Source organism: Parambassis ranga, chromosome 1 (assembly GCF_900634625.1).
Source record: "Parambassis ranga chromosome 1, fParRan2.1, whole genome shotgun sequence".
NCBI lineage: Eukaryota > Metazoa > Chordata > Actinopteri > Ambassidae > Parambassis > Parambassis ranga.
This window is the reverse complement of record NC_041022.1, coordinates 2,018,889-2,156,201: the sequence shown is the minus strand read 5'-3', so window position 1 is coordinate 2,156,201 and position 137,313 is coordinate 2,018,889. Positions and strand designations below refer to the sequence as shown.

The window sequence follows — 137,313 nt, the reverse complement described above, 5'->3', positions numbered from 1 at the left end:
CAAGTCTGTAGACAACATTTTAACAGAAAACTGTTGTTATTGATGTTTTGTTTTTCTGTTTTTGTTTTTTTTTACTGGTGCTGACATATATGTGATTATGAGAAAAAGTATATAAAAGATAATGGCTATTTGTAAATATGTTTTTACAGGTTTAAATACATCAGATAATACAGTCTCTACTCTGTAAAGAATTTACTGTTTGTTGGAAAATAGAGAAGTATTTTTATTTTGAAGTTTTTTGGTTTCACTTTTAACCCATCTGAGCTATGCCATTGCACTTCAGACAATGTCTTACTACTAATTTGTATTGTAAACCTCTCCTCCTTTTTTGGATTTTTTTTCATTTGTTTTGTTTTTTTGTTTTTTTTTTCTAGTTTGAGATTTGACTCAGTTCTTTAAGCAGTGCTTATTTCTTTTTATCCTGTACAGAATTCTGAAATGTTAACAAAAGAGAATTACAAAAGACTTTTTGTTTGTTTTTCAAAAAGATTCAATAAAGAGAGAATGTTCTCGCTGATCATATTGAATGAAAGCTTCTATTTCCTCATTTACAGCATGAACATGTTGACCCTGCGTGAAGACCAAGCGGCAACCTTCGGGGCTCAAAGTGGAAGCCCATGCGGAAGTGTCAAAACTTGTAATTCACGCTGCGACAGCTGGGGGTTGGCTCCAAAAGCGAGTAATTTCCCATAGACTCCCATGTTAAAATGGCCGACTTCACAGCAGAAATTAACATGTTTACAGCCTGGTACGAAAAATCGCTGTGGTCTCAGATGATAGGTTCTCTTCTAGTGTCAATTGTACGGGGGGTGAATTTTTTTACAACTCACTCATTTCAATTGTATTCGGACTTAAAATTACGCCTAATTATGGGCGTTGCCGCTTGAGTGACAGACAGTTGACGTATCACAGCGTGAGTTTCCTGCTTCCACGATCGCCCGCCCCCTAAACCCCGCTCGTGCTCCCCCTCTTTGTCCATATTCGGAGTTTTAGTTGACGTGACGCTGCCAACATGGCGGCGGTCATCACGTCCCGGAACCTCCCACTGAGACTCAAAACGGCTCTTCAGAAACAAACGGGTGACGTCACGGAAGCTCTGTCCATAGTTTTTACTGTCAATGGTGAAGACACACGACTTTTATTTAGGAAGCTTACATTATATTACCTTCTACACAAAAACAACAAGGACAAAATGATGAGGCCTGCTGATGCTGACAGCCACTTAGTTATACTTTGTGTTCCAGTCTGTCTGTCCGGAGTCACATCTCCTGAGGAATCTGAGTCCATTCTTCTTTGGCCAAACTCTCTTCCAGTCTGTGTGCTCTGTCTCCAGGTGGTCTCTAGCAGACTTCAGTCTGGGTGCTCTGTCTCCAGGTGGTCTCTAGCAGACTTCAGTCTGTGTGCTCTGTCTCCAGGTGGTCTCTAGCAGACCTCAGTCTGGTTTGGAGGTGTCTTCTCTGCAGTCTGGCAGTCCATTCCTGTGCAGGACTCTAGTGATGGTCTTCTCTGACTCTTCAGGTCCAGACCCGGTTCAGTCCTTCACTAGTGTCTCTGCAGCTGTTCTCGGCTCCTCAGACTCATCTCTCACTGGTTTTCTTTCCAGAACCTTCCCCATGTCTCTGACAGTCTGCTTCTGTTGGACTCTCTGTGAACTTCTTGATTAACCCTCTCACAGCTGCTCTTCAGACTTGAAGCTCTCTGATGAACTTGTAGACCTTCTCCTGGTTTGTAGACGTTAACAATCCTTTTGATCAGGTCTGAACTTATTTCTGTCACTGTTGTCATGAAGCTTTAAGACTGAATGTATGGATGAACACAGAGGACAGTTCTTCAGAGGGGATGATAAAACTGACTCTGCTGGTTTTTGTTTTTTTCTTCTATTTAACAGATTGTGGGAAATATTAGAAAAAACGAGAATGACATGGTGTCTTGTATCCTCCTCCTAGGATCCTCAGCAGCTTGTTTGGTTTCCTCTTTGATGAGTCCTTATTCTGAACAGTTCAAGTTGTGATTGGTGGTGATTGACAGATGCTTGGTCCAATCAACTGCCTTTTGATCACTGGAAGCACTTTTCATTTCCAATCACAGGCGGTTCTGTGGAACAAGCCATCTGGTGCGTCGGGTTGAAGCCCCAAAGCCTACAAGTCGAAAATATAGCTGAGAACATATGGTGAACAAAGGGAAACAAAGTTAGCGCTCTAACTACAGGAACATTTTTAGCTTCACAGAGAAGCAAAGGCGTGCACCGTCTGGTTTAACAGATGGGACCTTATTCCAAGAAACATTATCAGCAGTGATCAATAATAACAACCTGTGGAATCTGTGGAGTTGATGCATCACTGCACCAGTGAGGAGAGGTAACTAGAAACCAGCAGCAATGACGTAAACACACTCACCACCACCGCACAGAGCTGTTCCTGTCAGGACAAAATGAGGTCAGCAGGTCTAGCTGAAGAACTCGACTCGAGCCACGACTCCATGAAAACAAAGCTGTCTCCAAACTCCCAGCTCATGGTTGCCGCTGTGGCTCAGGTGGTGGTTGCGGATTAACCATGTCCGAAATCATCCCCGCATGGGGAGTTCAATGTAGGATGTGTCATACGGTGAACTTATTGAAATCATTTTCTGATCATGTTACATTCAATAAACAGATCAATATGTATTGATACAGGTAACGTAATTTCTGTTCCCAAGTCAACCAATCACAGCGTTTGTGGTCTGCGTTCCAACTTTATCCAACTTTATTTATGGAGCACTTTAAAACAACAAGGGCAGCCGTCTGCGTTGCCTCAACACGTAGTTACAATTCTTTTGAGGTGCACGTCACGTTTTATGCGTAGGGCTCAACGGCGCCGCGGAGTTCTACACAGGGGTACGTTGTCAAGGCGACGCAGAAGTATCAATCAGGCTTAAGTTGCTCCCAGTGGTTACACCGTTGGAGCACTTGTGTGTAAAAGGGTAAATGCCAAGTATTGTGAAGCACTCTGGGTTAGGGTTAGTCTGATGCAGTCAGACAGGTTCACATAGCTTGGTGGTTGGTTGGTTGTTGGATGATTTGTGTACTAGAAAACAACACCAGCAGCTCTGATGCTTCTTGTTGGACTGAGGGCTCGTTCAATGATCCTCTGGTCGTTGGTGTGTCCCCCTGCTAGCTGGTTATCAAGCTAACTTAAGACCAAGCCGTAGCTGCTTATGATTTTATTACATTGAATGTTCTACAACGTTACAAATTGTTCAACGTTTAAGTTTATTAAGCAGCTTTTGTCTGTTACAGCGCTCCACACACACACACACACTGACGTTAATGCGTTAGCTGACAGGCTTATTTCATTTCAGGGTCACAGTACTGACGGAGACAAATGCACACACAATCATGTAGCGCCTAGAAGCAGACTGACTAACTGCGGCAGTAATGTTTTGTCTAACACAGCTGATTTGCATAATTACACTTGCATATGCTAAAGAGCGGAGCCTTAATTCTGTCTGGCAGTAATGGTGCCAATGAATCATGAGCTCCCCGTCGGTGTCAGCCGACAGACAGACAGACAGACCACACGCAGGGCCAGGACCTTTCTGTTGTAATTCATCTTTTCCCACCACGCTCCGCTTTCAAAGCCTCTCCTCCTCATCCTCCGTCAGCCACGCCTCTTATCTTCATCCCCTCCTCTTCACCAAGGCTACCTTCCTCTACCGCTTCTTCTTCTCATGTTTCTGCAGCTACATCTCTGCCTTCCCCTTTCTTTCTCACTGCCTTGTTATTCATCCGCTCTCTATCCCCCACCCACCATCTCCACACACACACACACACATATATATATCCACCACACTCCTGTTCTCCCATCTGACATTGATAAATGGAGACTTACAGAGATGACAGCATCATTACTCATGTTCAGTAGCGACACCACCTAGGACAGAAAAAAAACGAGAGTAAGAGGGGGGATGAAGGACAGCACAGGAGGAAGATGGGGAATGAAGACGGGGTGGGTGGAGGAGAGAGGCTCCAGTCTGCTGAAGGTGTTTGCTACAATCTGGAGCGCACACCTTAACATCTTCAGAAAGACTGAGGTGTTCATTACTGCTGTGAAAAAGTAGAGCAACTGTTGATTGTAGCAGCAGCCGGGCTGAAAGTCATGAGCATCATGATCAGCCTGCAGCAGCCTGTCGACCCTTTAGGCCCCGTTCACACTGGAGAAAGTCATTCCAGCTAGAGTAGGTTCACACCTATTTTCAAATCTGGCTAGCACACACTTGTGTCCGCACTCAATCCGGCTTCATCCAGCATGTTTTGCGGTCCTCCAAACCACTAGGTGGCGCCTCGTAATATACAGAGTCCGTTCATGCCGTGGTAGGGCCGCGTGTGCACATGCGTCATTGGGTTTTTTTGTCCCGTGTCGCGCCCCGTGAACCGGAAGTATCACATCGCTAACCGGATGTAGCATGTCGCTAACCGGATGTAGCATGTCGCTAACCCGAAGTAGCATGTCGCTAGCCGGATTCGCTAGCCACATTTGTGTTCACACCTGAGCCACATTTGAGCCGATCCACCTCTCGTGGATAGATTCTAGCTGGATTAAAATCAAACTGGATACAGCCGGATTCGAGGTGTTCACACTCGGGGAAAAAAACACATCTGGATTGATCTGGATGCGGCCGAATCCTGCTTAAGCCACATTTTTTTGCCCCAGTGTGAAAGGGGTATTGTACTCATCACCCATCGTATAAATGGAGTGTGTGCGTTGGTATCCATTTAAAATGCATAAAATGCAAAAAGAATTGACTGTTTTTGTTTGGTTAATGCTGATTTTAAAGGAGCAGTTCGTAGTTTAGTCTCTGGTTTCCCTTGGTTTCACCGTGATGTGCTGTAATTACACACGTTTGTGTTTACTGGATAATTACATCAGTCCAGGAGCAGAGTGAGAAACAATTATGTGTCTAGTAACAACTAGTAATTTTATATCATCATACAAATTAAAACATAACCTTTGGAGTCAATCCACAGCTCCACCAGCAACGAGGAGTTAACAGAGACGGTTTGTTCGGATGCAGTTTTGTGAACCTCAGTCCTGCTTCCATGTGCTTTCTAGACAGAAGAGACGTTCTCCTGGCAACTCTTCCAAACACACCGAACACTCAGGGACGTTCAACGTGCTCGGTGAGGCCTCGTGTTAACACACACCTGAATGCTGCAGAGCAGCAAACTGCCAAAACGTCTGCTTTTATAGAGGTCTGCACACCTGACGATCAATTCATCGAGGACTTAAGCAGTAAGAAGAGGAGTATTAGCTGATGAGCTAATTGTTAGCCGTCTGCAGCTCTCATTCGACCCACTGGTTTCCAGCCTTTTGACTCATGGTCGTCAGTCAGATTTCACAACAATCCTTGGAATTGTTTAGAGACGTCTTAGTCTAGAGCAGAGATGTGGCTAAAAACAGCTGATTTCATTGATGGGACCTCGGTCCTCTGTGCTCAGTGGTATAGACAATGAGTTAATGACAGCAGTAGGCAAACACTTACAGACACACACCATCAGCCTCTCACACACTCCAGATCCGCTGTTATGGGCTCTAATCAGAACGACAAATGATGTGTCACAAAGAGTGGGAGATGAGTTAGAGGAATCATTCACTCCGCCGCTCTCACAGAGTAATAAGGTGAAGAAATGTAGCTGCAGAAAGCAGAGTGGAAAGACGTACAGAGGGGAAACAGAGGATGGGATGGTGTGTGTGAGTGAGAGAGAGAGAAGTGTGTGTGTGTGGTGTCAGGTTGATAAATGTGGTAGCAGGAGCCATTGTGGTGGTGGAAGAGTTGGAGGCCACCAGATAACAGCAGAGCAAGGCCTGAGCTGTCTCACAGCATGGATACACCCCCAGCCCCCACATACACAGATTTCTAATTACCTCTGGATGACTTTATCTTCGTGTTTCTGTTGCAGTTGTTTAAATTGAGGGTATCTGTAGCTGTGGGATTAGTGCTCCGTGTGCAGTTTCTGCTCGTGTGCACACTGGCGAACACTGCACACAGGCCCGGCTGCAACTTTAAAGCTGAGCAGCAGTTAGATGGTTCCCAAACAAGCAACAAATTGGCTGGTTATGGGCAGTGACGTGGTTTCACCTTTATTTTAATGTAAATATGGCGCCCTCTGGTGGGGGGGGGGGGAATGAAGTGCTTCACTCTATACAATTCCTGGACATGAGAATATGGTACTCATCCTGCCCATACTTCATCAATACAGTGTAGAAACACACTTATATGTAATCACAGATGTGTATTATGTAGTTTATGTATTCCTGTAATCTAATACTTGTTTCATTGTTATGTGTATTAGACATTATATTCTATATTTTGCATTACTTGATTTTACTCTCTCATCTTTCTGTGTTTATGCACTAAACCCAAATGGAACATGACAACAGGCAGAAATGAAGTTTGGCTGCTGAACTGATGTTTTGGCCCCTTGTGATAAGATAAGATAAGATAAAACTTTATTAATCCCGAAGGAAATTCTTGTGCCAGAGGTATCAAGTTACATTAAATGCAGTTAAGTACAGAGTATAAGAGTATAAGTGTCACTAAAATCCAAATCAGAGAACAGTATACAGTATGAGCACAATATATGATGCATGGATACAAATATGGAGATATAAGGTGCTGAGTAAACATAAATATAGACCAGTGGAGGGAATGACAGTGATGCCTGACATGATCATGTAGCTCCTCTCCCTACAGAAAGGGGAGGAGTTACACAGTCTGATGGCCACTGGCAGGATATATGTTCACAATGCCATAAAGAAGCCATTTTTAAGGGTTCTAGTGCATGTTCCAGTGCTATATGTGTGTGTGTGTGTTGGTTTTAAAGGCACCAAATACAACAGCAACACATAATAATAATAATAATAATAATAATAATAATAATAATAATAATAACATTTAATTTATTTTCATGTGTCCCAGCTTTAAAAATAAAATAATGCACAGAAGAGTTCAAGCATAAATAACCAAATAAAACGTTTAATATAAATAAGTAAATAAATGTTCTATTTTGTGTCTTATTTTCAGGTAAACCGTTAAATTTTACATTTTTAAAAACGACTTTTGTTAAACTTTTAAAAATATGAATGACTAAATAAATACGTTATTTAGCATATTTTCATTTTACGACTGTCCACTTTTTTGCGTAATGAAAAAGTTAATAATTTAATATAAGTATAAGTATAAACAGCGTCCTAGCCTTTTTTTAAATGGTGTTGTAGTTTTAAGGTTAAAACTCATTCGCCGCCATTTTGAAAGGTATCGGAGCTTCCGTCACGCTGTGAGCAGGAAGTGACTGAGGGAAGAAAACAGAGCAATCGAGCGGAGCGGCTGAAGCAGGCGAGCCAGGAGTGTTACCATCACTCAACTCTACTCGTCTTGACTAACCGGGCTAACTTTAGCTACATGTGCTGAGGTCGAGGGGGAACCTGATCCCGACTGCAACAATGCCGACAGTTACTTTACCGCCAAAAGAGAACGCTCTCTTCAAGAGGATTCTGGTGAGTTGATTGTTGGAGAGCTGCGCGGCGGGAGCTGTCATAAGCTGCCGAGTTTAAAGCTCCATCGGCGGCACTCTTGACTGTCAGTGCAGCTCTCCGGCTGTTAGCATTAGCTTCAGCTTGTTAGCAAAATGGCATCATTGAATGGGTTAGCTATTCCGGCCCAGATATGCGCTGTCACTCAAAGGAAAGACAAAATGGTGACACTGCTCTTATTCTGACACATGCCCGGTGTGAAGATTAAAATAACAATGCTACTAAAACGCTGCTGCTGGGTGGTCAGACCTAGCTTGGCTGCGACAGGCCTCGCCGCTTGTCAAACACAACAAACAGCACGTTAACGCTAGCTAGCTGGTTAGCCAGTGGAACAACCGTGAGTGCTGTTGAGTTAGTCCAAAGTTAGCACGTCAGGTCACTTTTACAATTGTTGTGGCGTTTGTTTACTTCTTATTTCAAAGCAACGCTGGTGTCTGGAGCGCAGTGTTAGCTTTATGTTAGACAGCGGCTATGCTAACCTACTTGCTGGCCGTTTGGCGTTATTTAATCGGCTAAAGCTAGCCAACTAGATATCCTGGGTTATCAGAGGAAAAGTCAGTGTTAATCTGTGTGTGTGTGTGTGTGTGTGTGAGATCTCTGGACACGTTGCTGCCACCGGTCGAGGTTAGATCGGCTGAAACTAGCAGTGTGTGTATGTGTGAAAATAGAGAGGAGGCTAGGGAAGGACCGGTGTGACTGTGTCAGCAATTCTGTGGCTGCTCCAGGCCTGCTGTGCCCTGGCAGCCACCACACATCCATTCATCTCTCTGTTCTGTAACTGTTAGCTACCTCCAGGTTAATGTAGGTTAGAGGATTAGGTTTAGCATTAGCTGTTTATGTGGGTGAAGCTGGGGTGTCTGTGAGCACTGAGCACACGCTGTGGGGTAAACAGCCCTGTCCTCCTGCCATGCTTATTTGTTGTCAGCGTGTGTATTGTCAAACATCACTGCCTGGTTAACTGGCAACTTACTTTTCCAGGAACTGTGCAGGGTTGTGGGCCGTGACCACGCCGACGTCACTAACCGGTCCAGATAAACACCATTGTTTTTGAAATGCAGGGGCTCCACTGAGACTGGTGCATGTTTGTCTGAACCTTGGCAGAGGACTAGCATTCAGTGCCTCTACCTCTGGCAGGATAAACAGACCTGTGACGTGCACCCGATCTTAAAAAGTTGTTGGGGGGAAAAGTGGAGTTGCTGCATACCTCAGGGATGGATGTGCTAGATCAAAAGTATATAATCTTATAAGGTTTTAGATTATCCTCTTGTTGATATCTGCTTAATCTCAACTGATTTTTACTTTACGGAATTTACCACAGGTTCATCCGCTTTCTTTAAAGTCCCATAAACCTCATTTTTAAAAACTCCTCTGTAATAAAGTGGAGTCAATTTTAGGCCTAGTTTTCAGTTGAGTTCATTGTTTAGATGAGTGTTATCCACCTTTCTGCTGATGAGATTTGAAAACTTTTGGTCTCTCCCTGTAGTCAGACATGAACCACACCCCTCTGTATTTTTTCATGCTTTGCTCAGAGTGTGTTCCCAGATGCATTATTAGTTGTTGGCAGTTCCCCAGCTTCTGAATGTCAGTTCGAGTTGGTTCCATTTTGTTGTTTCAGGGCACGAGGAAACACTTCCCCTTCCCCTCCTCACATAAATCCCCACATAAACCATTAATCTTAATTAAATACTTTTCATCCACAGTCCTGTTATTACCTGAAACGCTCTCTGCTGCCCTTGAACTAGTACTTTGCTACCAACTAAGAACCAGTACTTTCCCTTTGAGCTGCATCTGCAAATGATAAACCTGTATTGCAGGCAGAAAAGGGAAAGTTAATAACACAAAAGCGTGTGTGTGTGTGTTTTGTGACAACAATGTAAGCTCTGCTCTAGATAAACAGCTGTGTTGGAATGTGATAACTCATCACACAAATGCACTTTAGTCAAGTATGTCGTTTAATTTCACTGCTACCTGTAGCAACACGCTCACACAGCAGAAGTACTCGGTTTGATCAGCGATCACCATGCTGCACTTCAGCTAACTGTGGTGGTGGTGGTTTGTAGGTGTTGATAGGTATTTAGAGGCAAATAAAGTGGAAGTAACTTCACAATCAGCGAGTGAAGAGTCACCACTTATGTGAGCACCGTAACCGCAGCAGTCTTCGTCGCCGCTGCCTTCCTTCCACGCCACTGTGAAAGTGGCATCAGCGCTTGAAAAAAAAAGAAAAAGCTGAAATGTTTTCTTTGAATCTACATTTTGCGCTCCTCGCAGCGAGCCCTGCAGCTTTGAGCCGGCGCTCTGACAGATCCTTTCAGTAACTCAGGGGGCAGAGTTATTTTGGTTAAGGTACAGAGAACATGCTGGATAAGCACAGCTGTTGGTGTTAATGTTGCTAAATTTATAATAAATGCACGGTGCACGCTGTGTACTAGCACTTGTATACTTACATGTGTAACTTCGTGTGAACTTGCACTTGTTGTAGACTTTGCTGACAGGAAGTTTGTCTGATGTGTGATTTACAACTTGTGAAAATCAGCAGAAAGTCAGTGTCATTTGTAAGCTTTTTAAACAATCGAGAAAAAGGGAGAAAGGACTCCAAGGATCTTTTTAACGTCACATTTTTGGTCACTATTTTGCCGCATTGTTAACAGCAGCATAAAATCCTGCACATTATGGAAACATCACAAACGTGTCTTTTATGCAGCATAACACAGTTATAGAAACATTACACAATGAGTTTACATTGTGTTCATGTGTTAGTTCATTGTGTTAGTTTTGTGTTACTTCACTTGCTTGTTGTTCAGTAGCTGCTTCAGTCAGGAGTGGGTTGGAGGCAAGCTCACTGCATTCTTGCCATTATTTCCCTAAATGCGTACCATCCTCTCCAAACATTGTGAAATACATGGTTCGTGTTACATACCATCTTCTCCTAACTTCCAGTCTAGCTGCAGTTGTGGTTAAGGATTGGGTTTCTGGGCTTAGTTTGCTTGTACGTCATTTTGTGTGTGTTGATTTTGGGTGATTTATGCAATAAATCAGGATGGTGAAACAGGGTCTGTCCTGTTGGAATTCCACAATAACGTTACTACTATTGAATGAGATGCTTCAGGCTTGCTGTGATACTCCGCATCAGCCCCTTACACCACTGAACAGATGGCATTTCCTCACACCTCACAAACAGTTTTGGATCATTTTGTGTTGCCTTATTTCTTCTCCAGCCCCATGTTTTAGAGTGGAGAGCAGCGTTTCTTCTCTGCATGTCTGAGTCCATGCTCTAACCCTCCACGAAGTTCAACAGTGAATTATTTAATTTCAGAACTGACCTTGGCACCCGTATGTGAGGTTGACGTCATCTTTTTTTTCGCCATTAGTGAGGACGTTGGTGGGACAACAAAATGCCATCTGCCAGCTTAACTCTTGCTGCCTCCCTCACACACACACATGCACACGGTGGCAGCTATAACAGCCAGTGATCAGCTTAAAACAGAGGTAGTGCACTGCACACCTATTTATAACTAAAGGGGAAGAAAGCAGGTATTTTCAGTAAGGGGTCTCGTCGTGTTAACTGTTCTCACTGATTCGTGACGGCTGTTGTAGGCATGCAGGACATCATCTGCTGTTGTTGTGCTGTTTGTAATGTCTCACTGTCTCCTTACTTTGACAGCGATGTTACGAACACAAACAGTATCGAAATGGGCTCAAGTTCTGCAAACAAATCCTGTCCAACCCCAAGTTCGCTGAGCACGGAGGCAAGTAGCAAAAGTGTAGATGTATGGAAATCGTATCCTTTCCAATGTCTATAAACCTCACTGTGTGCGTTTCTTTCTGCAGAGACCCTGGCGATGAAGGGCTTGACCCTGAACTGTCTGGGGAAGAAGGAGGAGGCCTACGAACTGGTGAGAAGAGGCCTGCGCAACGACCTGAAGAGCCACGTCTGTATCCTTACCCTGCACCGCTTGTTAAAGAGATACGCTCCGGGTTAAGCTGGTGCCACTTCTAACTTTCAGCCCAGTGGAAGTGTGTGTGTGTGTGTGTGTGAGAGAGAGAGATGCAACAAGACCTTGTGATGCCACACATTGTGTGTAGAGGAGCTCTTGTCTCAGTGGAGCACCGTCAGCACATCCTCACTCTGTTTCTCTGACTCCCAGGCTGGAGAGAAATCTGTGCGTATTTCCAGCAGATAAGTGCTATCTCAGCTCAAGCCCTGCCTAAAGTCAACACGCTGTATCTGTGAGCAGACACACACACACACACACGGATATCTTTCTTAGCTTCAGTCAGGCCTCATCTCGGTGTTGTTGCTGTATGTAGCGCACGCTTTGAGAGACGTACGCTTAGAAATCAAGTCGTCTTTTAAAGAGTAGAAGCAACAAATTATTAGCAAAGCTGACATTGTAATGTGTCGCCTGAAGCTGAAATGATGGTTGATATGTTAATTTAGGTAATTTGGTGGTTTAGCAGTTCAATAAATGGCCTCCATCAGCCACATTTAAAATGAAACTTGAGGGGAAAATATACACCTAAGTCACTTTTACTAATACCAGAAAGTGTTGGATTAATACACATGTCGTCACACCTGAAGCCACCTGTGGTGCAGCTGCAAGCCTGTAGCTTTAAGCCTCATGAGGTGGATTTCTTCATTCTTAGGGAGATAACAGAGTTGTTGTTGCTGCACAACTGGAAGTAAAAGTATTTAAAGTCTGAGGTTTCTCCTAATTTGGAATTAGTAACGACTTTAAAAGCTCCATTACGCATTTTTAACAGCTTCGACAATGTCACACCTGATTCCCTGCTGTTCCCCACTGTGTGTCCTTATGTGCTCTCTTCTGAAAGGAAGTTTTTTCTAACTACATGGAGGAACTGTGTCTTTGGTCCTTAACTGCCCCCCGCCTCCCAGGCTGGCATGTATACGGGTTACTGCAGCGCTCGGACAAGAAGTACGATGAGGCCATCAAGTGTTACCGCAACGCTCTGAAGTGGGACAAGGACAACCTGCAGATCCTGCGAGACCTGTCCCTGCTGCAGATCCAGATGAGAGACCTGGAGGGATACAGGGTGAGGGCTCAATGAGGGACAAAAAAACCCCATGAAGACAGGAAGGCTGCGGTTTAACGGTGGCTGCAGAACTTTTTATACAAGAAAAAAAAGACTTAGTGGGGAAAGAACTTTCCTGAACACACACTCCCATCTGTCACCCTGCCTCATCCAGGACGCAGTATGGTCCTGATTTGGAGAGGACTGCACAAATCAGCAGGCAGATATCAGGTTGCAGTCAGTCTTCACAATGTGGAACAGCTCTCCTGGGACACAGCCTGGGATTTAAATGCTTATTTAGTAAGAGGCATGAAATGACAAGATGAAAGTCTAGTTTGAAAGGATTAAAAACATGGATGAGAGCGAAGAGGGAGGAGCTTTGGGTGTTTATTTTAGCTCTCCCTGAACTGGCTAGCAACATCCTGGTATCAATACGATGAGTCAGCACAAGTGCAAACCATTACCTTGATTTATTTTGGTGTTTCCAGCTGCAGACCTAATTTAAAAGGCCATGCAGAGACTCCCAATTGGTACCTCAGGCACGTGGGTAAATCTGTCGGTCGCATCAAACGTAGGTTTGTTTGCTGATGACTTCATAATAGTTTTTTTTTTTTCGTTTAGATGGATATGAACACCAAGACCCGATGTTTAACCTGCGTTCATGTTCTCTTCTGCAGGAGACACGGTACCAGTTGTTGCAGCTGCGTCCAGCCCAGCGCGCCTCCTGGATCGGCTACGCCATCGCCTACCACCTCCTGGAAGACTACGAGATGGCGGCAAAGATCATTGAGGAGTTCAGGAAAACACAACAGGTTAGCTTAGCATTTGTCCAGAGACTGAAACACACAGCAGGTTTACTCGTCACGATGTAGGTGGCTTGTTGATCGATGGATTAGACCCTCAGCGTGTTGCATAGGTCTCCCTCTCTCTGGCTGTCTCCTGATAAGACCAGTCTGCTTCCTGCCTCTGTGTAACGCAACAAGCGGTGGTGTGACGAGACACACACACACACACACACAGCCTGTTAACTTCCTGAGCAGTGGCTCCAGGAGTTTTTTTTTTAACTGATACCCATCTTTTGTCCAGAATGTTAACAAAGCTCACATCAGCCTGTTCTTTGTTTGGTTTGTTCAGACGTCTCCGGACAAAGTGGACTACGAGTACAGTGAGCTGCTTTTGTACCAGAACCAGGTGCTGAGAGAAGCTGGTCTCTACAAGGAGGCCCTGGAGCATCTGTCCAACTATGAGAAGCAGATCTGTGACAAGCTGGCAGTGGAGGAGACGAGAGGTGGGGCCCTTCACTCATCTATAGAAGACTGTGGAGAAGATCTTACTCAGGAATGTGTTTGTTTGTTTAAGACCTTGTTCAGACTTGTTGACAATCCAGCTAGAGCAGGATTCGGGCCGTATCTTGCTCTAGCTGGATTGATTTTTCTAGATCCACCTCTCGGAGGTGGGTTAAGCCGGATTCGCTGAAATCTGGTTAAGGTCCGAACGCAAATGCAGCAAGCGGATTGACTTTCCCCTTCAAGGACCATTTTAAAGTTCAAATTCTTTTTAGGGTTTCAGGCGATGTGTTGTCTCTTTTAAACAACTCTGACAGGCATGTTTTTTAAGCTAATGCTTAGTTTAATACCCCGTTCACACTGGGGGAAAAAATGTGGCTTAAGCAGGATTCGGCCGCATCCAGATCAATCCAGATGTGTTTTCCTCTGTGTGTGAACACCTCGAATCCGGCTGTATCCAGTTTGATTTCAATCCGGCTAGATCCACCCACGAGAGGTGGATCTAGTGGCTCAGGTGTGAACGCAAATGTGGTGAGCGAATCCGGCTAGCGACGTGATACTTCCGGTTAGCGACATGCTACCTCCGGTTAGCGATGTGCTACTTCCGGTTCACGGGGCGCGACACGGGACAAAAAAACCGCATGACGCATGCGCACACGCGGTCCTACCGCGGCGTGAACGGACTCTGTGTATTATGAGGTGCCACCTAGTGGTTTGGAGGACAGCAAACACGCTGGATGAAGCCGGATTGAGTGCGGACACAAGTGTGTGCTAGCCAGATTTGAAAATAGGCCTGAACGCATCCAGCTTAAAGGCTGTCTGGGCTCAATCCTACTCTGGAGTGACTTGCTCCAGTGTGAACGGGGCCTTAGTTCCAATGGGTAAATCTGAGCATCTTTTGATCTGTTTGCTGTTTTTGCAGGAGAGTTACTGTTGAAGTTGGAGCGACTTGACGAAGCGACAGAAGTCTACCGCCGTCTGCAGGAGAGGAACCCAGAGAACTGGTCCTATTACCACGGCCTGGAGAACGCCTTAAAACCAAGTATGAAGACCAGCCTCACCATCACTGACCACCCAGTTCTCCACATTGTATTTTACCTTGTTGTATTTTATCTTCAGGCAGTGTAGAGGAGAGATACAAGATCTATGAAGACACCTGGGAGAAGTTTCCTAAGGGGCTGGTTCCTCGCCGGCTGCCCCTCAGCTTCTTATCCGGTACGTGTGATGATATTACAGCAAAGCTCTGTGTGAACGAAACTCTGTACAATCAGTGAATGTTTTCCTGATTCTGTGCAGGTGAAAAGTTCAGGGAGTGTTTGGACAGGTATCTGAGGATGAACTTCAGTAAAGGCTGCCCGCCGGTCTTCACCACGCTTAAATCGTTGTACAACGACAAAGAGAAGGTGAGAGGCCAGATCTGTTATCTTACATAATACGCAACAGAGAAGAGCGGTCTAACCGAGGTTTACTTCATGTTGTACTTTGTCCTCTTTCTCTTTTCAGGTGGCAATAATAGAGGAGCTGGTGGTCAGTTATGAAACGTCATTAAAAAGCTGTCGAATGTTCAATCAGAACGGTGAGCAGAGCATCTGAAAACTAGAAGGCTGCTGATGACGCTGATGACTGTGCCGATGTAACTCAGACTACGACAAACTAAACAGAAGAATCTTGCTCTGTTGCAGATGATGGCAAGGAGGAGCCTCCGACCACACTGCTGTGGGTGCAGTACTTCCTGGCCCAGCACTACAACATGATCGGACAGCAGACACTGGCTCTAGAATATATCAACGCAGCCATCGAGAGCACGCCTACGCTCATCGAACTCTTTCTCATCAAAGCCAAGATTTACAAGGTTACTGTTTCAGAAAAGTACCATTGCTGCTTTGCTATTGATTGCTGACCTTTTTTTTCTTTTTTTAACCCCTGCAGCATGCTGGGAACATCAAGGAGGCAGCTAAGTGGATGGACGAGGCTCAGGCTCTGGACACCGCTGACAGATTTATCAATTCCAAGTGTGCCAAGTACATGCTGAAGGCAGGCATGATCAAAGAGGCCGAGGAAATGTGCTCCAAGTTTACACGGGTGAGGAAAAAACATGTGTTGCTGTACACAGACAGCTGTTAGAGGGCATCTTGGGTGATGCCGTCAGCTTTGGCTTGCACCACTGCGTTTGTCGTAGTTACATATGACAATGAATGACTATATGAAAAATAGTGTTTCGTAGACGCCCATCAGAGCTCTGTCAAGAGCAGGTGTCAGCAAAAAAAATACAGAAGTGGATGTGTTGTGTCTTTGCACAGGATAACAGAAAATCACATCAGGTGTGATGATTGATTGATTTCTTTTCCTGTTCTAGGGCTGTAATCAACCAAAGAAAGTCTTGGTCGACTGAAACCCTTAAATTTCGACTAAAAATCGGCTAATCGCGCGGGGGGGGGGGGGGGGGTGTATGAGAGTGGCATATGTCTCATTAAGAGACATGTGTGTGGTTCTGACAGCGTTTTGAATCACGTGCATCTGCGCAATATCACAGCTCAGGATTTCCAAAAAATATCCCCTCATCTAGTGATATCAGCACAAAACCTGTTGAGGAATATTTAGACAGTTGTTTTTGTCATGTTGTAATATTTACAGACACTATCATGTCGCTCTGTGCGCAGGACACTGAACACAGGAGCGCTGCTTCGCTGAATGACGTAGTCGAGCTGTGACCCTTTATTGATCCGCGAGGGGAAATTCAGGATGCAAACTTTTTTCCGTTGTCTATTTTCATGAAACGCTGCCACCCTGCAGATGTCTCTGACATGATAGAGGAGGACTGACTTAAATGACACAGTCAAAACTACATAAATATTCAGCAAACCACGGGCCGGTACTCTCTGTCTCTAGTGGGTCGGGCTAAACCAAAGTAGTGAAAACAAGGGGGGTGTTCAAAGACCAACTGTTACCTGTGAAACCGGTGCGCCGAAAACACCCCCATTAGCCCTTGGTACATTCCTCCTGATAAAATTAACGCTACAAAAAGTCGACCAATCAGAATTTTGGTCGAGCCAGAACGTATCGACTAATAAATCGACCGGTCGCCTGGGAGATTCCAGCCCTATCCTGTTCCATCAGTTACTGTGTTTTAAGCATGTTTCCGTCTGGTTTTTTCCAGGAGGGAGCGTCTGCTGTTGAGAACCTGAACGAGATGCAGTGTATGTGGTTCCAGACCGAGTGTGCGCTCGCTTACAAAGGCATGAACAAGTTTGGAGAAGCCCTCAAGAAGTGCCATGAGATCGAAAGGGTGAGCTTTTCCCATCTGGAATTACACTCAAATACACAAAACCCGTCATCTGTTCCATGGATTAAACATCCTCTCCTCGTCATCAGCATTTTGTGGAGATCACGGACGACCAGTTTGATTTCCACACCTACTGCATGAGGAAGATGACGCTACGCTCCTACGTGGACCTGCTGAAGCTGGAGGATGTGCTCCGGAGGCACCCGTTCTATTATAAGGCTGCCATCACGGCCATCCAGATCTACCTGAGCCTTCACGACAATCCACTGACTGATGACAGCAAAGAGCTGCAGGCGGACACCGGTAAGAGAGGGAGATGTGTCCGTGTTGAGCTTAAAAACCTAAGTTTGTCTTAACGCTGCTTTTCTGACCTGTCATCTCCAGCAAACCTCTCGGACAAGGAGCTTAAGAAGCTGAGGAACAAGCAGCGACGAGCCCAGAAGAAGGCCCAGCTGGAGGAAGAGAAGAAGAACGCAGAGAAGGAGAAGCAGCTCAAGAACCAGAAGAAGAAGAAGGAGGATGATGACGAGGAGATCGGAGGACCGAAAGAGGAGCTGATTCCTGACAAACTGGTCAAGGTTAGCGAGGAGGAAACATAAAGTGACCAAGAATCAGAAACAGTTTATGTGATACTGATGTTCTGTCACTTCCTGTTTACAGGTCGAAAACCCACTGGAAGAAGCCGTCAAGTTCCTGATGCCTCTCAAACACCTGGTCAAAGATAAAATCGACACACACCTTCTGGCCTTTGAGATCTACTTCAGGAAAGGTTGGCAAGCACACACACACATTTTACATCCAGCATCAAACCTCCTCCTCTTCATAATCTGTTTCCTCCTTTCAGACAAATACCTGCTGATGCTCCAATCAGTGAAGAGAGCGTTGGCCATCGACCCCGACCACCCGTGGCTGCACCAGTGTCTAGTACGCTTCTTCAGAGGAGGTACGAGAGGAGGGGATCGCACCACTTCGCTCAGCTTTCAGAGCTGCCCTTCATCTCACGCTCTTCTTCTGCCTCTTCTATCCAGTGTCGGAGAGTAAGGAGCTGCCGGAGGTCGTCAGGACGGTGCTGAAGCAGGAGATCACCCGGCTGTTCGGAGACAGCAATGCTAAGAGCTTCAACCAGGCCTACCTCACCAAGCACTCCAGCTCCATACCACACCGGCTGGCTGGTAAGCGTCGATGGCTCCTTCACCCTCACATCCCAACAGATTGTCAGTGCTTCTAGAAGCAATAAATAAACAATAGAACTTATCAAAGAAGCATCATTAAAGGCCTCTAACGTATCCTCTTAAAGCATTTTTACATTTGTTGTTAGACACAGCTTCTTTGTCTTGTATGAGCTGTAAAAATTCAGGCTAAATTATTGTGTTTTAAACTGAATTCGTTTTTTCTGATCAAATTTTTTCCTCTAATCTTTGAAGAGAAAACAATCCAAGTCACAGCAGCCCTGCAGACCTCAAGGCTAATATGTAGCTTTGCCAGTAGCAACCAGACACATTTTTGAACAATTTTCTATGTATATAAACAAACAAACACAAAGTCCCGGTGTGAGACAACTTGTTTTTATTACAAATAAGAAAAGGACCACCCAGCAGCACTCGTATTTGCTGCCATCATTTGGTCCTTAGGACAAAAATATCCTATTCCTGCCTCAGCCTGGTTTGTGCCGACTCCAAATTAAGGCCAAAGTTTGGCGCATTTCAAGTGTTTCTGACAGAAAGTCACCTCTCTGATTGTGTCATCAATACCTGCTGATGACACGAGTTCTCAAAGGGTTGTTCCATATTGTGAAAATTAAACAGGGCGTTGGGAGAATAGATCCAAAGGTCTAAATACAGAAGTATCAACACAAACCTTTCCCCTCACGCTGACCTTCTCTCTACCTGCAGCTGCTAAGATGATGGTGTATCTGGACCCATCAACAAAAACAAAAGCAGCAGAACTGGCCACTGCACTGGATGAGTCACTCAACAACAGAAGTGTACAGGTATGTCTTCATGTCGGGCAGTGGAACCGTTAGTGTGCGACGCTGATAGAAGAAAGATGGGACACAAAACCCTTCAGGGTCTGTGTGTGTGTCCATACAGCGTATTTAGGCAGACAAACATTGGCAGGACAGCCGGGACTGCTTCATCGTCAAGTTGCTGCCACATTGTGTGTGGGTTTTGTTTCCATGACAACAATATTGTGAAAACATAACGCTCACAGCATCAGTCGGTGTCCAGCCGATCTGCTCCCACAAGCTGGTTTATTCTGTCTTTGTCTTTGTCGTGGTAATTTCTCTCAGGACATATCAAAGCCTGCAGCTCAGGAGGGGCGGACAGAGCAGAGTGCACAGAGCAGAGTGCACAGAGCAGAGTGCACAGAGCAGAGTGCACAGAGCAGAGTGCACAGAGCAGAGCGCACTTAGCAGAGCGCACAGAGCAGAGTGCACAGAGCAGAGTGCACAGAGCGGACAGAGCAGAGCGCACAGAGCAGAGCGCACTTAGCAGAGCGCACAGAGCAGAGTGCACAGAGCAGAGTGCACAGAGCAGAGTGCACAGAGCGGACAGAGCAGAGCGCACAGAGCAGAGCGCACAGAGCAGAGCGCACAGAGCAGACAGAGCAGAGCGCACAGAGCAGAGCGCACAGAGCAGAGCGCACAGAGCAGAGCGCACAGAGCAGAGTGCACTTAACTCTTCATGAAGAGATACTGACACTCGGCAAAACTGAGATTTTTTTGTGGTTTTAACTCGCAGGCAGATCTTAAACATTCAGACTGCACCTCATCACAGCTGTTTCACCTCCTCGCTAGCAACTGAACTACTGACAGAAGTTTTCACTGTTTAACTTCAAAGGGTTAGTTTGTGCAGGGTGGACTTGTAAGTCTGTCTCTACCGCTGCATCGACACAGTTTTTTAAACGGGGGTTTCCAGTGTGTCATAACCGACCACAATAACAGAAGTAACTCTTCTGTTATTGTGGTCGGTGGAACCCCCAAAAGGTTCCACTAGAAAGCTTTCCCAGACACAATGAAGGACAGATCCCACATAGATCTGCCTTCATTAGGGCCGTTCTGTGCAGTCTGTGCAGGGTTTCTGTACGACCTGTGTGTTAATACAGTTCCTCTTTGCTCCCTTGATATATGAAAATATTCAATCATTATGTGTAAAGTCTGATCTCGGTCCTCTCTCAAGTCTTAGATGCTGGTTCAGTCATGTCCTGTAATCATCATCATAATAATTAATGGCGCCCCTCTTTGGTTTCTCTCCCTCTGCTTTCGTCAGATCTGCACAGAGGTCCTGGAGTATCTCCGGAGCGGCGTCCTGGGCGACGGCAAGGAGCACGCGGAGTCGTACCGTGCCGAGTGTCACAAGCTTTACCCTTACACGTTAGCTTTCATGCCCCCCGGATACGAGGAGAACACCAAGATCGCCAACGGAGACGTTTCCACAGAAACGGAGGAGCTAGCCAATGAGATGTGAGCGCGACCGAACAATGACGACGACGACAGGCGGGAAAAATAGAGAGAAAAGGAATTGGGCCGAGCACGGAGCCTTGTGTGGTACGCCTGGCAGCCATTTTTTGTAGAGCCAGACATGGGAAGCGAATAGTGGGTTTGTTTCGTCCAGCTCGACCAGGTCTGACCTGGCACGGCTTGGCTTGGCTCTCTCCCACACATGGGTGGAAAAACAGGACTGTGTGTGTGTGTGTGTGCTGACTGTGTGTGTGTTTGAGTGTGTGCATGTGTGCAGTTGTGTATATTTGTGGGAAAGATTGGGGGAGGGGGGGGGGGAGATAACAGAACGGACATTTTTTTTTAACAGAGCTGTCAACAATGCTGAATATGAAAATAAATACTTATTGGCAAACGGTCAGGACAAACGGTGACAGACGGACACGGACTGCTGGTTTCCTCCTCATTAACGACCACTCGAGTTTGACTGGTTGCTGCTCCGACATGCCTGACGCATACTGCGTTCCCCTTATTTTTAAAAAAGCTCATTTAAATGAAAACAGGACGCAGCTGTCACTGATGGAGGGGGTGGGATCTGATCACTGCAGGAGGAAGCTGAGGACCCCCCCCTCTCAGGTCTGCTGTAACACGAAGGCCCGAGGTCGCCCCGCACGCGAACAGTCTCCTGATCAGAATGTGCTTCCCTCACGGTTCCTCTGTCGGTCCTCATGGAGCACCTCGTAGCACAGATTAAGAACTGTAAAGATTATGTGTTGAGCTCCATTTCTGATACACTGCTACTGGTTTTTTTTTTTTTTTTTTTTTTTTTTTACATAGCTCAGAGACAGATAGACCTAAGCAATACCATAGACACCTTTCTGTCCATAATGGATCAATGAAACTCTTGTTATTGATAGTCATTTAAAGAGCTGGTTACACTGAGCCTCCAGGCAGAGTGGAACGGTTTTTATCTGCATGTACAGGGACTCATGCCGGTCAAACAGGTAATCACAGCGGCTCCTCCTGAAGGTCACAAATCAGCATCTTAAGCCCGTTGCCGAGGTGACAGTTGTGGAAATGTTACAAGGCGAACGTCTGGAAGCTATTTTACTTCTTCGGTTACCTGTTTTGTTTTTTTTTCCTCCTACATTCTCTTTTCTTCCCCCTTGTTTCCTCTAATTTGGGTTCTAATGTGAAAGATGAAATCTGAGATGGTGATGTATAATATCTCTGGATTTTTGTATTAAAACCAAAAGAAACAACAACAGTTGGACTTTTTTAATGTCTGACCTGGTGTTCAGCTCACAGCTGCTGGTGTGGGCATTTATTTTACAGGCTGTTCCAGGTAGGTGCATGCAGCCCATATAACTTAAAGAAGGATAAATTCAAGTTCTGTTCTGGATCTCTGGGACCACAGATCTTCCTCTTGGGCAGGTTTTCCTCATTTTTCTGCCTCCTTCAGAGGGAGGAAGTGGACATGTGCCTTCCAGATCCATCAGAAACATCCAGGCCTGTTCGGCAGGGGATCCTTGGTCAGGTGGGAGGTCCCTCCAAAGAGATTCTTTCTTCCTTTCTTTGTTTTACAGTGAGCTGGATCGGAAAGAAAAGTTCTGTTTCTTCACCAAAAATAAATAAATGCCCTCACATACCTGCATGTCGGAGAACTACAGCACTGCGGTCCGAGGTCCTCAAATGTTTTGTGTTTGTCCTTTAAACTGATAAATGTTGCACATGCGCGCTGCAGCCAGCGTGAACCCACCAGCAGGGGGCAGCAACGAGCTGCTTCTCTGACAGGTGACGGTTTTCCTGCAATTATATCAAAACAGTAAGTTAATTTTCAAAATGAAATATTACTTTATTATACAAATTCTATTTTTATTTAAAAATATTTTTATTATTATTATATTATTTTATTTTATTCATTTATTTAAGAAAAATCTGACATTCAAACGATTAATTATTGTTTTTATTCACTCATACAAATGTTAGTAAAGTCCAGTTTGACGAGGTTTTTTTTTTGTTTTTTTTTTTAAATATGACCAAAAAAAAGACAAATCAGTGGCCCCTTGCTTTCCAGATGAAAGTCGATGTGGCCTCTAAAAAAAATCCCACTTCTGTGTGAGGAGAAAAACAGGATGTCAGAACGTTTGAAAAGTTGTTCCTTTAAAACAATAACATAATAATATTGATCCTGTCTAACACGTCACTTTAAAGCAGGTTCCACTTGAAATCATTGATTCTCTCATTGACAGGTGACAATTACAAAGACCCGCGTGTGTCCGTCAGCCCCGTGGTGTGTGGGGGAATTCTCCACCCTCTGACTCCAATCATCACCAGACTGTCAAATGAAACGCAGACAGGGAAATGCCACGGCCTCCTCCTCCTCCTCCTCCTTCTCCACCTCACACCCACGCAGGTCTGAGCTCTGGAAAAGGAACAAGTCGTGTGTTTCTGGAAGTTCTGTTCGCGTTGCTTCGGTAAATGGAGTCATCTCTTGAGTTTTCCAGCTCTCTCGGGAGCGTGTCGTCGCTGCTGACCCGCTGTCGGACATTTAAAGTGTTGGTGATTGGAGACTCCGGAGTGGGGAAGACCTGCCTCACGCACCGCCTGTGCGCCGGAGAGTTCCCCAGCAGAGTGGAGGCCACCATCGGCGTGGACTTCCGCGAGAGACTGCTGGAGATTGATGGAGAGAGAATTAAGGTTTGTGCACCACAGAAGGGGATGTGTGCGCTTATAGACCATCTTTACGCACAGCTTTTATTTTGAAAAGCTGGGTTTTATGTAGATTAGGCAGTCAGTAGTTTAATTTGAACCAAAATCCAGACTTTTAAAGATGAACAAACGTTCTGTGGAGCTCGGTTCTGGGGCTCTGTTCTGCTCCAGGCTCCATGTTTGTGGCCTGTTGTGTGTTGGATGTAGTCGTGATGATGAACTGTGGATCGAATTGTGTGTGGGTGTTCCTTGCTGTTTTGAAACGACCACATGACAGAGGAAGTTTCTGTCAGGCTCTGTTTATAACTGCTCAGTGTGGAAATCTGCTCTTAAATCAATCAAAGCAGATCAATCAAGTCAGAGCAGGCCTGAGGTTTCACTGCATGTGGAGCTGAAGCCACGCAAACACTGCGTCTGTGTGTGTGTGTTCTGTGTTTTCAGGACTTTCTAACCCTCAGACTAACTTGTTTTATTCCTTTTCTTTGTTCCCTCTCTGAGGTGACTCATGCATGTCTCTGTGCATGTTGTGGTGTTTCGACACATGATTTCTTTTCCCCTGTGTGTTTCCTCATTCTCGGCTGTTTTTGTGTGTCTGTGCCAGCCTCCTCCTCTTAGTGTCGGTCTGTGCAGCAGTCTCACTTTCTCCTTTTGTTCCCCCTCCACCCTCTGTCAGCTCCAGCTGTGGGACACAGCAGGACAGGAGCGCTTTCGTAAATCCATGGTGCAGCACTACTACCGCAACGTCCACGCAGTGTTCTTCGTCTACGATGTCACCTGCCCGGCCAGCTTCAGCGGGCTGAGTTCCTGGATGGAAGAGTGCCGGCAAAACTCTGTGGGACAGGAAATACCCAGGTGACTGCATCAGCTGTCTTTATAAGGGGGGTGGGGGCTGATAAGTGTGGCCAGAGGTAGAGGAGTCCTCACACAGAAGGTTTATTCAAAGGGCCAGAAGACAGACAACGTTGGTTCTTATCACCTCCTGGAGGCTGCTCCTGTGGCCTGGAAGATGTCCCCCAATCCCGGAAGCCTGGTCACCCTTGTTCTACCTTGGTTTCTCCCAGGAATGTGTCCATGCCGCTACAAATGGCCCAAGCTGTCATGTCCTGGACCTCCTCAGAGGTGACTTCCAGAGACAGTCTGCCGTTTCTGAGGTGGATCCTGAGAGATTTCTGCAGCCGAGCTGAGACTTGGGTCCAACACTTCAAACCAGAGACTGAGAACAGTCCAAACAGCGCAGACATCCAGAGTCCCCAGCTCTACGTTCAAGCGACCAGGTTAAAGTGATCTGTATGGACACACCTCTCCGGCCGTCAACACCACATTTCCACTCAGACCACCACAGCACGCGGTCCAAAACTGAAAATTTGAAAGCAGACATGACTGAATCTATGCAGCTTTTTGGTCACACAAACACAACGTGTTGAGTTGTGACACACTCCAAGCTGTTTGAGAGGACAGTGAGGTTCACATTAAAGTCTCAGAACCGTCCAGACGAATCTGAATTGATCGGTCCAGCTTGTAATATGCAGGGACAGAAATGCCAGAAAACAGACAGCATTGGTCTTCAGGCCAGTCATCGTCTTCCTCAGTTCAGGGAAGATTGTATCACCTACAGGAGGCCGCTCCCCGTGATCCCTCCGTGAAAGTGATGACCTCTTGTTTTCTGCTGGTTGGTCGTTCTCCTGGAAAATGGTCACACTGCTACAGGGGCAGACAACACTCAACTCTGGGACATCTACAGGAGCAAATCAACCAGATCCAGCACCATCATCCAGCATCTGATCACCTGGTTTACACCCTCAGAGTGATACCTCTTCAGTAAAATGAAGCAGGAGCTCAGTCTTCGTCACTTTCACATCATCACAGCTGTGGACTTCCTGGAGTCTCTTCTTCTCTGAAACGGACTCTTTCTACCTCAGGCCACAAACTTCTCAATCGCCCCCACCTGCTGGTATTTGTAAAGGGCATGAGTGTTTTGTTCAACATACCGCAGATCCTTCATTTTCTGTCCTCCTTCCTCCAGGTTCCTGGTGGGGAATAAGAGTGACCTCCGCCACCCCAGCAGGGCCCACAGCCAGGTGAGCCAGGAGCGAGCGATGAGCTTCGCCAGAGCTCACGGCATGATGTTTTTTGAGACGTCGGCCAAGAAGTCGCCAAAGAACTGCACGGTGAACGGATGTGGACAGAGCGATGGTGGGACGAGGTATCAGCAGGACAAAGTGGACGACATCGTCACCGCTGTTGGGGCCAAACTGAAGAGACAGAAGAAACCATCGGTGGCGAACTCCCCAACATACACAGGGTCCTTTAAAGTCACCAACAAGAAAGGAGCAGAGAAGGAGGCGTGGAACTGCTGCTGAGAGGAGGAGGAGGAGGAGGAAGAGCAGGAGGAGCTGCTTCAGGTGGACCTTTTAGCTCTTTGACTGACATGATGTTCATATTTTTGACCAAAGATGACGTTTACAGTCACTCTGACGCACAATCTTTGATATTTATACTGTTGCTGATTTTACTGTTTAAAAATAAAACACTGTGAATGTTACTCAGCGCCTTTCAGTGGTGTTTGGAGATGAAACTGAAGCTTCCAGCTTCCTCTTTGGAAAACACCAGAAAATTGGACAACACAATGCTCACAACATGATGGAAAAAGTCCCCAGTGTTACCAGGAGACAGTCCTCCATGAACGGATGGAGCTAACTGGCTAAAATACTTATTAACATCTGCTCCTGGACATTTGTTTTCTCGTTTTTGGCTAATAATGTATTGATGATGGTAGCCTCCTGCTAAAAGCTGCTGATTGGCCAGTTCAGATTATAAGAGCTCCTCTATCAATGGTAGCTCAGATATGCACATCTGTAGAGGCTCCGCCGCTGCTGCTTGGATGTCCATCCATCCATCCATCCATCCATCCATCCACCCACCCACCCATCCATCCATCTACCCATCCACCCATCCATCCACCCACCCATCCATCCATCATCCATCCGTCCATCCACCCATCCATCCATCCATCCACCCATCCATCCACCCATCCATCCACCCATCCATCCATCCACCCATCCATCCACCCATCCATCCATCCACCCATCCATCCACCCATCCATCCATCCACCCATCCATCCATCCATCCATCCATCCATCCATCCATCCATCTTTGACCCACTCCTGTAGTACAGGGTCACAGGGGGTGAGAGGTGGGGGTACACTCACAGGTGGCCGGTCCTTTACAGGGCGCTGCTTGGATGTGTTAAATCAAAATGGCGGATGCTTTGCGGTGCATGATGATGGCGTTAATTCTGAGCTGTCTCACAAGCGCCACCTACATTCAGAGGGTGGGAACAGCAGTTCTCTGGTGCTGCTGCTGACAGCTGTTCTAATGTTATTGAGGATTAAAGTCTGCTACATGCATCATTTGTTTATTGTACAGTGTGTGTTCTCAGTGCATGTGGTGGTGTTTTGTGTGTATACATGCCCCGACCTCTCCATATGAATGAAAATGTTTACGTGGGGAATTCTTCACTGTTTAACCCACAGAGCGACCACGCCCTCGCTGCTGCTCCTGTGGGGTTCTGCTACACTCCATCTGCCTGCTAACAGTTTCCCACCGGTGGGGTGACGGAGCAGACATCCCTGCAGTCATGCACCGGTCTTGTGCACAACGTGGGTGATGAAAAAGTGTGTCACATGTGCCTCTGTGATTTCATGTCTAATCGATGATTCAGAGGTCGTCACATGATGAGAGAAACACACTGCTGCTGTAGGAGGACTTCACAGCTGAGTGTGTGTGTGTCTGCACAGGCACACGGTGGTGCCACATTCAGCAGCCATGTGGTAGATGTTTTACTCCTAAGGAGAGATGACGATGAAAGGTGGAGAGCAGCTGTTCAATTTACAATAATAAATCAATATTCATGTAATAAAAAGGGCTGTTCTGCTAATCTATCAGTGGTGATGTCATAAGAGGAAATCAAGTGGCTGAAATATAAGGCTAATGTGGCTTAAACTGTAATACTGTTATCGCCCATCAGGATTAGGATTAAGATTAAGATTAAGATTAAGATTAGGAAAACCTTTATTTGTCCCACAATGGGGAAATTGCAGTATTTCAACAGCAACAATAAGATGAGAGTTAAATAAGAATAAGAGGATCCAGTATAAAAGTAACAACTAATAAAAAAACAATACAGTTATGATGGATTATACTATAATCTGTTCTTCTCATCTCTCACTAGTTTTCTTTCCAGAACCTTCCACTTCTTTGATGAACTTGTAGATCTTCTGCAGCTCTGAACTGATTTCTGTCTCCCCTGCCATGATGCTGTCAGACTGAATGTTTCTTGTTACACCGTGTGTGGGTCCAATGTGACTCCAATCCTCACTTTAAGTACAGACCAGTTGATTCCAGGGTCACTCATGAACACATGGTGTCATTGATAACAGTGATCTGTACTATGGATGAACACAGGGGGCGGTTCTTAGGAGGGCTGATGATACTGAGCCTGGTAGGTTTTGGTTTGTGTAAGTAAGTCATTTCATTAATGTTGTCTTCATCTGTCCCTGGTCGGTGGAGTCGGCTGCTGTTACCTGTGACAGTCTGAAGTTGAGTGTGTGTCGGGTGGATTCTGCTCTTATCTGTCAGACATTCACACGTTTTGTTATTGTTAATTTACACAAGCTTGATTTTTCTTAAACTGGACTTTGTGACTTACTGCTGACGTCCCGTGTAGTTTTGGCTTCGACTCTGCGCATGCTCAGTGCATGCTGGTCAGACAGAGGTGTATTGCGCAACCTCAGTTCAGGCTTCTCCTGCATCCAAACAGCGGATGTAACGAATACACTTGAATGAGGGACGCGTGGACCTTCCCACAGTCACAGCGGACAGACAGGAGGGTTTGTGGGAGGTCCACGGTGCTCTTCCATCACAGCTGTTATTCTATGTTGTTGCCTGCAGGGGGCGCGATGGTAAAGTCGTCTCTTAGAACAGGGGGTGTGCTCTGCCTTTTCATCAGGGTTTAATTCTCAGCAGCTCTCTCTCTGGCATTTACCTGCAAAACTTGCTGGAAACACGCAGCCGTCTCTCTGCCGCCGACAACCCAGAAAACATGTTCTGCAGACGGGCATGGCAGAAGGTCGGGCCGCTGGCACGGAGGGCTTTCAACCCGGCGCTCAGAGCCGGTGAGTCACCTTAATATTTGACGTTTTTTCCTTTTCTTTTTTGTTTTAAAGTTACTTACAACGTAATTAAAAGCGAAGTCAGGTAAATTTATGTGTAAATAGTTACATAAAGGACGTGTTTTATTGACGTTTTGACTTGTTGAGTTGATTTTGTGTCTTTTAAAGCTGAGTAAATGTTTCATTTTGTGCAGCAGCTCCTTCTGCACACATTTCATTATTAATAGAAAAAGGGAAAGTCCCATGAAGGGACACATTCGTGGGGTTTTCAGTGCGCAGAGTGGAGCTGCAGGCAGTCTACCAAAGGAGGTGTGTCCTGCTTTGGGAACACTCAGTTCTGCACATTGGTTATAAAAGAACATCACTGAAGCACGTGTGGATTTTAGGTTTTGTGGCAGATTTGCACAGAATTCCACTGAAATATCATTTAAAGTGCTTATTTGTGCTGTTACACGTTGTCCCGGGTCCTTTTATATGACCCTGTGTCCAAAGATCTGTTTATATAACTTGTTTTTGTCCATAAACATCAATATTTCTCATGCATGTGCATTTAAAAGCTCATGGTGCATTGAAGCTGACGCAGGATTAGAGACCTGTTCACTTGTATTTTTTCAGGATGCTTTCTCTTTTCACGCGTGCATGCTTGCAGAGATCATCTGTTAACTTTGGGATCGGAGCATGTGGAATCCAGCCTGAAGGCAGGCGGCTGCTTTCATTTCCTGCTTGGAAATGTGCTTAAAAATGCTGCTAATCTGAAAATTTGCTGGAAAGGAAGACAAAGAACTGACACACACACACACAGCAGCCCATAGGCAGCACCGTCCTGTCCTTCATGATCTTCTCATTTTGTCCTATAGAGCATGTGACAGCTGACAGACAGTAGCAGGAGAATCGCACACACACACACACACACACACACACACGTGTCACTGCTTCCACAGCAGCCATCTTGTGTGTTGTTGCCTGACATGCGTGTCCAGTTTTTATAGGCTTGAACCCGGCATCAGGGATTAACTGATTACCTGTATAAATAACCTGTACTTGGCCTTGTCCCTGCAGGGTCCTGCTGTGTCATAGGTATTAGAGCAGGACAGAGGACTTACTCTGGCTCAGCATCCACTACGGGACGGTCCTCGTCTCTGTTGTGTTGTGTTTTTTTGTGTGTGTAATTTAGTGATACAACAGCCAGTATGATGAACAACACAGACACACAGTGTGAGTCTGTTACAGGCAGAGTTAAACAGTAACGGCCCCCCTAAGCACAGGGACATCTGATCCCCTGAAAACTGATGCTACTCTCCAGTTGTTACAGTATAGCATGTGCTAGCTTAGCTTAGCACCAAGACTGGGTATGGATGTGGAAAACAAGTGAGGCTCTGGAGCCTCGGCAACCAGCGGAGAACCCGGAGGTTGCTGCTTTTAGGACAAATAAAACAATATGTTCCTCAAAGATCTGATGGTTTGGTGATCAATGGACAGAACCAGGCTTCCTCAAAGTCTTCATGCTAAGCTAACCTAGCTGGACGCTAGCTCCATATACAGAGGACAGAACAGAAGGGAAGGACTGGTAGCCATTTAATGTGCAGTAACTCACCCGCAATCAATAACTGCCACAGGCCAAATGCATGTTTCAATATTTCTATTTCATTCTTACTATACTCTATGTTATTCTTATTCATTTTTTTGTATATTTAGTCAAGGTTGTACTGTACTGTCTGTATAAGCTGCTGGAAACTTAACTTCCCTGAGGGACTCATCCCAAAGGGATCAATAAAGTTTAGTCTAGGACTATATTGAGAGTTTTTTCAAACTCAATAAAACATTCTATTAAAGTTTTCCTAAAACTGATAAAACTGATGTTTATTTAGGCTGTAAAGATAAACACTTTACCATGGAGGTCTATGGAGGATTGCCTCAAGTGGTCGTTTGAGGAACTGCAGTTTTTGGCACTTTCAGTTGGGTTGCTGTGTTCTGTGACCACAATTCTATATTTTTTATGTTCAGGAAACGGCCTCATCAGTTCAGAACTGTCCTTAGCATCCTTTAAGTTAGTGTGTTAAAGGTCGGGTAGGAGAGTTCACTCTGATGCACTTTTTGTTAAATCAGTGTAACTTCTCTTTACAATCCGATAGCAACCGATTAGTTCGTCAGTTTCGCTTTAAAACGAAGAATATGAATCATCTGAAGCTATAAAACATAAAAACATCAGCCAATCCTCCGGGTGGACCCTGTAGGAGTATTGGCCGGTTGTCACTCTCTTCCTGCTCTGGGCATGATGGCCGAAGTCACAGACTGGTTGGGAGGCGTGGCTTCAGGGTGAGCTCCGAGAGAAAGGGGCGTGTGTTTACTTTCAAAATCTGGCTGACTCAAAATCTCCTACCCGACCTTTAATAAGTCATTAGGGCAGAAAACAGATTTCCTTCAGCCACTTGCACACACACACACAGAAGTGTAAATCATGCTAAAGAGATCATCTGTCATTGTCATGTGTACATGTGTGTGACACTGTGTGTGTGTGCGATTAGGCTGAGCCAGTGTTTGGGTTGCAGGGTGGTTTTATTTATGGCCTCCTCTTCATGCACCACTGGCAATCCTTTAAACACCAGCAAATCTTTTTACAGCCTCGCTCTCCTGTTCGACAACATGCCAACAACACAGACATCCACGATCAGCCCAGTGTGTGTGTCTGTGTGTGTCTGTCTGTGTGTTGAAGCAGCATCTCCTCTCATCACTTTTAAAGTTGTTTGTGTTGATGCAAATCTGAGAAACAGGAAGTGTTATTTCGTTTAAGGGACATTTCGGTGTTTAGCTTGGCTGCTGCTAAATCTTTCCGTCTCCTCTGCTACAAGTGTCCAGAGCCTGGTATTGTGTAACTGGATTAAGGGACAGAGACATGTTGATGCTGTGCTGTCCTTTGTGCCAGCTGATGGGCTTCCCAGTCTAACCCTGTGTGTGTCTTCCAGCAGCTCCGGTGCGACACATGGCCTTCGGGGTTCCTGGCGGTTCCACCAACATGACGTACTTTGTTCTGTGTGGAGGAGGCCTCACTGCTGCCGTCGTCTATGTGAGCACCAAACATCTGTGAATCCAGACTGGTTCTGGGTGGTTTTTGGTCATTTTAAACTTTAGTGTGACAACATTAAAAGAAATTTAGTCAAACATTTAGATGTACGTGCTCTGTCCGAGGCACCGTGCCTGAGTGACAGCAGCCTATTTGTCTGATAACACAAACAAATGACGCACAGAGTGGACAAACTGCGTCTAATTCAGCCATTTAGCTAGCTCGCTCTTAGTAAATTGTTTTATTAGCTGCCTTTATGAAGCAGCCAGATCAATACAGTGTAGCAAAGGTAACTTACAGCCAAAGCTTAGCTTGTAATGCTAACATCAGATTCAGAAAAGTGAGCAGCCTGATGTGTAAGATACAATACAAACAGATGCAAAATATGAGTGGGTGTGAGTCTGTTCGCTTCACTTCAACCTGCTGTTTTAGGACCAACAGTGTTGATTTGAATCAAGGACAAATGATGTAACAATGCTGCTGTGTCGAACTATCGATCTTTCCAGCGTTGTCATGGTGACGCCACGCTTTGCTTCAGCTGCTCTGTGCTGCAGTCTGTTAGATCTTAAGATCTGATTGTCCATGATCAATCAATCAATCAATCAATCAATTCTGACATTTCATGAACAAACCAGTGCACAATATCCTGGACATGTTTCTGAAAAAGCTCCAAATGTTGTTTCAGCTTGAGACAGGGACGGAGTCAACGGACCCCTCTAACCCTCCGGCACTCAGACCTGCAGCTTGCTAGAGACGCACCACATCGGCCCTGTTCAGATACGAGGGGCCATGTCATATGATTGATGGATTACATAGTAGCGTTAGCAGGAAAATATAGAACATAGAAGTGCACAGGCCTGGGCTTCAGGGCCCCCTGAGCCCTTGGGCCTCTGGACCTTTACCTGGGCCCGGTAGGCTCGTTCAGCAGGCCAGAACCTTCAGAGGTTTAGATGATAACTTGTCGGTGTAGTGTGAGCGGACAGGACGCTGCCATGTGCAGTCACTGTCTGGACAGACGTGTCCTCTGTCTCACTGTCACACACACACACACACACACACACACGTTCTGTTGGTCAATGTGTGAGGTAGCATTGTGTAACACTGGTAACCATTTCATTGTGTTATCAATGGTTGTGTGCAGGAATGCAATAAGTGCGTATCTGCCTTCTTTCTCCAAGGCGTACAAGACAGTCAACGGTGATACAGAGCGCTATGAGGACAGACTCGCCAACATGGGCTCCACGGCAAAAGGTCAGACACACACACACACACACACACACACACACACACACACACACACACACTCAGACACACTCAGACACACACACCTGGTCACCAATGTTAACTTTCTAATATTTAGGAGTGGAGGTCAACCATGTTCACCATCTTAATTTAGCATGTTAGCATTGCTAATTGTGCATTAAGAGTTCATCATTTTTGGCATGTGTTTGTGTTATAAGTAACAGATGAATATTGATCTGATCACCTTACCTGATTGATTGATAAAAGTGATCATTTGCTCAATATCACAATACTACATAAGGTCATTTGTGATGATTGTGATGCTTTTTTCAGCATTTTTAGACAAAGTATCTGATGCTAGATCATCTTTTTTAAGAATATTTGCTAGTTTTATTTAAATTGCTCACAAACAGTAGGTTAATAGCCAGTTGTCACCTTTTAGATCATAAAATCTGAAGTAACATAGAGAATAGTGACGTGATTCTGAGCCGGCCTTCATAACTTTTCATGTTAAGAAACAAAAAACAGAAAAACAGGTTTCATAAAAGAGAGGCCACGGTCGTGTTTCAGAGACACCCACTGAATATCATCCATGGTAGAACGATCCCTCTCAATGGCTTCATCATGCTTGTCTGTTTTGATTTCTGTCTGCAAATTATTTGTCTACTCAGCCCGGCGAGGCCGTGGCTCCGGGCCCAGAGCTGCTCGCTGCTCTGTAATGTGGATAAGCCGGTTGAGTTGTGTACATGCAGCGCGGACGTGTTGATTTTGGTCCGAAATAGAGTTTAAAGCACAGCTTCCTGCAGCGATGGACAGAGAACCACTCTAGTGTGTAATCCACTGAGTGTATTACAAAAAAAATAAAAGTCGAAACAGATTAAAATACTGAAAATCAAGAATCGTATTGTCACATAAATGTGACGTTTTTGTTGCTACAACATGAAGAAGATGGCTGCAGTGGCTGAAAAGACCAAAAAAAGAAGCCTGATAAGATTTCTGTCAGATTCCCATTCACTGCCTTTCCTCCAGTAATATGTATAAATGATGATCTGCAGCTCTGTGTGTCAAACTCTTCCTTCAGTTTTATTCCTGTCCCTCTAATGACATGTTGGGATTAAGGATTAGCCGTCACGTCGCTCATATTATGTTGACAGTTTTAACAGCAGCTGCTTCACCTGCTTCAGACCATGTAAGACCTGAGCTCTTGATCTTTAACCACACGGCACCTTTAGAGGAGCAGTGTGGCTTCTTGCTGCAGGGATAGTGATAACACTGTATGCAGGCCCAAATTAAGTTATTTAAGCCTGGCAGTATCATCCAAACACACAAAAGAGGCCTAGAAATCTGACCCACACTGGACGAAGCACTAAAAAGAAGTTTTCCTCTGAGGGTTTATGCATTTCTCTTCCCACCCTCTAAACCTGCAGCACCAGAGGCAGCAGCTCCTGCAGAAGAAGCCGCCCCCGTGGAGGAGGTGGCAGCTCCAGCCGTCGACGTCATCGCCGAGTCAGAGCCGGTAGCAGAGACCGCCGCTGAACCCGTCGCTGAACCCGTCGCTGAACCCGTCGCTGAACCCGTCGCTGAAGCTGCACCTGAGGAACCAGCAGCTGCTGAAGTGGCCGTGGCTGAAGCTGCAGCTGAGCCGGCAGTCACAGAAGAAGCTGCTCCGGCGGCGGTGGAGGAGGAGGAGGAGGCTGTTCCTGCAGCTGCTGTGGAGGTCGCCGCCGCAGTGGAGATGCCAGCAGAGGCCCCCGTGGTAGAGAGTGCTGGTACGGCCGCGGTAGTTGAAGCTCCTCCTGCTCCCCCTGCTGAGACTGCCGCCCCTGCAGCCTCCGAGGCTGAGCCTGCCCCGGCTGCAGAGGCCGCTGCATAAAGCTGTGATAGAGGAGTCAGAATCCCCGGCCTCAGAAAACAGGACTAATGAACCCCTTTCATATCTCAGAGGGTTCATCAGTCCAGTTTTCAGGTGCCTTCCCTCCTTTCCTCTCCCACACCCTGCTGAGAGAAGTGTCAATAAGGGATAGAACTAATGTTTTCTGATCAATGATGCTCTAAAGTGCACTTAAACCAGGAAAGTCCTGCATCATGTTTCAGGCTTTTATTCACTGTGAAGTGCCCAAAATCCCTGTCAGCCCCTCAGACTACAGCCTGAAACTTTCCAGAGTGAAATAATAATAATCTTCCTCACACATGTGCATCTGTATCATCCTCATACATCTACACCCACTCATTCACCTTTTTCAGACCTAAAAAGCCATTTTTTTCACGTCTTCTGTGTCTTTTCTCTTGTGCAACTTTCAGGAAACACTAAAAAAAAAACATCATCCACTGCTACGTTTGGGCATCGAAGGTTTTATTCTGATTAATCCAGTTCAGTGAATAAAGCGTCGCTGGGTGATAAGAGCGTTTGAAGTGTTTCAATAAAGAAAAGGTTTCTCATGTTTGAATGTTGGATTTTAATTCACGACTTTATTTCGGGTTTTATTTGTGACTCTTAGCTGCTTTCTGTTTAGAAACTTCCTGCAGAAACTCCTGAAGAATCCCTGTGTCCTGCTCATGCTCCTGTCAGGCTTCATGTTTTTTTATCCTCCTTCTTCTCACAGCTGATAATTACTGATCTGTAATGATCTGATGATTGAGTTATTTATTTATTTATTTAACCTTTTTTTTTGACTGTTAAATACTCTTATTTTGGGCAAGTGCTGTTCAAATCTCTCCTCACAGACAGACAGGTTAAGACTTATCCTGGATTACACTGCTCATTTTAGGGCGTCCTGGTGGGTTGCCAAGGAATGGTGGTAGCACATTTGCCAATTTGTGGTGCTCAAATCTAATTAAAAACCCAAATTGAATGTATTTGTGCACAAAGTATAATCAACTGTTTTAAGAAAACTGACAGACGTTCTTTGAGCAGTTTAATTTAGGAGCTTTTCTTACACATTACACTTAGTAAATGCTCAAACTCTTAAGTTCCCGAGGGAGGGGGCATGGTCAATTCATTGTGAGCTACTGCCCCCTTGTGGTGTGGTGGAACATGTGAGATGCAATGCTTCCATTGCTGTTTTATTTTTTTTAATTTGTTTTGGAGGGGTGATGTAGAGTTAATCTGACATCCAGATTAGAGGACACAGTATTGGAATATCAAAATAATCTAAGAGGTCAGCAGAAGGAGGATGAACTGTGCAGGTGTTCTCCTGTAGAGTGCTTGAACCTGTGACTGTAGAGCTCCCGCTGATAGACACCTGGTCCAGGTAAGTGCTAAGTGCACTCATATAATTCTTGCCTTATCATAATATGTTGAAAAGTGTAACGTTTCTCTGTCCTCCGTCCCTCCATCAGCCTCCATGCCGGATCTCCTCACAGCTGTAAAAGTCTTGACCGGCTCTACTGTGGAGATTGCAGCAGCTTCTGTTGGTGAGACGGATCTGGTGAAAGCTGTGCGACAGATTGAAGAGGAGGTGCTGGAATCTGTGGAAGTAACCCTAGTAGAGGAAGTAAAGGGAGAAGTGGTGACTCCTGCAGCAATCGAGGAGGAGCTGAAGCCTGCAGAGGGTGAAGAAGTGGCTCCGCCTGCTGAAGAGGTGATCGAAGAGGAGGCGTCAGCTCCTGCTGCAGCAGAAGAGGCAGATGCACCTCCTCCTGAGGAAACTGCAGTCGCAGCAGAAGAGGCTAAAGATCAGACTGAAGCTGCTGACGAAGAGGCTCCACCTGCTGAGGACATTGCTGTCACTGCTGAACCTCCTCCAGTGGAGGAGGCATCACCTGATGAGGTGGCACCTGCTGCTCAGACATCAGAGGAGGTAGCAGAAGCTCCGGCAGAGGAGGCACCGGAAGAAGCTCCTCCTGCAGAGGAGGCAGCAGAGGCAGTGGGTGAAGCTCCTCCTGCAGAAGCTCCTCCTGCAGAGGAGGCAGCAGAGGCAGTGGGTGAAGCTCCTCCTGCAGAAGCTCCTCCTGCAGAGGAGGCAGCAGCAGAAGTTCCTCCTGAAGAGGAGGCAGCAGAGGCAGTGGGTGAAGCTCCTCCTGCAGAGGAGGCAGTGGATGAAGCTCCTCTTGCAGAAGCTCTTCCTGCAGAGGAGGCAGCGACTGAAGCTCCTTCTGCAGAGGAGGCAGCGGCAGAAGCTCCATCAGTTGTTGAAACAGCTCAGCTGGCAGCAGCCTCCAGTGGCTCAGACCTGGAGGTTCTTTCAGCTCCAGCACACGAGGCGAAACATTGCCACTCCTGCCATTCTGCTCCTTCGGCGGCAGAAAAGGAGGCACCACCCGCTGCTGGGGGAGTGGAGCTAGTCTCTGTGGGAGCCGTGGATATTACACTTGAAGCCAAAGAGGCCGCGACACTGGTGGAAGGACAAAGTAAGAATGTAAACAACAAATTCATTTTAATCCTGAATCCACAGAAAACTTTGGTTTTGCAGCTGTCCAGTTTTGACATTTATTAGCATATCATCATAAGTAACAAGTAAAATTTAACAGTGTTGTCTTGTTGAGCTAAGTTAGATCATTCAGAATGGCTTTAGCTTCAAATAAAGTTTGATTTTTGATCAAGTATGACCACATTACTGCTTTAAATCCAGGGTCAGTCTGTCTTTAGCTCTGACCAGATATCTGTGTCTGTGTCCACAGAGCCAAAGGTGTCTAACTGGACTGTAAAAAGCTGCTCTGTGATGTAATAGTACAGGTCAGAAGGTAAAGCAGCACGGCTGCAAACACAGCTGCCTGTGTAGAACTAGAGATCCTAGAATGGGCATGAACTTTAAAAATCTAAAAGTCTGCTGTAAAATCGATTTTGTAGATTGAACTAAATATATAATTTGTGGTGTGTTTGTTGCAGCTACAGAGGCGTTGGCGGTGGTGACAGCCCGGTCATGATGTGACAGACAGCGTGCCTTCTACAACACTCGTCTATCTGTCAATCAAGCCAGGGCGACGGATGGAAAAACAAATGAGAGACAGAAAAGTATAGAGGCAGGTTTAACAAACTAATGTGTCCTTTCTGAAACGTTATTGTTGTGTTTATGTTTGTGTCCTGTAGGTGCCGCTGTTGTAAAACATTTCATGACCAGCAGGGGGTTTGTAAACTTAGCTGCTCTTGGAATGTTGTGTTAGACTGCAAATAATATTGACATTTTATGTGTGTTTGGCATCGTTGTCATTATAAAAAAAAACACCTGCAGGCGACACTTTTATAGTGAAATTAAATTGTTTTAAAGGTGGCATCAACTCATTTCAATAGTATGTCCAGTTTCAGAGAATAGTGTGTTTTTGTTCTCTATATCTGGTCTTGTATAGTAACTGATAAACTAATAAAACCTATTTAATCTCAAGCTAATTTAAATTTGAAGCAGTAGTTCAGAGGAGAGGATCCACCTGCTTTATTGCAGAAAAAAAACGAATTATGAATGCAATAAAAATTAGTTTGCTGTCTCCACCCTGATGCTATTTATGATAACGTAATATTTTAGTATAGCAGATATGTACAAACACACATTTATATCTGTACTTTTCTGTAAAATATTTCTGTCTTTTGTGGTGGTAATATTTCTAGTTAGTATACTTTCACCTATTTACTAAAAAAAATTATTATAATTATAATTATATTATTATAAATTAATAAAAGAAAATTATTATTAATAAATATTGTTTTTGGCAGAATATGGTGTATTTTATAAGCAGAAAGAAACAAAAACAAAAACAAATCAGCTCAGATTGTTTACCGTACGCGGTGACGTCACGGCGGTGATTTGCCTGAGTGAACTGACAACCAGCGTCAGTCTCCATTAGCGCCCGGAGCTCAGAGCTGCACCCCGTCCGGGGACCGAACCAGACCTGGCTGGACTCACACACTGTCCCCGTTTTGTTGTAAACACCTGCCGGGAGCACCGGGCGTGTTTCTGCTCGTCCTTCTGGAGGCTGCTCATCTTCATTGTTATGAAAGCTAACGTTATCATTAGCTAAGAGCGGTTAGCAGCGGGACTCCCCTCACCCTGACAGCCGAGCAGCGGGTCCAGAGCAGGGTGGAGGAAGAGGAGGAGGAGGAGGAGGAGGAGGAGGAGGAGAGGTTACTGGATGTCAGGGTTAACTCTCATTATCTAACGACAAACAGCACGGAGCGGCGAACAGAAGCGCGATCTGACGGTAGGTGGACGTTAGCATGAGTTAGCCACATGGTTTGTTGTGTTTGTGTTGTGACAGCTTGTTGTTGTCGGGATGCTAAGTTAGCTAAGCTAGCAGCAGACAAGTTAATGTGTCTAAATGTCATTTAAACGTAGTGTACTGACACCTTAACCGATAAAGTAGCTTGTTAATAATCCACCGAGCGGCTGTAGAGAGCGAAGGGACCACAGCGGGGTGAACTCTCCCTCTCAGGCGGTGTGTAACTCCAGGCTGAGGGTGGTGGTCATCTCAGTCAACTCTGAACTTGGCTCTAACTCCACAGCTTGTATTGATACGTGTAACCAGGAGAGTGATGTGAACACGGTGAAGCTGTGCAGGCTCTGATGGATCAGCCTGCTAACAGGTGATACAGAGTCACTGATGCTTGTGTGTGTTTGTGTTTTAATGTTGATCAGATGACAACAGGTGTTGTGGATTATTTCCCTCCATTGTCAAAATGGGGCCCAAAAATATCACAATAGTGTGATCTCTATATCAACAGGAGACTGTGAGCTTCTTCTCAGACCACAATGGGAAAGACTCTCATAGTCCTCCAGCTTCCAAAGATGGAGGCCCCCTGCTCTCCTCATCTCCTGCTGTGTCTCTTGCTTTTGCTCTGCGGTAACTGTAGCTGCCCCACGGACCATCCTTTCCAGGGTGCATGTCCTAAAACCTAACTGTCTGGGGGTGCCTTATCAACACCAATAAGCTTATATTATATCAATGTTCAATCTTGAAATCACTTCCAAATCTGGAATATTAAGCTCATTTTTGTCGTGTTTGTAGTTGTAGTACTTTACTTGTTTTGCCTTTGTGGGGCAGAGAATCTACTTGTCTGGACTTGCTATCTCTAGTGTGAGCAGCACTTGTGGTTTTTTAAAGTAAATGATTGACCGGTCCGCCTTTTTGCTCGGCTGGTGTATCCTGACGTAGTGTGAGCTAACTGTTGAACTGTAGTCTGAAGGTCCGTGGTGGGCGGACGCAGTCGTGCCTGCCTGGGCTTGGATGAGACAGAAGGAAGCTTGTAGTGTGCGAGTGGTAACGTGGAGTGGGTGGTGATGCCTGAGACAAACTATACATTATTATATCTTCTTTTTTTTGTTTACATAGAAACATAGAAGTAAAAAGTAGATTAATACTCAAAATCTTTCTTTATTTTGTTGCATTAGGATGGATTACAAGTCAAAATAAGATCGATTTTCATACTAAAGATGCATGTCACCTGGCTTTTTTCTGATTTTTGACTCATTTATTCCTACTTTGCAAAAAGATTTCTGGGTCTTGTTGCTTTTTAAGTTCATTGAGCACTCGGAAAATGTGTTGCATGACCGGCAGCAAAGTCCAGGCAGACCAGAGGGACCCTGGAAGCTCCTGACCACTCTGCCATCAGGTCACAGTGTTGGTGTGTGAGTGCTGGTTTTGTGAATGTGAACATGCTCAGAAACTCCATAGCTGCATCATGCATGTCAGTGGTATCAGCCTGTGTGTGTGAAGACTAGTTGGGGGGGTGTTAAGTAAACCCTGAGGTCATACTTGCTGTGAATTTGTTCGTTGTGTCATCACTGTGTGTTGGTGGAGGGCAGGGCACAAGGCAGGGCGTTGTATCTAGACCAGCAGCCCCAGTTCCTTGGAACAAAAGCTCTGTTGTTGAAAGATCATGTGACTCTGTGTGTGTGTGTGTGTTCCACCCTTGTCATGTGATGTGTGCTCAGGGCTGGGTCTGAGAAGTGCTGAGTCGTTCTGAGAGGTTCCTTCCACCCAGGCAGGCAGCAGGCAGGCAGCGAGCATGCAGGCCAGGAGAGGAGAGGAGGAGATGGACGGGCAGGCGGACGGGCAGGCGGACGGATGGATGGATGTCAAAACAGGAGAGGAATGGGAGCGGGACGGAGAGAAAGCTGCATTCCTGTTGCTTTCTCTTGACACAGCAAGACGGCATCACATGGGTCTTTGATGCTCCTCGTGGATTTTTTTTTTAAAAACGGCAGACAAGTCAGGATGCATTGTTGCAATATGAATCAACGTTCTGTGGCGAGGCAAGTTTGGACTTATTTTTAGTTTCTCCATGCTCATTGGGATCGAACGGTGGGAAGGTTAGCCTGTCAGGATGACTGTGCTTTGCCTCACGGAGTCTCGAGACTCACCATAAAACAGAATTTGTAGAACAGAGCTGTAGCTCTCTCCAAATGTTTCCGATTCCTAGAGTACCACTACGACTGTAAGCTGACTGTAAGGAGTGAAAGTGCCACACTGGCTGCTTTTGACTTCATTATAAATCCATTTGCTTGTTGACAGAGTCAGAAATACTTTATTAATCCCAGGGGGGAACTGGTAGTAACGCAGGTTGTTCGGTCCTTTACCTCAGAGAGACAGCCACGTGTCCTCAGATCTGTTGTAGGTCCTGTAATACTTGTTTCAATCCGTGCAACCAGGAGACCGTGTGTGTGTGTGTGTGTGTGTGTGTGTGTGTGTTTGGGTGTGTTGCATTGTGTGTGTGTGTGTGTAATAATAAACCCATTGCAGAACATGTTCTAAGATGTGACTGCACATTGTATTTTGCAGCTGTTGCTGTCACTTAGTGGATAAATAGATTTTTTTTATGTGCCAGATGGTGAAAAGTCACATTCAGTCCTCTGCACTTTGACACTGATCGACTGTCTAACAGAGCCGGCCGTATTGATTACAAAAACCCGGTGTGTCACAATCTCCGACTCCTCCACAAACTTGCATAATAGCTGTTGTCGGTTTAACAGCAGAAGACCAGCATGAGATGAATGGAAAGTCGAATCACTGACGCCTTTCTGTGAAACCTGTGGAATTAGAAAATATCTCTGCAAGCACAGAGCAGATCTGAGGAAGCCGTACGATGGCAGAACGATGGTTAATAATTGAAAAGGAGGATTTCTGTCTGAGCTGATGTTGGTTTCAGTAACAGAGGCGACGCCAGCGTAGCTCAAGGCTCATCCATTATAGAGCGGTTAGAGTAACTGAACGTGCCCTGACGTCCTCATGCAGACCAGGTCAGAGGACGCTGCTCAGGCTGCTGTAGTGTGTTTACATTTTATTTATGCAAAATTTGGCAAGTTGTGCAGAGAAATTAAAATATTGTAGATAAAAAAACGATACTTCGGGCTCTTGAGTGGACAGAGGGATTATCTGCTGGTCGATGAAGAGTCTGTTCCATGTGGGAGTGACTAAGCCTGTCCTCATGCTGAAGGCCGAGACGTGAGGTTTGGACACGAGCAGCAGCCATGACGCATGCTAACTTTGAGACAGTCTGTCCTCGTGCATGCTTTTAGGTTTCCGTATGAAAAGCTGGAAAAATAGATTTGCAGGGAGACATTCAACCCCCCCCCACACCTTTACCTTTGTTAACCCTTTGTTTCTAGGATGCATCCAAACACATACTTTAATTATGCAGATTTCTTTTTAAATTTCAATACTTGTGGTTGTTAAAGGATCTCGTGCACTTATACTAGAAACAAAAACACTTCTCACACTGACTATAATATAATTTCCCCCTTTTCCATTAAGGGAAGGTCTCCTATTTGTTTGTTGTGAACACATCCTTCCTACAAAAAGCAGGCGGACACTGTAAACACAGTGCTCAGATAGACAGGTCAGTTCTTGGAAATCATCTTGACTTGCTTGGTAACTTTTCAGATATCAGAGGGACAACGTCAGAGCGCTTTTGTATGGTTTCAACATTTGGACCAATGTACGTCTGCTGTGGCTAATTGTGATTAATTGTGATTGGTTAATGGATCCAGTTCACACTTTGAAATGGATCCCGGTTTGTGTTTGTGTCCGTCTCCTTGTTCTTGCTTTCCCTTTTGTTTCATATCCTATTGTCGCCCTGCGGAGTAGTACAGAACAGGAACTGAGAGCCCTGCGGCTCTCCTAGCAACGGTTGCCATGGCTTCGGTCCACCCAGCCTCGATCTTTCACCGGACGCACCGTGCGTGTGTTTGAAGGAATGACTTGGCTTGCTGTCAGAGCGTTTCTTCCTGTAATAGCAGACGGGCGCTTCCTGCCGGCCGAAGCCTGAAGGGAAGATGAAAGAGATGAGAGCTCGGCCTTTAATGAGATCTTAGCTTGTCGCTGGGACAGATGGAGGAAGGTTCAGTTTAGTGTCAGATTACTCTTTTGAAATGAATCGTACGTGTCATACTTCCACACTTTCCTCTACAATATGGACTTCATCGTGTCTGCCCTTTTTCCAGGAGCTGTTGTTCAATCTGCTGGAGGCCACCGGGCGGAGGAGCTGCAGCAATCCACTGATCCCTGAGGAGCATGAGTCATGACCTCAGTGGTGCTGGTCGACACTGGTGGGACGGTGGTGGAGTATGTCACAGCTGATGAGGACCCCCAGCAAGTATGTGTCGGACACAGACAAGTAAATTTAGCACAGGATCTGCAGTCGTTCTTAAACTTTCTCTGCCTGTCCTCTTTCAGGAGGGCGAGTGTGGAGAGGATCTGGAGCTGGAAGGAGAGGTGGAGGGCGAGTATGAAGACGAGGAGGTCTATGAGGAGGTCCAGGAAAGAGAGGAGGCCGAGCAGTACCCTGCGGTCATAGTGGAAGAGGTGCCTGGCGCCAGCCTGACGGAGGATCAGGGCTACTCAGCCCAGGTGTTGGTGTATGATGACGAGCTGTGTCTCATGCAGGAGGTGGGCGATGAGCAGGAAGTGCAGACAGAAAGAGAAGCAGGTGAGACATAAATATTCCTGTTTATAAGAAGTGCACCGCTGCAAAGTTCGAATAGTGGAATAAATGTTTGGGAGGGACAGCTTCCGTTTGCCACAGGCCTCTGTGTCCACATACTGCCATCTTGTGGACATTTTTGGATACTTCATACTTTACAAACTAAGCTAAGGAATCCACAGCATTAACGGACTAATCACCAATTAATCCTTTGAATAACAGCACCCGTTGTCCCAGTCCAGGGTGACACCGAATTAAAGACCCATTTGGTGCCTTTTTGAATCATCTCAGATTCTCACTTCATATAAAATACATAAGACTTTTATTGTCAATTCACAAGCAGTCTGCCTAAAGAACATATATTAGATAACACAAGTAAAAAAAAAAAAAAATGTCCTGAAGAGACTTAAATAAAGTTTTAATTAGATTTTTATGATTTTACCTCAAAAGGATATTTACATCTAATACATAGAGCAGGCACAACCATTGGAAATGATTTTTTGTATTTGCCCACGCTTGGAAAAATTATTAGTATAATCCCAGTTACAATTGTAAACGAGGAAAAAAAGGCTGGAGTTAAATAAGAGCCACAAACAACACACACGTGTTAGTGAAACACTGCATTGTCCATTGTTCTGAAGTGGCTTGGATCTACTTTCCACGTACTGAACCCGCAGTGTAAACGACACCTCTGTTCGTAGATTATTTTTTTCGTCCACTTGAGATTATGTTATAAACGGTGACGTCACCGCCTCTTTATTTGACGTACGCACTACGCAAGAGGGGGAGGGCGAAGGAAGGATTTCCTGTGTCGGCGGCGGAGGGATACCTCCCTGCCGCCGTGACTCGTCTGGTTAAAAAAAAAAAAAAAAATCGAGGAGCTTTCCCATTTAGGGGCGGAGTGATATGAGCTAGTAGCTTCCCATACAATTCAGTGAGAAGTCAATGTGAAGCTGCAGTAAGGGGGAAAACATGGCGACTTCACAGCATGAGGGGCACGCAAACCAGCTCGATTTGCTCATCAGAGCCGGTAACGTATCTTTATGCTTTTAAAGTCACGGTCGGGGAGCTAAGTTTTGCGGCGGGCTGTTGTTTGTAACCTCGCCCGCTGCGCCTCAGCGCGCTCTGTAGTGAGCTGAAGTAATGGAGGGCAATCAGGAAGTGATCACCTTGGTAGCAACCTGCATGGCGTTGCTACACGGCTACACCAAAACATGGGTTAAAGCGGAGATAAACGCGTGCTGGGGTCTGGCAGCGTGCGCAAACTAGTAGCTGTCTGCATGGAGCACGTTTTGCATGTTGCAGCGTGTTTTTCTCTCGGCGGCGTGACGCTGAATAACGGTCTGCAGGTCGGCTCTGCACAACCAGGAAGTGTAAAGATGTTGTCTTCCCTACGTCTTTGCCACGCTGTCTGAGTAGGAAGGACATGTGGGTTTATTTTTATTGGCATAAATCTAACATTCAGCGTCAAATATAATCGTTGGCGTTGTTTATAAAGGACGTTTTGTGTCCGTGTTTTCATGTTTGTGTGAATAATGCGCCGTGTCGCTGTGTAGTCTGTGATCATTGAGGGATCGAATGTGTTTATTTGTTCGTGGTTTTTAGGTGTGTGTGTTCTTCCGGGGTGCCTGGTTTTTGTTATATTTCCCGTGCTCGTGCCGTGCAGCCTCAGACTGCGGCGTGGGGCGGCCTCTGGCTCTCGCCTCCCCCCCCCCTGTAGTTGTTGTGAGCGTGGCTTCACCTTTCGACCGCACCGGCCCGTAAATTCTTCTTTATTTTATGTGCTCTCTACCTCGTGTGTTTACGTCTAATGTTCACAAACGACGTGTTGTGAACACACCGACAGTTCCGCGTCTGGTTTTTTAAGCAACAGACGAAGTATTTTTGTCCCGTTTCGATGGCGGAAGCATTGTGTTGATGTGCGGGGGGCGGGGCCTGCCTCGGATCGACGCAGCCGTTACTCCAGTAGCGTGTGCGCTGCTTTGAAACGTCAGCGTAGGACCAATCAGATTCCAGCTGGGGCGGGCGCTAGTGCACAGTGTGAGCCAATGAGAGGAGAGGCGGGTGTTGAGTGACAAGAGGATTTGTGAGCTTCTTCGAAGAGAACTGGAGGGAAATGATGAGGAGTGTAAACACGGAAGTCATCAGAAGCGGCACTACTTTTTGTCGGACTCGCTGCTATTCTTGGCGCCGTTACTCAATAGCACATCTAAATAATGCTTTTTCCTTCTTAATTAAGGAATTAAGGAATTTATACACGTGTACTGTTAACGTCAACGTGTTAGTGTATATTTTTTTTAATAATCAGAGATAATCTTAACAATGCAAAGTCTCCATATGTAGTTATGTAGGTCAGTCCCCTGACCTCACACCTTTCCCTTCGGTGGTCTTATTACAGCACAGCTGCCTGTTTTCAAGGACAGATCAGCAGGCTGCAGGATCCCTGCTACCACCGCGTCCTGTTTGTTTGTAGCTGGACTGAATGAGTGGGACAATCTAAAGATAGCCCGTTGGTCTCCTCCTGTGCGGCGCCCGTGATATGGCCAAACATGGACACGGCGGGGTGTAACAGGGTCTCGCGTTTCTCACCAGTGATTGACGACAGCAGCAGGTGCCCCGGGTTTCCTTCTCATGGTCCCAGAGAGGGGGCCCCGTGCCGTTCCCCTCATTCCCCATTTCTGAATAAAACGACATTGTCTTCTCACGGGTGAAGAGGTGAACGTGGTCAATCACAGTGATTGTTGGTGCTCTGCATTGATTTTTCTGCATGCAGTATTTTTATTTAAAGTCCTTAAAGCGTTCTCTTTCCTCTTGTCTCATCATCATCGTCCAACAACCCTGGAAATAATATGCACGCAGCCTGTTTGTACTCATGCTGTCACACTGACCCTGCATTAGTGAATGTGTCATTTGGCCCCAAAACAAACAGGCTCTGCCACTAGGGGGCGCCATATGAGTGGATTTTCCAGGCAGTATAGCCATTGGTTTTTAAGTGTAGAGAAACTAAATGAAAGTTTTTTTAATCTGAGTTTAAATTATGTGTTGTCCTAGTTGCTAATTAATCCTGTGTGTGTGTGTTTGTGTTGCAGCGGAGGCGTCTGTTCATGGCACCAGTGTCCACTGTTCTGACAAGACCATCGAGGCTGCAGAGGCTCTGCTTCGCATGGATTCACCGTCAAGCCTCAGAGAAGACCGCAGTCCAGGTAGCATGCTGATATTTGTCGTGATTAACACAGTATTCATTCGTGTGTGTGGATAGACGTACCATCATCACTGCCACCGTTTCTGTGCAAGTTTCTCCAAAGAACTTTATAACTTGGTTATTCAAGGAGATCCTTGATTCTTTAACTGTCAGAAGCTGCTGCTGAGTTGTCGGCTCGTTGTTCACTGCAATATAAAGTCCTGCAACTCCGCAGCAGCCACGTAATCATGAGTAGAAGTAGAGAATATTGAATCCTAAGTGCAGTAAAGCACAGCTACAGATGTGATGTGAAGAAGGAAAAGATAACAATATTTAGTGAAAGTGACACTTGTTAAGTTTTTGTTATAGGACGGCTTAGTTTGTTATGTTTCTATCTCATGTGGTGCATTCAAGGTCCTGGGGTAAAGAGAGAGAAGAGTTTAATCTGATTCTTTGTTTACAGGGTAATTGTATGTGTTTGAATCTTCACCGTCATCCTTTCTAATGTCTGGTTTCTCTTTGCAGAAGCTTTCGTCCCACCATGTGTGGCGACTCCAGACTTTCTACATGCTGCCATGCGGCCTGACATGATCGCAGAGACGGAGGTGGAGATATCCACAGAGGACTGCATTGAGGAGGAAGATGAGGAGATGGTGACCCTGATGGAAGAACCAGAACCTGTCAGGAAGAGGAGAGGTATTTGTCAGAACCGAGCTGTGATTGGAGGAAAGTGAATCCTCAGGATGTCAGAATTTCTTTCTAGTTCTTCAACACTATTATCAAGTTACTGACGGCTGGAGAGATGTTTAGAATGTTTTAAATGGAGAATGTCTGGCAGCCCTCACAGGCCATAAAACTGGAAACCAAACCAGTAAATTACACTGAATGGTTTTATTCAAGCGCTCCATCCGGTGCTTGGCTCGCTCTTTTGGGTCTCACCTCAGAAATCATGGCACTAAAACAACTTCTTTAAAATGTTTCCTTTTTGTAGCTGGACGGAAACCAAAGACACATCACTCGGCGTTTTCCAACGGCTCTCCGGATCTTGGCATCAAGAAAAAACCAAGAGAAGGGAAAGGTATCTGACAGGAGCGGTGGACACACTGGGCTGGGTCTTGGATGTTTTGAAGCTAGACTGGCGCGTAGCACTGCTCTGATTTATCTTTGACTTCAGCAGGGAGCACCACCTACCTGTGGGAGTTCCTGCTGGACCTCCTCCAGGACAAAAACACCTGTCCCAGGTACATCAAGTGGACCCAGAGAGAGAAGGGCATCTTCAAACTGGTAGACTCCAAGGCTGTGTCCAAGCTGTGGGGCAAACACAAAAACAAGCCGGACATGAACTACGAGACCATGGGACGGGCGCTCAGGTGAAGATGCATTACATGTTATATGTAAACACACATTTATTTTCACAGCAGCGTTTTGATTCCCGTTGATCCTTTTTCCTCAGATATTACTACCAGCGCGGCATCCTTGCCAAGGTGGAGGGTCAGCGGCTGGTTTACCAGTTCAAGGAGATGCCCAAAAACATCGTCATCATCGACGACGACAAGGCGGACATGTCTGCTTCTGAGGATCTCATCGGCTCAGACACCGCCGTGTCTTATGAGCGCGTGCCCCCGCCGTCAGACATGCTGCTGCAGGCCGCCGACCTCTCGATGTCCAAAAGGCCCAACATCCTGCGCGGCGCCAACAGAGCCAATGTGGTCCAATCTCCCGTCGCCATAGCCAGCAAACCAGCGACAGGAGGCGGCTCGGTGGTGACAACAGGGGCGCCGAAGATAGTGGCAGTTTCAGCAGCGCCAGATGGGAACCAAACCCCGCAGTCTCCCACAACCATCATCTCCAACGCCACGGCGCCAAGGTCGGCCTCCTGCAGAGAGACTCTGAGCCGAGCTGCGCTCATGCTAATGTTGACATTTTCTTCCCAACGGTGAGTGCTAACCTCTGACTCTCACTTCTCGTCCGCAGGACGGTGCGGGTGGCTATGCAGGTGCCCGTTGTCATGACAACATCTCTGGGTCAGAAGATCTCCACAGTTGCTGTGCAGCCGCCAGCGGGGACAACGGGAGGGGCCGGCCAAACCGCCCTCCTCACCAACGCCTCTGCTATCAGCGCCGCGGCTGGAAACACCAACTCACAGCAGAAGGTGATGTCAAAAGGACAACTAGCTACAGCACGCAGGGAGCATATTACATGTAATTCATTAAATTCATTAAAATGTCTTAATTTATTTTTATTTGATGTGTTCAGGTTGTGATTCAGACAATCCCCACCATGGTCCCAGCCACCGCAGAGAACGGAGACAAGATCACTGTCCAGTTAGCAAAGATCATTACGATCCCAGCTCATCAGCTAGCTCAGTGCCAGCTTCAGACCTCCACAGGCTCCAATAAGCCCGGCGTCGGGGCCTCTCCGGCGGGCATCAGTCTCCTTGGGAGCCCCCTGACGGTCCGGGCCTTGGCGCCTGGAACGCAAGTGATGAGACTCGCCGTGCCGACGCAGGCTCAACAGACTATTTTGGTGTCACAGCCGGGAAGTGTCAGCAGCGGGGCAAACGTGGTGACCGTATCCACAGCCAATCAGGCGGTGGCGGCGCAACCGCGCATCATCAGCGGCGTCATCAACGGCTCCGAGCTGGTGATAGGAGGAACTGGAGGCATCACTGTAGAGAAGCTGAAGGGCGTCCAGGTTCAGGCGGTGCCGGTGGCAGTGCAGCAGACCGAGGTGACCCCCAAAAGCGTCCAGTCGGAGGCAGTGGACACCGAGGTGGTTATCAAACTGGAGACTAGTGACGTGACGATAAAGACGGAAGAACCCGAGTTTTAAAGCGCAAACGTCGACCTGCGTTCTTCCTCTCTGCCGGGGAAGGCGAGTTTGTGCATTTCTGAAGTCATTTCTACTTTTACTCATAACAACCAGCAGCAGTCTGTGAGACTTTAAAGACTCCTGGAGGCCTGTGTGTGGTTTTTCTTTTTCTTTTTTTAGTCCAGATCCAGTCTTCACTTCTTCCCCGTTGCTGCCTAGAACCTAGAACAGGACCGAGCCGGTCTCCCTCAGAACCACACAGACTCCCCCCCGATGAGCGTTACGTATGGAGCCTCATAGGAAAACACACACAGACATTACCAGGATTTGTTGGGACCAACCTTGATCACTACAGTTTATGCCTTTTTAAAGTGGATCGCTGTCACTGACTCAGATCGGGGAAAAACACTACAAACTCAAAACCAGGCAGAAACTTACCACCAACCAAAATGTGAACTAATTAAATAGACGGCTTTTGTAGAGAGCAGTTATTTCTGAATTTTGCTTCTACAAGTGCTAAAACCAGCAATGTTTTTTTACATGTATCACTGTGCAGATTAAGTGTGGGTGGTGCTACGAGAGAGCGAAGGAAGGAAGGAAGGAAGGATGGAAGTGGAGCTTCACGGAGCTCCTACAAGGAAGATGTCAGACGATCGTGTGTACATATATATATATATATATATATATCTACTATACAGTTTACGGAGCTAACGTTAACAGAACAGCCTTAGATTTTAATTTGACTTTCTTTTTCATGTACTGTCTGAACGATAAATTGAGATTGTTGTTTTTGTGTTTCGTACCAAGCACAGTATTACTGAAGCTAGCGGAGCTAACATTAGCTCCTCTGTCAGGCTGTCGATGCGCTTGTAGGTTGAATCTTATGGGAAGAACAGCGTCGGATAGAGGTCATCCTCAGAAAATCTCCAGGTTTTAATCTGACGGAGGCGATGTGTGTGTTTTTGTGTTCTTTTGTTTTTTGTTTTTTGAACAGATGTTTGCTCTTGTTATCCACGCGCCTGCAGTCAGGCCGCACGCACATGCAAAGAAATGTGACTGAGCTGATGCATGCCGTCATGCCACGATTCGAACAGAATAGGAATGTATGAACTCCAGAAAGAATCCAATGATTTTAAGGCATTGAAAAAAAAAAAAATTATGCAAAATGGCTTAAATATAGAACCACTGTGGATCCCAGGTCACTTTACTGAAAGCAGAAGAAAAGGGCCGAGCCGGCCCCGCCCCGACATTTCATTCTTATTTTTTTTTTTAAATATAAAAGAGGGAAGAAAGATGTTTGTGTTCAGACTGAACTGTTTGTATATTCAACATTTGAAGTATATTCTATTTTGTTGTACTCTTGTTTCAAAGTGTATTAAAGTAGATTTTACTGAAATATAAACGCCGGACAGCTGCTCCATCCAGTTGTTTTCCGTGGGGGCTCAGAGAGCAGAGCGCATGGAAACTGTTTGTACAAGAGCATAAGGACCAGTTGAGTAAGATGTGGTGAAAATGGAACACAAGAAAATCCTTGTGCAAGCCGGTCAGTCAGATTGTTAGGGTCATGATAAAGCAGCGTACAAACGGAAAGCCAAACCTGACCTGGTGGTTGCTCCACACCGTTTCAAACAGCAGCTTGATTTACAGAAGGCTTCGTTTCATTGATAAGCAGCATGGAGATAAATGTGCAGCTGAAAAGACCCTCATGAACAGATGATGGAAAGAATGAGTGCTGTAGCGGACACATGTGAGGATGTCAGGACTTTGATTGAACATTGGCACAGCTGGGTAAAAACAGGTGTCAACCAAAACACTTTATTTCCAGTCAGGTTGTCGTACAGCAGTGTTTGGATTAATGAAGCTCGAGGTGGCGTGATCGTGTGCAGGAACTGCCCTGTGGTCAGGATGCAGGATCCACTGTGGGTCTCAGAAGGTGATGTAATCAAATCTCACCTCCACCTCCCGACAGCGGTGCCTTCTGCTTTCCATATTTACAACCTTGATTCTGCTAAATCAGGAAGGGAAGTTCCCGCACAATGTGGCCCTGTAGTTCCTGTGAACCCCTCCGTGTATTATAAAGTTTGGATTTCTGGATCACAGTTTGAGTCCAGGTGAAGACAGTGATGGAGGTAGACTGTTGGTGTGCGCATCTTTACACTTCCGGTTTCTCGGCTCCCTGTCTTCACTCGCACGTGACTTCACGTCTCCTCGTTAAAGTCACGTTAAACTCCTCACTCACTCCTTAAAGCTGAAGTCACAGACCAGAGACAGGTGGTCTGAGGGATAGCTGAAGGACGGAAGCCTGTTTGGTCCGATCTGTTCTTCAGTGGGCATTTCTAAAACGGCGTCCACTCTCAGCGTGTCCTGGCTGTACCAGATGTAGTCCAGAGTGCTGCAGCACTCCCCCGTGGGTCGGATCTTCCATGTTGTGTACTGCGGCTCCGTCAGGCCGTCTTGGCTCAGTTTCTTATAGGCAGAGTCCAAACCGAGAGGCGACGTGGAGAAGCGTCGGTACACCTCCTCGGTCGGGACTGCGTTGAAGTCTCCACATATCAGCAGAGGAATGTCGGGTTCGGGGTCACCTGTGGGCGCGCCGGCCTGTTTCTGGACCAGGTTCTGGAGGTGTCGAAGGAGGTCGGAGCCCTGCGCACTGCGGAGCCACTCCCAGCCGGATCGGGCCTTCAGGTGGGTCACAGCCACGCACACGCTCCTCCCTGTGGTCCGACAACGCAGCGTGTTCACCACGGCGACCTGCGGCAGAGACAGGACTGTCAGGGTTCAGCGTAAAACTGGTGCGTACGGGTGTTCAGTGGGTCCCACATCAGCACGCAGCAACACAGTCATTCATGTTGGATTATAGCATAAAGATGTGTGTATGAGCGCCCTCTACAGGCTGAAACCTGGTTACTGCACCTTCCAGCTAGCTGGTTTTCTGTTTAAAAGGGACATTCAGCCGTTCTGATGTCTGACAACAGAACCGTGTCCTGAACAGGGGGCTACATCCTCCAAAGGACGACCACGGTCTGAGCTCCATAGACCGCAGGCAGGGAGTCTACGAAGGTCGCACCAACGTTTGGGACGATCTAGTCCGTGGAAGTCTGTTTATTGTGATTGTGTCACATATCTGCCATTAAAGCTAAGCCTGCTGTAAAAGCATCCAGGTGCAGTGCATCCTGGGATATGCTGAGCTGTGAGGGATCCATCTGATGCGTGGTGATGATGCAGGACGCATTTGAAGGGGCCTTCAAAATGCAGTCGGTCTACAAATGTGTCCTTTGAAGGATGCAGCTGGAAGAGCAGAACCAGCCCAGTGATGGTTTGAGGTTCTCTTCAGAACCGAACAGAGGGCGGAGTTAAACATACCTGATTGGTTGGAATCCTCATGGCGGACAGTCGTATGTTGGCGCTGTCCTGCAGCTCGAATCGACCCTGATCGAAGAACAGCGCGCAGCCGTCGGGGCCGTTGTTGCCCTCCACGTCCAGACACGGGGACCAGGGTTTGGGGCAGAAGCTGCTGCTGTAACCCATGCTGGCCAGGACCGGTTGGAAAGTGTCGAAGTAGTGGTCGACCTCCTGCAGACACACAATGTGAGGTCGGTAGGTGAGGATCTCCTCTAGGATCAGATGCTTCCTGCGGGACCAGCTGAGGGCCTCCAGGGGACAACGGACAAAACTGTCCAGTCCTTCGCCCAGAGCTGAGGGACGGAAGAGAGAGAGGCTGTCAGGACTGTTTCCCAGCAGAGGGGGAAACACCTGTAGAGGCAGAATTTATACACGTTTTTGGCCACATGGGGGCAGCAGCAGAAGGCGTAAACAAACCATTAAACTGCAGGAGAGTCATGCCTTGTTTGTTTAAAGTTAACCTGACCAAACTTCATTTGGTTTATTTTTAATGTTTGTAACGGCAGCACAGATTCCAGTTTATTTATGTAAAAATCAATAATCACAGATGTTCTGCCTCCATGTTTTCTTCCTGTTTTGGATTCTTCTGGTGTTATTCTGCACAGGAACATGCTCTGTGCTTGTAGACTCGCTGGACTTTATGTTGCCGGGAACAATGAGCCCTTTCAGTGGATGTATGTGAGCATACAGCTGGTGTGATGTGTTGTCATTTTTTAAAAGCAGTCTACCTTGTGCCAGTATGTTCCACTGCATCACCCTGATGGGGCTGCCGGGGGCGCCGTCTCCATCACCGAGGTGAATGAACGTCCTGTGGAGCCGAGGCGGACGGTCCCTGAGGGCCTCCTCGCACTGCCGGAGCAGCTCCACCGGATCAGGGGGACAAACCGGAGACCCCTTTTTCTCCTGATGTGACATTTTGCTGTGTTTAAACATTTCTGTTTGTTATTTTTATGTAGAGAGAAGAAGAAGAGGTACCTTGCAGAAATCCGGATCCAGGTTTGTGTCTGCAGGGGGGAGCGGCAGAGGAGAGCTGCTGGTCTGAGTCAGGGCGCTGTACAGCCTGGTGGCCCCCCCACCCATCGGACACACTGGAGAGGAGGACAAAGACAGTGAGCGTGGACATCTGGTAAGTTCTGGTGAGCAGGTGGTGCTGGTCCAAATCCTTCCAAATCCTCAGATGGGTTATTACAGGAGGATGTGATGGCCTCACCTGCAGCCGTTCTTCTCATAATTAAAGTTTCTCTAATACGTGTCCTTCAGCCTTTTAGCCTGGCTGCAGCTCCAACAACATCTGCTGACTCACCTGCGAGCTGAATCAATGACGCGGCCTAAAAATAACTCCGGTGTCTCTGAATACATTTCCACAGACTGACACCGAGTCCTAAGGGCACATTGTGACTGGAGCCAGGAATAGATTCATCTCTGTCTTTTTGGCAGCGACGTAAACAAACTGTGAACCCACCCCCCCCCACCCTGTCAGCTGCTGAACCCTCCTCTGTTCTCACTGATACAGAGTCTACATACAAACAGCAGCAGCACCGTCCATACATCACACACCGTCACCTGATCTACCGATGCAAGCTGGATGCATTCAGGCCTATTTTCAAATCTGGCTAGTACACACTTGTGTCCGCATTCAATCCGGCTTCATCCACCATGTTTGCTGTCCTCCAAACCACTAGGTGGCGCCTCGTAATATACAGTTGCGGTTTTTTGTCCCGTGTCGCACCCCGTGAATCGGAAGTAGCACGTCGCTATTCGGAAGTTAGCCGCTAGCCGGATTCGCTCGCCACATTTGCGTTCACACCTGAGCCACATTTGAGCCAATCCGGCTAGATCCACCTCTCGTGGGTGGATCTAGTCGGATTGAAATCAAACTGGATACAACTGGATTCGAGGTGTTCACACTCGGAAAAAAAACACATCTGGATTGATCTGAATCCTGCTTAAGCCACATTTTTTTCCCCAGTGTGAACGGGGTATAATTATAATGTAAATATAAAAACTCTCCACAAGGTTATCAGAGCCACATCCTGCAGATATTAAACTGTGTGTGTGTGTGTGTGTGTGTGTGTGCGCGCACATGTGAGCAGACACACACCATCTGTTTGTCTAGAGTCTAGTTGATCCATGAGTATTTAACACAGTGTCAGTCTGAGAGAAATCTGACCAGCAGCAGGTCAAACAGAGCAAAGTGGGTCAAACAGAAACAACGCAGACATGAACAGTAATATTGATCGCGATTGTTGTTTTAAATAGAGTCATACAGAGTCAAAATGAGATATCTAGACTGCTCTATAATAACAGAGACATGTTATTGTTTTTGTAAAATGACCTGAAAACATGGCGTGTGTGTTATGACCACTGCTCAATCAAACTCATTTACTTCCTCACCTCCCTCACACCAAACTATGTGACTATAAAAGGAGATTTCAGCCACAGTTTGAACCTCGGCTCCGTCTACTGAGATGCAGAAAAGCTTCCACCACGGACCGCTGTGTCGGTCGTGCAGAACGTGATGTTTCAGGCACTTCAGATGTGGTGTCATCACATAACTGAGCGTGCACTGTCTGCAGCACATGTAGCCGAGCAGGTTCAAAGACGCATTCACAGCCACATGCTAACTGATGTCATTGTTTGAAAATGTGAAGGTGACCATGTTCAGAAATTACAGACTCTACCTCACCGTTCTGTGTGACAGGTAGCGAGGTGCAGCGGCGGCGGCCAGTGGCGGTAGAATCATCCACCGCCTGACACGGGGGGGGGGATGCGGCCGGCTTCGCTTGAAGTTAAAGGTGAGCAAAGCGACTGAACGGACTGCTGCAGCACCCTCTGGTGGATAAACTTTGTGATGACACTATAGCTACATTACCTCAAGCATCTTTTACTGCATCTGTGATAACGTCCAACATTAACCATTGGTGTATTTGCCGCCATTATCACCCAAACAGTGTGGTCGATCAGACTCTTCTTTACTGACGACGTCTGACACTTACTGAGCAAATCTGAGCTGACAGCCACCTGTTAGTCCAGCTCCTGGTCCTGGACCACAGGCTGTGTGTTAAAGCCACACATTCTGCTCCACAGCACCAGAAAAGCAGAATCTCTACATCTTCAGTCTGTGTGATGTTTCACAGAGCACCACAACAACAACAACAACAACAACAAGAAAAACAGCGTCTCCCTCTTACCCATAGTCTCCATCACTGTCCACAGCAGAACGTCCTTAAAGCCTCCTTTTAAATCTACAGACTCTGTGAGCTGTGAGCTAACTGAAGCCTCCCGGCTGAGCTCAAAGTCTTTTCACTGCTACGACAGATGTGCTGTGTGTGTGTGTGACCGAAGAAATCTGACTGCTGCTTATAAAGCCTCTGTGAGAGAGTGAGCGAGAGAGAGAGGGAGAGAGAGGGAGATTAGAAGGCGCTGACGTCACCAGGCCATATGGAGTATTACAGGTCATGCTTTCACACAGTCACACAGCAGCTGAGTGTGTGCAGACGTGTGACGTACGCCAGGTTCATTATTCCCACTGGAGAAAGACAAATACAGAGAAAGAGCAGAACGATGCTGTTGTTTCTAATCAATGAGCAACGACACGAACATTTTGCAACGTTAACTTCCTCAGTTTCCACGTAGTTACTGCATCACAGTGGCTTTCCACATACTGCAGGGTACTTTCCCCAGACTTATAAAGCAACACTGAGCTGGAACTGAAGCGGTTTAATGTTGATGTACAGCAGGCTCCGCATTTCTTCTCTTTTTGAGCCGCCTAATTCCTGATGGATTCATTTCTGCAGTCCCCTGTTTGATGAGGCACCCCTACAGACTGTGTGTGTGACTCATTTAATCTGCAGACAGTGAGTGATTGTTTTGTTTTTGTACTTATTGCCTTGACGTCTGTGCGCTGACGTTCTGATGAGCGATGAGCGATGGCTTGAATCAGCAGCCGATACACACAGGCTGTTTTTAAAAAGCAGCACAAACACAAACAGCTGATGTCCACACAGGCTGCCGGTGCATGTATTGATAATGATGTGAGGACGGTGTGACTCATCTCCTGTAGGCGAGTAGTGTGGCCTGGTGTGTGTGTGTGTGTGAGCGAGTGTCACTGTATTCTTATTGACATTTCCACACTGAAGGGCGGCTGCCCTGTTAGATAACCTGCGGTCTTTACATGTGTGTGTCTGTGTGTCTGTGTGTAGCAGCTGTCTGTCTGTGATCTGTGTGTCTCCCACTGAATCCTTGAATCAGTGACTGATCTTCTGCTGCTGCTGTTACTGTTATGATCAGCACCTGATCAATGCAGTGTGGTAGCTAGGTTGGCTAAGATTAGCTTGCTAGCTAATGTAGTCACAACAAAATACTATTTAAGTGGATATGGTCGTTTGCCAGCTAGTGTTATGAAATTTTGCTCAGTAAAGTTCTCACAAGGAACGTACGGATTAGCTTCTCTAGCTAACATGTGTGATACGCTGATGTTAGCCCAACATTAAATGATGTATTGTTATAAAGCTAACATGCTCCATCGTATTGATCTGATGCTTGATGGAAAAACTAGCTTCTAACTTGCAAACATGTAAAATAATAATAAGACACATCAGTGCACTATTGGTGCTCAGGGTGCGCTCACTAGCAGGATGCTAACAGCCAGAGGTGTCACTATTAGCAAGAGTTTCCTGATTTAAATCCTTCAGGTATGGCATTGTAGCACTTGTTTTCCCATCATACCTTAGCATGTTAGCAGGCTAACACTTGCTAGTTAGCACAAAGAACAAAATAAAGCTGAGTCGGTCAATACTGGCTCTGGAAAAAAAAGAGCCAGGAGCTGATTTCGCGGCAGATAGCTGCTGAAATCCACTGTGCAGGTCTGTGCGAGCGTCACACGCTGTGGACGTTACAGTCCACATCGTGTGTGTTATTTACCTTGTGGTGTTAAATTGCTCCTTTGAACTCTGACCTTAAGCCTCCTGCGCTGCACCGCTGAGTGAACACAGGAGCTGCTCATCAGCTGTGATCGTGAGCACAGAGCTGGGTCTGTTTATGTGACGGACAGTTCTGCCTGTTCTGTTTGTGTCTTGTGCTACGAGGACATCCAGGACAGGAGTCCCAGCGGTTTCTCTTTATGATAGCCTGTATCAGAATGTTCATTTGATTATTAACACTTTATTATAAACATTTAAAAAAAAAAGGCTGAACGCACAGACACAACACTGATATGGGACAGAGAGCAGAAGTTTTCTCACCTTCTGACGCCGACTTCTCGTCAACTCTTCGGCCTGGATTTCCACTTTTATCTGCTCCACCAGGGTTCAGCCGGGTTGTGTAGTGCGACACGGAGCGCTACAATGTGCCACCAGGTCCGTCCGTCTGTCTGTCTGTGTTCAGAAGGAAGTCAGCTGTGGGCGGTTGTTTGACACTCTAACTGCAGGGCAAGGTCACAGCAAGTGAGAGAGAGACGTCTGCCACCTGCTGGCGGCAGCCTGCAGCACCAGACTCAGGCAGTGAAGGCTGAAAAGAAAAAGAGTCATTTAGGGTTATTTCTCAAAAAAAGAAGGAGACAAACGGGAGACGAGAAGTGCTGCTTTTATTCCCGTACATGACAGGAGACAACTATCATAACTATCACCACCAAAATGAACACAACAGGAAACGGACAAACGTCTTGAATGTTTCTGGGTTCTAATAAACTTGTGTTCTACTCTTATTCAGTCCTCAGGAAGTGACCAGCAGCTCTGTCGGGCTGAGGTCAGGTGACTGAATCTCTCAGTTCTTCACCTTCAGGAACTCTTGTGTAGCTGTCGCTCAGTGTTTTGGGTCAGTATCCACCTGAGTCACATCAGCAGTCACATTATCATCAATGACCAGCAGTGACCCTGTTCCAGTGGCAGACGTACATGTCCATGTCGTAACACCAACGCCTCCACCGCCTGCTGCTTTGGATCATCAGCTGTTTCTCTTCCTTCTCCAGACGGTTCTCTGGGACCACTTCATCTTCATCAGTCCTTCTTCCTCCTCCAAGCTTTGTTAGATGGTTTCTGGTGAAGTCTAATCTGGCCCCGCTGGTTTGCACCTTGCTTATGTATTTACTTGTATGTCATATATCTGTGGACGCTCTCGTTCATCCAGGTCATAGTCATTTCCAAGAGTTTAAATCGAGGCAGCTGGACTCAAGGATTGTTTTTTTTAAAGACGTTTCTCGCCTAATCTGCCTCCACTCTTATCTGCATGAGTCTTTATTGGATTATTTTTACTGATGTTTTCTGTGTTTCAGTGTGACAGCAGCGTATTGGCCCACAGCTCCGGGTCAGAGGTGGAGTTGCTCTGCATCTGGTGCCAGGTTGGAAGAATAATAAAGATTATTTGCTTACAAATGTTTTATTATGAGTTCATTTTGCAGGTTTTCCCTTCCTGGCGTGTGTATAAAATAAATTCAGCTGGTGGTTTGTTTCATGGTTTTGTCTCCCAGCCGTTGGCTGAAGTCCAGCATCTGTTGGTGCAGCAGTGTGCAGGCGTTCCCCAGCTGCCGCCTCCTGGTCTCCACCTGCTTCATCAGTGAACTCATAGACGCCAAAATGGCACCGTCGCTGCTCTGACAGTCCTCAGTCAGCGCTAGATCGTGTCTCCAGGCCTCCCGTAACCTCTCATACAAGGACTGTGCGTCCTGGCCGACCTGCCGGGCCTCCCGCTGGTACCGGCCTTTGTGCTCCCGGGCTCTGCTGACGTCCTCCGTCATCTGTCTGATGCAGAGACACAGGCGGCTGTTCTCCATGCAGACCTGCTCCAGATACACGCTGCTGTTGTAGATGCTCGCCTCCACCGCTCTGAGCTCTGACGCCTGCCCGTGGAGCAGGCCGGCGTGGGATCCTCGCAGCTCCTCCAGCTCCGTCTTCTTCTGCAGTTTGGGCTGGAGCAGGGCGGAGGTGCTTTTCTTCAGCTCTTCGATGGACAGCTGCAGCTCAGCCTTCCTCTCCTCCAGTGTGCCTGTGAGAGCTGTTAAACTCTCATGCCTGCTTTTCTTCTCAGTCCACGTGGCCTCCACCTCCTTTAACACCTCCTCCTTCTCCTCCACCTCCCTCTGCTTCTCCTCTGTGCTCTTTGTGACGCCGTCAGCCTCCGCGGTGCACCGCTGTATTTCCTCGCCCTGCATGCTCTCCGTTTGTCTGTACTCCAGCACAGACTGGGTCACATGGTTCATCAGCAGGTCAGCATCCACGCTGCTGGGCTGCCTCTGCTGGAGCTCCGCCTCCTCCTGCTGCAGCTCCTCGTACCTCCTCCTGGTAGTGTCGATATCGGATGTCGTTTTCCTCACGTGCTCCTCCTGCCTGCTCTTCGCCACCTTCAGCAGACGACTCAGCTGATCCTTCTCCTCCTCCAGGTGGCCGACGTTCTTCTTCTCTGTGTCCATGTGATCACACAGCTCCTCCTGGTCCTTCTCAAACACACGCCTGTTCACCGTGTTGGTCTCCAGGAGCTCTCTGAGCCGTCTGTCCATCTCTTTTATCTCCTGGCTGCGCCTGACGATGGAGGCGATGCGCTCCTCCAGCCGCAGCCTGGTCCGCTCCAGCTGCTGTGACACGTGGAGATGTTCGGCCCGTTCCTCGCTCTCCACAGCATGCTGACGCCTGAACACCTCGTAGATCTGGGCCAAGGCGTCCTGACATCGTGTCCTTGATGCTCGACCCTCCTCTATTTCACCTTCTACTTTTGATATTTGGCCTTGAAGATGCTGGGAAGCTGCGGCGAACTCTTTCTTTAGGTCACACAGGTTCTTCTTCAGCGTTTCTCTCTGCTGCCTCAGCGCCTGGCGCCTTTGAGATTCCCCCTCAAGCTGTTTCTCACACTGGCGGCGGGACGCCGTCAGCCTCTGCGTGTTGTTCTCCAGGCGGGCCATGTGAACCATCAGCTCATTCAGACGGCCCTGCGTGTTCTGTTTCCTCTTGTGAACCCTGTCCAGTTCATTTCTGCTCCTCCTGATGGCTTCCTCCTGCTGCTCCTTCACCTCCTCGGCCTGCTCCGCCTCTCTGGACAGGTTGTCCTTTTTCACAGAGACAGCCTCTCTCTCCAGCGCCATATTCTGCTGCAGTGTTATTTTCTCCTGCTCCACAGCAGCGATGCAGGACTTCAGCTCCTCGATGCGTCCCCGTGTCTGATCCAGCCGCATCTGTAAGCTGTACTTCAGGGTGATCTGATCATTCAGGGCGGCGATGATGGCCCCGTGCTCGGCTCTCACCTGCCGCCGCTCTGGCTGCAGTGTTTGGTTCTGGTTCAGAAGTGCTGTCTGCCTCTTCGTGGCTTCCTCCAGCAGCTGGGACGTTGCACTGAGATCTTTGCGCAGCTGCTCTATCTCCTCAGCGTTAGAAGCCCGCGTCGCTGCCACATCAGCCATGATATCTTCAATCATCCGCTCACGCAGGTCGTTATGTTGGTGTCTCAGCTTGCTGTTCTCTATGGTTTCCACTTCCAGGAGTTCATGAGCGACGCGCCTGTCCGCCTCCAGCTGGGTGATGGCAGCGGTGATCTCTGTCAGGTGGAGGCTGGCCTCAGGTTCAAACGGTACCCTCTCTTCTCTCAGCTGCTTGTCCAGATCCTGTAAGTGCTCCAGAGCCATCACCACGGCCGGGAAGTCTCGGACCAGGCAGGCGGCCATTTCTGTTTTTTGTTTTATTTTAATGTATTAAATTGTAGTTGTCTGTTCGATTAGCTCCGTGTTTAGCTCGAGCCATAGGTTGTTAGTAGTGTCTCCATGGCAACAGCTGCTGCACCGTGAAGAAGACGGGCATGCTACGGCAAGCCTACGAGTCCAAAAGTATAAAAAAAAGGCTGTAGCTAAACTGCTAACTATGTTATTAAACGATCGTGATCAGTAAATTAAAAACAAGAAGCGCATCAAACTCAGCTAAACACATGAAAACAATTGGACTGCGTTTGCGTCTGGGACGAAAATAAAGTAAACGAGAGAGATTTTAACGACTCTGGTCCTGAATAAAGAAGCGTTTACACATGTCAACAGCAGATTCGATGCTTACCTGTGAGGTGCATAAACATCCGAGCACACGTTTCACTTTTAGCACCTGTTTCCTAAAGATGTCTGAGCGAGCAGAAGCCAGAGATCTGACAGCTAACGCCGAGCTAGCTAGCTAGCTAGCGGCTTCCATGTTGCCAGATTTGACGATTTCAGGTAAGATGGTTTAGTCTTCTTCTTCTTCTATGTTCCGTGTCAGTGTACGACGTAACCGATTAGTTAAAGATTTACATTTAAATGTTTTAAAAATCGTGTCTAGCATTATTTACGGTTTTATTTTTTAATATATCCTCAATACTGTTCCCATTTCTATAATCACAGCTTTTCTAAAATGATAGAAAACGATCAGTATTATTGTAAAATAAAGTTACTGAGCGCAGCTCATCCGGAGCATCATTTATTAAAATATAGATTATGATTCTTCTTACAAAGCAACTTTTCTAATCTAGTTACACAGAAACCTGTGATCCTCATTTAAAGAATAAAAGTATTGTGATTGGTATTGACTGATACAATTAGTCAAATATCTTTAAGAACTATTCCAGTTCACATGTTTCCGTTTTTAAATGCGTGTTTTTAGACATTTATCCAGCTTTATTTAGCTGGAAGTTTAGTTCATGCAGGTGTGTTGACATCCAGATCTGGCAACCCTGGCCGGCGCTGTGTGTTGCCGTCAGTCCACAAATAAAGACGTAACGATAGATATAGAACAGGTAGAAGAGGCGCCGCTAACTTAACGACAGACATATTGGGAATTTTTTTGTTGATTACCACTGAGTTTTATAGTTGTGCAGCGTTACAATTACACATTTATATTGTCCAGCAAAGTGTTACATTGATTAATGTGTAATAAAAACAATAGGCTGCTCATTGATCTAAATTTGACGGTTCTTATATACATGTGTCATTCCCACGGCCTAGTGACGTGAAAATGAAGCAATGAAGCAGCGTTGAACCGCTTCAAAAATTATATCCAGTTCATTAAACTCTTCTTCTTCTTCTTCCGTACGTTTTTTGGCGCAGCGTATCTTCAGCATACATTGACCGATTTCAGCCATTCAACTATCAAAATGTTCACCTCATAGAGGACATTCCGGGTCAGCTTAAAGTTTAAAAAAAACTATACTTTTTCAAATATTAAGCAATTTCTGCATCATTTTTAACATGGGAGTCTATGGAGGAGCCTTCAAAACAACCCTAAACTTTGACTTGTAACTAGTTCCACATGCTTTCAGCTACAGAAACCGTTCAAACGTCATTCTGTTCAGCGCTTCAAGGCCTTTAAACTTGTATTTGGATTTGTTCAAATATGTTTTGTTTTCAAAATATTAATAAAATTGCAAAAGCCATTTAACATTGAAGTCTATGAGAGAGCCCTTCACCGAGGGTCATCTGCCAAATGTATCTCCTCCTACACAATTCAAGCTACAGACTCCAGTTTAGTCTTAAAACGCTCATTAGATGCTGCTCTATCAAACTTGTATTCAGAGTTTTCTAATTCCGAATCGTTTCCGCACGCCAGGCTCTCAAAGTTGGAGTGGTTTTTGAGGTCTCCTCTGCTGTTACCATGGTGACAGGCTGACACACAGAGGCACACACAGCTCTGAACTGCTCTGATTCTCCAGCGTTCAAAGCAATGCTTCAGCTGCAGCAATCTAACTTGCATTTTCTTCAGGAAATGCGATTTTCTAGTTATTGTTGCTATTTAGCGTCACTCGAGGGCACCAAGGTTATTTAGGTAAGCACTAGACACAGGTAGAGCAGAATGTACCTGGGTGGGCAAATGTTTTTTTTACCAGCACAGGAGAGACAGCAGGGAAAAAAGTTTGTCTGGTTGTCTGCCTGAACATGGACTAAATAAACCTGCCATCAAAAATGATTTTTTTAAGAATGGACATTAAGTTTTTTCCTGCCTGCGTAAACCAAATACCCACGGTGCACAGAAGTGATTGTTTGATTAAGTTGATCGGTTTTATTTAGTTAACGTTTCAAATATTATTGACAAATAGTCACTACAGACCAAATAACTTAAAAAATTAAAAAATGTTTCTGAATGGCTTAGAACTGGCCTTCAAACAACGAACCAACCACCCAATATAAAACCTTGGTACAGGTGTCAGACCCATCTCCATCCCCTGTATATGAATACAATCTGCTGTTTCTGTTACAGATGAAAAAGGGAATGACTGTTTCCACCTGTGTCTTGTCTCCCTCCTCTTCTTAAGTCCTGTGCTTCCCTTTGTCCTCGTCGGATCATTGTTCATCTTACCTGCTTTGTGGTTTACCTGTCGTCGTGTCCTCCCTGTCTTTTCGTCCTCCAGTTCCTCTTTTTGGATTATTCATGTGTTGTATTTAGTCCTCGGCTTTTGAATAAATCTCACCCTTTGTTATACTTAGAATTTTTTCCTGCATTTGGGTCCTCCTTTAACACCACACATAACCACACAACATATTCTTTCATTTGTTTTTAGTTTATTTTGTTGTGCTTTTACATGTTGTAGTACAACAATCAAGTAAGGACCTATACGAATACAGCCTTTGTAAGGATCACCAAGAAGATTGTTGGTGGAAGAGGTAGGAAGAGTCCTGATAGGTCACTCCGGATGTACTTTACTCCTAGAGAAGAAGTTCCTAATCCTCTTTAATGTTGCTCTTCTGCATTTAACTGTTGTCAAAGTTATGTCTTCTCCACAACCTGACTTGACTTCATTCGTTTCAGAAGTGGTCTTGTTAACTCCAGGACCAGCCTTGGCTTCATCTCCAGGACCAGCCTTGTTGGCTTCATCTCCAGGACCAGCTTTGGCTTCATCTCCAGGACCAGCCTTGTTGGCTTCATCTCCAGAACCAGCCTTGTTGGCTTCATCTCCAGGACCAGCTTTGGCTTCATCTCCAGGACCAGCCTTGTTGGCTTCATCTCCAGGACCAGCTTTGGCTTCATCTCCAGAACCAGCCTTGTTGGCTTTATCTCCAGGACCATGTACTTTATTCCTGCAGAAGAAGTTCTTAATCCTCTTTAATGTTGCTCTTCTGCATTTAACTGTTGTCAAAGTTATGTCTTCTCCACAACCTGACTTGACTTCATTCGTTTCAGAAGTGGTCTTGTTGGCTTCATCTCCAGGACCAGCCTTGTTGGCTTCATCTCCAGGACCAGCTTTGGCTTCATCTCCAGGACCAGCCTTGTTGGCTTTATCTCCAGGACCATGTACTTTATTCCTGCAGAAGAAGTTCTTAATCCTCTTTAATGTTGCTCTTCTGCATTTAACTGTTGTCAAAGTTATGTCTTCTCCACAACCTGACTTGACTTCATTCGTTTCAGAAGTGGTCTTGTTGGCTTCATCTCCAGGACCAGCCTTGTTGGCTTTATCTCCAGGACCAACCTTGTTGGCTTCATCTCCAGGACCAGCCTTGTTGGCTTCATCTCCAGGACCAGCCTTGTTGGCTTCATCTCCAGGACCAGCCTTGTTGGCTTTATCTCCAGGACCATGTACTTTACTCCTGCAGAAGAAGTTCTTAAACCTCTTTAATGTTGCTCTTCTGCATTTAACTGTTGTCAAAGTTATGTCTTCTCCACAACCTGACTTGACTTCATTTGTTTCAGAAGTGGTCTTGTTGGATCTGACTCCAAGACCAGCCTTGTCGGCTTCATCTCCACGACCAGCCTTGTTGCGTTGATCTCCATGACCAGCCTTGTCTGGTTGATCTCCACGACCCGCCTTGTCCAGTTGATCTCCATGACCAGCCTTGTCAGGTTGATGTACACGAACAGCCTTGTCGGGTTGATGTCCAGTACTAGACCTGTTTTGTTTGACTTCTGTGCAAGACATGTTTGGTTTATCTTCAGGTGTAGTTTTTGTGTTTATTTCCAGGACTGTTCCTGGAAAGATTGTACAAAGGATAAAGCAATAATACTCCTGTGCTTCAAAAAGCCTCAAAAACTTCTAAGAGTCTTGATCGGTACGTATCCAAGCAATGACGGTATGTTGCAGGAGAGCTCCACTTATAGTCTAGGTTGTGATGTCATAGTGAACACTATGACATCACAACCTAGATTGATAGTGATGTCATACAAACTCTTTTGTAGTGGTTGTTGTGGCAACCATGTTGTTTTGAGGTTAACAATAAATCTGTAGCAAAGGATCTTGCGCTGCAGTGATGAAATAGCTCCTTAAGGATTAGTGTTAATTAGTTTGATTGCCGTAGCTAGGCATTGTAGTTTTTCAAATATTAGGCAATTTCGGCGTCATTTTTAACATGGGAGTCTATGGAGGAGCCTTCAACGAGGGTCATCTGCCAAATGTATCTCCTACAAATTTCAAGCTACAGACTCTTTAGTTTTTTTAGTTTTTAAGACTCCAGTTTAGTCTTAAAACGCTCATTAGATGCTGCTCTATCAAACTTGTATTCAGAATTTTCTAATTCCGAATCTTTTCCGCACGCCAGGCTCTCAAAGTTGGAGTGGTTTTTGAGGTCTCCTCTGCTGTTACCATGGTGACAGGCTGACACACAGAGGCACACAAAGCTCTGAATTGCTCTGATTCTCCAGCAATTCAAAACAATCCTTCACATCAGCATTCAAAGCAATGCTTCAGCTGCAGCAATCAAACTTGCATTTTCTTCAGGAATTGTCGTTTTCTAGTTTATTCAAAGCTTCGTTTCAGTGACATCTAGTGGTGAAACAGGAGACAGAAAAACAATTCAAGATTCAAGAAGTTTATTGTCAAATGCACTTCACAGTTACACTGAGCAATGAAATTCTTACTTTGCGAGTTCCCTTCATATGACTTTATACACAACTAAACTAAGATAAAAAACTGTAGACTTAGGCCTAAGAATAAATAAAAATAAGAATAAGCAATAGGAAAAATAAAATAAAATGTGCAGTTCTATGTACAGAGGGTAGAGTGTTATCAGTCTTTAAGGTGCATTGTTTATGCATTATTGTCAGAGGTAGGACGTTTAAAATGTGCAAACATGTTAAGAGATGTCAAAGTATGTGATAAGTGGGGTTGTGTGAATGATGTGCGTGTTTTGGTAACAGCTGATTGGTTGGTCAGTTGATTCTCGAACTGTACTGTAAATAAAAGTACTGTAGTAGTTGGACATAGGTGTGTTTGGGGAAACAGGATGACAGCAACTTCAAACACTTCTACAACAATCCCACACGTTCATCACTGCCTATAGATCCTACAACGTTTTAAAAATATCACCGATACCAGTTGCTTTTTTTTTGTTTGGGATCCTCTGAAGATGTCTTTCATTTGTTTTGGTCTTGTCCTACTTCTGCCAGCTTCTGGACAGATGTCTGTAATTTGATTTCATCTTCTATTGATCCAGATTTTTTTTAGCTTTTATTTTTGGCTTCACTGTCTTTTCAATACTAGGCAATACTACCTCATTAATCTTGTTATTCTTTTATCCAAATGGCATATTCATAAATGTCATGAAGAAATCAAAACCCTGTCCTTCCTGCTGCTGTCAGACACTTCTCATAGGTGCAATATTCACACAATAAACTATTTATTTAGGTTCTTTTGATGCACTATGTGCAGTTTTTTCTCGTTTTTTTGGTACAAACCACTTCTACCTCCACTCACCTGTTCAATACCTGTTAATATGTAAACTCTTTTTTTGATTCTATTGTATGTTTTTATTGGTAGTTTATCTTATTATGTATAAGTTCTCTCATCTTTATCTGTATCTGCTGTTGCAAAAATACAGTTTTTTCCCCATTGTGGGACTAATAAAGGTTTCTTAATCTTAATCTTAATCTATAAAGACTTTGAATTTATGTGCTCTCTACAATATTTTTTACGATATAAATTGTAAAAAAAGCTCTTTACTGTTCTTTGTCACTCATTTCCTAATAAAGTTTTTTTTAAAAAAGGAAAAAACCTACAAATTGGACTTCACCTGCTAAATCCCGCGCAGCAAAGTCTCGCGCCACAAAGCGGGATCACTCACGTGACTCACTGAGGAAACAGTTTTGCTTCCGCCGTGACTAACCACGTGACTTCTCCCGCATCGGAGCACGCTTCGGAGCGGCGGCTCGGGGTTCGGCGCTGCTCCGACTCTGAAGCTTGTATCGGAGCGTCGGTGTCACGTGGTCGCCTCTGCCGCCAGTGGACAACCTGCAGCCACAGAAAAAACATGGACCTCATCAGTAAACCACGAGGAAAGTCTATCGTGTGGCTGTATTTCGGCCTGAAGGCAGATGAGAAGGGGCGGCCTCTGAACTCCGAAGAGGTGATCTGCCGTCTGTGCAGGAAGATAGTGCTGGCGAAAGGTGGGAACACCACGAATCTAAGAAGTCACCTGAAGCGTCGACACCGTGCAGATTTCTTTGAGACCACTTCCTCTGCGATCTCTGGGCCGCTGTTTGAAACGCAAGGTGGGTTCTTTTCATTTAGTGCAGCAGTGGTGGAATGTGAAGTGTGCACAAAAAGTCTTGTGTTGTAACATCCACATGCACGACAGTGTGGCTCTGCTCCGATGTGTGTGTGTGTGTGTGTGTGTGTTAAAGTTGCATTTCAGTGCACAACACTTAAATCTGTTAAAACTCCATCATGCATGGTTAAAATTCAAATATCTAAGCAGTTAATTTATTCCAGAATCGCTTTAAACGTTGCCTGTCTGTATAAACATGGGTTTAATGTCTGTGTGTTGAGTGTTTGTGTGATATATTGGGATAAATGTACACTCTACGCTGCAGTGAGTGATTTTTCCCTCGAAATCCCTACGCTCTCCGTCTGCGCATGCGTAGAAGAACTCGTCGCTAACGCCACAGGTCAGCTTTACGACAGTCCCGTGCCATGTCGTTGCCATGGTATCAGCTCAACTGTTATTCGCGGTCCATTGTTGGGAGCTAATGGTGAGCTCCTTCGCCTCGGGAGGTGTTGGTGTTTTTGTTTCTTCCTCCGCGCTGCGGCCAGCGCCGCCATCTTTAACTCCCTCCCACTTTTTCTCCACAGACCAATACAGGCTGATAATGACTGTGGTATAATCGCAGTAACGCACCGGGACCGTAACGGTACCCTCCGCTTTGTTTACACCTGCTAATTGTCTTCAGCTGATGGAGCTAACGGCTAACAACATGAGCGCAGAGCAGAGGGCTGCCCATGAAAATGAGTTTGATATAAAGGAGATCATTCTGAAGGAGGAAGAGGAGGAAGACTGTGATTTAAAGCCTTTGGAAATTTGGAAATTCAGACATGCTCTGGTGTCAGATCTGGACCTGGATGAACTTGAAGACACCAGGAGTGAGATCAGCCAGGTGACAAACAGGCAGACGACGTGGGCTGTGAATTGTTTCACTGGCTGGTTGGAGTCTCAGGGGCTCCAGGTGGACCTGAGGACTGTGGACAGGCCCGAGCTGAACGGCCTGCTGAGGCGCTTCTATGGATCTGTGAGAAACAGCAAAGGAGAGCTGTATGGGATAGCTAGTTACATCGCACTGAGAGCTGGACTCAACCGATACTTCAAAGAGCCGCCTCTCGGACGTCCGATGTGCCTGATGAGGGACGCCGAGTTCTCCTCAGCCAACAAGGTGTTCCTGGGAGTCCTCAGGAGGATCAGGAGGTCCGGCGCAGATGTGACGACGCACTATCCGCCTCTGTCTCCAGATGATGTCTGCATCCTCAGACACTCGCATGTAATGGACACCGGCACTCCGATGGGACTCCTGAACAAAGTCTGGTTTGACGTGCAGGTGCACTTCGGCCGCAGAGGGAAGCAGGCCAACAGGAATTTAAAGAAGGATTCCTTTATTTTCGGTAAAGACGAGAGAGGACGGAGATACTGCACTTTTTGCACTTTTGAAGATGACACCATATTTAATTACAAGGACCGCTCTGCGATGTTTGAGAAGCCAGGGAGCAAGTTCTGTCCCATCGTGTCTCTTTCGAAATATCTGAGCATGCTCCCACCCAACGCCACCGCCCTGTACCTGCAGCCTAAGAAGCAGCTAACAGATGAGCGGTGGTACACCCACCACCCGCTGGGAGCCAACTACCTGGGTTCCATGCTGTCCCGCATGTGCAAAGAGGCGAAAACATCGGTGATCTACACCAACCACTGCATCCGGAACACGCCTTTCCACCAGCTGTGTGACGCAGAGGTGATTCCCGTTAGGTACATCAAGCTTGTTTCCAAGTTTGGTCCCATTTTTACAGCTGGTTGACATAATTAAATTAATTATATTAGTTAATTAAATTATTTTCTCCAGCAGGTCTGACAGTCGCTTTCAAACTCAAACGCCGCCGTCGTCGTCCTCCGTCACCAGCCACAGACAGCTGCCATTGAGCGATACAGCAGGTCTGCCTCATGACGAGCGCCACCAGATGTCAGCGCTCGCCGCTGCTGCAGCGCTTTCGTCATTTTAGTGATTTTGGGAGAAATGTGCTACTGAAAGAATAAAACAAGAATGCAGTAACGTCCTCCTTCTGTGTCGCTTCTGCCGCCTACAACATCAGAAAACACGATATTTATCTCTCGTCATATCTTTTTCTTCAGGTTTGGATCTAAACCACGACGAGTTCTTCGAGGATGTTCCGCTGCTGCAGGCCGCTTCCACACAGAACTACATCCCAGATGCAGTGCTGCCTCCCGGAGAGCCGTGGCTCCACGGCGGCCCCTCCCGGGCCAGGCTGTCCCTGCCTTCCTGCCTGTGCCTGTGCAGGGGTGTTGGGTCCGGATCTTCTGGTGAGGAGCAGACGGGGGAGTTCAAAGTGTACGCCAAGTGTCACCTTCAGAAGGGCGTCATGTTCGGGCCCTTCGTGGGAGAAGTGTGTCGGGGACAGATGCCAGCCGATCTGAAACATGCCTGGGCTGTGAGTATGTTATTTAACTTGGAGTGTGTAGACGGTACTTTAAGCACAAACCGGCTGATCAGAACCAGTACAAGTAATTCTTGAATCACTAAATTACTTCCACATCGATCTAGTTGGACTGAAGGCTGTTCCATACTCCCTGAGAACAGAGAACTCGCTCCACGGGTGGTAAGAGTAAAATAAAAAGTTCCATACTCCGCGAGACGTGTGTGTGCAGAACTCCTCATGCGGCCTCCTACGCAGCACACGTCACACACAAAAGGTTGACAATGCAGTTGTGTTGTAAATTGTGAGCACAGTCGTGGTTACCTGGCCTAACGCGCTGATAATGTTCAGGGAAGAGGGCGCACAGCTGACAACAGATAGAAGATCAGTGCAGCTGACTGTAGCAGAGTTTAACTCTGTGAACGTGTGGATGACTGTCTGCAGTAACACATCCCGTCTCCCGGGGTTTAATGTGCGTCGAGCCGCTGTAACACCGTGATCAATACTGGGATTAGTTTTTATATCGCCACCTTGTGAACAGACTCTCCTCTGTGCGCCATGTTTCTCCTTCCAGGAGCTGTTTGCCAGCTGCTCCTCTAACCTGTCCATCGTCGCTGTGCTTCCTCCTTCTGTCTGTGTGTTCTGCACCTGAGGAAGCTCTTGGCTTCTCCACATTCATCACGCCCACAATAAATTCCGACCAATCACAGCATGGTTGATGCACAGCACTGAGAGAAAAAGTTCTGCCCGGAGACTGTGCACGAGAGATGTGGGCGGTCCGAGATAAAAAACAAAATGACGTCATTTTGTGGGCGTAACGTCTGCAGGGGGGAGGGAGTTCTCTGTTCTCGCGGAGTATGGATCCAGCTTAAAACCGTCACTTTCAAAGCTACTGTATGTAAATCTTTCAGCTAGCTGCTAGCCACGGATCCTCTTGGCTGTTTCCAGCCAGAGCCAGAGACTGATGGATATCAGAGACTGATATTTGAAAATAAAGTCCTTGCTTGATTTATTTATCCCTGAGGGGAAATTCTTTTTGATACAGACGAGAATAAAAGATGGCATGAAGTTGAAATATATAATAAATATCTAAATACCTAGACGGCATTTAAATCCCTGAGTTGTATCTAAAGAAGAAGAAACATATTTACTACTGTATAAAAAGTTCAGAGTTCAGTAGTTTGATTGAGACGGGCAGGAATGACTTCCTGTGTCTCTCAGTGGTGCATCATGGGAGTCGGAGTCTGTTGCTGAACGAGCTCCTGTAGCTGGTCAGCACAGTGTGGAGCGGGTGAGAGGGACAGTCCAGTATGGTCTTTATTTAGGACCACGTCCTCCTCTGAGAGTCCAGGTCCTCTCCCACAACATGGCCGGCCTTCCTGATGGTTCTGTTGAGTCTGTTGATGTCCCTCACCCTCAGACTGCTGCCCCAGCAGACACCAGCACACATGATGGCTCCACAGACTCAGAGGACATCCTCAGCATCGTCCTGCAGATGTTGAAGGACCTCAGCTGCCTCAGAGAGTAGAGAGAGGCCACTCTGGCCCTTCCTGTACAGCAAGGCAAGAAATGAAATCACTGAAAACATCATATGAGTTAAAGGGACAGTTCACCCACAAAATATGTCCATTTGTTCCATTATATGGAATTTAGGCAGTAATTTCAGTGCTGTATAAAGAAAGTTAAAGCCTTGTTAAAGACTGAAATCTTTTACTTCCAGATCAGGGACGATGCTTCTTTCATCTTCGTGGAAGCCTCTGATGAAAACAAATCTAACTGGATGAGGTGGGCAGTTTTCACCCAGGTCATTTTTCATTCAAGACCTTGAAGCAGCACAACTCCAATAAGTCCAGCTGCCCTGCTTCAAGCTCTTAATTTGACATTTTCTATAATTTATGCTGTACATGCTTACTGAGTGTGTCTGCTCTGTGGTCCAGGTATGTAACATACACCAGCAACGAGGAGGAACACAACCTGGTCGTTTTCCAGTTTTACCGTCACATCTACTACAGGGTTTCTCAGCTCGTCTCCGAGGGAACCGAGCTCAAGGTCTGGATCGGCAAGGATTACGCCACACTTCTGGGCCTGGGGATGGGTGAGTTTCCCCCACTGTCCTGTACGCAGCCTGGTTAAATAGAAAACACAGTTGACCAGTACCCTGTGTTTTGCCGCTTAGGCGACAATGTGAAATGTGAAGTGGGAGACAAGGAAACAGCGCTGCGCCTCCTGCAGGACATCCAGTTGGTCACCCTCCCGGAGCCCAGCAGCACCTCCCTTTGGTCAGACCACAGCCAGTCACAGAGCCCCATGCCTGTCATCAGCGACGTGACGACGGTGTCAAACCCGGACGCAGTTAGCGATCAGGGCTCTGGACTCATCTCCACCTCCGGGCTCCCCTTACCATCCCTGAACTTTGTGGGGTTAGAAAAGTACGACTTTCTGCCCGGATCTGAAAAACTGCTAAATAACCAGTCCGCCACGCAGAACAGCCCGTGGTTCTTCTTTGGGTTCGAGCCAGACCCGACCGGCCGGCCTCTCGATCGGAGCACTGCGGTGTGCAAGCTGTGTGGGGAACATGTGGGCTGTGCAGGAGGAGGACCAGACCTTCAAGATCACCTGATTAACAAGCACCACATGAGGCCACGAGACGTGAACAAGGATCGCAGCGTGCCGTTAGGTAGGCGTGTTTTTACTCAGCACCCCAAAAAAGGCTGAAGAGGCATGATTTTCATATTCATGTCGTATTTATTAGGAAAAAAGTGAAAGTTTTCTCTGGATATAAACATTTTTTATTCGAGCTAACATTAGATTCTCTTATTTTCATTTAACACAAAACTAATAAAATACTTTTTTTCACATCACCAAAGTTAAAAAGCAGGAAAAAACTAAATATTTATAACAAAATAACTTTAAATGGTCTGAAGTGAATATCACACTGTCCTAATATTATCATAGTAATGTTTGAAAGGCTCCTCCCTTAGTGACTGATAACACTGTGGCGTTAAAGCAAGGTTCATTTTTATTATTATTATTTAATTCACAGATTTCATATCTAGCAGGTCGTTGATCAGATAATAACCTTTTGCTCATAATAAATAAAACACAGTGAAGTCATTTTACAAAGTCCAACAGGTTGAGAAGTTTGCACTCCTGAGGTTTCTTTTTTATTTTGATTGCTTTAAATCAAAAATTATCTTTCAATAACTCCAAACCTACACTGACTTTTTATACTGCAGCACACAAATAACCTTTTTATGACTCTGAAAGATAATTAATAAACAAATCAAATTGAATTAAATGATTGCGTTTAACTAAGCGTGTCTAATGTAGAGCCGACCTGAGCTGCTGTCTGAGCAGATGTAGAAATATATTGTAAGTTGAAGGGTGTGTTCTGATATAGATTTTGATCCCTTTTGTCAGCAAGCCAACTGCGCGCTCTGCCGATGATGGTCACCAGCGGTCTGGTCAGCCCGCTCCCCCTGGTTCTGTCTGCTCAAGTGACTGATGCCATCACCAACTTCCTCATCTTGGATCTCCAGCCCCCTGCTCTGGTGGAAGGGGAAGGCTTCAAGCAGCTGATCCACACTGTCATGCCCTCCTCCAAGGAGCTCCCTTCACCTTGTCAGCTCGAGACCCTCCTGAAAGAGCACCACACCAAAGGCAAGACGAGTCTGGCTCATCGGCTGCGGAGGAGGCTGGGGAGCGGCGAACACGAGGAGACGGATGACTACACTGCTCCCATCGACTTTGAGCCCAGGAGGCGTGGACGACCCCCTAACAGCTGCAGGGAGGTCCCTCACTTTGTGACATTAAGTGCAGATGTTTGGACCCACAACTGGCTGGACAGCACCCAGAGGTACCTCACCCTCTGGGTGCACTACATAGACGACCATTTTAGCTTTCAGAACCATGCCCTGGCAACCCACAGGCTGGCAGCGAGTCCGTCAGACGACTGCGGCCTCAGAGCAGTGCAAGCTCAGGTGAAGGTGATGGCGCAGGAGTGGGGAATCTCCCAGCCTAATCTTGTCCTGCTAGGAGGAGAGGGGAATACCAGGATTAGGCGGGGGCTAGCAAAAGCTGACAAGGGTGGAGAGGCTGCAGGAAGTGTCCCTCACCCGAACTCCACAACATTTCTCGAGAGGGACGAGCCGCACACCTCCGAGCCTGGCCGCTCCAGCGAAGGGCTGCCGTCTGTCCCGTGTTTTTTCAGTGTCGTGCAGGGCTGCATCGAGGAAGTGATGTCACACCCCATCGTCGCCAAATCTCTCGATCAGTTCCAGAGCATTCTCTCCGCCCAGTTCCTGCCACCTGCTCAGAATAAAGCATCCTCTCAGCGCCTCATGCAGGTCCTGTCGAAGCAGGAAGAGGCAGGCCTTCAGTCGTGGGCTCACAGCCGGCCATCCTGGAATAAGCTCTACCCTTTATTGAACACACTCGTCAAACATAAGAACCTCATCTGTGATTTAATCAAAGAGATTAAATGTGAAGACACCGCTTCAGAGTCCCCTGGCAGCTGGCATGCAAACTCCACCTCCAACAGCTTGTCCACTAATGCCCCATCTTTGCGCTCTGAGTGGAAGGTTCTGGAGGAGCTCTGCTTGGTCCTCAAACCTCTGGATGTGGCTTGTCGGACTCTTGCCAAGGAGGCCTTTCCCCGCCTGTCCCTCATCAAACCCATTCTTACCGGCTTGCTGACGCGCCACCTCGTCTCCCGGCCTGGCGAGGCTTCATCCATCTTGAAGGAAGTAAAAAAGACGATGAGGCAGAAGCTGGCGAGCTGTTACAACAACCCTGCTGTGAACAGAGCTCTAAGCATAGCGTGTTCGCTCGATCCGCAGTTCCACGGGCTAGGGTTCATGGAGGAGAAGGTGAGGTTTCTGTACTTGAATACTGCAGGATTTTACATTTCAATTGCCAATAGACCAGGACAGAGCTGCTAATGGTTAATTATTTACTTTGAGGATTAAGCTAGCGTGCTAATGATGCGTCTTATATTGGAGCAGACAGGAAGAGTTTCTCAGAACTTTGTTCGTGTTTTTTTTGCACATTGCTAAACTGTCACTAGTTTCTGTTTTAATAGTGTGTAAAGTGTCTTAAGTGTGTTTGTGCTGGTTGTTTCCTAGGAGCAGATGGCCACCTTTGATTGGCTGAAGAAGGAGGCAGTGAGGATTGTGAAGGAGGACAGGAGAAGGAGCCAAGTTAAAAAGCACAGCCAGACCAAGAGAAGCCCGTCACCCGGCTCGCCGGAGTCTGACAGTGACTTCCTGCGAAGGAGCAAACGCCTCAAAGAAGCCCGCCCGATCAACTTCAAAGAGCTCGAATGTGATGACGAAGACAGTGACGCCGGAGAGACCGAAGAGAGCGAGTCAGCAGACCCTGGCTCGCAGGGCGGGCTCTCCGGCATGGAGTTCCTCCTGGGAGACCTGTTCTGCTCAACTCCCAGGACCAGGCAGAGCTCCGTGGAGGAGTCTGTCGACATGGAGATGTCTGTCTTCAGGGCTGACAAGGGGGCTTCTCTGGGGGTGGAGCCGCTGCAGTGGTGGAGGACGAAGGCGGTGCAGTTCCCGCTGCTGGGCACAGTGGCTCGGGCCTACCTGGCTGCCCCAGCTGTGGCAGGTAACGCTGCGCAGGACTACCTGCAGGAAGGAGCCGGAGCCACGTACAGGAAGAGATCCAACATTCCTCCAGAGAGCTTGGACGCAATCCTGTTTCTGCATCACAACCACATGCCGACCGGTGAGGCCGGGCATGCATCAGCAAGGAACGACGACAAGAGCAGCGGGAGTGAGAAGGTCTAAACAAAAAAACCAAAAAAACAACACCCATTCCCTGTTTGACAAGCCGAGAACGTTAAACCATGAAGCCCCGACAGTTGCCAGAGTGAGGAGACGGACATGATGCTGATTTATTGTACAAATACTCAAACTGTTTTACTACTGATTTCTATACATGTTGTGTGTTTTAAAGACCTTATAGCAGCTAGTGCCTTATGTGGTTTCAGTGCTGTCACAGTAGAATAAAAGCATTTAATAGAGATGTATATTTACTCGATTAGTGTAGACTAACCTACATGGTAGCATTGTCTTAACCACATACCATGTGCCTTTGCATTATTACAGGAGGTGATTGATTAGTTTGTGATTATAGTCGGCATCCAGAAGGGGGTCCACAGCACCCAGTTTCTTCATCTGGAGAAAGAGGTATTAGTCCAAGGGGTCAAATCGGGTGATAGGGTGCTGGACTTTGGTGGACTTGTGGTCTGCAGCGTTCCTAGCTTTTTCAATATCATCCTCTGGCTGTCTCGGAGATCAGTTAAGTCGGCCCTTGGAACAGTCCGACCCCTGTCTAGGTCATCCACCAGAAGCACTGAGAAAACATAGACCAAGTGCTCAGGGGGAGACTCTCTTCCACTGTTTGGATTGTTCTGTGGACACGGGTCGGAAGTGGTAGACCCAGTATCATCATCCATGGTCTCGCTGCCACTTTCAAATTCAACAGCCCACTTCCACTACTGTCAGAAGAAGGACTTGAGACCTTCTGACCTTCAGCGCAATCGCTCGTAGATGAACTGAACTGCCTTTAACTTCGGGCCGTAAACCTGTGAGCCACTCCTCCTGGTGTTTGTGTCGTGTGTACTGTTAATCATTAGAATGTGAGAGAAGGCTCCAAAGAGCCGAGCGTCATCTGCACTTTACGCTGCTCTTCTGTCATTTTACAGAAGAAATTCAGTCATTGCTTTACTGCCTGTCGCTCCTCTTCTTCCTCATCAGTGTGCTCACCTACATGCCAGGTTCATGTTAGTAGAATAACACTTTCAGAGAACACGAACATGCTGTTACATCCAGATATTAGAGAAATGCTGCAGGTCTGCTCTGTTCGCAGTGTGTGTGATCTGTTTTTAATGTAAATATTCATGTCACATGTTTTTAAATAAAAAAACAAATGTAACCATTTAAACAGCTGGTATATTCATTTAGTAATGAACGGTGGGCAATTATAAAAAGTATTGATTTATTTCACCATTAACTCATTTTGATCTGTCCTCTGAGGCTTTGAAGACGAGACAAATGACTTCAGTTTGCTGTTGCATAAAAACATTTAGAATATGTAGTAGAAAAACAGGCAAAGGTCAACAAACTAATGTAAAACCGCTGGAATAAAAACTATAGTTTGGCTTCAGCCGGCCCACTAGCGTCAGCCTGGTGGTTCTTCCTGCTGCCAGCGAGTCTCCTGCAGTGGATGAAGATGTACACAGGATGGATGAAGGCCAACAAAGTGAGGACGGTGAGCCCGATGTCCACCTGGACCAGATCAACACGAAAGGTCAGACATGTTTATTATTATCTTTGTGAACTGACTTCCTGTTGAACACTTACAAAGAATGGATCTCCACCCAGAGGTCCTTTGACGAGGGCGAAGCAGGCGTACTGCAGCAGGGAGATGACGGCAGACAGGGACATGACCAGGCCGTACACCTTCCCAAAGTGACCGGATGGAAAGCTGAAAGAGAGAGAGGTGAAGGTTGTCCTCTGTTTCCTGTCCGCTGATATGTGTTCAGTGGTAAAAGTTCTTCCTATACTTTCACAGAGGTAGCACCCAGAGCGTTGTAAGATCACATAAACATGATCACACAAGATGCACTGGAAGCATCTTTTCCACCGCATCCTCCTGCAGGAACAGAGCTGCACCTGTGCTAAGCTCAGTCTGGAAGATCCACACTGTTCAGATGGGTGTGTTGATGTTGCAACATGAGTTTTAAAGTCTTTTCATGCTTACAAAAACTCCTCTTTGTGTGTGTTACAGGCACTCACGCGATGCTTATGAATGCTGCGTTTCCCCCGTAGAGGAAGGAGCGATTGAGGACTTGTAGGACGAAGGTGAGGTACTGCAGAGGGAGGGACGGGACGGAGGCGCAGATGGAGAAGAGCAGGCACTGCAGTGAGGTCAGAAACAGGGACAGGGAGGAGGAGCGCAGGTCTGCCTCCTGCTCCGTTTCTCCTGCAGCAGGAGGAGGACTGGTTAAGAAGCAACAACACACACACACACACACACCGTAGACACACAAACTGCGGCTGTTTTACCAGGAGCCAGAGGCTTCCCCTTGTGTCTGTCCATGATGAGTCCATTCCAGGGAGCACACAGCACTCCACACAGCTGGGTCAGGGCGAAAGCATTGGTGTACTGACTCACTAATGAGATGAGCAGAGAACAAACACAAGAATGAAAAGCTGGATGCTGAGAGGAAGCTGTGAGGATGAGGATGATGATGATGATTTACCCAGGCTGGGGTTGTTGTTGGCCAGGCGGTTGAGCATGGGGTTGAGCGTGCCGATGAAGAGGTAATGTCTCAGCTGCATGATGGACAACCACAACAAGTGCCACAGGAAGAACCAGGACAAGACGCAGCTCTTGAAGCTCGCCACTAAACACACACACATTCACAGTGAGCGCTTTCATCACACATGTATTTAGATTTTGACAGAGGAGTTCAGTGATTTCTGGGAAACCGCTCGGAGGTCTACCTTTTTCTGTGTCCTGAGTCTCTGCCTCGTCCTCAGGTGCTGCTGTTGCATTGTCACCGGAGGCTGCCATTGCAGTGTGCCTATTCCTCTCAAACTGTTCCACATTGTAAGTGTTGGCCTTCCCACAGCTCACCCTGAAACAGAACGTATGAATGTGTTGATGAAGATTCTCAGTCATCCAGGTCATCATACGTAGAGAAGATTGAAGCAAGGCGTCTGGACTTGTAGAGTTTTCTTGAAGACGTTTCGCTGCTCATTCACAGAACACATCAACGCAGTGGATAACAACATCAAGTTCACTCGCGAGGACACCAAGGACAACAATCTGGCCTTCTTGGACTGCACAGTACATATTGAGGAGGACAGGAGCCTCAATGAAGTGTACAGGAAACCCACACACACGGACCAGTACCTGTTGTTTGATTCACACCACCCACTGGAACACAAACTGGGAGTCATCAGGACCCTGCAGCACAGAGCACAAACTGTACCAACCAGCTCAGAGGGGAAGAAGAAGGAGCAACACCACATCAGGAAGGCCCTGCAAACATGTGGCTACCCGAAGTGGGCACTCATCAAAGCCACAAAAACAAGACCCCCCAACAACAAGAAGAAGGACAACACCAGGCGGAGAAAGAACATCTCCATTCCATATGTGTCAGGAGTATCAGAGAAACTCCGCAGGATCTTCAACAACCATGACATCCCGGTCCATTTCAAACCTATGACAACACTGAGACAGAGACTGGTTCACCTGAAGGATAAGATTCCCAGGGAGAAACACAGCAATGTGATATATGCAGTCCAGTGCAGTGAGGAATGCTCTGATCTGTACATTGGAGAAACTAAACAACCACTCCACAGAAGAATGGCTCAGCACAGGAGAGCCACCTCCTCAGGACAAGACTCAGCTGTTCACCTCCACCTCAAAGACAAAGGACACTCCTTTGAGGACAACAACGTTCACATTTTAGACAGGGAGGAAAGGTGGTTTGAAAGAGGAGTCAAGGAAGCCATCTATGTTAAGCTGGAAAAACCTTCCCTTAACAGAGGTGGTGGCCTCAGACATCATCTTTCTACCACATACAATACAGTGATTCCATCCATTCCCAGGAAGTTTGCACAGACTCACAGTAAGAACAAAGGGCTGTCAACCAGTCCCCCTCCGGCAGTTTCATAGTCGTTAGCCAGTCGTTAGACACACCTGGCCCAGTCAGCCAGAACATCACAGGTAAGTATGGAAACATTTAGTGCTATTGTTTGTAAGTGTTTTAAGTTTTACCCAGACCCACCCACTGAGGTCTGTAACCACATATAAACCATGTTTCCCCACCAAACAGTTAGAACTGATGAAGCTGCTTGGATGAGCAGCGAAACGTCTTCTAGAAAACTCCACAAGTCCAGACGCCTTGCTTCAACCTTCTCTACGTACGTATGAATGTATGTATGTGTGTGTGTGTGGCCACAAGGAAAAGAGCTGCTATATATTTCTCACCCGTAGGTGTAGCATTGAGGCAGAGGGTATGGGATGTGGGTCCTGGGCATCAGCAGGAACGTCCTCGCCAAGTGTATGATGCTGCAGAGGGATAGGAAGAGGAAGGAGGAGCGCAGAGAGATTCCCTGTTCATACAGAATCTGGACGGGAGATGAAAAACAAAGCGGCGTTAAACCTCAAGGAAATGACTGAATGCTGAAAAGTACAGCTGCTGCGATGTCTCACCTTAATGATGAGAAACACGGCTGAGGAAGAGTCAAAGGCTCCGTTGTAGAGGGTGATGATGGTCGAGCGATGAGCAGCAAACAGGTTGCCCACCTGTCCGTGAACACAGACATCCTCATCGTCATCATCAGCAGCAGCAGTAATGTGTAGGTGTGTGGGGATGTTACCGTGTGTTTGTATTTGCCTGCATGTTTGTTAGAAGCAGCAGAATTCCTCCTACAGCGATGCAGGACAGGGCAGGGAAGAGCAGCTCTGACAACGCTGCAGGACCAAAACGTAGAAGCCATAGATTATTTATTGCACGAGTTATTCCACTGATGGTCACTTGGACTTAAATGACTTTTCCTGTGTGTGTGTGTGTGTGTGTGTGTGTGTGTGTGTGTGTGTGTGTGTGTGTGTGTGTGTGTGTGTGTGTGTGTGTGTCTGTGTGTGTGTGTCTGTGTGTGTGTGTGTGTGTGTGCTTACCTGCACTGGAGAAAGTCACTAAAAGAGTTCCAGTTGTGTAAAGAGATCTGTGCAGAGAGACAAACTTCATACATCAGGATCTTGTGTCGTTCATCCACACATTCAGTGTGTTGTGTGTTTTATGCTTCACAGTTCTCTGTTGGTGTGTTTTAAATGTTCATTTCTGTCTGCGTGCTTTGGGCTCTTCAACTTGATAACCTTCAATCACATGATCTAAGATATGCAATCACTGCAATAAATCAGTAACTTAAAGTGTCAATGTACAACACAAAAGCTCAAAAATTCAACATTCTGAACTCGTTCACCGTGCAAAGAAAACAGAAGAGAATCTCAGTGATTTTAAATACAGTGACACACGGTTTAGTTTCTGATCTGGTCCATGCTGTGACTGAACAAGGCCTGAACCAGGGGCCACAGGGGTCAACATGATAAAGCTGCTGACGGTAACAGTGTAGGAGTCTGGGGTCAGATGAGGTGGGTTCAGCCTGAGAGTGTAATCTCTCCGCCTCTGTCGGACACACCCTGCTGTTATCAGTAACTGTAGAGGAGGAAGCAGACCGGAGAGAGAAACGACGCAAACTCACATTCCCAGCAGCCTGGTGATCATAGTGCCGAATCGATCGAACACGTAACCGTTGACGACGTTCATGAAGTTGTTGAGGAATGAGGCGATGGTGAAGACCAGAGAGAACATCTCATCCTGGCTGCTGCAGTCTGGGTTCAAGAGAAAAGATGAGGACACCACACAGAAAGAGGCTCTTCTCTGTGTGATGTGCTGCTCAGATACACAACACAAGACTGAACAAATATTTATAATGATGTCTCCTTTGTCAGGCCTTTGGCTGGTCTGTGATCCAGAGATGCTCACCCGCCCTGGTCGCGGTGTCGTTGCCACCCGGGTCACTGACACACTGGTCGATGAAGTATCCGTCTTCCTTCAGCACAAACACCAAAGAGGCGTAGCCGAACACCACGCCGGCGAAGCACAGGCACTCCAGCATCCCAGACGCCAGAGTCAGCCAGTAGCGCAGCCTGGCGCTGACCTCGCACCCCTGCATGGTTCACCTCAGGGTTCAACACAGACCTCAGGGTGCTGCGTGGCTCTGGTTGGGTTTAGTCTGCTCTAGTTCAGTGCTTCTGTAAAACAGAATAAAAACATGACAATAGTAGAAGGGACATTCGTCTCATGTAGGTGAGGACTGGGTTCGGGTAGAATGGACTGTCCATCTGTAAATGTTGTAACTGCCCTGATGTACTTATAGCGTCTCAAATCCTGCATGTACAATAAAGGGAGGACAATAAACCAGCTGCCAGGACAGCAGGCCAGCACCGAGCCTACCCACACATCTCTGGATCCCTGGTTGGAGGAGCCACATTTGAATTAAGTACGTTCAACATGTCTGGTTACTCGGTCACTCAAATACATGATGAAGGCTGCACTAAGGCCGTCTGCTGCTTTTCAGATTAGGATTTTGTACACAAACTGAGGTTCCACATGACATGTACCCGTTTTCTTTAAATACTTTACAACAGTAAATGTACTTTAGTTCTTCCACAAGCTGGAGCCAGGCCCCTGGCAGGACGCCTCTCTGCTCCCTCCTCCAAGCAGCTTTATGGACTACATGGAGACATGTAGAGCTATCACACACTGAGGTCCTCCACCACACAGAGGCTCCCCACCACACAGACCTGATGAAGCTGCTTGGACCTCAGCCTTCCTTGACGGGCCCTGGTTCCTACCTGAGTGCGTAAAGTCTCCTTTTGGATGTTTCCCCTCCCTGAAATGTCTCTTTAAGTTTCTGTGTCCTCTGTTAAACTCACATTACAACATGCGGGCAGCAGACATGACAGACAGTGCGGCAGTTATCGCCAGGCGGTGTTGAGCGTAATCCAGATTAGTTCTCTTAATCTATGCGTAATGGCACATGGCACAACGTGGACAAAAAAAAAAGTGCCTCCAATTAGACCCTTGTAGTGTGACAATGAAACAGCAGTTTATAAACACACACACAGGCTGGATGGACGTTTGATGTCATAGATGTTTTACCCAAAGTTCTGGTCCAAGAATAACTCGGTGTTGTTTGGACTCACCTCAATCCTGTGACGAAATGCGCGTAATCCCGCCACTTGATAAAAACCATAAAGCACACACAGTTGACGCGGTGTTTACAGTGTTATTCCTAAATATTAGAGTCCTCGGTGTGGCGCTGTCTGCGGGGCAGGGACTGCACCTTGCACCGAGGCGAAGAGTCTAATGTGCGCCTCACTCTGCACAGAGATCCAGTTCTAATCTCTGACAGACACACGCGGGGCGGGAAACCACATCAACACCGTAATTCTCATTAAGGATTATCAACTAATCTTACAGGATTTGTAGTGATAGGCTGTTTGACAGGTTCTCGCTGTGACACACTTCTCTGGATTAACCAGATATTTCCTGATATTTTTCCACCAAGACACAGAGTACGGGTTTGGTTTTGTGTGTGTGGAGACAAATTAATAGATTATCTGTAAACTAGCTCTGGAAAAAAACGGTATATAATTAACAAAAAGATATACACAAGATATTTTCCTCAGGCCACCCAGTGGCCAATTATTACCATCACAATGCACCTGCACTGTTTATTTGTAATTTATTAAGACATTAGTGCTCGTACAGTAAGTAAATATATGTTGTTTTTCATTTTTCAATGTTTTTTTACTTCTCTGATTTTCAAGTTCTGATTTGAAAAATGAAACCTGTAGTGAATATGTTTATGCTTAATTAACTTTGCAGTAAAAGTTTCTACTTTCCTGTAATAGCGTTTAAACACCACACGAGGGCAGTATCAGAGCTTTATAAACGTCATCTTCAATCTTTTTAAAAACTGTTTTCATGTTCTTTAGAAAATGTAAATAACGTGGGCTGCTGTGTATGGAGGCTGAGAGGAAATATTATAATATAATATAATATATTATACATATTATACACCTGGAACGAAAGCAATTTCCCCCTGGGATCAATAAAGTATTTCTGATTCTGATAATATAATATAATATAATATAATATAATATAATATAATATAATATAATATAATATAATATAATATAATATAATATAATATAATATAATAAGTATTAAAGATGGTTTATATATTTTAAAAAATATTATATAAATTATATATTATATTATATTATATTATATTATATATTTTTAAAAATATATAAACCATCTTTAATACTTAAATATTGATTTATATTATGTCTTCTTTTATAATTTAATATATAATTAAGCAAAAAAAAAAAAAAAAAACAGGCGAAACGTCATTAAACTTTTATTTATTTATTTATTTTGCTTTTCAACAATGTTGATTTGATAATAAATTAAATTTCTAATCTTTTAAGAACACAAATGTGGCCTGTGCTCTTCTAACCCCTCTAGTCTGTCTCTTATCTCGCCTCCACCTCTCCTCCACCTCGCCTCCACCTCTCCCCCCCCCAGCGGAGAGGAAGAGCAGACCAGACAAGTGAACAACGATCCGAGGAGAGGAAGCTGAGGTGGGTGTTTCTCCCTCTTCACAGCGAGTCTTCATCTGCACAGATTTACGGAGGCTTCCTTGGACCACGCTGCGGTGTTTTTGTTGTCTCGCCCCGAGTCACTTCTTCTTCCTCTTCTCCTTCTCCTCCTTCTTCTCCTCCTCCTCCTCCTCCTCCTCGGAGCCAGCCTGCGGATCGAGCTCCGGATCGTGTCAGCGCAGCAGCGACTGTAGCTGCGGTCTGGCTGTGCTAACTAAGCTAGGCTAAAGCTAGGCTAGGCTAGGCCTGAATTCGCAAACGCTTATGGACTTGGAAAAACAAAGCTAACAAGTCTCCTGAGTCGGTAATGGCTTTTTTCTCTCTTTGTGTTTATTTCTTGTTTTTACGTGATTGCGGGATTGTCGCAGGTTGAAGAAACAAAAAGCCACTTTTCATTTGGTTAACTTGATTGTTTTAAACGCAACGCTAGCATGCTAGCAACAGCAGAAGCTAACTCAGCTAGCATCGGTGTATCACAGTCGTTAGCTTGATGATTAACTGATCTTGAGTGAGACTTGGGGAAAAAAAAGTTTAAAAAACTCATGCTTCCGGTTGAAACTTCTACATATATAAGTTTAAGGTTTATTAGCTAATAAAGCATTTATTACATGCATGGCTGGGTGGTGTACTACGCTGTAATAACGCAGGTTGAGTCTTTCTTGCTGTATTTAAGACCGGAAGCAGAAAGATTTTACGCCTCGTCCCTGGTGTGATGTGTGGGACAGGTGTGTACACGGAAGTGTCCGTGTCCAGTAAGCTGGGGGTCAAAGTCCACGCTCGGTTGATCCATTTTCTTTCATGTGTCACACCTGGAACGCCCACTCCCTGCGGAGAAGCGAAGCCCGGCGCCTCCAGGTGACTCTGCCCTCATCGATCCGCTGCCTTTGACTTTTCTTAATTCTGTGTGGAGCCTGTTTATTGTCCCTGCAGCTGTCTTTTGATGTGGTCTCTCAGTCAGAGGACGGAGACAGAGGGTTTGTGGTGCAGCAGCTTGGGCCAAAAAAAAACCTGTTGTGTGGGTCTGGGTGTGTGTGGGTCTGGGTGTGTGGGGTGTGGTAAGGTGGCAGGCGAGTTTGTTGCTTCATTATTCAGCCCCTTCTGTTGCAGGCTTGCAGTCAGACACCTTCTCAGCTTACACTGTGTGTGTGTGAACGGAGGGTGGATTACTCAGTGACCTGCCTGAAACTACTTCAGAGGATCATTCTCGGTGTAAACAGCCAGATCGAAACCCTGGTGTGTGTGTGTCTGTGTGTGTGTGTGTGTGTGTGAGACTTGGGTTGATAAAGTCAGCTGATCAGCAGAGCCTGAAGATGCCTGGAATATTCCTGTAAGCACCCTGCGGGTGTTGACCTGTCGGAACAGAGATGGCAACGATTGTGAACAAGTTCAGACGAGACAGTTTGAGCCGAAATGTCCCCTCTGTGAAAGATCTAAAATGGGAGGGACGAAGACAAAAAAGAAATCATAAGTTGGACATTTCCTTTGCCGCTTAGAATTTGTTCCAGGCTGTGTTGTGTGTGGGGGGTGGACGTCTTGCTGCTCAGCCAGTTGTTTTAAGACAGGCCTATCATTTGTGAGCCGCCGTAATGACGGGCTTGCGGACACATGGGTGTGTCCCTCTGACACACAGACGCTGGAGGTTTCTTATGTTTGCTCCTCCTCCCTGTCTGTCTTCTCTCTCTCTCTCCCTCCATTTATCGCCTCCTCTCTGAGCTTTGAACAGTCACACCTGAATCTGTTTTTATTTGAACATCAAGCTTGTCACCTGGCTACACACGCCAAATGTGTAATATATATACACACACACACAGTGTGAAATCAAAGTGCACAGATTTCCACGGCTGTAAAGACAAACCACTGTGATGGTCCCTCCCTTCTGTGCTGGTGGTTAATTTCTTGGAAAGTTTGAGCGTCGGTGTTAATTTTTTTTTATGCACCTCACAGCAGCAGTTAACCTGCTTCCTTGTTAAGAAGTGGTCACACTGTTTGCAGTTCTACAGGAGTTAATTTATTAACCACTGCCGAGCGTCGGTTTCTATTCTCCTTGTATGTTCGCCAGAATGTTTTCCAATATTTAACATAATACTGAAGTTATTGTTATATTATTTTGTTATACGATTTGCTGGAGTTTATACACTACCGTTCAAAAGTTTGGGGTCACTTGGAAATGTCTTTATTAGGCCTTTCCCAGCAGCCATCACTCCTGTGTTCTAATGCTGTGTTGTGTTAGCTAATCGTGTTCAAGGTCGGGTAGGAGATTTCCTTCTGATGCACTTTTTGTTAAATTAGTGTAACTTCTCTTTACAATCCGATAGCAACCAATTAGTTCGGCAGTTTCACATCAGCCAATCCTCCAGGTGGACCCTGTAGGAGTATTGGCTGGTTGTCGCTCTCTTCCTGCTTTGTGCATGATGGCCGAAGCCACAGACCGCAGCTCGTCTTCAGGTGATGCGCGTCCATGTGATTGGAGGCGGGGCTTCGGGGTGAGCTCCGAGGGAAAGGGGCGTGTGTTTACTTTCCAAATCTGGCTGACTCTCACTGAGTTTTTAAAATCTCCTACCCTACCTTTAAAAAGGCTAATTGATGATTAGAAAACTCCTGTGAAATGTAGAACTGGTCCGGTGACCCCAAACTTTTGACTGGTAGTATGTAAATATTGGTTGTTTCTGAGTCAGTGGTATATAACTGAGACTGGTACTGTTTAAATGCCATCTAATTTAGTAATGATCCATAACATGTGTTAAATCTTCACAGTGAATATGAGACTCTATGTCGGGTATTTTTCTCAAAATTGGTCGCTCTGGCTCTTGTTGATATCCAAAGGTGTCCCAGGTCCAGTTAGATGTGCATATATACATCGACTCTGTGGTTTGTTCTTTTTTGGTGTACGTTCAAATGAGGCTGCACGTTTCCTTCCTCTCCAAGAATAGTAAGCTGGGGTTGTGCAGATTAGACAGCTGGCCCTGCAGAGGTCCCTGGAAAGTCTGTGTGGAGTGTGAGTTTAGGTGGGCGTGTGTGAATGTGCGCTCTCTCTCTCTGGAGCTACCACACTTTGCCCGTGCTGTGGGCCACATGGGAGGGTTGTGTGTGTGCTGGAGGCATTCATGGTTTTAGGTTTGGATGGTAAGGGCGGTAGTAGTTGGATGTGGGCCAAGGCTAACACACAAAACACACACACACACAGGCCAAATCTCTGTGTGACCATTCAAATGAGGCTGAGTCAGCGGATCACTTGGCCAAGCCACAACAGCATTTTACCATGGCTTCACCTCAGCTGTGTGTGTGTGTGTGCGTGCAGACTGGAACAGAATGCATGTCAGGCTGCCACAACAATCAGTGTGACTGAGTCATTGAAATAGCACTGATAGCATATGATAATGAGAGAATACACTGGAGCCATAGTTCTGTGTGATAGACAAACTGTTGTTGGTGAGTTGTGGACTTGAAATTTTGTCAGTATGTGTGTGTGTGTGTGTTGTGTGGTGGCTCACGGAAGTAAGTGGCTTAGCTGTATAATTCCAGGACTAGCCCATTAGCAGTTACGACTAAGTACTGCCACTAATGGCCTTGCGATAGATTAATGACTAATGCCCAGGCTTTAAGTGGCAGAAGCCATTTTAAACTTTCACAAGGAACTAAACCCTGGCCACAAAAATGTTAGTGGTTAGTGGGACTTGCATAGCGGTAGAAATTGTTTGGGTCTCATGGTCTTGGTGCTGTGAGGCACAAGAGACTGGGCATGTCATGACACTCTTACCCTGTTCACACTGGGGGAAAAAATCGGGTTTCGGGCCAATCCAGATGTGTTTTTTTCTGAGTGTGAACAGCTTGAATCCGGCTGTATCCAGTTTGATTTCAATCCGGCTAGATCCACCCACGAGAGGTGGATCTAGCCGGATTGGCTCAAATGTGGCTCAGGTGTGAACGCAAATGTGGCGAGCGAATCTGGCTAGCGACATGCTACTTCCGGTTCACAGGGCGTGACACGGGACAAAAAAAAACGCATGACGCATGCGTTCACGCGGTCCTATACGGACTCTCAATCTGGATTGATCTGGATGCGGCCGAATCAGAATAAAGATGGGTACCTGATTCACGCTTGTAAATTCTGCTCTATCATATCATATTTTTGTTCTTCAATCAGTGTGTGTGTGTGTGTGTGTATACACACTTTGCATCCTCTCAACTTTACCTCTAGCACCGCAAGCACACTCGAAGCTAAAGCAAGGTGATATCTGTGACTGCTAATTGTGTTCTAATCAGATCTTGAATGGTCTGAGCTTTCACCTCATTACGCTGTAGAAGCTAAGATAAGCCGCTGGGAATGTTGTGTGTAGAGCATTGCCGTATCAGACTCCACTGTTGCAGTTCATGGATATGAAACACACTACAAGAATGCAAACGCTGTCCGCAGTTGTAGAGAAAACCTTCCAGCGATTGATGATGATATTGATAAGACATCGAACTGAAGAAGAACACGATTCATCATCATTGTAAAAACTAAAAACTTCCAAGTTTGGTATCAACTTGGTGAAGTGAAGTATGTACCGTACTCTCACGGCTTTCCTTGAAGACTTCTGTGTTCTGTGTTTACAAAAAAGTGTTTTTGACAGAGTCGCAAAGAACATCTGACGTTTGGTGTGAGTGCTTCATGTGCTACAGTGGACAGCAGCTGTAGACGCCTTTCTGCTTTAAGCTTGATGCTTGAACTGATGTTAAGGCTTCAGTACACTTTCACACACATGCCAGCTTTACACAGGGGGCGACACAGACCCACTTCACTGGCTCTAAGCCATCTTTCAGTACGAATATTTATCAGCAGCACCCACACTCTCTTTCCAGGAATGACTAGGAAGAAAGAAAAAACCTTGGTGAAAGAAACAATGAAAGAGTGAAGGGCTCCCTTATTAGGTCAGCTTCCAGCAGTTGAGACAGGATATGACACGCTAAGTCTCGCTGTGGAATGTATGACAATGGCAGTGTGTGATTGTGCAGCTGATTTTGTGTGTGTGTGTGTATTGTTTCCACACATATGGAAAGAAATTGGGCAGCATTAATCTCACCAAAACTTAGCCACAGGTCTGTTTGAGTGTTTAAGGATAAAAGCAGCGGCAGCCGTACACACTCACCACCTTTATTTAGTCTCTGACCCATATACACAATCACTCCTCACACAGATGTGAGCACACACACACACACACACACACACACTTATGCTGGCTTGTGTGCGCACTTAGACTTAATACAGGAGGCTTTGTTCACTCTGGCAGTCTGGACTGGAAAGCAGGTTTGATCTACATGAGTCAGTGGACTTTGAAGTTGAAAATGGTTTTTGTTTTGGAGATGAGCCATGCTCATGTCGTTCCGTTATTAGACAGACGCTGCTGAAGTAATCTTACCCACATTCCTCATTCCTCACTTACCAGTGTCCTGAAGTCTGAAGAAGAAAGAGGACTTGGTCATTGTCTTAATTTGCGCTGGAGTCACTTTTTTTATCATGCCTCTGTAAATGAGGTCATCTGTAGTCATGTGTTTAGATTGCATTACCTTCCAAAAGTTCAGACTACTCCTTCCCAGTGACTTCTCCTAATTGTTTCCAAGCACTTTTCTCTATGGTTGCACATTTTTTGGCATCGACAAAAGTATCGCTCCTGTAATTAACAGTTACATAATTCAGCTGGTTATTTTGAAATTCCATGTTCTGGTGTGCTGTCTTCCGTTTGGATTTCTGCAGCAGTGTTCTGAGCCGTCTGTTTGTATTTCAGTCATTTTTTAAACTCTTCAGATAAAAGTACAATGTAATATTTAGCAAAATCCTGAGAAATGAGTGGAAAAAAACCACAGTCCTCTGTCCTAATGTCGGTACATCGGGCTTTTCGGACTGCCCCACAATGTATTTAATCCTGGAAATGTAGTTCATACTTCCATATCACTCATTTACTCCAGATCATTCTAGTAATTTATCAACTAATGTATTTGATCAGTCATGCTTTGGTATACACACACACACACACACACACCCTGCCATCCATTTCTTCCTGCTGTGGAGAGCACACCCTCACAAACACCTCTGTCTTTTTAATTTCGGTGTAACCTATGGGTGTGACACTGTCTCATGATAACTCCTCTCGCTGCTCTCACCCTCCCTCATCCCTCCTCACTTTATTTTCACTTAGGAATGAAGAAGTGCTAACAAGCTCTGCACTTTGCAGCTGAAAGCATGCTGTTATTGTCTCTCGTCATGTATCTCACTTCCTATTTTGAACCCTGTGTATCAGCAGGTGTAGAAATGTAGGAAAGAAAGTGGCAGTTCTTGCTTCCACTCTTGCTTTGTTGATCTTATTCCCACCTTTAGATTGGGACTGAATAATCATTTTTTAGAAGAATTCTCAAGGAGTAAGCTGTTTTTGACCCTTACTCCTGTAGCCACATTTTCTCTGTACCTGCTTCTTTATCGCTCTTGTCTCGTTTATCTTCTCTTCCTTTGCATCACTGCGTCAGCTCCAGCTGCTTCTTCAGCTTCATTAACACTTCTTTACTGTGTGCGCTCCCACATGTGCGCTCTTTATGTCTACATGTACTTTGGTGATTGTGTGCGTTCTTTGATTAAAATCCCGGTGTCGGTTGAATCTCTTCTTTCCCCTCTGGTGTTGATCCTGTCCTGTCCTGTCCTGTGCTCTGCTCTCAGCGTGTGAATGGAGCAGTGTGCGAGTACGGCCTCCCTGCTGGCCTCGGTGCGGGAGCAGGAGAGGCAGTTTGAGATGCTGAGCCGAGCTCTGGAGGAGGAGCGGAGGTCGTGCGCCGGCACCTTGCCCCGCCCCCTCCCCAACATGCAGGTAACACTGGAAAAAAAACCTCTTATCCTTCCAACACAGTCCTATCCCATTACTTGAAATAATCATGTAATTTATTGGTTTGTGCACAACGACATAAAACATTTTGTTTTGGTGCACAGACACATTTTACAGTGTAATGCTGCAAAAGTCCATGTCAGGATGTAGGGTAGACGTAGGGGCTGTGGATGATTCCAGCCCACAGTAGACTTTCAGCCAGGAGTCCTGGGTTCGTACCCACCCTGTGGGTTATTTTGGTGAAATGCTTCATGACTGATGACGCACCTTAGGTGTTAGAGGTGTAAAGAGAGTAGGGCTGTGCGTTGATTAAAAGTGTCAGTCATTCAATTATTTCACTGGAAAAAGACATGACACACACTTCCAGTTCCAGCTTGAAATTTGAAAGACAAAAAAGGAATCATTTGTGTTGTTGTGTACAAAACAATTCAATATTATGTGACTATTTAACATAATGGGATGAGACTAGGTTGCCCTACCTACCCTCATGCACATTTTCCATCAAAACCATCCCTCGGACTCACCCTCGATCCGAGCACGTCATCTCCATGGTCATCCTTTAAGCTGGATCCATACTCCGCGAGACAAAGACATTTTCCCCCCCTGCAGACGTTACGCCCACAAAATGACGTCATTTTTTGTCTCTGACCGCCCGCTGATCCGCACTTTTGTGCACAGGGCCCGGGCCGAACTTTGTCTTTCAAGGCTGTGCGGCAACCATGCTGTGATTGGTCGGAATTTATTGTGGGCGTGATGAAAGTGGAGAAGCGCAAGAGCCTCTCCAGGTATATAGGTAGGTGTAAACAGCGCTGATTCAACAGATTTAGATAAGACCATACCGGTTTTGCATGATGAGCAATAAAAGAAAAAAAGAAAGGCAAGTCAGGGTGATTTGTCACCAATAACTCCAGACATTCACACATACCAGATGGTGACTGTTATTACCATTCTATATACTCCTACATACCCGGGCATAATAGGCTCGTTAACAATGTCTGTATATCTTTGCTATTGTTACTTTTAATGTCGCATTTTCACAACTCATCGGACATCTCACGCTGTTGCAGGCTCCCTCTCTGTATAATGCCCTCTTGCCATGGCACACGTCCTTGTGGTGTGTTAAAAAACTCAGTAAAGTCTTTCCTCATAGTTTAGTGGGCGGGCCGTATGAGGAGTTCTGCACACACGCGTCTCGCGGAGTATGGTACCTCAGTGCGGAAAAGACCTTTTTTTTGTATCTCTTACCACCCGTGGAGCGCGTTCTCCGCTCTTTGTCTCGCGGAGTATGGATCCAGCTTTACTCCATCTGTGTGGACTGGCTGGATGTGCTGCAAGCCAGGGATAGATCTACCTCCTTTGTGAATGTCTCCTGTGGGGCACTAATAAAGGATTATCTTTATTTTAGTGAAACTGGCGTCTTAAGTTTACCTTAAACCCCGTTCACACTGGGGAAAAAAATGTGGCTTAAGCAGGATTCGGCCGCATCCAGATCAATCCAGATGTGTGAACACCTCGAATCCGGCTGTATCCAGTTTGATTTCAATCTCTCGGATTGGCTCAAATGTGGCTCAGGTGCTACTTCCGGTTCACGGGGCGCGACACGGGACAAAAAAATCGCATGACGCATGCGCACACGCGGTCCTACCGCGGCGTGAAAGGACTCTGTATATTATGAGGCGCCGCCTAGTGGTTTGGAGGACCGCAAACATGCTGGATGAAGCCGGATTGAGTGCGGACACAAGTGTGTGCTAGCCAGATTTGAAAATAGGTCTGAACGCATCCAGCTTAAAGGCTGTCTGGGCTCAATCCTACTCTAGCTGGAATGACTTTCTCCAGTGTGAACGGGGAGTTATTAAAGTTCAAAGCTGAATCAAACAAAAGTGACCGTCAGTTTTCACGAGGAGGTAATTTACACCCCAGTTCTCCTCACAGCTTCGGACCATGCTTCATGCTCCATCCTCCATCTCTTCCTGCTCTGCTTATGTCTCTATGGACTTCTCATTGCCGTCATATATTAAGCTTAACGACCCAGTGCAACTCATAATGTTTGTCTCGACTTGTCTGTCGGTGTTTGCATGCAGCGCAGTGTCTGGCTTGATTTGTTCTGTTGTATTGCTTTTAATACAGCCTAATGTCAGCTGGCAGGTTTATTCATAATTGTTGTTTCGTGCCACAAGGATGCCTGTCGGCTCAGCTACCTAATTCAAATGTCCAGTCAGGTCCATTTCAACAGCTGTCAAGTCTTGGTAAAATGGCCTCATAGCTCCACTGTATGATGTTTGCGTACACACCCTTTTAATGGCGTGTGTGTGTGAGTGAGTCAATCAGTTACCTGGTACAGGGACTATTCAGTGGCTTCATCAGGGCATGTACGCCCACGCTCGTCCATTCTTTCGCTTTCTTATTACAGCCATTAGCACACCCGAATAGATCAGTGTATAAGCGCACAGACTTCTGCCCCTGAGGCAGCTTTTACAACAACATACTGATAAACAGTCAGCCTCTCCCATACACTTTCTTTTTTGGCCGTTTGTCGCTCTTGCATGCAGGCATGCCGTCACCAGCGGCATACAGGTGACTCTGGTGTCTGATAAGAAGCAGGAATTTATATATATATATATACAGTGTGTGTGTGTGTGTGTGTTATAATGAAACCAGGACATAAAAGTAGCCTGTGCTGTCTCTTATCACCTCTCTGTGTGTTTACATAGCCCAAAGGCTCCGGCATGCCTCTGCCATTCTCCCAAGGCAGCACAACATGACCTCAGTCTCTGCTGACAGGTTCCCACACGCTCGCATCTGCCAGACACTTTCTTCTGTTCTTGCTGCCTCTGTGCATTTGCTCAGTCTACGTCTTCTCCATTTGATAATAGGCAGTGTGCCACTCTGTCTCCCACCAGTCCCATCCCCAGCTTTCAGCAGGTTATTTCTGTTTTTTGTTTTGTTTTATAAAATATTATTATGTCAGGATGAGACAACTGCTTCTCATTCCTGAGTCAGTGTTGAGCAATGCGCCCCCCCCCCCCCCCCCCCCCCCCCCTGAGAAGTGGAGATTAGGCTTCAGATATACCAGCAGAGATAGAGCTCCCTCTGTGGCTGGAATGGGAAATGCACCACGCCCATCACCTTTCCTGAGCTGGAGTGTTGACATACAAGTGGAAAAGTTGTTGTCTTTTATTTGTCGGTCAATGTCCTTTGCATCCCTGATGATTTTTCATCATACGTTCATTCCATCTTCACAGTTCATTCATGCTTTATGTGGATCATTAATTTGGCTGTAACACACAATAAACTACAAACCAAAAGTGATTATGTGAAAGTGACTTTTGGTTTTGCTCTTAGTGGCTGTAAAATACCTGTTGCTGCCCAGTAGTGCGATTATGAGTGTGTGATGGGTCCTCTAACATGGATTTTCTCTCTCTCTCTGTAGAACGGCCGCATTCCTTGTGATGCAGACATAGAGAGGCTGACACTGAACGAAGGTTACATCAACGGGACACATCATGTAAGCCTCTTTCTGAGCCCTGCTATTTCTCTATTAATTCCATGTGAGACTGGCTTTTGATTTGTGTGTGTCAAAATGCACGTGCAGTACAGGATGGAGCCTGGTCAGGTGATGCAGGAGACGTACACAGTGGAGGAGGCACCACAGGAGTCAACACCTGTCGTCTCTGTAGAGACCACAGAGGATGGGACCACGCGGCGCACAGAAACCACGGTAACAATGAGATTCAAGCTGTGTGGCATGCATCATTTAACTGCTACAGATCTTTTTATGTTGTAAATATTTATTTTTTTTTCGTCCCCTATAAGGTAAAGAAAGTAGTAAAGACCACCACCACCCGGACAGTCATCCCATCCGTCTCAGACACACTATCTATTGATGGTGGAGGTTCTATGACGGGCATGCCTGGCTACACTACACCAATGGACCGGGTCTACAGGCCAGGAGGAGGTATGACAATGGACTACCCCACTCACACTGTGCCTCGCAACTACCACTATGGACCTCCAGGGGTCTATGATGACTACCGTGCTGGACCTCCATCCGAGACCTACGCAAGCCTCAACAGGGGGGCTCGAATGGACGATCGCTACAGGTACAATGTTTGCAGTAATTCATGCGATTAAGTCAGATGGACATTCATTTTACAGTCAAGCTACAACCTAGTCTCCTACTCCTATTCCTGAACTCTTCCTTCCTTCAGACCGACCCATCCAGATGGCTACAGAACTCTGGATCAAAACTACAGAGCCCCCAGCAGGAATCAGCTGGACCCCTATGCTGCTCAGCCACAGGCATGTTCAACAGTCATTGTCTGATGAAAGCCATTGCATAGTTTTGCCCTCATATTCATCCTGTGGCTTCAGTTATGCTGGATCGTGTTCTTTGTCTGTGTAGGTTGGGCGTATGGGAAGTGCTATGGAGCTGTCCTCCATTCCACGGTTTGTCCCAGAGCCGTATGGCCTGGAGGATGATCAGCGCAGCATTGGCTACGATGAGCCCGACTATGGCATGGGACACCCAGTGCACTACAGCACAGTGCCCCGCAACCACCATCCGTATTCACACGGGCCTCCTCGCAGGGCTGGGTAAGATCTTTGATATGTGACCTAGATGCATGCACGCTGTATGAAGCATCATTTTTCTTTCATGTTGATAACACAAATGTCCTTGTACTCCCTCATCAGGAGTTACGAGGGCACATTGGACGGTGACATGAGCGGCCCAGCAGACATGTATTACTGGGGAGGAGGAGCTCCGTTGGCTCAGGGTGAAAGAGGGAGCATGGCTTCATTGGACAGCACTCTGAGGAAAGGTCCTGGACCCAGTGGTTGGCGTCAGCCAGAGTTGCCCGAAGTCATTGCTATGCTCAACTACCGGCTGGACCCCGTCAGGAGCAATGCAGCTGCTTACCTGCAGCATCTCACCTACAAGAACGATAAAGTAAGAAGTCCACACATGCAACTTTTCTTTTTTTGCATGCATGAATTTCCTGTTAGATGCAACTTACAGCTAAGTAGGTAGTTCCATCTTCATGAAACATGAATTGGGCAGCTGAGAGGTTAATGTTGTGAGTTGAGCATATTTAAACTGATGTCACATTCACATCATGGCTGACATCCTTTCTTTTGATTCGCAGGTTAAGTCTGATGTGCGTCGTCTGAAAGGCATTCCAGCACTGGTTTCTATGCTGGACAACCCAAACAGAGAGGTCAGTTTACCGTTTTATCTCTCTGGCTTTGTTGTTCCTTGTAGAAGGTGTATTGTTAGTATTAGGCTAGGTGGGGCTAAAAGTCCTGAGATAAGCTGTGAGGACAAGAGTAACTTAAGAACCCTGGTGTCAAATGAATGAGATTTGTTAAATAAGCATTACGTATTTGACTTCTTTTGGTCAAACCCTGGAGGTCAACATTTTGTGCTATAAATGGTTTGGGCCAAAATATTCTGTGGTTTTTGCTCTGGTTCCCTTTCATTTTCATCCCCCAGCTGTGGCACAGTTTTTGCTGATGTTTGTATGGGCATTACCAGACAAACCACATCATGCATTCCACTCTTGAGGGAAGCAGGCATCTTAATTTTACATTTCATGCTCCACGGCCAGTGACAAGTTTGAAATCTGATGTGCATCGAAGGACTTGCTGAGTGGGGAAATGGGTCAGACGGCCACTCCAAACGTTTCAAAGTGGTTTTAAAGACTCCGTGCAGTCTGTATGTATGTCTGTGTGGAAAATTGAAGTTAAAGTCTGGAGCAGTGGGACGGCTTGTGCAGAAATTAACGGCTTTATAGTGGAAGTGTACAAGAAATGTGGCCATATATTTACCAATAAACATAATACTCTGGTGCATGATATCTGTGCGATGTGTGTAGTACAACCTCACTTGGAGGAAGAACATGACGGTTTCCTAAAGCGTCTAAATTTCATGTCTAACAGCTTAATGTTTGTATAATTCTGTCTGTGTTGCAGGTTCACTACGCAGCCTGTGGAGCTCTAAAGAACATCTCATACGGCAAAGATGCAGACAATAAAATTGCTATCAAGAACTGCGATGGAGTGCCAGCACTGGTCAGGCTGCTGAGGAAGACCCATGACCAGGATCTCACTGACATTATCACGGGTGAGAGACAAAACGCAGACCAAGCAGAGAAACAGTTTTTTTTCTGGTTAACAATTCATAGCCTTAGGTGTCTCCCAACACATTTTACAGTCACATTGAGCAGCAATTTAAAGTCTAAACAGTTGAACCAGACAGCAGGAATAGTCAGGGACCAGGATGTTCAGCTGTCGTTTGGCTTAATCCAGGTTTTCAAGGTTTACTGAGCAATGTTAAGATGGGTTAATGTGCTGATTTTGGCTGCAGCAGCCATGTCTGGAGCAGCTCAGCCTAAGAGGAACAGACCTAGAATACAGATACAGATGAAGATAGATATTAAAAACATGCAACTCTGCACAGTCCCTCAAAAAGGGGGCAGTGTGTCCACCAAGGTGTCATGTTTACATCTCTGCTGTTGAATAGACTTGACTGTTGCTGTTTTTGACCTGGGTGTGAATGCAGATTAGTACACAGATTGATTTTCTTTGGGTTTATCTTGTGACGGTTACAGTGGAGTCTGGCTTCAGAATGAAACAGACGCATTTTAAATGTTAATCCTGTTATTCTCAGGAACGCTGTGGAACCTGTCGTCTCACGACTCTGTGAAAATGGAGATCGTGGACCATGCGCTGCACGCCCTCTCTGATGAGGTGATGGTACCTCATTCAGGCTGGGAACGAGGGAGCAATGGAGCAGGAGGCGGCGAGGAAAACTGCAAGCCCAGACATCTTGAGTGGGAAACGGCGCTCACCAACACAGCAGGTTGCCTGAGGTACGCATGAAAGAAACTAAAAAAAAAAAAAAGACGGCAGAGACGGAGACTGCATCAGATCAGGATCCAAGCTGCATAACTGATGGTGATGGTGTAGAGGAGATAGGAGATAGGAGGGAGGGTTAATATAGTGGAAGGCTGCCAGTTCAACAGATTGACAGAGCAGTGGGATGTACGAGGGAGGCAGGAAGCAGCGACGAGTTAACAGAGCAGAAGAGCAGGAAATGCATCATGCATTAGATGTGATCAGAGAATGTGATGCAAAAAAATACACCCTTCTCAAAAGAAAAAGAAATCTACAAGAGTTATTGTGATTACTAGTACATTCATGTCTGTATGGGTGAGATGTCTGAGGCTGAACTACTTGTGAAACATCAGTAGTTCACAGGGAGGCGGTGAGCAGAGGACACTGGGGCATTGACTTACACAATGTAAACAGTATGTTCTGGCCTGTGCCTCCGTTATCTATGCATTCCCCTCGATCATGCGGCTAATTACAGTGTGCACTTGAAGTTTTGTAGAAGTCTGTGTGAATAAGTTAAGTAATAAGTATTTGCAGACATGATCTGGACACCATCAGCCTACTTCAGTATGATGGTGAGACACTTTAGGGTTTATTTAAATGTTGTGGTTTTGTGATTATTTGCGATTATATCTCTTCAAAAATGACCTAGCACCATGCTCAACAGAGACTGATCAGTTAGTTTAGATTAAGCTTTAAAGCCTGAAACTTGGTGAGCTATAACTTTTCCACAGATTAGATGAGAGCGTCAAGAAGGTAACATTAGTCATGTGGACCGTTTGATTTTAGAGGACCAGCTCTATTCCTGTAAAGGCTTTAAGCCATTTGCTTGTAGCCAAACCTCTGGTGGTGCAGACCTATCACACAGTTAAGTTACAGATGTCGGCTTTTATTGGGAGAAAGTGTTGGACTTTGAATATTAAAGCTACATATTTCAGGGAAACAAGGGCTGATTTCATTTCAAGGATAAGAATGAAAGCTCTCAGGGGCTGCAAACAGCAGATGGCAGCCAGAAGTTATGGCCTCAGAAGCCGTGAATTGTCAACCTGCTGGTCTGTTGCTTCATATCAAAGGTCAATGAAGGTCTAACACTTATTAATCCAGCTCCTTCTGACTGGGCTTTATGCATTTATATCATTATTGGATAGTAATTAGTATTTTTGTGCTCTCTTCTTGTTCACTGCTGATCTTCTCTTTAGTCTTTAATATTCTTTACCTGCTGTAAGTGTGTAAATAAACTTCCTGAACTACTATAGTGATGTGAAGTCAGTGCCCCCTGCTGTGGAAGGGAATGTGTCCTGGTATTGTGTGCGAGGGTGTGTCTGTCACTGAGCAGAAAAACATTCCAGCACAAAAAGACTGGAAGCCACTGAGTTTTCCCCCCGATCTCTCAAAGCAATTAATGAAATTGGTCCGGAGATGTAACTTGATCTTATCCAACTGTACTCTCTTTGTAAACCAGTGCATTTAACAGGGGTTTCATTCAAACAGCTCTTGGGGGTGTGTTCAAGCATTATGGAGTAGAATCCTGTCGTCGGAGTCTTCCTCCTGCCCTCTTTTAACCTTTGAAATACCTCTTGTCCAACAGTTCAGAGCACTAATCTGTGTTTTGTTTCCCCTCTTCTCAAATTTCCTCTAAAGAAATGTGAGTTCAGAGCGAAGTGAGGCGAGGAGGAAGCTGAGGGAGTGCACGGGATTGGTCGATTCGCTCATGTACATTGTACAGTCGCAGATTGACTGTAAAGACGTGGACAACAAGGTACGTGCAGATCCCATTTCTTCATCTCAAACTTTGGTCTAATCGGCAGCAGATGGTTATCTTGTTTTGATGACACGCTTGGTATTGAAAGACTGTTGTCTGATTGCATTTTCACAATGTGTCCACCCCGCTCTGCAGTTGATAGAGAACAGTGTGTGTCTGCTGAGGAACCTGTCCTATCACGTGCACCGTGAGATCCCCAACTGTGAGCGCTACCAAGAGGCTGCGCCCATAAACCAAGGGCCCGCCCCCTCCAGCCAGAAGGGCGGCTGCTTCAGCTCCCGCAAGGGCAAAGGTCAGTGTCAGCGACAGAGGGATGCACTGTGTTTGTTCAGCAGCGTTTGGAATGATGTCAGAGTTAATGACAGCATCTCATTAGACTGAAACTAGCACACATGCAAATAAAGCCAGCGTCGGGCCCAGGAATGTTAACACTCCTCCTCTCAGGGAAAGCTCTTCCTCTCCAGCTGCTCTGTTTGTGTTTCAGTGAGAGTATTGATTTGTTTCCTTTTTTTTTTGTTCACTCAGTTTCACAATCCACACCACAGTGTGGGTTTTTGTTACACTGGTATGCCACATAATGCATATAGTCTCAAAGAGTTCACACAGAAAGAATATAAGGAACTGATAAAGATCTTGACTACAGGCTGACATCAAGTAAAGCACATTCTGAGTGTTTTCAGTAGACTCATTGGGTGATTGTAGGGCTGTGCGATTTGAACATATCGGCGATCTACCAGAACGGACAGATCGTTTTATCGTCCATAGAGCACCTTCTATTAATTGCAGTTCTATGTTCGTGCAGACGCATTAGTTTTTTCACTCGTCCAACTCTCAGAGCGCTAAATGTGAACACAACCAACCAGTGACAGCCTCCCTGTTAGGAAGCTACGGCTGAAAACGAAAAGAGAACGGAGCAACTGGTCCCTAAAACGAACTCCACCTTTATGTTCGGTACTTTTTTGCAGCATGGTATGATCATCCACTGCCACAGCAGTGAGATTAAAGACTGCCAAATACACACACACACACACACACACACACACACACGATGCTGCTGTGCATAAAGAAACACACAGAGTATAAGAGCAGCGGCGCCTGGCAGCGGAGCGCTGGGTGTCTGTGCGCTCTCCAGAGTGGATCACATCTGTCACCCACTTGTGTAAGAAACAAAGACGTAGAGTGAGGCTTGCAGGGATGAGGAGATGCTTCATTAGACTCTCACAGAGAGCATACAGTTGCAGTCAGACTGAGACAGCGAACAGGAAGCGCATCTGCCCACATTAACGTCTGCGTTCGGACCGCTGGTGGGATGCAGCAGCAGGTGATAGTTTGTGGTTATGGATGCATGGAAAAAAAAAAAAGGTGCATCTCTGGTTACTGCGGCCGGATGAAGGTCACTGATCTCTTCCTGAACGTCCTGTAGCATCACAGTGGATGAACCTAACGCTCTGACCCCTCTGATGATGTCTGACAGGAGCAGAAATGTGCAAAATTAAAAAAAGAAAATGCTACAAGTCGGACTGGTTTCTGTTGACATGTAAGGCCGGATGATCAGAGAGAAACTCCAAACAAGGACTTACGACTAAGAATAGTGAGAAAAGGCATCTAACAAAATCACAAGACAACATAGAAGAAAGTCAAAAATCCACAATTCATGAAACATTACGTTTTACTTCGTTAGCAATTTTGTAAAAATGTAAATAAATTGGATCTGGGAGCGCCGCATACTCTGGATATTTGCATTTTTACAGCTTCTACAAACCAGTTTGTTTTTAAACTGCCAAATATGTGCTGAATTTCTGCCACATGGCCGACAACCACAGCTGATTGAATCACGGCTTAGCTGCATGGTGATGTGTGAAATTTAAAAAAAAAAAAAAAATCTTGTTCATGCAGATGCTGTATTTATGGTGAAATTAAAATAAGTCGTGGCTAAAGAAACGTTTTACCTGACGTCATTTACACAGAAACATGCAAATTAGTGTCAATGTAAAAACAAATCGTGATAAAATCGAGATCGTGATTTTTATCATTAAAGAATCGTGATATAAAATGTTTGCCATATCCCCCACCCTTAGGTGATTGCATAAAAAATATGTTAGCAGTGTGGCCATCTGCTTCCATTCGCTTCATTCGGCCTAACCGGCATGTCCCATTGCTGATTCTGTGGTGGCAGTGGTGCCGTTGGGATGGAGGCTCAGTGATGGCTGCTTTCCTTTTTTTTTTTTTTACTTAATTGCTCTCTCTTCCTCCTGTTCTGCCTCTCTCCTTTCCCTCTTCATCCGTCCTCCTCTCCATCCTGTTTGGCTGGGCTACAGATGAGTGGTTTTCCAAAGGTAAGCTCTCTCTTTACCGCTGTATGACTGCACTCTGCTTCCGCCGCCTGCTGTTGCTTTAGTGTAAGCAGTAGTATAGAGACTGAGCTAACACGTCGAAGTGTTGTTGGTACTAAAATGCACACTGTCTACTCACCATGGAAGTGTTGTAGTGTAGTGCTTTAGTTTAAAGGTTCTTGTCAGCATGCATCTAACCACACTAGAAGAAATGTACTAAATGTAACAGTAGCAAGCTAACGTGTGATAATCAGTTAGTACTACACAGCTTTTGTGTTTCTAAGAGTTAAAGGTTGATGTTTGTTTCCAGGAAAGAGAGATGAGGATGCAGCTGCAGATATAATAGACATTCCAAAGAGGACCACGCCTGCTAAAGGTAACAACAGGCTCAATCAACACCTTTTTACTGCACTTACTGCTCTGGAAAAAAAAGGTGGTTTAACTCTTTTCCCCGGTGCCTTATCACTGTATCCATCATTGCTTCCTGCAGGTTATGAGCTGTTGTACCAGCCGGAGGTGGTTCGCATCTACACCTCTCTGCTGAAGGAGTCTAAGAACCCCACGGTGCTGGAAGCTTCTGCTGGAGCTGTTCAGAACCTGTGTGCTGGACGCTGGAGCGTAAGAACCTGTTATACTCCTGTTTCATTTCACAGCAGTGCAGCAGCACTAGATTAGATTAAATACAGCATGTGGAGAAAGGTGAGCAAGCACTTCTGTTATGCAGCAAACTACAGGTAGACATGGAGCATGATCATCAAAACACACATTACTACAGAGTAGAAAAAGAGAGCCTGGGTTATTTGTTCAAAGAGGCATGTCCGCTCTTGAATTACATGTTTAAACTACCGTGGCTTAGAGGTTAAGACGGCCCCGCATAATGTAAGATTAGTTGCATCATAGAATATGGAGTAAAAGATGTGGTAAAATGTTGAATACTTCGTGGCAGGCCCCCTTCAGAGAAGGTTGTATAAGCTACAAGATACTGTTAATAGGAATTTGGAAACACTGTGCGTGTGTGTTTTAGTATGGCCGATACATCCGTGCCTTGCTGCGCCAAGAGAAGGGTCTGCCCATGGTGACCGAGCTGCTGGCCCACGGCAACGACCGAGTGGTCCGAGCCATGTCAGGAGCCCTCCGCAACCTGGCTATAGATGCCCGTAACAGAGATCTGCTAGGTGAGTCCTAAACATACAGTTTCAACCTGCAGGGTGCTGCGCATGCTGTAATGATTAACCTCTCTCTCTCTCTCTGTGCACCTTCCAGGTAAACATGCAATGCCCCACCTGGTGGCCAACCTGCCCGGCGGCGGTCAGAGTCAGCCGGTGCGAGCGCTGTCAGAAGAGACGGTGGTGTCTGTGCTGAGCACGCTCCACGAAGTGCTGGGCTCCAGTCTGGAAGCAGCAAAGATCCTCAGGGCCTCGCAAGGAATCGAAAGGCTGGTGCTCATTAACAAGGACGGGTGAGGGCTCATACATAGATACACTCATATAATATATACCGTCAGTGGACATTAGAGGACTGAATGAGCCGCTTTCTCTCTCTCTCTCTCTCCCTTTTTCTGAAAACCAGCAACCGTTCTGAGCGGGAGGTGCGTGGAGCCGGTCTGGTGCTGCAGACGGTGTGGGGCTACAAGGAGCTGCGGCGCACTTTGGAGAAGGACGGCTGGAAGAAGACCGACTTCATGGTCAACTTAAACCCACCCAGCAACAACAACAGAGCCAACGGAGGATACGAGGACAGCACTCTGCCACTTATAGACAAAGGTCAGGGACGGAAACTGATGGTTATGTGCTTTACTACTTTCAAAATTACACAATAGTCTCAGTTTGGCTTAAGGGTTTACTGAAAGTTTTCAAACCCTGCCCATCACACGCTTCGGTTGTGTAAACTACAGACCTTTAAATCCTGATCTGATTAAAACAAATCTTACAAAATATGACAGCTGATGTTAACGTTATCCTCTGAAAGCACGGAGACACAAACTGTGATCCTCACTGTTCTATTGTAACACACACAGGTGGCAAAGGTGACCGAGAAATGATTCCAATGAATGACATGGGACCAGGCAAGTGGAGAAACAGAAAATGCTCACACACACACACACACACACACACACACACACACACACACACACCTCTGGTTTAACATCATACTGCCTTTGTTCAGATGCCTACTCCACACTGGACCAGAGAGGGAGAAGGAACACTCTGGATAACACGCTCGAACCTGCTGACAAAGATGGAGTACAGGTAAACACTGCCTGACCACAGGTTCTTTCTGCGAACATTAACACTGCTACATGCTTTCTACATCTCTCTCTCTCTCCTAACCCCAATATAACTGGTGGTTTCACATCATGACTTTACTACAAATCAGATATGTTGGGGTTTAAGAAGCTGCCCGCCCACCACTGTGAAATAATCCCACTTTATTCAGGAGAAGTCTGATGTGAACATACTTGATTGTATTTCCAGATAAAAAAGGATGGAGATTAAAGGGTAAAAAAAAAGATGAATCTTGTGCACCACAGCGCTCAGAATGTGAGCGTGTGACTGGATGTGTTCTCACACACACCCACAGGCAGCATGTTGATGCACGTCTCAGGGGAACTCACTGGTTGATCTGTATCTTGCGCAGAATCTCTTAGCGGTGTCTTTTTTTTTTTTTTTTTTTACCTAACGTTAATCTAACATTTTTAACCCTTCTTTCTTTCATCCCCGATGCCTCCACCTCTCTGCTGCTCCTTGTATTTTCTCTTCTCTCTCACTAAACCCACTGATCTTCATCACTTTCTTCCTATCACACTCCTCCTCCTCTTTATTTTCCTCTCTCTCTCTCTCTCTCTCTCTCTCTCTCTCAGGGAGGGATGTATGGGGAGAGGCAGGCCTCCTTGCCTCTAATGGATTCTTATGATGGTTAGGCTACACCCACTGTCACACTGCATGTCAGCGCATGGTATGTGTGTTCCACCAGCTGCTTCCCTGAACTCACTGCATGGCCTGATGTGTTAAAAACTGTCTGATGGTGATTGAGTGTTGTCAGTTAGCAACCATCGTACTGAACTGTGTCGACTGTGGACCTTTTTTTGTGGCTCCCCCTGCTGGTGAAAAGCAGTTTGTTCTTCCTTTTTGTTTGCAAACATGTCGCCCACAGCCATGATGATTGTTATTGTACTCTGTGTTGTGGTTAAACGTGCGATTCTTCCCGCCTCGGCATGAACGCACCGGTGCCCGCTCCACATGATCGATTCCCACCATTGTGCGTCTCCTCTTCTTCTTCTTCTTGCAGAGAAACTGATTGTGTGCATCACAAGACGACAGCCTCCTCCCACTTACTGCCCTTGCTGAGCTGACACACAGGGGACCACTTACGCCACCGACGGGACTAAATTCCACCCTCGCTCTCTCCCGTCCTTCATCGCTCTTCTTCGCAGCTTCTCTCTCTCTCTCTCTCTCTTTGTTACATTCCTCCATTGCAGCTGACGACACTAATGAAACCACATGGAAAAAAAATAAAAACACTGACGTGGATCTGCGCTCCCTGTGGACAGGCCAGACGTGACACTATGACCATTTAGCGACTCCCTGTACATCCTGAACCACTCGATCCTGAGACACCGAGGCCTCGCTCGAACACTACACAACCTGCCTGACAACACTAATGCTCCTCTGAAAGCAGAGACTGTGGCTTTTGTATTTCTCTGAGGTCAGAGCGTAGATTTAGACTAATGAAAAGGAAGTGATGGGATCAGAGCAGGACACTTTATGATGAAATTTTACATTCTCTGAAGACATTAAGTGTCATTTCTTTTGTTTCTCTAATGGTTTACCACTACAAAATAATAATAATAATAATAATAATAATGTGTTTATCAGTCTGATTAGGTGTTATGTAAAGCCCTGCTTCTGTTTCCGTAGTGGTTGTTCTGCCACTTGCTTCGCTCTGTACTATTAATTACGTACATTTGCCGTACCTGTGCCAAATGCTACCGCTGCGACTGCCAGCGCTGAACGCAAGAACCAAGTTTTCCTTCAACATTTGTTGCTCTATCTATTATATACCAGCCCTTCGTTTAAAACAAAAAAAAAAAAAAAAAAAAAAAGACGCACGGGTTTGCTGCATTTTTGCCTGTATTTGATTGTGATCCACAAATATAAATGAGTTCAGGTCATGGTATGGATATTTATACAGACAGTAATAAAGCAGGATGACACCCCTCCTCCTCCTCCTCTGAAGAGTTTAATGTAATCTTGGTAATTCCTGGGAGATATCAGTGGGTGCATCTCTTTTGTATCTGCAGGTCTGTAATCTTATGAATGTGTACATACATGTCTGTCTCTGGCGGTGGGATAACTGGAGTGCCTCGTTCATTCAGGGCGGGCCTGATGGGTGTGTGTGTGGATAGAACTCAGCAGTTTTCTGTGAAAGTGTTAATAGGAGTAAATCTTGTTTGTGGAATTGTTTTCTGTTTTTTTTTTAAAAGGTAAAAAAAACTCTTGAGTTCTGTATATTTTACAGCATCACAGACCCAGTGGCCTGCCTGGCTTTAACGCTACAGAACAGTACTGGGAAGATGTTCTCTGTTTTTCTTTAGCACAGTGCTCGTTCTGCATATTCTTAGTGCCCAGAGAGAGATGTAGATACTTACTGAGTGAATGATTAAAAGAAGCACTACGGGGTTATAATGTGTATAATTTTTTTTCCCTTTTATTATTTTTATTAGTTTTTTTGTCCATGCCAATTGAAACACCTCATTTTCTCAGAATAACAAGTTGCCTTCACGAGTGGACTGACTTAAAAAACGAGGAGAGCGAGGGTTAGTATTAGAAAACCTGTGTATGGAGGCGTAGACCAGAATTTCTTATTAGTTAAAGTGGAGAGAAAAAGCACATTTAAACTATATATACAAGAGAATATTTGTTAATTTTAATGTTTTTTTTATGTATTCCTCTTTTTTTTAAATATTGATTTGGGTTTAATTGTTTTGGGTGCTGTGGGTAAATGCATATGCAATCAGTTTTTTTTAATGTTTTGATGGTTTATGTCTTAATGAGAAACAAACCAAGTTAGAATCCTCCAACACAGTCAACAGATACTGGAACACTGATGGGAAGGAATCAGTTTGTCGACGACACAACCTAATCTCTTTGCCTTGGCTCTTAAAAGTTGCACATTCTCATTTATGAATGACTTATGTAACTAGCAATAATGTTTTTAATAAAAAAGAAAATGATTTCTCAGTGCGTTTGGTGGTGTTGTTTTTATTTTTAAATAATAATAAATGAGATGAACATGTAAATACTGCCATGTCCGAGCTCGGTGTCATGTGACAGAGCGGCCTGTAGGTGTCGCTGTGACGGCGCAGTGCTACACAACCACATACGACAACAGCTAGTGAGGGTGTTGTGAGCACATGATAATTATCTCTCCTTTAAAGCCTTTTGTTTACCTCCAGTGTCCTTGATTAATAAACTTAAATCGTTCTTAACACTTCTACTTCTGCATCAGAACAATATTGGTAAGTTGACTTTGCATGCTAATCAGGGTTAGCATCAGGCTAATGTGCGCTGCCGTTAGCTAACATCGCTAGTTAAGCTAGGTGACGCTTCTAGTATAAATTTAAAACATTAACGCATTAGTAAACCATTAGTTGGGAATGGTTCCGTGAGGTTTGGTGTGATTTATTTGAATATATGTGTTTATTTATTTATTTCTTTTTTGCTAACGATGTCGTTATCTTTTAGGCTAATTAGCCTCAACGGGCAGGGTAACGTCAGAGCGTCAATGTCAAGGCGGAAGTGGCTTCATTGTACTCTGTGAAGAACGAAAACATAGCTGCAGCTTCCAGAAACCGCTCAGTTAGAACAAAAAAAAAACACTGCTTTATTATTGTAAACAAAAAGTACGTAACGAGAAGTGTATTCATGTGAATTCATCGCCCGACAGTAGGCTAACTGTGCTCTGTATTTGCCACCTGCTAGCTATCAGAATACAAAATAAAAGCAGCACGGTGTGTCACAGAGGACACACATATTTACTATTAATATTACTAATAATATTACACAAAAAAAAACGAAGCAATACATGTATAACAATACAAGATGCTAATGCTAACATGCACATACTGTGTTTACTAGTAAAACAAAGTCACAAAATGACAACAAAAAATCGGCATGCTGTATATTTTCCCCACTGACGAGCTGCTTGTGTCAGTCTGGTGCCGACTTGTGATCAAAGTAGTGGTGTTTTACCCATATGTTTTACTCATGTGTCCTTGTGTCCATGTTTTTACGCCCAGCGCTCATGTGGACATGCAGAAGTTCTGGTGGCCCGAGCATGAGCTGCAGCTACTTAGGGAGCTGCAGAGACAACAACAGAGCACCCAGTTCTGCGACACCCTGCTGCAAACTGAAGGTGAGATCAGAAACCTGATCTTTATGGATTTTAACTGATGGAAATACATGTTTGACCATTGTTTTCTTCTTCTTTGTACAAAGGTATATCCATCCCAACCCACAGCTGTGTCCTCGCAGCTCTCAGCCCTTACTTGTCTGAGAAGCTGTCGTCCTGCCCGCTTCCTCCATCTGGGGAAAGGCGCCAGCTCCAGCTCCGCAACGTGAAGGCAAAGACCTTGGTGAAGCTGGTTGGATTGCTGTACTCTGGTGTGCTGGAGGTGAAAGGAGTCACAGAGAAGAGTGATGTGCTGGCTGCAGCACATGCGTTTGGGATCACAGACCTTGTGGAAGGACAGAAATATGTGGAAGTAAAGGAGGGAATGCAGCAGGGGGATTGTAAAAGTTTTGGAATTTGCAAAGAGAATGGCAGAGAATGGCACGAGAACTCGAAGAAGCAGGACGCTCAAGTTCAGGTGGATGTGGTCGGAGGGAGAGAGGAAAGAAGTTGTGCCTCTGTAGGCACACAGACTGTGAGTGAGACGTCAGTAGACACTTCTGTTATTTGCTCAGGCTACACTAAGCCCCCCACTGCAGAACCTGAATCCTCTGGATGTCAAAGTTTGAATCTTGCTTTCTGTTTGGAACCAACACCAACACACGCCTCCACACCTCGCCCAGCCATTCCCAGTGACGAAGAGTCAACATTAACTCAATCCTCAAATCCAGCATCAACCACCCCTTTCTCCGGAGATGCAGTCACTTTCCCTGTTAACAGTGATTTCAGCTTTGCTCACAAGGACAGTGTCTACCAAGAGTTGTCTGAGTCAGGGGACATTATACAGGCATTGGTCGGGGAAAGGACAGGAGTGACCGATGGAACGAACGGCGAGGTGAGCGACAACGGAGGCGATGCAGAGCTGCCGGGACAGGTGACCGGGGATGAGACAGTAGGAGCGGAAAGTGCAGAAACAACAGAGAAGACAGGCGTGTGTGCCAGCGTGGGGTTAAAGAACCTGGCTGAGATGGAACGGATGCAGCAGATGGTGGAGACCACACAGATTTCTGTGAAGGTAACAAGTAAATGAGCTGGAATCAGTTCTCTTCACTGAGTGTGTTCATTCTTCAGAAATGTGCTGCGGACTCAGAAAAGAAAGAAAACGTCATGACATCTGTGGCTTATGCTGTTTGTGGTGCCCTCAGACTGTCAGAACACATGTGTAGGTGGCCTGCTTGTCTTTTGTGTGCTCATCATTGCTGTGTGTGTGTGTGTGTGTGTTTTTTTTGTGCAGGTGAAGCTGAGGAGGCAGCGGACTGAAGGAGAAGCGTGGGAGGTGGTGAGCATGCAGGACACAGATGAGACGTTCTCAGTTCTCGCCTCCTTGAAACAGGTGAATTTGTTTATTTATTAAGTTTTAACTATTATAAGAGAACGTTCCAGAATAACTCAGCATGTAAAAAACAGAAACGGTGATCTTAGCGGCACTGTTGAATAAATTAATTAATTTGTGATTCTAAAAACCTTCGTTCACCTTCAAACATGTGTTTTAATAAATCATGTTACCTGTTATTCGTCTTTCGATAGGATTGCTCCAGAAGGCCACAGGCGGATGCTGACTCCACCGACGACCTGTCCCGTGAACCGGACGTGCTGACCCCCCAGCCTGCTGCCTCCAACCAACTGCAGCTCCTGAGCACCAACACGCCGACGCTCTCCGATGTCTCCTTCTCCCCAAACCAAACCGACAAGCCGGAGTCGGCGCCGCTCTCCCAGCATCACGGTTCTGCGGAGGAGTCTGATGAGCAGATAGGGAAGCTGCTGGAGGACATCATGATGAGTCTGAACATCCTGTCAACGAGCATGTGCCAGGACCCGGGAACAGAGGAGGATGCAGGCCAGAGTCAGCTGCATTCAGCAGCACAGTGCAATCACTGTCCAAGTGATGAATCAGCAACAGGTACGCGTATGTATCTATATCTGAAAATAATTCGCATTGAAATTAATATGAGGAATGTGTCAGCATGTCGTTACCAGAGCTGAGGCTAGACGTCAGTGAGGGGAGACAAAACTATTTCAGATGGCTGTTGTCGTGTGTCCTTGGCTCAGTTTTAGCCTGATTGTCCCAGTAGAAATATTCAAAACAAATGTGAACCATATTCCAGGAATAACTGATGTCGTCTCTTCACCTGGTCGGCAGGTATCCATTGTTGTTTTGCTGCTCAGAACCAGCCCACGTCTGAGAGTCGTTCAGCTCCACCCTCTGATGTGCTCCAGCAGCAGCAGCAGCAGCAGCGCTCGGCTTGGTACGACTCATCTGACGGATCTTTGGAGCCAAGCGATGCAATAAGCTGCCAGGAGAAACTCCATTACCCACAATTCCAGCAAGCGCCTTCACAGGACGATCAGCACGTTCATCAGCTTTTGCCTCTGGTGAATGAAAATGACACACAGCTGGGTCAGACTTTTCCTTTACCTTGCATGGATGAGTTCCGGCTTCCTCCATGTCTCTCACCCTTAGAGTCATGCACATCTGTAACGACACAACAGCTTCACCTGAGTAGCTCCTGTAATGACCTCCAGCAGCAGCAGTCACCATGGCAGCAGAGGCGACCCTGGCTCTCAGAGAACCCTGGATCTCTGACGTTTCCCCTTAGCGCCGGATCACAGAGCTGGTGGTCCAAGCAATGCCTGGGACACGTGGAGCAGAATCCCAAAAATGTCGGAACCTGTGCAGAAACATTTTCTGAAGCAGACCTACAATTACAGTCCAAGGAGATAACAGAGGCTTTAAAATGTAAACAAGATGAGCCTGCAGGAGGCGCTGCAGCACCTAGAAGAAAGAAGAAGTGCACAGGTCATCAAAAAAATGCCAGCAGAGGTAATGATGGAACAAAGCAGGCTCGGATCAGGACCAGAAGCTTTGTGAAAAAAGAGTTGGCGAGCGACATCATCCTGGGAAATTCTGCTCTTTTAGTACCTGTGATCCACAGAGCGAAGATTACAGATACACAAGGACTGCTGTTCCCAACGGGGACGTGCGGAGGACCACGGAAAAAAACACCGGAAGAGAGCGTCCCTGTTGACGAGGACGGTGAGCTGCAGATGGGCGAGGACGTGTCGAAGGAGACGGAGGAGAAACAAACGAGCAGGAGGTGTGACAAACGGAAGAGGAGCACGAGTGAGGAGGAGCCGAAGAACACTGCGAGTGCTGCAGAAAACAAAGACGACACAACAAAGCTAAGGACCCCCAAACGGCCAAAGATGGTCTCTCTGAAGGACTTTCAAAAGCTCCTCAGACGACAGCACTCAACAACCACAAGCAAGAACAAAGACAAGCAGGTGACTGATGAAGATCGGGGCGTTTTGAGCCTTGATGAGAATCACAATCAGCTTCTCCACAAACACAGAGAGGACACAAACAGCTCCGCTAATGAGAACTCAGGTTCCACGTTTAATGATGAGGAAGACGTGGCCAGACGTCTTCAGAGCGGGGTGCTGATGAAGACTCATGATGAAGGTATGGTAGACTCTGTTGTTTCTTTGTAGCAGTGAGACGTCTTTAAGTGTTTTCCTGTCTTCTTGGGCGCAGGTGGAGCAGATTCACATCAGTCTGCCATCAGTCAAGATGAAGATCTGCCTCACAGCAACACCCGCCTGCCTCAAGAAACCAACGCTGCTCCGGACCACGACCCGAACCCGAAACCTGAGAAAACCGGTCCGCCTGTGTCAGGATCTGAGGACGTCAGCAGGACGGAGGAAGGGGAGGAAGAGGAGGTGGATATTCTGCTTTACTCACCAGAAAAGGATCCTCAGGGCCGAGCGTGTGAGTTTGGACTCAACGGCGTGGACATGACTGCAGATGAAGAGGAGGAGGAGGAGGAGAGGAATGATATAGACGTGACTGGAGATGAGGCAGAATGATGGAGGTTTTTACTGTGCTTTGTGTTCAGCTCTCTGTCTTTCTAACGTTGTTCTTGGTTCCGGTCTTAGCGTACAGAGATGCCAGTTGACTTGAAGCTGTGAATGATTATTTTACATTCTTTAGTTTCACCGTTTTTGTACATGGAAAAAATCACAATCAGCTTTTTCACTTTGTTCAACAAATCGGGTTGAAATTAATGTTTAATTTCCATTAATCACATGCTAAAGATGTTCTTATTGTTGTTTGTGTGTTTATTTGTTTGTAATTTTATACATTTTATATTTTGAAAGAAAAATATAAAAGCACCTGGGATTAGTTTTTCATTTCCAGCCTGTGAAGAGTTTTATGTAAAATAATTAATTTATTACAAACGTCTTTTTTCCACCATCAGTTGGAAACCATCAGCGATACACAGAGGCGCCACCAGGGGGCGCTGTCTTTGTTACCCGCTTCTTTCCGTGTTTGAATGCAACTTTATTGACAGCGGAAGTGCGGCCGGAAGCGGGACGTACACACGTGTTTTCTTGCAGCTTTGAAGGTTACAGAAGAAGCAGCGGGGAGGTTCTTGTCAGCTGGCCGGTGGAAGGAGTCACCAGGACGGCGTGTGTGCGAGCTGTAGTCCCGGTGAGAGAAGAAGCGGTGAAACGCGGACATGGATCCCATGAAGGCGCAGCAGCTGGCGGCGGAGCTGGAGGTGGAGATGATGGCTGACATGTACAACCGGTAAATCCAAAACAAGCTAACCGCCGAGCTAGCTGTGTGTGATGATCGTTAGTCTTGATTAAACACTGTGGCTCCCACGGGCCTCCGGGTAGTAGCTGTTAGCATAAAGGCTAGCTAGGTTTGACGCTAAAAATACATCATTGATATAAATCCAGTGTCCATGAAGCTGGACATCTGTACAGGCCTGCAAAGTCTAATCTGTTCACGTGTCTATCGATCCTGTAAAAGCCCCAAACAACCTCTGATTACTTAGTCCTGATCTGAATTAGCCTGATATAAACAAGTCTTTGTAGTCCTCTAACTGGGGCTGTGCAGCATCTGATTATTAAACTGTTCATTAGTTCAGTTCAGTTTATTTATACAGAACCTTTCACAGTCAACACTGTCTGTAGGCGCTTTAAGAAACCAGAGTCTGAACCCCCAAACCAGCAGACAGTGTCTGACAGGACAGAGAGGATGGAGGAGAGAGAGGCATACATGCAGCAAACATGACAGGCTGTTATAATAGAAATGCTGTGAAACTATATATTGTGTTTATATGTATTTTAGCAGACATGTTACATGGAAAAGGACGCAGGCAGGTGTGGACTGTAGACACTGGACACTGGTGCAGGTCAGAGAGAGAGACACTAAACTACCAGAGACTGGACATATAGTTAGTACCATGAAACCGTATGTGTTATTACCATATGTAAATGTTTTTCAATGTTTTCTGAGTGGTAATTAAAATAAATACATTGGGGAATCTTCCCTTAACTGAACTGCCACAACCACAACATGTCATTAACAGAAAGATCTGTGGGTGCCGAGCTTTCCAACGGTCCTTGAATGAGTCATGTGTGACAGCTCTGCCTGAAATAAATAACTGTTCTGTAATTAAATGCTTAATTAATTCACATTTAAAAAGGATATTTTTTGCATTCTATAATTTTTACGTTTTTTTACAAAGTGCTGGGTTCCTTGTGGAGAGTCAGTGGAAACAGGCATGTGAGTGAAGATGTGCAGACTGTTCATACAGACAGAGGAAATTAAAACATTTAACCACTGCAGAGTCTTCTCATATTTTTTTTGTGTGGAGCAAAATAATATTTCAGACATTCCAAAAGATGTTTTTACCATTTTATAGTTTGATTTGTCATCCTGCACTAGGAAGCGGCGCCACCTGCTGTTGGTCTCAACACACTGACTTTGATTTTTGATGTGTTTGGTTTAATTTTTTTGTTTCATCTTTGTATTTGAAGTGTTGACATGCTGCTGTGTCACAGGCAGCGGTGATGAAATGTGTTTTTATTGATTGATTGATTGATTTATTTTTTTTTCTGCCTTCCTCTCAGAATGACCAACGCCTGCCACAGGAAGTGCGTGCCGCCTCATTACAAGGAGGCAGAGCTTACGAAGGGCGAGTCGGTATGTTTGGACCGCTGCGTGGCCAAATACCTGGACCTCCACGAGAGGCTGGGACGGAAGCTGACGGAGATGTCGGTCCAGGACGAGGAGATGATGAGGAAGGCGGCCGTCGGCAGCGGATAGAGACTCTGATGGGGGGGAAGGAGGAGGGCAGGGGCGGGATGGTGGTTTTAAAAAGAGGATGAGCACATATGTAAATGCTGTTGAGGGTCCACTGAGAGGACGCGCCTCCAGCGCAGACGGACATCTTGGATCTGCTCAGCCTCTCTGGATCTGTCTTACATTCAGCTTGTCCTCCAGAAGAACAGAAGGACACATGATGTTATTACTTCTCACCTGTGCTTGTTTTCAGCTGTCCAACAGTCTGTGTGCCGTTTCTCAGGCACGGCCAACAGGCTGAAACAAACACAGGATGATTCACATGTCTTCATCCACAGTCACCCTTTGACCTTTTTTTTGTTTTGAATGGTAAACAGGCTGGTAGGTCACAGTGTTCACACTTCAACCCACAGAATCATGGAGCAGGACGTGCACTGAACTGGCTGAGCCAGAACTGTCCTTCTACAGCAGACACTATGCAGAGTTTACTGACGGACTTTGGTCTTCGTATCATGTTTGTGTAGTATCAGTGAGTGGACCATGTTTGTTTTTTTTCCATGTGTGAACCACAGCTTTTTTTATCAGTGTAAAGAAGAAGCTGAACAATGTGTTGTCATTTCTCTAATAAATTAATGTCACCCTGAACACACCGTGTAGGCGGCTGCATTTTTTATCTTTATGATTGTGGTCATTAGCCAATCAATGACAGCCCTGCACCGTGCACACCTGGGTGCTCCATAGGTACGGAAATCCCAAAGTGTAACATAATCATTTGTTATGAGTGCCACGTGTTTGTCCACCTGTGAATGAGCCGCGACTGATGCCGGTTGCTGTAGACCAACACTAACGTCTAAGGTGAACAGGTGTTTAGGTCCGAGAGAAGGAGACGAGAGCACTAAGATAATTGATCTTCACTTGACTTTGCTTGTTTTTCTAGGATCTGCATTTCATCAGGATCATGCTGTGTTCTACAGACAATTGGCAGATCATAATTTGGTAGGTTAAATTTATTTATTTTAATAATACTTTATATTTTAATGCCCTGTGTCATTTAAGCATAAAAGGTTAGGGTTACATCTAGGGTTAGGGTTAAAAACCGATATTTTTTTGGGAAATTAAATATAATAAAAATTAAATGCAACAGATATTTCACTGGATTATTGTTATAGAACGTCTCTTCTATCATCACAGTGAGTTTCATGAAAGAGTATTGCAGAATTATGGAGAAATGGAAGGTTGAATTGGCCCTAAAATCCGAATTTTCGAGAAATTTTAAAAAATTAACTATAAAAGATACATACAAACTGCAGCAGATATTCCACTGGATTATTGTTATAGAAGGTCTCCTCTATCATCACATTGAGTTTCATGAAGAAATATTGCAGAATTATAAAGAAATGGAAGGTTGAATTGGCCCTAAAATCCGAATTTTCGAGAAATTTTTAATTTTTAAAAATTCACTATGAAAAAATCAATTAAAAGCTGCAGCAGATATTCCACTGGATTATTGTTATAGAAGGTATCTTCTATCACCACAGTGAGGTTCGTGAAAAAGTATTGCAGAATTATGGAGAAATCGAAGGTTGAATTGGCCCTAAAATCCGAATTTTCGAGAAATTTCTAAAAATTAACTATAAAAGATACATAAAAACTGCAGCAGATATTCCACTGGATTATTGTTATAGAAGGTCTCTTCTATCATCACATTGAGTTTAATGAAAAATTATTCCAGAATTATGGAGAAATGGAAGGTTGAATTGACCCCAAAATCCGAAATTTCGAGAAATTTTTAAAAATTAACTAAACTAGATACATACAAACTGCAGTAGATATTCCACTGGATTATTGTTATAGAAGGTCTCTTCTATCATCACATTGAGTTTAATGAAAAAATATTGCAGAATTATTAGGAAATCGAAGGTTGAATTGGCCCTAAAATCCGAATTTTCGAGAAATTTTTAATTTTAAAAAACTCACTATAAAAGATCCATAAAAACTGCAGCAGATATTCCACTGGGTTATTGTTATAGAAGGTCTCCTCTATCACCACAGTAAGTTTCATGAAAAAATATTGCAGAATTATAAAGAAATGGAAGGTTGAATTGGCACTAAAATGTATTTTTTTTTTTTTTTTATTTTAACGCAGCCTGTCAATCACCTGTGGTGGCACCTGAGGTGTCCACTCGGGGTCCAGAGGTAAGTGCGGTAGCGCCACCCTCTAGCTCCGCCCCTGGTGTGTGTGTGTGTGTGTTGTGTGACAGCCTGCGGGTGTGGGTCCGTCCTGAATGTGCTCCTGTCTCTTTAAGAGCAGCAGCTTTGAGGAAGTGAAGAAAACAAACTTTCGTTTCCTGCTGAAACTTTATTTATATATAAAGAGGAACCAGCTGCAGCGGGGACTGACACGGACGTGTCCGCGGGCTTGTGCCTCTCAGGTGGACGAACTTCAGGCTGTTTAATCCTCGTGGAACAAACATGGTGAGTGATTTTTAGCGTGTTGGCACCACAGACTGTGATGATCACACACAGTGAAGCAGCTTTTACTGTCACTGTGTGATTGTGTTTGAAAATGTCAGTTTTAGATTGTGAACATGTGCAGAAACATCAACTCATTAAACAAATGAGTGTTTTATTTGGCAAAAAGGGCAAAAGCCTCTAAACTGTGGTTAAACTTCAGTCGTGTTGCTTTGAACAGACACGTCTGAAAGCTGCGCTGTGTTTTTTGCGCACTTTGGAGAACAAGGCGCACATCCTCTTTTTAAGAATGAGCTGAAATGAAAGAAAGAAGAATTCTAACATGCACAGAACTGTAGGCAAATAAAATGATTCATTTTTACATAGTCCATAGTTTACTTGTCCAAAAAATGTTAGGAAAGGAGAGCGCGACATTTTGTTATGTATGTGTTTTATTTTATACTTTGATTTTTAATCTATGGCACACACTCGTCTGGAAAAAAATTCAGTAGTAATTTCTATATATATACACACATATATATATACACACACAAACCAGTGGGCTTCTATAACTTTATTATCTCACTGTTGCTTCTTTAAAGATAAAACATTTTAAACATTTATGCTTCTATATATCAATTGCAACATGCGACTTTTTTAAATAATAATTTAAATATAAAAATATTTAAATAAATTAAAATAATTTTTTAAATATAAAAACTGCTATTTGTATTCATTGTTTTTGACATTATTGAATATAATAATTATTTTTATTATTTGGAGAATTCAACAATATAAATACAGCAGCAAATTGTTTTTTTTTTCTTTTCAAATGAAAGTTTTGGCATCTTCCCATACTGCAATAATCTTTTTATTTCATTTAAAATGTTATTATTTAATTTAATTTATTATTAATGTATTTACTTTGTAAAATGTATGAGACAGAAATAAACATTAACATTATTTATTTCTGTGTTTTAGATAAAACAGAAACCACTTATGAAAAAAACACTGCAAATGTAACAATACAACATCATTTCAATAAAAGGCATATATTTACTCTGATGCATATTTTCATTGTTTACATGTAATTTAAGATCAGATTAGTGCTGAGTCTGATTAAATGTATTAAATGTTTTTTTTTTGTAAGCTGCAGTAAACTCCTGTGCTGCTCCTTTTGATCACCAGATGGAGGCAACTGATGGAGAGGATCTAATCAGGGATCCTGATCAGCGTGCAGCGGCGCCCCCCAATGGTGTCATAAATGAACTGCTGGATGTGGGACAGGAGAACAACATCCAGGGACAGGTGAGCTTCCCAGCTGCCGGCCGTCTCCTCAGGTTTCAGGGATGAAGATACGTTTCGACCGCACGCTCCTCCTTCAGCTCCTCCTTCAGCTCCTCCTTCAGCTCCTCCTTCAGCTCCTCATCTCTCGACGTCATTTCTTTCTCTTTTTACTTTAGATGGAGGATTTTCTGGGCCCACAGGCCGAGTACAACGAGGAGGAGGAGGAGAGGAAGTACTACAGAAGGAAGAGGCTGGGAGTCATCAAGAATGTTCTCGCTGCCAGTTTTGGAGCCATGATCGTGTACAGTGTGTACATGGGTGAGTTTTGACACACACAGAAGAGTCTCGTCTAATTCTAATAATATATATATATGTGTGTGTGTATGTGTGTGTGTTATAGGCCTCCTACAGATGCAGCTGATCCTCCATTATGATATGACGTACCGCGAGGTGAAGTACAGCAACCTCGGCCTGGAAGACATCGACCGGAAGATGCTGATGGGCATCAACGTCACGCCAATCATAGGCCTCCTGTACACCCCCGTCCTCATCAGGTAGAGCTGTGCACCCCGCTACACACAGACACACACACAGACACACACACACACACACACACAGACACACACACACACACACACACACACACAGACACACACACTTTCATCTGAATGTCTGTGCTTTTCTTACACACACTGTCTCTCTCTCAGGTTTCTGGGTACAAAGTGGATGATGTTCCTGGCCTCGGGGATCTACGCACTCTTCGTCTCCACCAACTACTGGGAGCGGTACTACACGCTGGTTCCGTCGGCGGTGGCTATCGGCGTGGCCATTGTGCCGTTCTGGGCCTCTTTGGGAAATTACATCACCAGGTGAGAAACAGGACGTTATTATGGCAAAAATGTATACGCTGATGACAAACAGATTTACCTTCCACTCATTTGGATCGTCCCAGTGATGTTACCAGAGATCATATTCTTCGTCCCCACCTAGTCTTGGTCCTTTGTCCACTTACTAGAAACTCACCACCAGACACCTGAGAGTAAGATGTGGCCCTCAGCTTTGAACCTCATAAAAGTTAGTCATAAAAAGGCAGTCCTGCCAGTTATAATCTGTTTTATATGGTAAAAACGCAGATACGGTTTTGGATTTAATGTGTCGGTGGAGATTTAGTCTTAGTTCACGATGACAGCAGAAGTTCTTAGTTACCAGGAAGAGGTGAGCGAGAATCAGTTCAGCCTCTGTTTGTTCAATAAACAGATCAAACGGGACCTGATTGAGTGCACGGCTCTCAGTGGAGGCTGCAGGTGGTGCCGCTGTGCAAAGGTCAAACGCTGAGCTGTAATGCAGGACAAACACAGCAGAGGAAAAGTCAAACAATGAGGAGGCGAAGACAACAGCGACGCACAATCAATGGCTGCTGTAACACACTTAGCTTCACGTCATCTGACTTTGCACCAAACACTGCTGAATTTGAAAGGTTTTAGAGTCAAATATCAGACCGTCACATGACAACAAGCCTTTATTTGAAGGATCTCTGGAGTAGAAAAAAGATGCTGAGGCCAATTTTACAACATTTATAGGTAAATATGAATAATAAACAGAATACATGCACAGTCAGTCAGTAACAGCAGAGCTCCCAGAAAGCTTCGTGTTCTGTTTACAAAGCGTGTTTGGATCAATCAAAGAACAATTTAAAGAGCCTTTGTTGTTTGTGGGGCTGTCGAGCTGAGACGCTTTCTGTCAGCACGTTGTTTGTTTTTTGGTACATGCTGCTGTCGGCGTCTCTGAACATCACAGGCCTCCGTTTCAAGCGCACCTTGATTGTCTGAACTTGCAGGATGGCGCAGCAGTACTACGAGTACGCCAACTATAAGGAGGAGCACGTGCAGGAGCAGAAGAAGCTTCCGAAGGGAGCGTGCCACAGATACATCGTCGTCTTCCAGTCGCTCTTCAACATCATCTTCAACGTGAGTCTTCATCGGGGCTGTGATTGGACTCACGGTGTGGAATCACCAACGTGACTCTCCGCTCTGTCTTTCAGCTCAGTTTAGTCTTCGCCCAGCTGCCCATGGGACTCGTCCTCAACGACTGCCTGCATAGAACCGATCACATCCTTTGCAACGTGAAAAAATGCGGTAAAGACGCCTCACGTCCTCTGCATGCACCGTCAGCACCGACTGTAACCACAGTATTCTCAGCCTGTTGGATTAAGGTTAAGAGAATCTTTCTTTGTCACAGTGGGGAAATAGTTTTGGGCCCCAGGGCTGATAAACTTTATCCTCCCCCTAGTGGCAGTGTGTATAAAGTTTGCAGTGACAGTAGGACCCCCTGACCCCCTTTGGCTGGTGCTAAAGTGACAGAAACTGCATTTCCATGTGTGGCCACTTGAGGCTCCAATCCCCATAGACCTCTAAAGGTCATTTCCTGTTATTAGGGCCCGAGCACCGAATGGTGCAAGAGCCCTATTGAAACCCTTAGGATTATTATTTTTCATTTTTAGGGCCCGAGCACCGAATGGTGCAAGAGCCCTATTGAAACCCTTAGGATTATTATTTTTTTTTTTCTTTCCCCCCCTTAGATCGCATTTTTGGGGGCCTTAACATGCCCAAAAACTCACCAAACTCGGTAAAAAAATTCATTCGCCCTAAAAATTTTGAAATTTGCTAACTTTTGAAACGCACATAGAAAAATGGCTCTATAGCGCCCCCAACGTGTAGCCCCTCTGGCCGGTTTGACACAGGATTATGAAAATTGGCACACATATGTATCACCTCAAGACGCACAAAAAAGTCTCTTGGACCCCCCCTCCAAACCCAACAGGAAGTCCGCCATTTGAAGGTTTGTGGCCATTTTTGGCGATGTGTGACCCTGCTGCCAAACTTTTCACGCCTCGCATACTTCATAGAATTGAGCTGAAAGTCACTGTGTCCACTCAGGACACCATAGGGAATAGACGCATTCCAAAACTCTTACAAAAGTCTGACGGTGTGGCCGGGGCGTGGCCTCAAAGTTTGACCATTTCTGAGGACACAGAAAGTCTCTATAACTTCTTCGTTTTCTATCCGATCTGTACGAAATGTCACATGTATGATCAGAGTCTGACCCTAAACACATCTATACAACAATATTGAGGCTTTGACAGAGCGCCACCTACTGGCTACACAAAATGTTGTGTTTTCATAGGTTTTTCTGCCTGCCCCTGTGGCCTGTTTTGAGTAGGGTCACGAAAATTGGCACACATGTTTATCACCACAAGATGCACAAAAAAGTCTCTTGGACCCCCCCTCCAAACCCAACAGGAAGTCCGCCATTTTGAAATTTCTGTTAATTTTTGGCGATTTGTGACCCTGCTGCAAAACTTTTCACGCCTCGCATACTTCATCTAATCAAGCTGAAAATCACTGTGTCCACTCAGGACACGATACAGAATAGACGCATTCCAAAACTCTTACAAAAGTCTGACGGTGTGGTGGGGGTGTGGCCTCAAAGTTGACCATTCGCCATTACAAAGGAACTCCCTGTATTTTTTGCCCTAATGCGTAGCCCCGCTGGCCAGTTTGACACAGGATCATGAAAATTAGCACACATGTGTATCACCCCAAGACGCACAAAAAAGTCTCTTGGACCCCCCCTCCAAACCCAACAGGAAGTCCGCCATTTTGACTTTTGTGGCCATTTTGTGCCTATTTGTGACCCTGCTTCAAAACTTTTCACGCCTCACATACTTCATGCAATTGAGCTGAAATTTACTGTGTCCACTCAGGACACCATAGGGAATAGACACATTCCAAAACTCTGTCAAAAGTATTACCGTGTGGCGGGGGAGTGGCCTCAAAGTTGACCATTCGCCATTACAAAGGAACTCGCTGTGTTTTATGCAGTACTACCCATATACTTTATGCAATGTGGACAAAATCTTACACTACTGCTATGGACCCGAGTCTGAACAATTATATATGCTAATAGGATGATACGGTCATAGCGCCACCTACTGGTAGCAGGAAAGTTTGGTTGTAAACATGTGTTTGTTGTATATCTGTGGAAATGAGAGGAGGAGAGCATAGCACAGGAGAGTATAGGAGACGAGAGCATAGGAGAGAAGACTGAGATGACCCCGCGGATCGCAAGGTGCGCGAGGGCCCGCAATGCTGCTTGCAGCTTTAATTAGGGCCCGAGCACCGAATGGTGCAAGAGCCCTATTGAAACCCTTAGGATTATTATTAGGGCCCGAGCACCGAATGGTGCAAGAGCCCTATTGAAACCCTTAGGATTATTATTTTTTTTTTTCTTTCCCCCCCTTAGATCGCATTTTTGGGGGCCTTAACATGCCCAAAAACTCACCAAACTCGGTAAAAAAATTCATTCGCCCTAAAAATTTTGAAATTTGCTAACTTTTGAAACGCACATAGAAAAATGGCTCTATAGCGCCCCCAACGTGTAGCCCCTCTGGCCGGTTTGACACAGGATTATGAAAATTGGCACACATATGTATCACCTCAAGACGCACAAAAAAGTCTCTTGGACCCCCCCTCCAAACCCAACAGGAAGTCCGCCATTTGAAGGTTTGTGGCCATTTTTGGCGATGTGTGACCCTGCTGCCAAACTTTTCACGCCTCGCATACTTCATAGAATTGAGCTGAAAGTCACTGTGTCCACTCAGGACACCATAGGGAATAGACGCATTCCAAAACTCTTACAAAAGTCTGACGGTGTGGCCGGGGCGTGGCCTCAAAGTTTGACCATTTCTGAGGACACAGAAAGTCTCTATAACTTCTTCGTTTTCTATCCGATCTGTACGAAATGTCACATGTATGATCAGAGTCTGACCCTAAACACATCTATACAACAATATTGAGGCTTTGACAGAGCGCCACCTACTGGCTACACAAAATGTTGTGTTTTCATAGGTTTTTCTGCCTGCCCCTGTGGCCTGTTTTGAGTAGGGTCACGAAAATTGGCACACATGTTTATCACCACAAGATGCACAAAAAAGTCTCTTGGACCCCCCCTCCAAACCCAACAGGAAGTCCGCCATTTTGAAATTTCTGTTAATTTTTGGCGATTTGTGACCCTGCTGCAAAACTTTTCACGCCTCGCATACTTCATCTAATCAAGCTGAAAATCACTGTGTCCACTCAGGACACGATACAGAATAGACGCATTCCAAAACTCTTACAAAAGTCTGACGGTGTGGTGGGGGTGTGGCCTCAAAGTTGACCATTCGCCATTACAAAGGAACTCCCTGTATTTTTTGCCCTAATGCGTAGCCCCGCTGGCCAGTTTGACACAGGATCATGAAAATTAGCACACATGTGTATCACCCCAAGACGCACAAAAAAGTCTCTTGGACCCCCCCTCCAAACCCAACAGGAAGTCCGCCATTTTGACTTTTGTGGCCATTTTGTGCCTATTTGTGACCCTGCTTCAAAACTTTTCACGCCTCACATACTTCATGCAATTGAGCTGAAATTTACTGTGTCCACTCAGGACACCATAGGGAATAGACACATTCCAAAACTCTGTCAAAAGTATTACCGTGTGGCGGGGGAGTGGCCTCAAAGTTGACCATTCGCCATTACAAAGGAACTCGCTGTGTTTTATGCAGTACTACCCATATACTTTATGCAATGTGGACAAAATCTTACACTACTGCTATGGACCCGAGTCTGAACAATTATATATGCTAATAGGATGATACGGTCATAGCGCCACCTACTGGTAGCAGGAAAGTTTGGTTGTAAACATGTGTTTGTTGTATATCTGTGGAAATGAGAGGAGGAGAGCATAGCACAGGAGAGTATAGGAGACGAGAGCATAGGAGAGAAGACTGAGATGACCCCGCGGATCGCAAGGTGCGCGAGGGCCCGCAATGCTGCTTGCAGCTTTAATTTTTTTTTTTTTTCCCCCTCCGAGATCGCATTTTTGGGGGCCTTAACATGCCCAAAAACTCACCAAACTTGGTATAAAAATTCATTCGCCCGAAAAATTTTGAAATTTGCTGACTTTTGAAATGCACATATAAAAATGGCTCTATAGCGCCCCCAACGCGTAGCCCCTCTGGCCGGTTTGACACAGGATTATGAAAATTGGCACACATATGTATCACCTCAAGACGCACAAAAAAGTCTCTTGGACCCCCCCTCCAAACCCAACAGGAAGTCCGCCATTTGAAGGTTTGTGGCCATTTTTGGCGATGTGTGACCCTGCTGCCAAACTTTTCACGCCTCGCATACGTCATCGGATTGAGCTGAAATTCGCCGTGTCCACTCAGGACACCATAGGGAATAGACGCATTCCAAAACTCTTACAAAAGTCTGACGGTGTGGCCGGGGCGTGGCCTCAAAGTTTGACCATTTCTGAGGACACAGAAAGTCTCTATAACTTCTTCGTTTTCTGTCCGATCTGTACGAAATGTCACATGTATGATCAGAGTCTGACCCTAAACACATCTATACAACAATATTGAGGCTTTGACAGAGCGCCACCTACTGGCTACACAAAATGTTGTGTTTTCATAGGTTTTTCTGCCTGCCCCTGTGGCCTGTTTTGAGTAGGGTCATGAAAATTAGCACACATGTGTATCACCCCAAGACGCACAAAAAAGTCTCTTGGACCCCCCCTCCAAACCCAACAGGAAGTCCGCGAATTTGAAATTTCTGTTAATTTTTGGCGATTTGTGACCCTGCTACAAAACTTTTCACGCCTCGCATACTTCATCCAATCAAGCTGAAAATCACTGTGTCCACTCAGGACACCATAGGGAATAGACGCATTCCAAAACTCTTACAAAAGTCTTACGGTGTGGTGGGGGCGTGGCCTCAAAGTTGACCATTCGCCATTACAAAAGAACTCCCTGTATTTTTTGCCCTAACGCGTAGCCCCGCTGGCCAGTTTGACACAGGATCATGAAAATTGGCACACATGTGTATCACCCCAAGACGCACAAAAAAGTCTCTTGGACCCCCCCTCCAAACCCAACAGGAAGTCCGCCATTTTGACTTTTGTGGCCATTTTTTGCCTATTTTTGACCCTGCTTCAAAACTTTTCACGCCTCACATACTTCATGCAATTGAGCTGAAATTCACTGTGTCCACTCAGGACACCACAGGGAATAGACGCATTCCAAAACTCTTACAAAAGTCTTACGGTGTGGTGGGGGCGTGGCCTCAAAGTTGACCATTCGCCATTACAAAGGAACTCGCTGTGTTTTATGCAGTACTACCCATATACTTTATGCAATGTGTACAAAATCTTACAGTACTGCTATGGACCCGAGTCTGAACAGTTATATATGCTAATACGATGATATGGTCATAGCACCACCTACTGCTAACAGGAAAGATTGGTTGTAAACATGTGTTTGTTGTACATCTCTGCAAATGAGAGGAGAGGAGAGCATAGTACAGGAGAGTATAGGAGACGAGAGCATAGGAGAGAAGACAGCGATAGCCCCGCGGATCGCAAGGCCTGCGAGGGCCCGCAATGCTGCTTGCAGCTTTAATTAGGGCCCGAGCACCGAATGGTGCAAGAGCCCTATTGAAACCCTTAGGATTATTATTTTTTTTTTTCTTTCCCCCCCTTAGATCGCATTTTTGGGGGCCTTAACATGCCCAAAAACTCACCAAACTTGGTAGAAAAATTCATTCGCCCAAAAAATTTTGAAATTTGCTGACATTTGAAACGCACATAGGAAAATGACTCTATAGCGCCCCCAACGCGTAGCCCCTCTGGCCAGTTTGACACAGGATTATGAAAATTGGCACACATATGTATCACCTCAAGACGCACAAAAAAGTCTCTTGGACCCCCCCTCCAAACCCAACAGGAAGTCCGCCATTTGAAGGTTTGTGGCCATTTTTGGCGATGTGTGACCCTGCTGCCAAACTTTTCACGCCTCGCATACGTCATCGGATTGAGCTGAAATCCGCCGTGTCCACTCAGGACACCATAGGGAATAGACGCATTCCAAAACTCTTACAAAAGTCTGACGGTGTGGCCGGGGCGTGGCCTCAAAGTTTGACCATTTCTGAGGACACAGAAAGTGTCTATAACTTCTTCGTTTTCTGTCCGATCTGTACCAAATGTCACATGTATGATCAGAGTCTGACCCTAAACACATCTATACAACAATATTGAGGCTTTGACAGAGCGCCACCTACTGGCTACACAAAATGTTGTGTTTTCATAGGTTTTTCTGCCTGCCCCTGTGGCCTGTTTTGAGTAGGGTCACGAAAATTGGCACACATGTTTATCACCCCAAGATGCACAAAAAAGTCTCTTGGACCCCCCCTCCAAACCCAACAGGAAGTCCGCCATTTTGAAATTTCTGTTAATTTTTGGCGATTTGTGACCCTGCTGCAAAACTTTTCACGCCTTGCATACTTCATCCAATCAAGCTGAAAATCACTGTGTCCACTCAGGACACCACAGGGAATAGACGCATTCCAAAACTCTTACAAAGGTCTTACGGTGTGGTGGGGGCGTGGCCTCAAAGTTGACCATTCGCCATTACAAAGGAACTCCCTGTATTTTTTGCCCTAATGTGTAGCCCCGCTGGCCAGTTTGACACAGGTTCATGAAAATTAGCACACATGTGTATCACCCCAAGACGCACAAAAAAGTCTCTTGGACCCCGCCTCCAAACCCAACAGGAAGTCCGCCATTTTGACTTTTGTGGCAATTGTTTGCCTATTTTTGACCCTGCTTCAAAACTTTTCACGCCTCACATACTTCATGCAATTGAGCTGAAATTCACTGTGTCTACTCAGGACACCATAGGGAATAGATGCATTCCAAAACTCTTTCAAAAGTATTACCGTGTGGCGGGGGAGTGGCCTCAAAGTTGACCGTTCGCCATTACAAAGGAACTCGCTGTGTTTTATGCAGTACTACCCATATACTTTATGCAATGTGGACAAAATCTTACAGTACTGCTATGGACCCGAGTCTGAACAAACATATATGCTAATAGGATGATACGGTCATAGCGCCACCTACTGGTAGCAGGAAAGTTTGGTTGTAAACATGTGTTCGTTGTATCTCTGTGGAAATAAGAGGAGAGCATAGGACAGGAGAGTATAGGAGACAAGAGCATAGGAGAGAAGACTGCGATGACCCCGCGGATCGCAAGGTGCGCGAGGGCCCGCAATGCTGCTTGCAGCTTTAATTTTTTTTTTTCTTCCTTCCCCCCCTTAGATCGCATTTTTGGGGGCCTTAACATGCCCAAAAACTCACCAAACTTGGTAGAAAAATTCATTCGCCTGAAAAATTTTGAAATTTGCTGACGTTTGAAACGCACATAGGAAAATGACTCTATAGCGCCCCCAACGCGTAGCCCCTCTGGCCAGTTTGACACAGGATTATGAAAATTAGCACACATATGTATCACTTCAAGACGCACAAAAAAGTCTCTTGGACCCCCCCTCCAAACCCAACAGGAAGTCCGCCATTTTACCTTTTGTGGCCATTTTTGGCGATGTGTGACCCTGCTGCCAAACTTTTCACGCCTCGCATACTTCATCGGATTGAGCTGAAATTTGCCGTGTCCACTCAGGACACCATAGGGAATAGACGCATTCCAAAACTCTTACAAAAGTCTGACGGTGTGGCCGGGGCGTGGCCTCAAAGTTTGACCATTTCTGAGGACACAGAAAGTCTCTATAACTTCTTCGTTTTCTGTCCGATCTGTACGAAATGTCACATGTATGATCAGAGTCCGACCCTAACCACATCTATACAACAATATTGAGGCTTTGACAGAGCGCCACCTACTGGCTACACAAAATGTTGTGTTTTCATAGGTTTTTCTGCCTGCCCCTGTGGCCTGTTTTGAGTAGGGTCACAAAAAATTGGCACACATGTGTATCACCCCAAGATGCACAAAAAAGTCTCTTGGACCCCCCCTCCAAACCCAACAGGAAGTCCGCCATTTTGAAATTTCTGTTAATTTTTGGCGATTTGTGACCCTGCTACAAAACTTTTCATGCCTCGCATACTTCATCCAATCAAGCTGAAAATCACTGTGTCCACTCAGGACACGATACAGAATAGACGCATTCCAAAACTCTTACAAAAGTATTACGGTGTGGTGGGGGCGTGGCCTCAAAGTTGACCATTCGCCATTACAAAGGAACTCCCTGTATTTTTTGCCCTAACGCGTAGCCCCGCTGGCCAGTTTGACACAGGATCATGAAAATTGGCACACATGTGTATCACCCCAAGACGCACAAAAAAGTCTCTTGGACCACCCCTCCAAACCCAACAGGAAGTTCACGATTTTGAAATTTCTGTTAATTTTTGGCGATTTGTGACCCTGCTACAAAACGTTTCACGCCTCGCATACTTTATGCAATTGAGCTGAAACTCACTGTGTCCACTCAGGACACCATAGGGAATAGACGCATTCCAAAACTCTTTCAAAAGTATTACCGTATGGCGGGGGTGTGGCCTCAAAGTTGACCATTCGCCATTGCAATGGAACTCGCTCTATTTTATGCAGTACTACCCATATACTTTATGCAATGTGGACAAAATCTTACACTACTGCTATGGACCTGAGTCTGAACAAACATATATGCTAATAGGATGATATGGTCATAGCGCCACCTACTGGTAGCAGGAAAGTTTGGTTGTAAACATGTGTTTGTCGTACAGCTCTGCAAATGAGACGAAAAGACAGCATAGGACAGGAGAGTATAGGGGACAAGAGCATAGGAGAGAAGATAGCGATGGCCCCGCAGATCGCAAGATGCGCGAGGGCCCGCAATGCTGCTTGCAGCTTTAATTTTTTAATATATCTACATATAGAGGTCATGGTGGCAGAGGTCATTCAGTCTTCAGAGGTCACTGTGTAGTCACAGGGGTCCTGGCACATTTCACTTCAGGTTGAACCTATTGGATTGATTCTGTAGGTCAAAGGTCACCACAGGCATACAGCCTCCTGTCTTCAGGGCTGACACACTGTAGAGACATGCTGGATGCTGAACCCTATGTTCCTCCTCTGCCAGGTGCTGAGGTCAGCGGACTGATCCCCGGCTTTAACACCACCATTCTGGAGAAGCTGCCGCCCTCCATGCTGCTCATCCAGGTGGAGAGTATCCTAATGGGCTTCGCCTTCCTCGCCATGATTGTGGTAAGATCTCACTCTCTCTCTCTCTCTCACACACAGACACACATATATAGGTCCAGTGATGCCGCTGGTTTTAGGTACCGTAAGTCAAAGCTGTGATGGTTAAGGTGTTGGACCTGGTTCTCTGCACAGGCTCAAATCACAGCAAACTAGTTTGGAATGTTTACGTTTCATCTCGTCTGACTCGGATTAAACTGGTTTCTTTGTACCCACAGTTCCTTGTGCTCTGCGGCGCCGCCTACCGCCCCACAGAGGAAATCGACCTCCGCAGTATCGGCTGGGGAAACATCTTCCAGCTCCCCTTCAAGCACCTGAGGGACTACCGGCTGCGGCTGCTCTGCCCCTTCTTCATCTACAGCGGGTTTGAAGTGCTGTTTGCCATCACAGGATTCTCCCTGGTACCGAGCCCACGTCCAGACCCACTGTAGAGTTCTGTCTGTGTGTCTGATGGACTTCCTCTTCCTCCGTAGACTTACGGTGTCTGCGTGTTGGGCCTGAAGAAGCTCTGGCTCCTGATCGTTGTTTACGGCCTCTCCTGCTCCCTCTTCTCCTCCCTCTCTCTCTGCCTCCTGCGCCTCCCACGCTGGGTGTGTCTGGTCGGCGGCGCTTTTATTCATCTGGTGCTGCTGGTGACTCTCATGGCGTTTTCTCCAAGCCCTAGAGACTCAGCCTATCAGGGCCCTCTGCTGATCATCTCTGTGCTGTGGGGCCTCGGCACCGCCCTGAACAAGACGGGCATCAGCAGTGAGTGTCATGTGTGGTTTGATTAGTTGTCTCCTTGTGACGTGCGTCAGCTCTTCTATGTGTGCGTTCCAGCCGTGCTCGGTCTGCTGTACGCCGAGGAAAAAGAGCGCCTGGACTTCGTGTACACCATCTACCACTGGTGGCAGGCCGTCGCCATCTTTATCGTCTACCTCTGGTCTTATCTGCCGATGCGGGTTTGTGACTGTGTGACTACTGTAAAGACGCTTGTGTTTTCCCTTGTCCTTAAGTCATAGTTTGTCCTTCCTCTTCAGGCCAAACTCTCCATCTTGCTGGTCACTTTGCTGCTTGCGTGCTACTGCTATTGGGCGATGGAGCGTCGCCTGGCGCAGAAGGTGCCGTACAGACTGCCTCGGATCCCGCGGCCACGGCACAAGGTAACCAGAGTTTACCTGGCACTTTGTCTCAGTGATGTCCTGCTTTGTCATTAATAGTTAAATAAAGCTATAAGTGCTCATGTTACGGCTACAGTGACCTTTGATATCTGCATATTTCAATAAGGCTTTAGAATAAATAAGCATTTTTTTTCTCCATCCTCAGGTCAAAGGCTACCGCTACCTGGAAGAGGACAACTCCGATGAGTCAGACTCGGAGAGGAGCGAGGAGGACGATGACGAAGAGGACGAGGAGCAGAGGGAGGAGGAGGAAGACGAAGTGCGTGTTGTGGAGGAGATGGGAGCAGAGGAGAGAGAGAAAGGGGGCCATGACGCCGCCGCCGCCGCCGCCGCCGCCGGGGCCTGGGGAGCTGACTCACCCAGAGCCAGAAGGAGAGGAGTCGAGGGTCAGTGGCGCCAACGGGAGGACGCTCCTGTGAAGGAGGGAGAGTGAGAGAGGAAGAAACGAGTTAATTATCAGGAAGTACAAATATATTGCTATTGTCTCTAAAGGGTCGATCACACTGTACAGTCCGTGGTGGCTGCGGTGTCTCTGATGGTTTCTTAAAAAAAAGGCACTTATGAAAATAACAAAAAGAAGAATCAGTGTTTTAAGATTAACCACAAAGTGATTTGACGGTGACATTATTAGAGATTCTGCATTTGTCAGAATGGATTCCCTGGCAGGAATTTGGTCTCCCCCTTCTGGCAGTTAGAGGGATTACACATTAAAATCTGAAGCTTCTTTCTGTTTAAAATTCAACTTCATTATCATGTTATTGATTATTTTAATAATGTTGCTGTGACACAGTCTGTCCACCAGAGAGTGCTGATGAGCTCCACTTATCCATCCTTTCAGTGTCCTAACCTGCTCCGTCCTGTAACAGGGTCAAAGGGCAAAAGAGCCACACACACACACACACAGACACACAACTCGTCACACTCACAGACCCATGGCCCCAATTAACCTAACACACACACACACACACACATTTTGGAATATGGGAGGAAATGGGGGAACCTGTGTCTCAGAGGGACCGACGGCTTGGAACCAGGAACCGAGCTGTGAGGACAGTTGTGTGGCGGACACACAAAAAAGACGAACTCTTACAGACACACAATAAATGTCAGATAAGCCTCCAGCAGTGTGACGTCTCTTCATTCAGTCTGAAGTGTGTCTGACTGTGTGTGTGTGTGGGTGTGCATGTGACCGTGCACATGCATGGGTGTGTGTGTGTGTGTGTGTGTTTGCATAAATATAAGCATGCGTGTGCATGTACATTTACACAGTAGTGTGTATGTATGTACATATGTGTGTGACAGGTATGGTATACATGAGTGTACGTGTGTGTGTGTGTGTGTGTGTGTGTGTGTGTGTGTGTGTGTGTGTGTGTACACATGCATACATGTGTATATAAGTGTATGCAAGCATGTGTTTGTGTGTGTGCACATTCTAAATGTGTGTGTGTGTGTGTGTGTATTTAATACTGGTGTGTGTGCGTGAACACAATCTAAATGTGTGTGCGTGAACACAATCTAAATGTTTGTACATGTGTGTACATGTGTGTACATGTGTGTCTGCGGGTGCCTGTTTGTGGACAGGTGTGGTATGTGTGTACATGTGTGTGTGTGTGTGCGTGAACACAATCTAAATGTGTATGCGTGAGCGTGTGTATTTAAGCATATAGGTGTGTGTGTGTGTGCGTGAACACAAGCATATATGTTTTTGTGTGTATGAACGTGTGTACACAAGCATGTGTCTGTGTGTGCGTGAACACAATCTAAATGTGTGTGCGTGAACACAATCTAAATGTGTGTGCGTGAACACAATCTAAATGTGTGTGCGTGAACACAATCTAAATGTGTGTGCGTGTGTGTACATGTGTGTACATGTGTGTCTGAGGGTGCCTGTTTGTGGACAGGTGTGAAATGTGTGTGCGTGTGTCTGTGTATGTGTGTACATGTGTGTCTGTGTGTGCGTGAACACATTCTCAGAACACATTCGAAATGTGTGTGCGTGAGCGTGGACACATTGTAAATCACACACACACCCAATGTGTAGAATGTGTGCGTGCATGTGTCTACACGCACACACAGACACACATGTACACACATACACAGACACACGCACACACATTTCACACCTGTCCACAAACAGGCACCCTCAGACACACATGTACACACATGTACACACACGCACACACATTTAGATTGTGTTCACGCACACACATTTAGATTGTGTTCACGCACACACATTTAGATTGTGTTCACGCACACACACACACACCTATATGCTTAAATACACGCGCTCACGCACACACATTTAGATTGTGTTCACGCACACACATTTAGATTGTGTTCACGCACACACACACACACCTATATGCTTAAATACACGCGCTCACGCACACACATTTAGAATGTGTTCACGCACACACAGACACACATGTACACACATACACAGACACACGCACACACATTTCACACCTGTCCACAAACAGGCACCCTCAGACACACATGTACACACATGTACACACATACACACGCACACACATTTAGAATGTGTTCACGCACACACATTTAGATTGTGTTCACGCACACACATTTAGATTGTGTTCACGCACACACAGACACACCGGTACACTTAAATACACACTCATGCACACATTTAGACTGTGTTCATGCACACACACACACACACACATGCTTCTGTACACACATTCATGCACACAAATACGTATGCTTGCGTCCACACAACCACACACACACCTATATGCTTAAATACACACACTCACGCACACACATTCAGAATGTGTCCACGTACCCAGACACACATATCCTACATTTCCCATCATGCAACAGCACCCAGAGGAGCTTCATGTGTAAAACAGTGTTGGAGAAAAATCTTTATTGACTGAGAAGAGCAACCACAAATGATGATAGAATATACAACAACCTGTACAATGTGAAGGAATGTATGGAGCAGGAATCATCATCATCATCATCATCATCATCAGAACTACGGTTTTTGATTGATGTGTTTTTAGAACCCTCCTCCTTCATAAAGATGCAGCGTTGTGTGCATGTGTGTGTGTGTTTCCTCTGGTAGTGTGTGTGTCGCCGGCCTCTTCCTGTCACAGGGTTTAAAAGGAAAAACAAAAACGATGAAGGCCCGGTCGTCAGTTTCTTCTCCTCGCTCTCAGCTGTGTGGCTGAGATCAGGCGCCGCCGAGGTCTCCGGCAGCAGCAGGCGGCGCCCGGCTCGGCCCCGCCCTGTGCTTCCTGACCCTCCTGGCCGCGCGGTTTGTTTCTAAGGGGGAATGATGCATATTAAGGCAAATCCATCATGGATGGATCACTATATTCCACCATTTAACTTAATGTAATAGTGTCTACATTTCCCAGGGCCCTTGAATGCATCACGTGTGAAAAATGGCAAAATGTGAGCTTAAAACTGGGAGATTAAAAAGAAAAGTCCACACATTCTCACATGTTGTAAACTATGCCTGATTCACCAAGCTGTCACATGACAACAATTCAACAAATGATTGGTCGATATGCAGTGACAGTACAAACTAATTAAATCTTCAATATGTGGCGTTCCCATGGGTAACACCTGGAAACATATTTTACAATTTATCCACATAAAGAATATCAATTATCAAATGAATCAAATGGTGGGTGTGTGTGTGTGTGTGTGTGTGTGTGGGTGTGTGGGGGGGGTGTGGGTGTGTGTGTGTGTGTGTGTGGGTGTGGGGGGGGGGGTGTGTGTGTGTGTGTGGGGGGGGGGTGTGTGTGTGTGTGTGTGTGTGTGTGTGGGTGTGCTATGAACAACAGCTGATTAACAGTGATTACATTACACAACCATTGACACAATTATATAAAAAAAGGCAAAGAAAAGTTGATTGTACAGTTGCTTTTGCACATGTACGTCATACTGAGAGGAAGACGCCGTTCAGGAGAGGTGGCGAGGAGGCGGGGCTTAATCTCTTCAAGCTGGACACAAAGAAGAAAGACGAGGAAGTTAAGGTGCTACATGGCACAGCGTGGTGGGTGGGGCTCGTGTGTGACCAATGAGAGCAGGCAGGGGAGGTGATGGACGGACGGGTGGAGAGGAGAGGGGGGGGGCGGCTGCTGCTGCTACTGATGCTGACAGAGAGAGGGGTGAGGGTGGGGGTGAGGTGGGGGCGCTGGGCGTTAAGACAGTGAGGCGGGAACTAAGGCATGACAGCGTGAAATGCACAACAAAAACAAAGAAGGCAGAAGTGGTGGACACAAAGGCCTCTTTTAGTCTTTCCAGTCTTTCTTGATGTTGAGGTTCCACTCCCAGGACAGGTGGTCGTGCTTGTCGTCGTCAGTAAACTTGGACTTGATGACGTAGTTGCCGCGGGCCAGCATGCCTTTGGGAGCCTCCTCCATCGTGGTCAGGAAGTCGTAATCGTTCGGACGAGGCCCGTAGCTGCCCACCATGTAGTCGGATTTGTCAACTGTTGGCCAATGAGAACGAGCGTTAGTGAACTCACACATATGAAAACCTCCTCATCTACTACAAAGGTTTGAACTTGCCTTGGTGAGCTCAGAGTGCAGCAGGACTAACGATAATAAAATAAAACATTAACACACACAAAGCACCAAAATATAAAAGGAACAAAAAAATGTCTGTTTCCATAGTAACCAGAGGGACTGTCATGGACTTTAATGTCCCACTGTCCCAATGTCTGCTAGCAGCTAGCAGCGCACACCCTGTGGGACATTAAAATAACACTACAAATAACATTCTGTAAATACAAAACACACAAACTCTTCACTCTTCGGCACAATTATGAAGCCATGAATGAATCACCTGTGACCAGCAGTCATGTGACAACATGTTGTTGCAAGCTGCAGCTGCAGTTTCGCGGTCACGCCTGATAAAAGTCCTGTTCCTGCTAATGTTCAATCATCATGCTTTAATGGAAAATGTCATTGAAAATCACATTTCAGTGAACTGAGAATGTAATTCAGTGTGTGGGAGGATTTGGTCTTCTCTATTAAATGCACCTTTAAGTAAAAACTGTGTCTATGCTAACTCTTTGATTAACTGTGCTCCTCCTGACAGGTGGGCGGTGTGTTGTCAAACTCACTTATCACAAAGGAAGCAAATAATACAACACATTTACATAAACACAAGAGATTTAGCCTTATTTTCTTTAATTAACATGCCTGGTCAAATGTCCAGTCATGGTCATTTGAGTGTGACGCTCCTACCACACACAGTCCCTCAGCTCTCACGATGTACCAAGAGCCGGTCCTCCTCCCTTGCACACGAATCCTTGCCACTCCTTTGACCACCCTCTGCCTCACTGGGGACTCCTTTGTCCGTCTCCTTTGTCAAAGAGAACATTGATCCATGAGTTCAGCAATATCTAAAAAAACAAACACCAGAACAGGGCAATCACCACAAAGACACAAAAACTCTGCATCTACTGATCTACACATCAAATCAGGAAATCGTTACCGTCACACAATAATGAATAAATAATCATGAACTGACAACATTTCTCTTTCATGTCTAAACATACAATGTTACGGTCAGTGTCTCTCTCTTTTAGATAGATAGACTTTATTGATCCCCAGGAGGGTCAGGTATCCAGTAGCAACATTAGAACAGATCAGCAGAGAGCATTAGTATATAACAAGCACTGGGCCATGAAATAAGAACGCAGCATCAAATGTGCAAATTGTACATTTATATAGTGTTATGTTTCCACCTATTTAAAGGTAACCAAGGCGCTCATGAGCAAGTTAGGGTTAATTGAAG

The 137,313-nt window shown here is 45.8% G+C and overlaps 14 protein-coding genes and 1 long non-coding RNA gene across 38 annotated transcripts; 11 read left to right on the top strand and 4 right to left on the bottom strand.

Annotated features, from left to right (window-relative positions):
* Positions 1-1,507: 1,507 nt before the first annotated feature.
* Positions 1,508-8,688, bottom strand: LOC114431647 (uncharacterized). The gene is made up of 3 exons (XR_003670185.1): positions 8,539-8,688; positions 3,867-3,908; positions 1,508-2,138 (listed from the first exon to the last, which is right to left on the bottom strand). It is a non-coding gene; the product is annotated as an uncharacterized LOC114431647 (long non-coding RNA).
* On the top strand, positions 7,479-21,872 carry naa15b (N-alpha-acetyltransferase 15, NatA auxiliary subunit b). Its single transcript, XM_028398789.1, has 20 exons — positions 7,479-7,532; positions 11,230-11,314; positions 11,397-11,501; positions 12,463-12,620; positions 13,277-13,411; positions 13,734-13,887; positions 14,808-14,927; positions 15,005-15,100; positions 15,182-15,288; positions 15,389-15,461; positions 15,568-15,737; positions 15,815-15,967; positions 17,043-17,171; positions 17,258-17,471; positions 17,553-17,746; positions 17,829-17,937; positions 18,013-18,111; positions 18,197-18,340; positions 19,061-19,158; positions 20,438-21,872. Exons 1-20 carry the CDS (start codon positions 7,479-7,481, stop codon positions 20,633-20,635), a joined length of 2,595 nt encoding a protein of 864 aa, XP_028254590.1. The 3' UTR covers positions 20,636-21,872.
* A 1,116-nt stretch (positions 21,873-22,988) lies between these two features.
* On the top strand, positions 22,989-26,318 carry LOC114431624 (ras-related protein Rab-33B-like). Its single transcript, XM_028399196.1, has 3 exons — positions 22,989-23,307; positions 23,993-24,171; positions 25,343-26,318. Exons 1-3 carry the CDS (start codon positions 23,089-23,091, stop codon positions 25,677-25,679), a joined length of 735 nt encoding a protein of 244 aa, XP_028254997.1. The 5' UTR covers positions 22,989-23,088; the 3' UTR covers positions 25,680-26,318.
* Positions 26,319-27,798: 1,480 nt separating this feature from the next.
* Positions 27,799-35,235, top strand: LOC114431632 (transcriptional regulatory protein AlgP-like). 2 transcript variants are annotated; one of them, XM_028399205.1, is made up of 4 exons: positions 27,799-28,494; positions 31,455-31,555; positions 32,731-32,803; positions 34,222-35,235. In XM_028399205.1, exons 1-4 carry the CDS (start codon positions 28,422-28,424, stop codon positions 34,665-34,667), a joined length of 693 nt encoding a protein of 230 aa, XP_028255006.1. In that variant the 5' UTR covers positions 27,799-28,421; the 3' UTR covers positions 34,668-35,235. The 2 variants fall into 2 exon arrangements, with proteins under 2 accessions (XP_028255006.1, XP_028255013.1); XM_028399212.1 differs by having other exon boundaries at positions 27,804-28,494; positions 31,458-31,555.
* A 682-nt stretch (positions 35,236-35,917) lies between these two features.
* Positions 35,918-37,760, top strand: LOC114431606 (fibrous sheath CABYR-binding protein-like). 3 transcript variants are annotated; one of them, XM_028399182.1, is made up of 3 exons: positions 35,918-36,045; positions 36,134-37,152; positions 37,623-37,760. In XM_028399182.1, exons 2-3 carry the CDS (start codon positions 36,139-36,141, stop codon positions 37,644-37,646), a joined length of 1,038 nt encoding a protein of 345 aa, XP_028254983.1. In that variant the 5' UTR covers positions 35,918-36,045; positions 36,134-36,138; the 3' UTR covers positions 37,647-37,760. The 3 variants fall into 3 exon arrangements, with proteins under 3 accessions (XP_028254983.1, XP_028254966.1, XP_028254974.1); XM_028399165.1 differs by having other exon boundaries at positions 36,134-37,144; positions 37,623-37,752; XM_028399173.1 differs by lacking the exon at positions 35,918-36,045 and having other exon boundaries at positions 36,073-37,144; positions 37,623-37,752.
* Positions 37,761-38,800: 1,040 nt separating this feature from the next.
* elf2b (E74-like factor 2b (ets domain transcription factor)) lies at positions 38,801-50,119 on the top strand. Of its 9 annotated transcripts, none has more exons than XM_028399017.1 (11): positions 38,849-38,926; positions 40,657-40,977; positions 43,165-43,316; positions 43,397-43,649; positions 46,733-46,846; positions 47,350-47,520; positions 47,816-47,902; positions 47,999-48,194; positions 48,278-48,691; positions 48,799-48,976; positions 49,081-50,119. In XM_028399017.1, exons 3-11 carry the CDS (start codon positions 43,242-43,244, stop codon positions 49,654-49,656), a joined length of 2,064 nt encoding a protein of 687 aa, XP_028254818.1. In that variant the 5' UTR covers positions 38,849-38,926; positions 40,657-40,977; positions 43,165-43,241; the 3' UTR covers positions 49,657-50,119. The 9 variants fall into 9 exon arrangements, with proteins under 9 accessions (XP_028254670.1, XP_028254818.1, XP_028254884.1 ...); XM_028399040.1 differs by lacking the exon at positions 38,849-38,926 and adding an exon at positions 39,907-40,346; XM_028398869.1 differs by lacking the exon at positions 40,657-40,977 and having other exon boundaries at positions 38,801-38,926.
* Positions 50,120-51,424: 1,305 nt separating this feature from the next.
* On the bottom strand, positions 51,425-62,172 carry LOC114431563 (nocturnin-like). Of its 5 annotated transcripts, XM_028399109.1 has the most exons (7): positions 62,064-62,172; positions 58,281-58,545; positions 57,961-58,167; positions 54,013-54,125; positions 53,766-53,940; positions 52,999-53,330; positions 51,425-52,386 (listed from the first exon to the last, which is right to left on the bottom strand). In XM_028399109.1, the coding sequence occupies exons 3-7, from the start codon at positions 58,040-58,042 to the stop codon at positions 51,871-51,873; spliced, it is 1,218 nt and encodes a 405-aa protein (XP_028254910.1). In that variant the 5' UTR covers positions 58,043-58,167; positions 58,281-58,545; positions 62,064-62,172; the 3' UTR covers positions 51,425-51,870. The 5 variants fall into 5 exon arrangements, with proteins under 5 accessions (XP_028254910.1, XP_028254934.1, XP_028254943.1 ...); XM_028399133.1 differs by lacking the exon at positions 57,961-58,167 and having other exon boundaries at positions 62,064-62,169; XM_028399142.1 differs by lacking the exons at positions 58,281-58,545; positions 62,064-62,172 and having other exon boundaries at positions 57,995-58,129.
* On the bottom strand, positions 59,468-61,684 carry ccdc175 (coiled-coil domain containing 175). The gene has a single exon (XM_028420230.1). It carries the CDS (start codon positions 61,682-61,684, stop codon positions 59,468-59,470), a length of 2,217 nt encoding a protein of 738 aa, XP_028276031.1.
* A 5,899-nt stretch (positions 62,173-68,071) lies between the features above and the next one.
* LOC114431018 (uncharacterized) lies at positions 68,072-77,015 on the top strand. The gene is made up of 7 exons (XM_028398740.1): positions 68,072-68,447; positions 70,568-70,884; positions 72,590-72,654; positions 72,807-72,964; positions 73,046-73,546; positions 74,290-75,737; positions 75,993-77,015. The coding sequence occupies exons 1-7, from the start codon at positions 68,207-68,209 to the stop codon at positions 76,665-76,667; spliced, it is 3,405 nt and encodes a 1,134-aa protein (XP_028254541.1). The 5' UTR covers positions 68,072-68,206; the 3' UTR covers positions 76,668-77,015.
* Positions 68,877-70,345, top strand: LOC114431594 (uncharacterized). Its single transcript, XM_028399154.1, has 2 exons — positions 68,877-70,172; positions 70,281-70,345. Exons 1-2 carry the CDS (start codon positions 69,129-69,131, stop codon positions 70,287-70,289), a joined length of 1,053 nt encoding a protein of 350 aa, XP_028254955.1. The 5' UTR covers positions 68,877-69,128; the 3' UTR covers positions 70,290-70,345.
* An 848-nt stretch (positions 77,016-77,863) lies between the features above and the next one.
* On the bottom strand, positions 77,864-83,788 carry slc43a3a (solute carrier family 43 member 3a). Its single transcript, XM_028416044.1, has 13 exons — positions 83,668-83,788; positions 82,445-82,713; positions 82,161-82,290; positions 81,577-81,623; positions 81,296-81,372; positions 81,112-81,204; positions 80,887-81,026; positions 79,392-79,525; positions 79,148-79,291; positions 78,951-79,058; positions 78,681-78,867; positions 78,246-78,369; positions 77,864-78,170 (listed from the first exon to the last, which is right to left on the bottom strand). The coding sequence occupies exons 2-13, from the start codon at positions 82,632-82,634 to the stop codon at positions 78,033-78,035; spliced, it is 1,512 nt and encodes a 503-aa protein (XP_028271845.1). The 5' UTR covers positions 82,635-82,713; positions 83,668-83,788; the 3' UTR covers positions 77,864-78,032.
* A 1,221-nt stretch (positions 83,789-85,009) lies between these two features.
* ctnnd1 (catenin (cadherin-associated protein), delta 1) lies at positions 85,010-107,116 on the top strand. Of its 9 annotated transcripts, none has more exons than XM_028415962.1 (23): positions 85,010-85,113; positions 91,820-91,967; positions 95,413-95,487; positions 95,575-95,700; positions 95,796-96,082; positions 96,191-96,281; positions 96,385-96,575; positions 96,675-96,930; positions 97,127-97,198; positions 97,953-98,103; positions 98,650-98,851; positions 100,515-100,632; positions 100,771-100,927; positions 102,954-102,971; positions 103,279-103,344; positions 103,459-103,586; positions 103,993-104,143; positions 104,232-104,427; positions 104,538-104,731; positions 104,986-105,033; positions 105,135-105,217; positions 105,829-105,883; positions 106,257-107,116. In XM_028415962.1, the coding sequence occupies exons 2-23, from the start codon at positions 91,827-91,829 to the stop codon at positions 106,313-106,315; spliced, it is 2,865 nt and encodes a 954-aa protein (XP_028271763.1). In that variant the 5' UTR covers positions 85,010-85,113; positions 91,820-91,826; the 3' UTR covers positions 106,316-107,116. The 9 variants fall into 9 exon arrangements, with proteins under 9 accessions (XP_028271763.1, XP_028271800.1, XP_028271790.1 ...); XM_028415999.1 differs by having other exon boundaries at positions 105,829-105,923; XM_028415971.1 differs by lacking the exon at positions 85,010-85,113 and adding an exon at positions 85,121-85,435.
* Positions 107,117-109,279: 2,163 nt separating this feature from the next.
* On the top strand, positions 109,280-113,282 carry LOC114445139 (uncharacterized). The gene is made up of 6 exons (XM_028420134.1): positions 109,280-109,382; positions 109,502-110,433; positions 110,653-110,751; positions 110,946-111,318; positions 111,559-112,878; positions 112,951-113,282. The coding sequence occupies exons 1-6, from the start codon at positions 109,280-109,282 to the stop codon at positions 113,280-113,282; spliced, it is 3,159 nt and encodes a 1,052-aa protein (XP_028275935.1).
* Positions 113,283-113,781: 499 nt separating this feature from the next.
* On the top strand, positions 113,782-116,157 carry timm10 (translocase of inner mitochondrial membrane 10 homolog (yeast)). Its single transcript, XM_028408665.1, has 2 exons — positions 113,782-114,006; positions 115,341-116,157. The coding sequence occupies exons 1-2, from the start codon at positions 113,936-113,938 to the stop codon at positions 115,534-115,536; spliced, it is 267 nt and encodes an 88-aa protein (XP_028264466.1). The 5' UTR covers positions 113,782-113,935; the 3' UTR covers positions 115,537-116,157.
* A 1,657-nt stretch (positions 116,158-117,814) lies between these two features.
* On the top strand, positions 117,815-132,656 carry unc93b1 (unc-93 homolog B1, TLR signaling regulator). Its single transcript, XM_028416976.1, has 13 exons — positions 117,815-117,987; positions 119,152-119,271; positions 119,427-119,568; positions 119,651-119,804; positions 119,958-120,119; positions 121,088-121,217; positions 121,292-121,385; positions 130,257-130,381; positions 130,594-130,776; positions 130,849-131,122; positions 131,195-131,316; positions 131,395-131,517; positions 131,681-132,656. The coding sequence occupies exons 1-13, from the start codon at positions 117,985-117,987 to the stop codon at positions 131,966-131,968; spliced, it is 1,920 nt and encodes a 639-aa protein (XP_028272777.1). The 5' UTR covers positions 117,815-117,984; the 3' UTR covers positions 131,969-132,656.
* Positions 132,657-137,313: the final 4,657 nt, after the last annotated feature.

Coding starts and splice junctions, on each gene's coding strand:
- LOC114431594 (XM_028399154.1), top strand. CDS start 69,129: ATGGAGCTAACGGCTAACAACATGAGCGCAGAGCAGAGGGCTGCCCAT.
- LOC114431563 (XM_028399109.1), bottom strand. CDS start 58,042: ATGAGCAGCTCCTGTGTTCACTCAGCGGTGCAGCGCAGGAGGCTTAAG. Junction 53,941..54,012: donor TGGATCCGGATTTCTGCAAG/GTACCTCTTCTT, acceptor ATGTCACATCAG/GAGAAAAAGGGGTCTCCGGT. Junction 53,331..53,765: donor GTGGAACATACTGGCACAAG/GTAGACTGCTTT, acceptor TCCGTCCCTCAG/CTCTGGGCGAAGGACTGGAC.
- slc43a3a (XM_028416044.1), bottom strand. CDS start 82,634: ATGCAGGGGTGCGAGGTCAGCGCCAGGCTGCGCTACTGGCTGACTCTG. Junction 79,526..80,886: donor CCTCAATGCTACACCTACGG/GTGAGAAATATA, acceptor GTTCTGTTTCAG/GGTGAGCTGTGGGAAGGCCA. Junction 79,292..79,391: donor GACTCAGGACACAGAAAAAG/GTAGACCTCCGA, acceptor GTGTGTGTTTAG/TGGCGAGCTTCAAGAGCTGC.
- LOC114431632 (XM_028399205.1), top strand. CDS start 28,422: ATGTTCTGCAGACGGGCATGGCAGAAGGTCGGGCCGCTGGCACGGAGG. Junction 28,495..31,454: donor CAACCCGGCGCTCAGAGCCG/GTGAGTCACCTT, acceptor TGTGTCTTCCAG/CAGCTCCGGTGCGACACATG. Junction 32,804..34,221: donor CATGGGCTCCACGGCAAAAG/GTCAGACACACA, acceptor CTAAACCTGCAG/CACCAGAGGCAGCAGCTCCT.
- naa15b (XM_028398789.1), top strand. CDS start 7,479: ATGCCGACAGTTACTTTACCGCCAAAAGAGAACGCTCTCTTCAAGAGG. Junction 14,928..15,004: donor GGAGAACGCCTTAAAACCAA/GTATGAAGACCA, acceptor TTTTATCTTCAG/GCAGTGTAGAGGAGAGATAC. Junction 18,112..18,196: donor AGTACGCTTCTTCAGAGGAG/GTACGAGAGGAG, acceptor TCTTCTATCCAG/TGTCGGAGAGTAAGGAGCTG.
- LOC114431624 (XM_028399196.1), top strand. CDS start 23,089: ATGGAGTCATCTCTTGAGTTTTCCAGCTCTCTCGGGAGCGTGTCGTCG. Junction 23,308..23,992: donor TTGATGGAGAGAGAATTAAG/GTTTGTGCACCA, acceptor ACCCTCTGTCAG/CTCCAGCTGTGGGACACAGC. Junction 24,172..25,342: donor GTGGGACAGGAAATACCCAG/GTGACTGCATCA, acceptor TCCTTCCTCCAG/GTTCCTGGTGGGGAATAAGA.
- timm10 (XM_028408665.1), top strand. CDS start 113,936: ATGGATCCCATGAAGGCGCAGCAGCTGGCGGCGGAGCTGGAGGTGGAG. Junction 114,007..115,340: donor ATGGCTGACATGTACAACCG/GTAAATCCAAAA, acceptor CCTTCCTCTCAG/AATGACCAACGCCTGCCACA.
- ctnnd1 (XM_028415962.1), top strand. CDS start 91,827: ATGGAGCAGTGTGCGAGTACGGCCTCCCTGCTGGCCTCGGTGCGGGAG. Junction 95,701..95,795: donor CGCGGCGCACAGAAACCACG/GTAACAATGAGA, acceptor GTCCCCTATAAG/GTAAAGAAAGTAGTAAAGAC. Junction 97,199..97,952: donor TGGACAACCCAAACAGAGAG/GTCAGTTTACCG, acceptor TCTGTGTTGCAG/GTTCACTACGCAGCCTGTGG.
- LOC114431018 (XM_028398740.1), top strand. CDS start 68,207: ATGGACCTCATCAGTAAACCACGAGGAAAGTCTATCGTGTGGCTGTAT. Junction 68,448..70,567: donor GCCGCTGTTTGAAACGCAAG/GTGGGTTCTTTT, acceptor CTTTTTCTTCAG/GTTTGGATCTAAACCACGAC. Junction 75,738..75,992: donor TAGGGTTCATGGAGGAGAAG/GTGAGGTTTCTG, acceptor GTTGTTTCCTAG/GAGCAGATGGCCACCTTTGA.
- LOC114445139 (XM_028420134.1), top strand. CDS start 109,280: ATGCAGAAGTTCTGGTGGCCCGAGCATGAGCTGCAGCTACTTAGGGAG. Junction 110,752..110,945: donor TTCTCGCCTCCTTGAAACAG/GTGAATTTGTTT, acceptor GTCTTTCGATAG/GATTGCTCCAGAAGGCCACA. Junction 112,879..112,950: donor GATGAAGACTCATGATGAAG/GTATGGTAGACT, acceptor TCTTGGGCGCAG/GTGGAGCAGATTCACATCAG.
- LOC114431606 (XM_028399165.1), top strand. CDS start 36,139: ATGCCGGATCTCCTCACAGCTGTAAAAGTCTTGACCGGCTCTACTGTG. Junction 37,145..37,622: donor GACACTGGTGGAAGGACAAA/GTAAGAATGTAA, acceptor TGTTTGTTGCAG/CTACAGAGGCGTTGGCGGTG.
- unc93b1 (XM_028416976.1), top strand. Junction 120,120..121,087: donor TTGGGAAATTACATCACCAG/GTGAGAAACAGG, acceptor CTGAACTTGCAG/GATGGCGCAGCAGTACTACG. Junction 131,317..131,394: donor GGTCTTATCTGCCGATGCGG/GTTTGTGACTGT, acceptor CTTCCTCTTCAG/GCCAAACTCTCCATCTTGCT.
- ccdc175 (XM_028420230.1), bottom strand. CDS start 61,684: ATGGCCGCCTGCCTGGTCCGAGACTTCCCGGCCGTGGTGATGGCTCTG.
- elf2b (XM_028398869.1), top strand. CDS start 43,242: ATGACCTCAGTGGTGCTGGTCGACACTGGTGGGACGGTGGTGGAGTAT. Junction 46,847..47,349: donor CAGAGAAGACCGCAGTCCAG/GTAGCATGCTGA, acceptor TTCTCTTTGCAG/AAGCTTTCGTCCCACCATGT. Junction 48,195..48,277: donor ACCATGGGACGGGCGCTCAG/GTGAAGATGCAT, acceptor CTTTTTCCTCAG/ATATTACTACCAGCGCGGCA.